This window comes from Hypanus sabinus, chromosome 11 (genome assembly GCF_030144855.1).
Source record: "Hypanus sabinus isolate sHypSab1 chromosome 11, sHypSab1.hap1, whole genome shotgun sequence".
Lineage (NCBI taxonomy): Eukaryota > Metazoa > Chordata > Chondrichthyes > Myliobatiformes > Dasyatidae > Hypanus > Hypanus sabinus.
The window spans coordinates 34,582,261-34,726,439 of NC_082716.1; the positions used below are offsets into that span (position 1 = coordinate 34,582,261).

General features: G+C 40.9%; 1 protein-coding gene and 1 long non-coding RNA gene across 4 annotated transcripts; one reads left to right on the forward strand and one right to left on the reverse strand.

The window, feature by feature from the left end:
* The first annotated feature begins 4,538 nt into the window (after positions 1-4,538).
* Positions 4,539-118,515, forward strand: ptch2 (patched 2). Of its 3 annotated transcripts, none has more exons than XM_059984104.1 (24): positions 4,539-6,707; positions 8,479-8,671; positions 50,425-50,614; positions 51,436-51,505; positions 54,421-54,512; positions 60,635-60,833; positions 61,681-61,802; positions 66,638-66,785; positions 72,017-72,148; positions 72,310-72,465; positions 72,652-72,750; positions 73,364-73,489; positions 77,086-77,204; positions 78,636-79,041; positions 79,553-79,865; positions 90,790-90,932; positions 91,584-91,764; positions 93,156-93,436; positions 98,228-98,365; positions 99,242-99,384; positions 106,726-106,825; positions 109,646-109,921; positions 110,713-111,267; positions 112,926-118,515. In XM_059984104.1, exons 1-23 carry the CDS (start codon positions 6,567-6,569, stop codon positions 111,265-111,267), a joined length of 4,323 nt encoding a protein of 1,440 aa, XP_059840087.1. In that variant the 5' UTR covers positions 4,539-6,566; the 3' UTR covers positions 112,926-118,515. The 3 variants fall into 3 exon arrangements, with proteins under 3 accessions (XP_059840087.1, XP_059840088.1, XP_059840089.1); XM_059984105.1 differs by having other exon boundaries at positions 60,638-60,833; XM_059984106.1 differs by lacking the exon at positions 4,539-6,707 and adding an exon at positions 6,884-7,395.
* LOC132401840 (uncharacterized) lies at positions 63,598-82,486 on the reverse strand. Its single transcript, XR_009514723.1, has 3 exons — positions 82,464-82,486; positions 81,828-81,974; positions 63,598-63,859 (listed from the first exon to the last, which is right to left on the reverse strand). It is a non-coding gene; the product is annotated as an uncharacterized LOC132401840 (long non-coding RNA).
* Positions 118,516-144,179: the final 25,664 nt, after the last annotated feature.

Consider the following 144,179-nt stretch of genomic DNA (forward strand, 5'->3'; position numbering starts at 1 on the left):
CCGCCACTGTCTGTACAGAGTTTGTACGTTCTCCCCATGACAACATGGGTTTCCCCTGGTATTCCTCTTTCCTCCCACATCCCAAAGAAGTATGGATTAGTAGGTTAATTAGTCACATGGGTGTAGATGGGTGGCACAGGGTCATTGGGCTGGAAGTGCCTGTTACCATGCTGAAACTCTAAATTGAGAAAAGGGAAAATAAAACCTCACTGAATACACTAATTGAACCACTCTATCATAATAATATTCTATCACAATCCTTCTCACATAAGATTTATATTCATAAGGTCATAGAGCATATAGCATGGATACAGGCCTTTTGGTCCAGTGAGTCCATACCGAACATGCAGCTAGAATCGACTTTCTGCATTTAGCCCATACCCCCCAAGCTCCAGCTTCATGTACTAGCCAAGTGCTTCTAAAATTATACCACTGTACTTAACTCAGCACGTTCCTGTAGCAGCTCATTCCATAGCCTCACCACCCTCTGCATGCAAAATTTGCCATTCAAGTCCACTTTAAATATTTCCCCTCTCACCTTAATCCTTTGTGCCCTAGTTTTGGAATCCCATCCTGGAGAGAAGACTGCTACCATCCGCCTTACCGATGCCTCTCATAATCTTAAACGTTTCTGTACAGTCACCACTCATTCCCCAAGGAACAAAGACCTGGCCTGGCCAGCCTCTTCATGTCAGGCTCGCTAGTCCTGGCACACATTCTCATCAAGCTTTTTGGCACTTTTTTTCCAGTGTAATCACATCTTTCCTATAATAGGGTGACCAGAACAGTCCCACATCCAGAAGCAGCCTTGGAAACAACTTATACAACTGCAACTTAATGTCCCATCACCAACACTCATTGCTCTGACTGATAAAGGCCAGCATACTACACACTATTTTCACCTCTCTGTCTAGCTGTGATGCCACTTTCAACAAATTGTGCATCTGTATTGCTGAGTTCCTCTGTTTCTTTAAACCCTCTAGTACTCTACCACTCCTAAGCTCCTTTGACTTTCCAATATGCATCACCTCACACTTATACACAATCTATATTGAAATCCATTTGCCAATCCTCGTCCCACTTCCCTAACTATTCAAGATCCCATTGTAATCTACAATAATCTTCTTCACTATCATTAATTTTATGTAATCGACACACTTACTGATCAAGTCTTGTGCATTTGCATCCACCTTATTTATATAAATAGCGAATAACAGGAGTTCCAACATTGACCCCTGGAGTGCACCACTCGTCACTGGCCATTCCAAGAAACAAGCCTCCACAACCATTCTCTGCTTCCTTCCTCCAAGCCAATTTTGAATCCACCAAACTATCTCCCCATGCAGTCCATGGGATGTAACTTGCAAGCTAGCCTGTCATGCAAGAACTTGTTGAAGGCTTTGTTGAAGTCCAAATAGACAATATCCACTGCCCTCCCTCCATCTACATTTTAGATTATTTCCAAAAACTCTGAAAGGTTTGTCAAGCACCACTTCCCATGCACAAAGCCATGGTGACTCTTTCTAATTAGACTGTCTATCCAAACTCTCTCCAGTAACCTCCCCACCACTAATACAGACTGACCAGGTTGTAGTTCCCTGGTTTGTCCTGCTACCCTTAAAAACAAAACAACATTAGCCACCTCCCAGTCTTTAGGAATTCCTCCAGTGGCTAACGACGGTGCAAATATGTCTTGAACAATCATGATGTTCTACTCAATAAACACCAAAGAGAAATTTCATCAAAAATCCCAGCTGTCTCCTCTGGTTCAAGATATAGGCAGTCCTGCTGCTCTCTAAGGAACTTACTCTCTTCCTAGCCACCCTTTTACTCCTAATATGGCTCCAGAACCTCTTAGGATTTTCCTTAACCTTACCTGCCAGATCTATCTCATACCTTCTCTTTGCCCATCAAGGGATTCACTTGATCCTATCTCTTAAACCCAATGTATGCTTTATTTTTCTTGACTACAGCCTTGATATTGCCAAGGTTCACTAAACTTGCCAGGTTTGCCCTTCACCCTAACAGGAACAGGCTGCCCCTGAACACTTGATATCACACTCTTAAAAGTCTCGCACTTGCTTTCTTTTTGAAGAGGTTCACCCAATAGACCTCTGCTAGTTCCTGTCAAATTTCACTAAACTTAGTCCTGATCCAGTTTAGGACCCTAACCAGTGGACCTGTCCTATCCTCTTCCTTCACTATCTTAAAACTAATAGGATTATGGTTTCTAAGGCCAGAATGCTCCCTGACTGCACCTTCTGTAAATTTCCCTGCCTGGTTTTCCAAAGGGAGGTCTAGTACTGAATCTCCCTCAGTCTGACCCTCTATATATTGACCCAGGAAACATTTCACAAATTCCACCCCACTCAAGCCCTTAACACTCTGGATGGTCCAGTCAATACCAAGGAAATTAAAATCTCCCATTAATACAGTGAATGGCCGAGCCCTTGGAACGTTTTGGAACAAAGAAACCTAGAAGAGCAAGTACATAGTTCACCTGAAGCAACATCCCAAATGGGCAGTGAGGTGAAGGAGGCTTTGGGCATATTGGCCTTTGTGAATTTGAGCACTGAGATGTGACATTACATTAACGTTGTACGGACACTTGGTGTACTGTGTACAGTTTTAAAAGACAATCTTACACTGGAAAGAGTCCAGAGAAGTTTCACAAGAATTCTGCCAGGACTTGAATGCCTAAATTATAGAGATAACTCGGACAGGCTATGACTTTATTTCTATGACTTCTGCAGCTTAATGTGAAAAAGACTAAGGAGCTGGTGGTGGACCTGAGGAGGGCTAAGGCACCGGTGATCCCTGTTTCCATCCAAGGGGTCAGTGTGGACATGGTGGAGGATTACAAGTACCTGGAGATACGAATGGACAATAAACTGGACTGCTCAAAGAACACTGAGGCTGTCTACAAGAAGGGTCAGAGCCGTCTCTATTTCCTTAGAAGACAGAGGTCTTTTAACATCTGTCGGACGGTGCTGAGGATGTTCTACGAGTCTGTGATGGCCAGTGCTATCATGTTTGCTGTTGTGTGCTGGGGCAGCAGGCTGAGGGTAGCAGACACCAACAGAATCAACAAACTCATTCGTAAGGCCAGTGATGTTGTGGGGGTGGAACTGGACTCTCTGACAGTGGAGGATGAAAAGAGGATGCTGTCCAAGTTGCATGCCATCTTGGACAACGACTCCCATCCACTCCATAATGTACTGGTTAGGCACAGGAGTACAGAGACTCATTCCACCAAGATGTAACACTGAGCGTCACAGGAAGTCATTCCTACCTGTGGCCATCAAACTTTACAACTCCTCCCTCAGAGTGTCAGACACCCTGAGCCAATAGGCTGGTCCTGGACTTATTTTTCCACTTGGCATGATTAACATTATTATTTAATTATTTATGGTTTTATATTGCTATATTTCTTCACTACTCTTGGTTGGTGCGGCTGTAACGAAACCCCATTTCCCTCGGGATCAATAAAGTATGTCTGTCTGTCTGTATTCTGCAGAATGTAAGAAATTGATGGGTGACATTATAATGGTGAACAAAATCATGCAAGTCATAGGTCATGTAATCATGCATGGTCTTTGTTCCCACGGAAGGGGAACTAAAAATTGAATATTTAAGGTGAGGGGGGTGAAAGACTTAGAAGGACCCTGAGAGATACATTTTTAATGTAGAGTGTAGTGTGTGTATGGAACAAGCTGCCAGAGAAAGTGGTTGAGGCAGGTACAATAACAGCATTACATGGATAGGAGAAGTTTAGACTAGGATATGGGCCAAACGACGGCAAACTGAATTAGCTAGGTAGGCATCATAGTCAGCATAGACGAGTGGGGCTGAAGAACCTGTTTCCATGGCAACATACACAACAGGCTGGAGGATCTCAGCAAGTCAGGCAGCACCTATGGAGTGGAATAAACAGCCAACGTTTCAGACCAAAACCCTTCATCAGGCCTGTATTACTCTGTGACTTATATTCGACTTCCCTTTAGTACTTGGCTAACTTTCTCGAATATTTGCCCCAGTAAGTTCCAGCGTTCGTACCAAACGCCACTTCGCACCAGCCTCGATCTCCTCTTGCAAGGCTTCCGCCAAATAACCTCATAACCTAATTTCACTCCACGCCAATTCAATCTGCTATTCCACCAGCAATTTAAAGTCTGCAAATTACTATGTAACATCTGGAGTTTCGGGAATTCCTAGCTGCCCCTGACCCGTTGGGACCATCCCTGGGCCGTGGATACGTTGTCTCAGACAATGCCCCGCAGAGGGCGCCGTATAGCCGACACAGGGCCCCTCAGCCACACAAACGGGCGACTGTGCGGTTGAACTCAGTCTGGGTCTCACATTTATTATAAAGGTTAATTGGACACCATTCGGAGCGGGGCAACGCGTGTAGTTTATATGTCTCTGTTAAAACTGTAGCTGCCTACAGCTTTCTTTAATATAACGTAGCTTGTGATCTAAAAGAAAAATATGGCAAAAAAGGAAACCGTTTGCTGTGTTTCAGGTTTTATTGGAACGATAGAAGCAGCTCGGGATTATACACTGTTTAAAAGGGCGCTTTTCTAGAAGGCTGCAAACATTAAGGGTGAAGAGTCGTGAAATATCTAGGAATATTGAAAAGATTGTTACACGTATCTCGCATTGTAAAATATTTCGCTGACTGGTTACACAGGTTGGGGGTGGGAAATGGATACCATTTAACAGGGTGTGTGAAACCGACCCACGGAGGACAAGATTTTACAATACTGCTCCTTCTGCAGCTACATTTTAACACGGTTGTGGATTGTGCTGAATGAAGCAAGTTAGGAGTAAACCCACGTCCGGCCGAAGCTCCGTCAAGCCTCCAATAGAGACAAAGGCGGGATTGGAATAACCACCTGCTATCTGCAATCCTACAATGCATCCTTAAAAGACAAACAAAAGACGTTAAAAATCTTAAAGAAGACTATTCATTAGATCGACAAAGGGGAAAAGAAATAAATTATCATAATTAATCCTATCAGTGCTGGTGGGTGGCACGCTGTGTGTCCTTTAAGGTAATGTTGGACACTAGTAATGTTAACATATACACATGCTTTTGTCGAAGGAGGCAGTCAGGGTTTCCACAGGATTTTAGCCGCTTGGTAAACAACCTTCAGGGAAGGAAAAACATGCTGCAGCTGCTGGCTGTAACGAAAACAACATTTTCTGAAGTCACAACGCACACATTTATGTAAAACTATATTAGCGCACACTCGTGTACGCCTAATTATAAAGCCGCAAGTCAAAAATGCCAACTGATTTAGGAATCTTTAACGCCTTTTTAATTTGCACTCCCTATGCAAGCTTTATTTGCGCAATCTGATAGCCGGGTTGGATAATGCTATGGGGGGCTGATATTTATGAATTGTAATCGCGTCTCAAAAGAAAGCGACCTATATTTGCATATGTTGTTTACTTGTTTTAATTGCATTGCAGAAAAATGATTAAGATCACTTGTTTTTTTCCCTCTACATTATCATCTTCTTATTCCCCACGTTATAAAATATTTAGCTCCCCAGCCTTGTAAATGTTTGAATGCAGTTTCACCACACGTTTACCTCATTCATTTTCACTCCACTTTATTACCAGCATTTGCAATGCCAGATTTCTGCGGAACATTTATTCAGATCTAGTTGCCCTTGGTTTATTTATGCAGTCTCCAGAATTCATCTGGGACCTCCCCTGCGTTTGTTGGGCTAAAGGGGCCCGGGTACCTCACGAGGCAATTCACGACGTTTTATATACATGCATACATACCTAATATAAATACACATACACAGACCTATGTGTGGCTCTGTGTGTGCGTGTGCGTGTGAGAGAGAGCGAGAACTGCCGTTCCCACTACTTTCAATTTTAAAGTTTTGAAAAAAACTATTTAGCAAACTTTATTTGCCAGGACAAAAACCATTATGTATACATATATCTAAACTATATATGGTCCTATTTAGCTGTCAACTTCATGTATCAGTTGGGAAACTTGTTTTTTTTTACAAAAAATATTCAAGGGTTTGGAAAGATCCGCAGAGATCTTGTAGGCAGTTTTGCTACCTCCCATTGATGCTTCTGCAGTCTGGGTGGTCCGTCCACTTTGGTGAGCTGTTGCTTAGCAGCTAATAATAGTAGATGTTTGCTAAGTAATTTGCTTCTTCCTTAGCCAATGGGAATCCGGTCGAGAGGACTTTCCATCAACTCTTTTTGATGGGCTGGAGGCGGGTTTTTCTCTCCAAATGTTGGATGCCTGAGATCGGGGACAGAAGTAAAGATTGAGCTGAAAGAGTTTTTTTTATTCCATGGTGTTAGAAGGACGAGTAAAAGGAGCGAGCGAGCGAGCGAGAGGGAGAAGACTACACGTGGATGTAGAGTCAAGATCCTTGAGGATTTCTGCGCGAAATGTTGGGATGGAAATATCAGGCTTTCGCTCAGGAAGAGACTAGGGACTCTCCAGCTGTTATTCTTGTCACTTTTGGGGAATTATTACTATTGTTGTTGTTGTTGAACCAAACGATCCGCGACTGGTTTCCAGCGACATGGCTTCGGGTTCTAACCTTGCCCGGGACGGTGGAGCACTGCCCCCGAGGTACAGTCACCGAGCCCCGGCCGCTTGCTCGGATCTGCTGCGGAGACCCAGTTACTGCCACGCTGCTTTCGCATTGAAACAGATCTCTAAGGTGCAAAAAGAGAAAAAAAGAATATTGTGCTTGTTAACTCTCTCCTCCCGTGATAACACCAGGAAGTCGGCAGGACTCCTGGAAGTTGTTTTTGAAATTGCTGTATTAATAAGAGCTGGGGGTGTTTCTGAGCCGGACGTTTGTTTAATGCTAGATTGTTGTCTTTAATTTAGAAACTGCACGTCTCCCAGCCAAAAGAATTGTGCCCCGATGCTTTAAAAATAACAGTAGTTGTCAATATTTTCAAAAACTCTCTTCATAGAACATTGATAAAGCATGTCTCCGGTCCATACAGATGTTGGTGAATACCCCGCCTGGGGTTTATGAGACGGGGGTATGTTTAGTGTGTTTGTGCCTACCTCTGTGGAATGTGCGGACACGGTGTTCGGGTGAGAAAGTGTACACAGGTGTCAGCACGCCGTTATCCCTGTGTGTGCAGCTGACCCGGGACGCTGGGATGTTGCGGGTCCAGGGAGCTTTTTAACTACAAATCTGGCACCGTGATCGCTGATCGCTGAACCAGGGAAGGGTGTCAGGTTTTCCTTTAACTGAACTACATGGAGATTACTCGTCGCAGAATATGTGACGGAGTGTGTGTCGGGGAAGGTGGGAGAGGCGAATGAGAGGGAAGTTTGCAGAGACGGAGCAGATGTCAAGAGGAGCCTGACGGTTTTAGAGAGCCGCCAATGTACGTTTGGCCAGAGTTGACGGGAAGGAAAGATGACCAACAAAAAAAAATGATGAAGGGTGATAAAAATGCTCGAAAGCAAATGGACAGAATACGCAGTGAGAATGGCAGGGCTGACGGAGAGATGTGGGTGACGAAGGGGGCGAGCAGAAGGCGATGGTAAAGGATGCAGGAAAGGATCAACACGGAACAATGAACACCTGACTAAAACTGCTGAGTATGACATTAACAAAATGAGGAAAGCGAGGGGCAAAGAGGGAGTGAAACGATATGATAGATCGAGAAGAAATAGCAGATCGGAAAGGATGCAGGAACATTCATGGTGTGGTGAAAGGTGCTGAAGGAGGAAATCTGAAAATGAATCAAGAGAAAGGAAAGCAAAATGGGATTGTGATGAGAGGAACTAAAAAGGGGGTGATGAAGATGGCATCAAGAGAAATTGAACTTTGTTAGGTTTTCTAAGCATCTATTTTGAAGTACCAGCAATATTTTTTAGCTTTTCCTAAATTACATCTCTTCATTAATAGTAACCATTTCATTCTGCATTTGCTTTTCTCTTGTTGCCACAGCAAATAAGTTTCCTCTCTGAACTTAACTTTCCTTGCTGTTTGCCAGTTCTGGTGTAACATGTTCTCCCCTTTATCCATTCACTGTCTTTATCCATTCATTGTCTTTAGCTTCCTTTTTCTGTACCTCTCCTCCGGTTCACCACTATTTTTGCTTTCTATGCTTTTTGCTTTTTATCTATAAAATTGTGCACACATCCCTTTTTGTTTTTATTTCCATTCTCTTGGTAGATTTGTTCTCATTTTCCCATTGATTCTCCTTCACTTGCTTCCCTCTCTTCCATTTCTGCATATGCAAAATTTGCCATCCCATTCTCTCCCCCACCTTGATATAAGTTCCCGTTCTCCTTTACCCTGTTCTCATGATTTCTCTCTTGTCATCCTTCCCTTGCTTCTGTCATTCCTTTCATCTCATTGCCTACCGTTTCCTGTCCATTGCCATCCTCTCACTTCTTCCTTGTTTAGCTTTCCTCTTCCAGTTGCAGCTGGGTCTAATGCTCTTGTCTTTTTGCCTTAGGGTAGGGCAGAGGGGCGCTGGGCTCCACTGTGGCTGCGAGCCCATTTCCAGGCCCTGCTCTTCAGGCTGGGCTGCAGAATCCAACGGCATTGTGGCAAGATCCTCTTCATTGGTCTATTGGTCTTTGGAGCTTTTGCTGTTGGCCTCAGAGTTGCAAGCATTGAGACTGACATCGAGCAGCTTTGGGTGGAAGGTAAGAAGAAATGAGAACACACAAAGGAAAAAAAACATAAAGGGTCATAGAGTTGGGTTTACTACAATCCAGCTATTGATGATGAAACTCTTGCCTCTACTCAAACCTTGTTTTCAAAGTGACCTTTGTTGTCTAATTTTATCATTGAGTGCCATTTCTATCTTAGATCCAAACACTTGCTGCAATTCTTTGAAGTGTGTAGTGTGTCTTTAATGACAAATTCCCCTAATGATGAATCTCTTTATTGCAGATGCTAAAAAACTATATACAACGTGCATCTTCTGTTAACTTGTCAAAAAATACATTGATAACTTATTCCAAAGCATATCAATACTCCATTAGCAATACCAAACTAAGGTTCCTTCCATCCTCTCAGGTGTTTATGAAAGATCCTTCATCATTGTCCCAAGAACATACAGGGAAGTTGCTCTTTGTGTCCGGGTCTACATCTAGCCCACAAAAACCACCAGAACAACAGATTACAAACCAGAGGAAATCTGCAGATGCTGGAAATCCGAACAACACATACAAAATGCTGGGAGAGCTAAGCAGGCCAGGCAGCATCTATGGAAAAAAAGTACATTCGATATTTTGGGTTGAAACCCTTTGTCCTGAAACGTCAACTGTACTTTTTTCCCATAGATGCTGCCTGGCCTGCTGAGTTCATACAGTACTTTGTGTCTGTTTGCAGAACAACACATTATCTGTTTTTCTGGGACCTTGTCACGCACAAGTTTTTGGTCATATTCTCTCAATGAAGTTAGAACCACATTGGCTGTAAAACATTTTAGACGAACCTAATTATGCAAAAAGTTCTAAATTCCTGGAAATGTTTTTTTTCCACTCTCCATAACCTCATTTATTCCAGTCTTATTCTCAGTTTAACACACACACAAAATACTGGAGGATCACTGCAGCAGTACACATTCTGAATGCTTTTCCATTGCATTGCCAATATTACCTTGGAAGTCAGCAAAATTTTTTATATACAGATATATTTTCCTGGTTATTTATCAGAGAACAGAACATGTTAATGTTTTTGCATTACGCTTGCTGAATTAATACAAGGCTTTGTGTACCTTATTTTGGTTTGAAATAGATATTAGTTATGGAGTAATATTTCCTCAAATTTATATTTGTGGGTCAACTGATTATAGTACTTTAGACATGGGAACAGAAAATCATTGTGAAATAAATGTGTTCTGTGGTGAATTGATACTCTACTGGTTCCATTTACTCCTTGCATTTGCACGGCATTGTTTAAACTTTATGAGTTGCACAGTTGTCCAAGAGTAGTTCCCTAACTCTATGTACATAAAGGAGAGAGGGAAGAAATTATAGGTTATCCAAAAATCTGAAGATGTAAATGTTCAAGCCCCATTAAAACCCTTTAACTGGTTTCCTAGCAAAGAGCCCATTTGTTGTAATTCCCGTCGTTACTCCAGGTTGTGGGTGTACTCCAGATGGTGTCCACACCGCAACTGCGAATGCAGGGAGCAACAAGGGGTATTAGAACAGCAGGACACGATAAGAAAAGTCATTGAATAGTTAGAGCACAGAGGAGGCCTTTCAGTCCCTCAAGAACATACTAGCTCTATATGAGAGGAATCTAGTTATTCCCACTCATTCATCTTCTGCCTGTAGCATTCTTTTAGATAAATATCCAGCTCCCATTTGAGTTGCACAGTTGAAACTTTCTCAGTCAACATCCCTGGCAATATACCATCAATCCTGCCCATTGAGTATAAAGAAAGTCAGATAATTTCTATGTCCTTTGGTCTCTGACTGGTGCAATAATAGGAGTAGCTTCTTCCTGTTAATTCTGTCTGTTACCTTAATGATTTTAAATATCTCCATGTGATCTTCTCACAACCTCTCTGTTACAAGGAGAAAATTCCCATCTTCTGTACTCTATGCACGTAATAACGTCCTTTACTTTTGGGGATCTGGGCACTGCCGGCAAGGTCAGCATTTTTTGTCCAGCCCTAATTGTGGATGAGAAGTATTAGTGAACAGACTTCATGAATCAATGAAGCCCTTCTGGAGATGGTACTTCCACAGTCCTGTTGGATTCACTTTTCCAGCATTTAGAAATGTGACAGGATACCAACGTATTTCCAAGTCAGGATGGCATGTGGCTTGGAGGGGAATTTGCACTTGGTGGGGTTCTCATGTGCCTGTGGCCCTTATCCTTCTTGATGGTAGAATTGTGGATTTGGGAAGTCCTATCTCCTCCAATCAGCAAGTGTTTTATTCATACTGCTAGGGCCTTCCTTTCCTACTGGAGTTACTTTACTTGAGTAAATCTTTTTTGGACTCTCTCCGAAGCCATCATATCTTTTCCAAAGTGTGCCACTTTACTCCATTTTGGGGGGTTTAATTAATCTTTAATAAATATCATGAATTTTTACCTAACTCCTGTACCCTGACTTGACTTAAAATCCCAGATCCTATTTTTTACTACTCTCTCAATCTGTCCTGCAACTTTTAATGAAATGTACACATATATTTCCATAACTGTCAGCTCCCACACCCCTCCAATTTATATTACCACTAACAAAATGTATCTCAGTTTAACATTTCATTTGCCACCTATCCACACATTCCAACAGACCTATCTTTACTTTCCTGAAGTTGATTGCGATCCTCCTCAAAGTTCACTATACTTCCAAATGTTGCATCACTGGAAACTTGGAAATTATGCCCTGTATACTCAAGTCTAAATGATTAACGTATATCAAGAAAAGCAGATGGACTCCTCTGTACACTTCTATCCAGTCCAAAAAAAATCTCACAATTGCTGTTTCTTGTTATTTGGGCAGTTTTCTACCAATACTGCAGTAGTCAACACATTCCATGGCTAATTTAGATAAACTTCTTATGTATCACATTATCAGTTGTCTTTTGAAAGTCTATGTATACCACATCAACCTCATTTCCTTCATCGATCCTCTCTGTTACTCGATTTAAAAGCTAAACCTCTTTAGTTAGTCATGACTTATCTTTAACAAACCTATGCTGACTTTTGGCAGTCAATCTACATTTGTCTAAGTGACTGCTAATTCTGTTCCTGGTTATCATTTCTAGGCAATCTCCACGAGTGATGTTAAACCCAATGGTCTGCAGAAACTGAGTTTTTCCTTGCCCCCACACAGTTCTAATGATCCAGGTTTAATCCTGATCTCCACTGCTATCTATGTAGAGTCTGTACTATTTCTCTGTGACCAAGTGGGGTTTCCTGTGTGTTCCAGTTTCTTAATGAATTCCAAAAATATTCTATTTACTCAGTGGGTCAAAGGGCCTGTTTCTGAGCGTTATCTCTCAAAAATTCAATTTTTTAATTCTAATTCAAGCACCAGCCTGAATCAATGGATATATAATTACAAATATCAATGTTATTATTGGTGTTAAGCTTTTAATTAATATTTTATCTCTTATCTCATACATTGGATGGCCTGGTTGTTGATAAGGTGGCAAAATAACCATGCACAATCCCATGGATAATGCATTGTGATATCAATTTAGCATAAGGAATTTTATTTTTAAAGAAGTTAATGGCTCTTTTTAATTTTGAAACAATTTTATCTCAGTTCTCCAGATGCTTAGCTTTTAGCTTGGAAGAAATAATTAAAGAGTTAATGTAATTTTTATGGCATGCTGGTGCAATAGTTATTAGAGCTGCTCCAAGATGGATCCTGACTCTGAGTGCAGCCTGTGTGGAGTTTCCACGTTCTCCCTGTGACTGCAGGTGCTCCAGTTTCTTCCCACCTCCCAAATACATGCCTGCTGGTAGGTTAATTAGTTAATGTAAATTACCCCTGCCTTTGGTGGTCAGGGAATTGAGGGGTATTTGAGAGAGTATAGTTGCAGAAAGATCAGTGGGAGAAAAAGTTGCTGAGGTTGCTCTAAGAAATCAAAACTGAATTGAAGGATGTGTAACGGTAAACTGCAGCTCTATGAGGAACTAGGAGGGGAAATGGGACTCATAGGGTCTTTAGCTGACAGCCAGAATGGACTCAATCAGCTGATTGGCCTCCTCCTGCCTTGTAATAAGTAAAATTCCTCTAGTGCAACCTAGAAGACAGCTCATGTTTCTGAAATTATCAAATATTTGATAATAAATTAAGTTCCTAAGATAAAAAAGAAAATACAACTTTCAATGTTGGAAGAAAATGGCATTTGGATACAGACATTCAGTTGTTGACTTTGAAGGGTTAAGTCAGCCTTGAAGCAGCCATGTTCAGCAGCTTATGTTTCCAAATGCAATTTACAATAACATAGTCATCTACTGGTAGAAATGTGGCATAGCTTCAGAGTGTAGTAGTGAGTGGTTTATCGCAGACTTTGATTTCAGCCGTTTCAAGCTGCTATTTATTACACGACTAATTTGTCTACTTTAACTGTGAACACACTTATGTGCCCTTTTTCTATCTCCTAACCGAGCTTCTCCTTTCTTATTTTTCCAGTCTCCCCCCACATTGCTGTTTTTATTTTAACAGTTGTATGGTAATTGCTACCTTTGGGTTTTTTTTGTCTCTCTCCATGACTCTCTTCCTTCTCCTGTGAGCCGTGCTTTCTCTGACTCTCCCATCTCCCTCTAATTCAGGCAGTTAAAGGCCATGTGTTCAATTTAGTTTTCACACTCCAAACCTTTATAAACCTGCTCTTGACTCCCCACCATTCCCCCGAAAAGTTTCTGCAGTCTTGCTCCTGGGAGCAGATGTAGTGTGTGAAATTTACGCCATTTTGAGCTATTGACCCAGCATGGAGTTATGTATGTGTATGTATGTGTGTGTGTGTGTGTGTGTGGTCCTAGACTATTCCTGGACTCCATTCAACAATAAAGGGAACCTCTCTTATGAAACCTGAATGCCATTAAAGTTTACCCACCTGTTTGCACACAAGATTTCCACAGCAGTTGGAAAAAGAATAAAGAAGAGTCTGATACCTCTCCTAATTCTTTCATCTTGCTTTTTTCAAAAAAAAAGTTTTTTTTTTCCTCTCTAGAAACAACACCATGGGGAAGAGCAGCTGTTCTTACTTTTATGTTCTAAAGCACTGCATCTTTTTGTTTAATAAGCTGCACTTGCAAGACTGCACAACTTATGTTAACCCTTTAAGGAACACTGAGAGTTTTTCAAAAATAACTTTGTGGTTTGCAGATACTTTAAAAATGCCCTGTAAGAGCTTGATTACCTCATTTTTTAAAATCTGTTTTCCTTGCTGCTTAACAAGGTTGGGCATATAAGATTTCATTAGACAACTTGCTTATGAGCTACCAGTAACAAATTAGCAGTTTGCTTTTATTTCCTTTGCTCTACTGCATCGGAATTTTAAAAGTACCAGGCTGCTCCTGAACTATTCTTCAGGCAGTTTGATAAAGTTTTCATGGTGATTCCTCTTATAAATGAAATTTATGAGTTTACTGCTGGAACAGGTCCTTCAATTCTCCAGCAACTCACCTACTTGCAGTTTCTCCTTTGCTCAGAACAAACTGTTCATGTCCTTCACCGTCAGTGTCTCCTCATATGTGTAGCTGACACAAGGAAACTCTCTGGAGGAACCACATTCCACCATTCTTGGTCAGACCTGGAAAAGTGTTTAACTTTTGTACTGTCGTATAAGAAAGGTTGATTGATGATAGCTTATTCATTTTATACTTTCTGTAATTGTTTAATTTTCTTGAATCTCTCTAGAAATGTAACAGCATTAAGGTGCTGCATACTTGTTGCTGAGTTACAGTGGATGTGCATTAAGTGGAAAAATATGTTGGGAAGACCAGTACTGTATCATGGGATAATATCATCTTGAAATTAGTAAATAAGTTATAAAGGAACGTTAAAGGGTTAATGATGTGTATTGGACAACAGGAATTATGAGTACAGTATCATAGAGATGAGATTAATTTCTTTAGTCAGAGGTGGTGAATCTGTGGAATTCAGTGCCACAGACAGTTGTGGAGGCCAAGTCATTGGATATATTGAAGGCAGAGATTGATAGGTTTTGATTAGTAAAGTTATTAAAGGTTCTGGGGAAAAAGGTAGGAGAATGGGGTTGATATGGATAATAGAAACATAGAAAACCTACAGCACAATACAGGCCCTTCAGCCCACAAAGTTGTGCTAAACATGTCCCTACCTTAGAAATTACTAGACTTCCCCATAGCCCTCTATTTTTCTCAGCTCCATGTACCTATCCAAAAGTCTCTTAAAAGACCCTATCGTATCCGCCTCCACCACCGTTGCCGGCAGCACATTTCATGCACTCACTGCTCTCTGAGTAAAAAACTTAACCCTGACATCACCTCTGTACCTACTCCCCAGCACCTTAAACCTGTGTCCTCTTGTGGCAACCATTTCAGCATTGGGAAAAGCCTCTGACTATTCTCATGATCAGTGTCTCTCATCATCTTATATACCTCTAACAGGTCACCTCTCATCCTCCGTTGCTCCAAGGAGAAAAGGCTGAGTTCACTCAACCTGTTTTCATAAGACATGCTCCCCAATACAAGCAACAACATCCTTGTAAATCTCCTCTGCACCCTTTCTATGTCTTCCACATTCTTCCTATAGTGAGGCAACCAGAACTGAGTACAGCTCTGGATAATAAATCAACCATGATGGAATGGCAGTGCAGACCTTATGGGCTGAATGACCTAATTCGGCTCCTGTGTCTTATAATAATAATAATAATAATAATTTCTCAACAGTGTAACTTAATTCCTTGCCCATGCTATTGATGAAAAAGAATAAATAGGTTAATTACATAATGCAACATTATTGGGGTTTATCAGTTTTTAGTTAATTTGCTTTATATTTGAATAGCTACTTGTCTCATTTCTGCTTTTGTTCTTATTTTGGATCTTGTCACAGTTTCTGATTACCTTTGCATGTGTCTCACTAGATGGTCTGTTATGTGGAAAGTGGAGGATGACTCCAGTTTGTGGGTCAAATACACTTGGAAACACTAACAGGCAATGACAAGGAGTGAAATAATTTGGAACTTCTACATTTCAGTAATCAAGTCTTTTTTTTTCCCTGAACCTCCATGTAAATATTTGAAATTCAGCTTCTGAGTACAAACTATATGAAAGAGTTGACACTTTGCATTTTAAAAGAACTGGAGGGTTGAGCTGGTTGTGTTAGAGCTCCAACAATCCCCCATGGCTTGTTCAAAAGTTCCTATCTGAATCATGTTTAAGTGGTTCACCAGCCAGTTTCTCACAAATACTGCACTTTTCTGTTAAGCAGTGTTGAAAGGACCCTGGGCAAATCTTTGAGTTGATTACAATCTGTCTGGAAAGTAACCCGTAGTTTTTGTTGAATACGTGCCCAGGAGACCTCAGTGTATTGTGTATTCTCTTGCAGCATTCACACTGCTGCACAATGTAAGATTTTTTTGAGGGCAAACATATTAAGAGAATGTTAAGGAAATCTCCTGTCACCTTGGATTCTATGGATTTTAGTTTTCAAGTTTGTTAAATATTTTCAAAGTATATGTGGCAACAGGTTTTAGAAGGACTAAATCCCATTTAAATTTTACTTTAGCATGCCTATTTGATACTCTATTGAATCATCCATGAGCACTATGTGGGATAGAGGACAAAACATTGAGATAAAACATAAGGCAATGATTTCAGTGTAGATAGGTCAAACATTCATCATATAAAATGACGTATGACTTATAAATTAACATTAATTGCAGAAATAATTGCAAATAGAGGTTTATGTTACCTGAGCAATGGATTGTTTGACTTTATTTTGATGCACAGTGTAATTCTTTGCATTTGAACTATGCAGTTTGGAAAGGAATTATCGTTCCATGTTTGGATCTTCTTGTTTGCTGCAGCCTTTGTCAAGTCCAAGTTTATTGTCGTTTGACAGTACGTACTGTATTTACAACTTAATGAAATGTTCTAGACCACAGTACATCCACACAACATGTATCACACACAGCACATAAACGAAAAATATTATATTATAAATAAGTTAATAAAATATAATTCAAAATGCATGTAGGAAAGCGCACCACAGGTACGAAGTAAAGAGTACAGTAAACAGCTCGCTGTCCTAGTGACGAGACCTCAGAGTGTACATTAGTCTCACAGCCTCAGGGAAGAAGCTGTTACAGAGACTGGCAGCCCTAATCCTGATGCTTCTGTACCTTCTACCTGATGGCAGTAGGTCAAAGGGATCGTGGGAGGGGTGGTAGGGATTCTCAGCAATGCTCTGGGCCCTTCGTCTGCAACACGCCTGGTAAATAGCACAAATAGAAGAGAGAGAAATCCCAGTGATTCTCTGTAGGGGGTCTTGTGGTCTGATGCCATGATGGGCAGTGCATATCACTTTGATTTGAATGTGCGTGCTGTTTCAGAACATGATTTGTGTCACACCAATTTTGGATTATTGTACCAAACCAAAATAGTAAAATCAAAGCAGCATAAATCAAAGAGAAAATAATGGGTTATCATTGTGGAAATATATTCTTCTTCACTGTGTTTGATAAATTATCCATAATCAAATAGTGCTTCCTCTTTTCTTTCAGACTTGTCCATTTTATATTATCCCTTTTACAATTTTGTAAAATAGATAAGCTATGTCGATAGCTTATAATTGGTGAAGGTCTTACCTATCTTGTGCACAAGAAATGAGGCTCCCCAACAGATCCAAGATGTGCTGCAAATTTGGATGAGTTACATGTCACAATTCAGCATCAACCCTAGAGACATTCCTAATGCCTTTTGACAGGTTCTTCCTAATTGGATTCAACTAAAAGTTCACACACAAGCACATGAGACTTTGTGAAAGGAAAGCTCAACAGTTCAGACTCTTAATTGGTCAACTAACCCTTTGGTTCGTCTCCTTGGTTCTAGAATAGCCACGTTTCATTGTTATTTTAATTTAATAAAATATTTTCTAAGTATTCAGGTGCCCAACGTGTTCTATATTTTTTCCAGTTAGCCAATGAACTGTAATTAAGTCCTGTTAATGTATGTACATTTATTTAATTTTATCTAAAGCTATTTCTATGAATGAGGAAAACAGCAATTAGTTCTCATATAGATACCCTTTCTTAGTAGAGTGAAATAAAACAATCGGCTTGATTGCAATTTGATTAAATTACTAATAATTTTACAGTCAATTTTGTGAACAAAGGCTTTCAGTTCATTTTAACTATTTCTAGGGGCTTTTTGGAGAGGTTTGCCTGATCTACTTTGGGAGGCAGAAAGGAATTTTTGACAAAGTTTCCTGAACTGCGTTACGTATGGTATAGCGGAGGGGAGAATGAAAGGACATGCCCATTTTGAAGAGAATTTGGAAATTTTTGGCCTAATAAGTTTTTGTTGTTGAGAGTATATAATAAAAATATTTGGTGCAATAAATATTTATTAATTTGTGTGGTGTATTGGCATCAAACTTCCTGGCAGTCCATATAATTATCCATAATGTTTCTGTATTAGAGGCCTTATTCCTGAAAGTTGGAGGGCCATCCACATCATAAAGAATCACCCATAGCTCATTGTCATGCAGGAAGTCAAACTGGAGAGTGTAGGAAACAAAAAATGCAGTTCTCTCCTGTCAGGGCTTTGCAGATTCTGTGTTGAGTACTTCGTGTACATGGTTTGGCTATGCATGTGGTTGAAAAGGGAAAGGGTCATAGAGCTCAGCCCTCCCCATCCATGCCAACCGTCAACACTCACTTCCTGGCTCTTGGTCTCTAGTCTTTTACACCTAAAGCATTAAAAAAAATCAGTGTTCCACTTGTCAAAATGGATACCACTCCAACAGGTCTGAGAACTTCTTAACAGAGTGTCTTGTGATTAGAAACTACATCATTAAAAAAATCTATACTAAACTTGCATTTCTTCTGGTACATGTGTACCTGTAGTTAAGTTAGCATAAAACAAATAATACAGCCGGTGTACACATGCCACACGCCACCTGTCACTCCCTTTTAATCTGACATACTTCTGAATTACAGCTTCAAAATGACAACCACCTGCCAAGCTTCAAAATTCCTTAACCAAACAATTATACGCTGAGTGACCTCAGCCCTTGTTAGTTTAAGAATTAGACTTTCTGGCCTTATGGAGACACTGTGCCACCTTAGCACAGTAATACTTTGTGCGTTTCATGGCATAACGCCTTTCCCTGTGAAAAACTTCATCATCCAAGCTGTTCTCTCCCAGCTTCAATCTGTTCACGCCTTCTTGCTCCTCTGTAATTTTATTTATTTTTCCTCAGGCTTTACCTTTCATTCTGAATATTTCTTTGGCCCATCTTTTGTTTTCTGCCTGGTAAGTGAAGAAAATACTAAGCGAAGAAGGACAAGTTAAATTACTTTCTGTTTCTTCCCCCTCTCATTCACTGTTTTCTCTTTTCATTGACTGGAAGAGGAGAACCCAGGACTCAGACTTTGAAGATGCTGCAAAGCCAAGAAGCTTTAAGTAGGTTTTGGGGGTAGCAGCCTGATTGACGAGAGGTTCTAACACAGTATTGAGCTACCTTAACCCTCATCAATGATGAAATTCCTTCAAATAAATGAGACATTACGAAATTAAGTTCGTAATATTGTGACTACCAACTAAAAGTGCCAGAAGCTGTTATTAGAAGAGATGACATTCTAGGTTATAAAATCAAATTTTGAGGTAAGCTCTCTGGACAAGTTAAGAGTTAAAGATACAGTAAATGCTGGGTGTTTTCAGCAGGTCAGGTGGTGTCTGTGGAAGGAAAAACAAAGTCATTGCTACAGATCAGTGATTTTTCACTAGAAGAAAAGGCCACCAACATCAAACATTAACGGTTTCTCTCATTACAGGTTCCACCTGACCTGTTGAGTATTTCCAGAATGTTCTGCTTTGATTTCAAATTTCAAGCTTCATCCGTATTTTAGTTCTGTATTTCTGACAAAGATCAAAGAGGCTCATCTTCTAACCAGTTGATGAAAGTTCTGAGTATTTGAATATTGATTGCGCAGTTGATATTGGGAGGTGCATTAGATTAAATGCAGAATAGTGGTAATTGGCGCAATAACCTTACCCCCCACCCCCAACCTTAGAAGAGACTCTGATTGGCAGTGTTTTTCTCACACTGGCCATCCATGTGACCTTTGTTAGTGATATCTAGCGCTGATTACGGCTGAATTTGGCCAAAATCCACATTCCCGTCATGCACATTGTTATGGAGTGAAACAACGTTACACAATGCACGGACTAATTCAGCAATGGTGGTCTTGTATTACTATAGCTTCCCTCAGTTTTTCAGACAGATAGGCCCAAACGGCAAATTTGTGAAGCACGAGAAACAGAAAACCGCAAATCTGGAAAATTTTCAACATTCCACCATCCTTTGCTTTTCATTTTAGATTCTAATATTTAAATGACTTATTCACCCACTAATTTTAGGTAAACCTCTGTAAGCTGGTCCTATGCAAAGATCAGCAGTCTTTTGTTTGTTAACTGTGCTTGTCCTTATGAATTAGAATTTGTTGGGACTTCTCTGTTTTCTGGGAATTTGAAGGATGAAACGAGGTGTAATCAATGTAAATGGATTATAGGAATAATCGTTCAGAATTATGTTTACAGATGTTTTCACTTAATTATTGTCTTTGTTGCATTGCTCTACGGAAAATTCTATTTGCAATTAACCAGGTAAGTAGTTGGAGGCATATTGCTTCTCACTGAAGCCTCTTAACTAGGATGGGAAGCCTCTTAACTTGACCATTTCTGCCAATATGTTTACTGTCCTTTTCAGAATCAGACCTGGTTTATCATCATTGTCTTGAATGGCATGAAACACATTGTGTCCTGGCAGCATACGGTGCAAAGTCATAAAATTCCTATACATTAAAAACAGTGCAAATGGAAGAAAAATTTAGATAGTGTGCATGGACTGTTCAGAAATTTGATGGCAGAGGGGATGAAGCTGTTCCTGAATCGTTGAATGTTGGTCTTCAGACTCATTTCCCTCCTCCCTAACAGAAGTAACGAAAGGTGTTTTCAGCGATCAGCTTACTGATGTGTTGTCAAGCAGTTCTGCCCTTGGAGGGATCTAGCTCATCCCTTCTGTGTCTTCCATGCCCATTATTGGTATTCCTGCAGAATTCCCTATTTAGGAATGGGAAGTCTACAACTTAATTTCTGTCACTCTATTTTAGCCATAATTTTAGAATAAGAAACAGAGTAGATTCCGTTTAATTGGGCCTTTGGTTAGTTGGGGCAGCTGCTTATTTGGAACAACTCTTATTTAAGACCAAAAACTAATTAGCTGAGATTCCCTTTGTTTATCTGGGACATTATTTTGCTTAATTACAGCAGGGGACCGTTGCAAGCGGTTTCTAATTAGCATCAGTTGCATGCGTTTGCGTGGCCTTAGACTGGCCAGTATAAATAGTGCCGTTTGTGTGCGTTTGTGTTCAAAAAGCAATGATTTTTCATACTGGTTGTTAGTGAGAAATAAGCAGGAAGACAATTTAGAACTGTTTCGGTCACTGCAGTTTCAAGAATTGAGGTCTAGAGATGCCAGAAACGGCCCGGTGTGAAAATGAAATGATTTCATAACTTCAACAACTAGGAACTAGGAAGAATTTGAAGGTATTGAAAGTGACCTTCAATACTTCAGTGAAAATGAAGACAAGGAGGATGTAATCATCAAAATCATTGTGAGAAGGTAGTCCACTAACTGCATTAGGTGTCTGCACTGATTTTGTTCATTTATAGTCAATCAAAAGAACACAGCATAAATTCCTCTGATAGCTATTAGGAACTACCACAGTTTTATAGTACGGTAGTAGTATTGGTAACATCCTAATTTGTTTGGTATTTTATCTAAGCACACAATCTGTTACTCATTTAAAATGGAAGTTTTGCTTTTTTTAACTATTTCCACGAAATTTTGGCTAACAGGTGCAGCGGCTTAATTGAGCCAAAATGTACTGGTCCTGATGCGTCCCAATTAACCAGAATCCACTGTTAGTTGTAACTAAAGCAGAAAACAGAAGACAAATTAACTTACAAAATAATTTTAAGAGGCATTGTCAGGTCAGGATTGGGAATTTTAGCAGATGAGGAATGCATGGTTACAGCAAGCAACTAAACCTTCCTCACATTGTCCAAGCAGTGTTAAGTGGGTGATTTGGAGGAAAAATCACTTTGCATTTTCTGATCTGCAGGGAGGGAATCAGGAATCCAGTGCTCAGAAGATCTGTTTTTTACTTATTGAGAATACCAATATGAATATCCTTGAAGCAATAATGATGTCACTTCTCAGTATCCCATCTGCGTACCTGACACTTTCTCACCAGATATATTGCTGTAGTCTTTTGAGGTGATTTCATTACACTTTAGGTCAAGTCTTGTTTCAGTTGCAACTACTGTATTAGTGTTGTCAGGTACTCTGCTTTATTCTATTTGAGTTCATGTAAAAACACACATGGATCAGTAATTATGCATTCGCCTTCTCTTCAGGGCAATTTAACAAACAACATTGAGACTTTGAATAATAATAATTGCATGTATACGAAATAAAGATTCTGATGCAGGTGGTAAAGTATTGACAGCATTTGTTTCAGTAAGGATTTAGGAAAGGCAGAGGGAAAACAAACTTTAGTTTCAATATGTGGCTTTTTGGCAAAAAAAGGGAATATGTAAATAGCTTATTGGAAAAAGCATTGACTGGGAAAAAATTTCTGGCCATCTGAGCTGAAGCATTGAAAGGTTTGGATGGAGGAAATAATAGAGCCAAGGGACCATTGTTAGGGAGAAGAAAAGAGAAGGCTGGATGAGGAGCTAACTGCACTGAAGCCCAGTTCGAAGGGTGACTTGTTTCGTATTAGATTTGCAAATTAAAGAAGTTTAAAATAAAGTAGGAGTTTTTTGATTGACAAAAAGGCTGATGCAAGCCCAAAGAATTATCTATTCATTTGAGAAATGTTATATCAAAAATATTCTGTGCTCTGTGTAGGAGAGGTGGGTGGGGGAGGGGGGGGTGAGGATGAAATAAACTTCTCATTTTAGGTAACTGTACTAGCTCCCTCAAAGTACTTAATTATGTTGTCTCTTTAGATTGTAACAAACAAATGAGGAAAATATAATATTGAATTTCTGTTCATATCAGCATCAATATAAACAATTTTATGACAACTAATTGAATGAAGTAACTCCCTGACAACTTTTCTGAAGAAAACATTGATGCTATACTGTCTAAGTTATTCAACCATATTAAAAACTTTCAAAGTAGTAAAATTGCTTGACTTGAAATGATTTAAAATTATAATAATGAGCAAATTATTAATATAAATCTCAAATCTACATGATGCATTTATGTAAAAAATATTAGTTTACAATTCTTTTTGAAAAGTAATCAAAATAGATGTTATCCCAATGATGTTCCATTCCTTAAACTGTTGCAGTGGATATTATTAAAAATTAAATTGTTCATGGAAAGATTGTGACTTAGCTGAAGGTAGTGAAATCAGGAAATAGTATATACATCGTTCATGAGATGTTACACTAAAGATTGCAACAAATCACAAGCTATAAATATACCTACTGGATAATTGCCTACTAATAAAATGCTACGTTAGCTTACAAATGCCTTAAAATAAGTATCAACTAGGAATGATTTACAATTGATAACTTGAAGGTTCTGTGTGTCTGCATTTTATAATATAAAGAGACAACAGGTTGGAGAACAAATAAGGACCTAACATGTTGATTGAGTAATACTATACCAACACACACAAAATGCTAGAGGAACTCAGCAGGTCAGGCAGCATCCATGGAAATGAATAAACAATTGACATTTCGGGCTGAGACCCTTCTTCAGAAAGGGGGAAGATGCCAGAATAAAAAGATGTGGTGAGGGGAACGAGGCAAGCTGGATTGCGATGGGTTAGGCCCGGCAAGTAGGAAAGGTCAAGGGCTGGAGAATAAAGAATCTGATAGGAGAGGAGAGTGGACCATGGGAGAAAGGGAAGGGGGAGGGGACCCAGGGGAAGTAATAGGGAGGTGAGAAGAAGTAGAGTGGGGAATAGAGGAAGGGGGGAAGGGAGTAATACTGTATGTGTTTGGCATTAAGTGAATGCAAATCGGTTTTACTCACAGTGAAGCCCAAATAATAAACATTTTCAGATCATTTTGATTTAGGCCAGGCCAGTCTGACTTGTTACCCTCTTTAGTGATTCACTTCAACTTGTGCACCTGATGGAATCCTTAGTTTAACTGGTTGTGGGAGTGTGTACTGTCATTGGCTACTCCTGGTTCAACTGGAATTAATAACCCAATGCTGAGTTGTAACACTCGTCAGGTAATTCTCGCACACATGCTTCACAGTTCTCTTCTTCTTACCCCTGACTGTCCCCACCCCCACCCTGCTATCCCCTCCCCCAAACACTGATGGACCAGAACATTACCTTCCTTTTGCCTCATTCACTACTTACCACACCAGACCCTTAATGTTAATTTTTGCCCGTCTGGCACTCACGATTTCCTTGTCTTCCCCACACCCATTTATTTGTTCCACCAATTCTTACCTCTATGTCCCCCCCCAAAAAAGTCCCTCACACTACTTTAAGTTCCCCTCTGTCTGTCAGACAATTTTAATGTAGGACTCTTTTACCGCCTCTGTTATGGTAGTTCACTCGCTATGTGCTGTGCCATATAACGTGGGCAATCATGGTCTTTGTGATTGTTCCTGGCAAATTTCTCTACAGAAGTGATTTGTCGTTGCCTCCTTTTGGGCAGTGTCTTTACAAGATGGGTGACCCCAACCATTATCAATATGCTTGAGAGATATCAGTGGCCACATAAGCAGGACTTGTGATATGCACCAGCTGCTCAAATGACCATCCACCAACTGCTCCTATAGCTTCTTGTAACCCTGATTGGGAGGGAGGGGGTGGGGGAGCTAATCAGGGGCTACACCTTGCCTAAGGGTGAACTGCAGGCTAACGGAGGGGTGGAGCACCTTGCACCTCCTTTGGTGGAGATGTATCTCCATCCTGCCATCCATTCTTGCAAATCCAGCTCCAGAGCCTGATTCCCTCTCCACTGCTTTACCAAGACCCGATATGGAGCTTGCTTGAAACAGAAATTTGTAGTATTGCAGCCTCAATTAAACTGTAGTTGGCAGCAGATTTAAGCCCTAGAAATAGGCGGCGCTGCAGTAGTACAGGATAGAAATTTGGCTGAGTGACAGGAAACAGAGTTAGTAGTTTTTTAGACTAGAGGGAAGTATGCAGTGATATTCCCAAGAGTCGGTGCTTTTCTTAATATAGATTAATGTCTTAGACTTGAGTGTACAGGGCAGAATGATCAAATCTGCAAATGCCGCAAGCCATGGAAGTATGGTGATTTGCAAGAATGGATACGTAATGCACTTCATGAGAAAGACAATCTGGTAGAATGGTCAGTCACTGGCTGAGAGACAATGAGGTGTTAGGAAGAATGAGGAGAGCCAAACTAAGACTGTGATTCTAACAGAGAGGTGTTGGGATAAATATTGCTTAAACTGTTGAAAATGGCAAGCTAGGTTGAGAAAGCAATTAAAATACCTGTGGGATTCTGGACATAAGTAAAAACAGAGATTGTAAAAACAAGGAATTTGTGATGAAGCTTCTTAAAACATTGTTTGTCACACCTGGAATACCATGTCCTGTTCTCGACACCATGCTTATGGGAATACATGAAAGAGTGTAATGGACGTTCACTGAAATGATTCCTAAGATTAAGGTCTTAATTGCATGCATAGATAGGGGAAGTAGGGATTGCTCTTCTTGGGATCAAGAAAGCAGAGGCAGAGGCAGAGGTATTTCAAATCATTAAAGGTCTAGACAGATGAGGTGATGAGAAGCTATTCACAATGGCTGAATGGTCAAGAGCCAGAGGACATTGAATGAAGATAGTTTGAAAAAGAAGCAAAATTCACTTGAGGATAAACTTCCAATAAAACTTAGTTGTTAGGATTTGGAATTCACTGCCAGTGGTTGTGATTGTCTGATAAAGACCAGTTTCAATTGTAGTATTTAGAAATGAACTGGAAAAGCACATGAAGGGACGGACAGACAGACAGACAGACATACTGTATTGATCCTGAGGGAAATTGGGTTTCATTACAGTCACACCAACCAAGAATAGTGTAGAAATATAGCAATATAAAACCATAAATAATTAAATAATAATAAGTAAATTATGCCAAGTGGAAATAAGTCTAGGACCAGCCTATTGGCTCAGGGTGTCTGACGTTCCGAGGGAGGAGTTGTAAAGTTTGATGGTCACAGGTAGGAAGGACTTCCTGTGACGCTCAGTGTTATATCTCGGTGGAATGAGTTTCTGGCTGAATGTACTCCTGTGCCTAACCAGTACATTATGGAGTGGATGGGAGTCGTTGTTCAAGATGGCATGCAACTTGGACAGCATCCTCTTTTCAGACACCACCGTCAGAGAGAAAGAAATAGCTGGGAAATGGGAATGGTCAGTGACACGGAGAAAATTAAAACTGGATCGGTCTTACATTAAATCTGAATGGACCAACCAGGTGTAACCTTTCTGTTAATCTGCTCTGCTCTATCTCATCTGTACGCTTGGTGAACTGGAATTTCTGGACCTGAGACTTATTTTTCTTAATTACCCTTGAAGTGGATGATTAATATTGTTACGTCATGCTTAGTAACCATTAAGAAAATAGTTTGTGTATGTGCGTATATGTATATATATAGAGTGAGTAGGTTGTATTTCCTTAATTATAGAAGATCAAGAGGTGATCTGCTTAAGGAGTTTAACATTTTACAGTATTTGACTATAAGACTTGCTTTTTCACAGTTCTGGGACATCCCTAAGTGTTCTAAGTAAATGCTTTCAGTGTTTAGTCACAGTTGAAATATAAGAAATAGAGCAGCTATTCCAGGAAAATTCTGCAGATAGAATTGTAAAAAGTGACTGTTTTTAGATGTTGTTTGATAAATATTGGTCAGGATACTGAAGTCACAATAGAGCCATTAGATCTCTTTTGTGGAGTCGAGAAAACAGATGGGGCTTAAGTTGAACACCTCACCTGAAAGATTATGTTTCCAATCACTACACTCTCTCAGTAACTATTTCTAGAAAATATTTAAATTTAAAACTATAGCTGTAAGATGCAGAAGCAACATAGGGAGCACTTTTCCATAAAAAGCTGCAAATTGCAGTTCTCTGCCAAAAATCTGCTATATGGCATTTTTCCCTAAGTCTGAGTTCAATAGGTCTGTCTATGTTGGGTAAATATTTGGTAGCTACAAGGCTGAATTTCACTTTCCCGCTCTTATAATAGTTTTCCCTGAATATCAAACCATAAATAATGTTTCAGAAAGATTAGGTGACTTTGAGTGTTTTTTTTAAACAGTGTAGCAACCTTATTGCAAGATGCAGAATGTTTGTATTCTAACAGTGGTAAAAATACAGGAAATAGCTCTTTAGGTAGAATACAACCAGATTCAAATCACAGCTTAAAAAAAGACTAAGCAGTAACGGAATTTAAATTTGTACCCAATAAGCACATTAGCAATGGCCACAAATCACATGATATATTGCAGGTGACGGGAACACATTCTATTTATTCTTGTGCCCCGCTCTATTTAAAGGTCATTCTCAAGTGTGAAAGGGAAGTAGCAGTGGCAGTAGATTTTATTTACTACTGCTCCACAGATCAGGAACACAACAGAGAACTGGGTACATCCCCATGTGCTCTTAGCAAAAAATCACCCTCTCTCAGTAGTGCCTAGCAGCAGCCCTGGGGTGTACTTTGTTTCTGAAATTGTGTTCCGTTGACTCCAGTGTAACTAAGTTTTGGAAGCAAAGTACAAGGCACAGATCTTGTCCACACCACTCTCGCTATCTCTCTCTCTTGGCTACTTCTCTCTACATTTTGACCACCCGACATTTCAGAAGACTTGTTCTGCCCTCTGGTTTTAGATGATGACTCAAGGGTGGCGAAACCAGGGGCTGAGGTACAGAGCTAGGCCAGGAGGGAAGTACCCGTCTTACCTCCACTCTCCATCAGGAGGTAACCAAGCAATTCACATGAACTGTAACCAGTTACTATTAGGTAATTCTGACAGCTAATCTAATTGTAGCATTATCCCACAAAAAATAGCAAGGGAATAGCTGGTTAATATGCGATGGTTGAGGACAAGGCCATCTCCCTGGTCGAGTCTTTTAATCTGCACGGTAACACAGAGACTCTCTGAGACTTAGCATATTATTCAAAAGGCTGAATCTTGGAATGAGACCATATTTCCTTAGCACATCATTAAATTATGAGCCTAGGTTATGCACTTGGGTTGGATTTAACCCTAAAACTCTACTTTCAATGGATGGGGGCTGACATAAGGCAGTTGACAGATTCTTGATTGGTCAGGGAAGAAGGCTGGAGACTGGAGCCGAGAGGAAAATTAGATCAACCATGATGAAATGGCAGAGCAGATTCAATGGGCCAAATGGCCCAGTTCTGCTCCTTTATCTTATGGCCTTATGATGTATGACAGCAGCATACTCAAAGTCCCTGTTTCGTCTCTGTACATTATGAGGCCCTTCATAGGTGGCAGGCTCAGAGTTACAGATTTTTACCCTACCTCTCCAGGCCAATGTCTCTAAAATTCCATGAGTTCCCCAGCATTGACCACCATTGGGATCTCCAAGATTAATGAGGGAGTGCCTCATGTGGATGGAACGGAAGGCGGAGGGAAATGAAGTGGCCCACTCAGGTGCTTTTTTTGGTTCCCATCCACTTGTTTCTTTCAGCCCTGCAAGTTGGAAATCAACAAATAGTTTATTTGTCCAGATATTTGCAGTTATACCACACTGCACCTCTCAAACAACTACACCCTCCTTCCAGTTATAACATTACCCATAATGATCTTCAATAAGAGGGCCAGTCAGGGAATCCTGATCAATCATTTTTGCATAGGAATTTTAACGATGCCCATCAAATCTGAGGATCATGTCTGATGGACCTCCATGTATTCTTGGTAAAGTTGTGCCATTTTTATCGAGAGCTCATTGTTGTACCTAGTTCTGAGTCCTGAACTAGGCTGTGAACTCAGGGCTTTTGGAGTGGTGGGTGCTGGTCCCTGTGCCTGTCTCAATCCCTGTCTCTCGCTGACCTCATCTCAGCTTTTCTCATGGTGTGAGAGTTACAGGGGTTCAGTCTCTTGCAAAGCAGCCCGAAATCTCATGATGGGATGATATCGCTGGTTCTCTTTCATTTCCATTGGTGGCTTGCTAGCTGACTCCCCAAGTTGGGTGTGAGGGACAGCGGAGTGTGTTGTGGGCTGATCCTTTGTGGAACACCTCAGACAAAGTGAGTCTGCTTCGTACCACCATAGTAGAATTTATTCTAATTTTCATTTGAGGTAAAGACACGGGTCCCTCTAACAACTCAACCAGGAAGTATAATTCATGCTGGTATTATTAACACAGGCTGCAGCCATGGCCCATGAACTGCGGGGGCACCAGCTACACAAATAAACTGTTGCTGCAGAACTGCATACCTTAGTAGCAGTAAGTATAAACAAAAGAAGCAACAGCCTTGAGGCTCCTGATAGAGGTGCAGTGAGGGGTTTCAAGGGAGTGATTCCTTTGTGTGTTCTGAAAGTGATTGGTGCCAGTGGTGATAGGGGTCATTTCTGCTTAGAAGAGAGCACCTAGAAAATCTGGTTGGAAGGCAATAAAGTAAAAGTATACTACTAATTGCTGTTTTCTCTAAACTTAGACCATAACGTTATCTGAGTAATAACAGGTATAAATTTGACCATCAAGTTGAACAATTAAAATTAAAACATTTTGTACCATATGATATTTATTACTGTTGTGATGTACTTTTTTTCATTCTTAAAAGCATTCCATTAATAATTGGTTGTGGCTTATTAAACTGGATTAAAGATATATTTTAGATTTTGTTGCCAGTTGAATTGCATTCGTTGGTGGAGAGTTCCACTTCTTTAGTGAGTAAGGGATATTGTCTAATTTACGATCTACTGCATGTAGTTTTCTCTGTGGCACAGCTAATTGAACTGTTACTTCACAGCTCCAGGGACACAGCTTCAGTCCTGACATCTGGTGCTGTCTGTGCGGAGTTTGTAGGTTCTCCCTGTGACATCGTTTGTTCTTCCCAGCTGCTTTGATTTTCTCTGACACACCCCAAAGGCGTGCAGGTTGGCAAGTGTAACCTGTCTCCAATGTCCAGGGGTTGCCAGAACCTTGGGGAGCCGATGCAAAGGTTTGGTTTTGATTTATACAAAGATTTGCTTTATTTCTCACACGCACGGTGAAACGCATTGTTTAACATTGATCAGAAGTGCAGCCTGCGAGTTATGCAGAGGCAGCTCACAGGTGTCACCAAGTTTCTGGTGCCAACGCTACATGCCCAAAACACTCCAGCCCTACCTGTACGTCTTTGGAATGTGGGAGGAAGCTGGAGCACCTGGAGGAAACTGACGTAGTCAAGGGGAGAACGTAGAAACTCCTCGGAGGCAGCGGCGAGAATCAAACCCCACTCCACGGTCACTGAGGCTGTAAAGTGGTTGTTCTAAGCACTATGTTAGCTGGAAAAATTAGTGGGGAATGGGAATGCCTCTGGGACTTGGAGGGCTGAATGGCCTCTTTCTGTGTGTAAGAAAATATGATATAAGGACTTCCTTGCATTGGGGCTACTCATTTGGAGTATTCTCAGCAATTATTGCCGGCTTTCTGCTGTCACCTAAAGCATAAATAAGGAAAGAACACCTGAGTATAACTCTCAGCTTTGGGATCTCACACCGGAATCGGGTTCCCAACCCTTTACCATGACCGAGGGGTCTGTGGAACCCCTGCGCTAGATCATAAAGACCATTAGCTTATCAGTCTTTGTGGCAACATGTGTAAAGCTGGTAACATCAGCTGGTGCAACAAAGACCTTCCTGAACTAGATTATCTGCTGGAAGATATGATTGGATGTGTGAGATGAACAGGAGTCCATGGGTGAAATAATTTCGAGATGGAGGGGCAGAATATTCTGAAGCTATTGGGTCACCAGGAACCACTGCAAGAGATGGTGTCAGTATTTGTGTCTGTTTGCACGTATAGGAGGAGTCCTGTTCACTAATGAAATCCGGACAGCATCCGGGAGATGCTGCATGCTGGTCTGCCTGACTGAGACCGTTGTCTGCCTGTATGTGTGTGTGGGTGGGACGACAACTCTGTTATTGCTTGGATTGTTTGACGTATCCTTCTCTTCACACCCCCTGCCTCCCATTCTTAGCTGCATCAGCCCTGTCCACCCAGAAGCAGGAAGATTGCTTCCCACATCTGTCCTGAATTTTTCAGTGAGGCTTGCCAGCCGCTGACTGATACCTGTTGTAGCTGTCGAATTGTCCCGAAGGCCATTTATTTTTGATGGAAGTTTTCATTTTAAGATGTGTGCCTTCTCAAAGAATTCCTCACTCCCTGTAATGATTTTTTTATTCTGAATCTTGACCATTTTCACCCCATGGGGGAGGGTTTAGAAAGGAGGACACACTTCCAGCAAGGCCTGGCCTACTTCTAGGAGTGTGTGAGTTGACTTGAGGCAGAGGTGGGTGAGCTGGTGGTGTGTGCCGTGAGGTGATAAGGTGGAATGGGTGTAGGGATAGAGCAAAGCAGTGGTGTTTTCCTTCCTAGTACATAGCCCTGGCTATTTGAAGATCTATAAGAGTGCCTGGCATAAAGCAATTATTTTAAGGCATATTTCCTCAGTTATTGGAGCAGCTCGTTAAAAAAGAAAGATAATGGGAAAGAAAAATCAACAGTAACATTTTATTTTAGGCAACATTTCACTTGCCTGGGTATGGAGGACTTAACTGAGTTCAACAAATTCATTTTTTTCCATGAATGAAGTCAGCAATGTGGAAAAATTTTGCCTTTCAGAGTCGGATGAATGTATATCTCAGCCACACATTAAGCCGCATTAACAGGCAGTGGAGTGCTTAATGTGGCCATTTTTCACAGGAGCCAACAGAGGAGATGATTAGCATAATTAGTACAGGCAAGCCTATACATATGGAAATGCCAACTGCGTAAATGCCAGCACCAGTGGAAATTTATGTCAAGGCTGACAGGAATCTCAGGGCTCAATAGTTCCCAGCTGTACCACTGTCCCCAACCCAGCTAGGGTCTAAGTGTGAGTTGGCTAAAGCCAGATCATTTTGAGTGCTCGGTTTTGTGAAACGGACTGGACGGCAGCACTTTCCTGTACCCTTAATCACGCAATGCCTTCCTTTCCTTCTCTTCCTAATCTTATAAGGATCTTAATCATTTTCAATATGATCAATACGTCCTCCCCTCCCCCGCCTTCCCCAGACCCGACCTTCTCTTCTCCACCCACTTTCCTTGGTCTATTTTTTTTATGTGGGGGCTTTGGTCTCCAGCTTTTGTTGTGGAGAATTCTCTTTCTCCCCCTGTTTGTTACAGAACATCTCTGATGGACATTCATAGTGGTGACAAAGCCTCGCATTCATTCAGGGGAGGCTTGATGAGCCCAGCCTATTGGGCCTGGGGTGGAGCACACATCTGCTACTCGATTCAGGCAATGGAAAGATTTATTTTCAACAAAGCTTCTCCTGCAGGCCTCTCTCTCTCTCTCTCTCTCACTCTCTCTCTCTCTCTCTCTCTCTCTCTCTCTCTCTCTCACACACACACACACATACACATGCACACACAAATACACGTGCGTGTACACACTCTCTCACGCTCTCTCTCTCTCTCTCTCTCTCTGTCTCTCACTCACACACACACACACTCCCACTCCCTCTTCTAACCCCCCCCCCCCACCCACCTTCTGCATCCCCACTCCCATCATCCACAATATTAGGACCCACTAAAGCATGCAGAAGGTGGTTCTGGGAAAGGTCCTGACTGAACAATGATGTAAAACAAAGAAAACATTCTGACCAATACATGTTGTGACAGCACTTGGCTGGAGAGCACTTAGGAGCCTTTGGGGCTTGCGTCTCCCTCTCCCCTCCCCCTTTCCTCTTATAATAGAAGGCAGGAGTAGCTTGGACAGGTATAAAAAAAAGTCTCTTTCAACTACTCCAAAGTGAGACTTCCTCCAAAGCAGCATGGGTCTTTTCAGTGGAGCCCTAATCCATCTAATCCTACCCACAACACTTTGAAGGTGGCCTTCGCCATGTACGCGGTATGATTGGAAGAAAAGCCCGAGTGCGGGGCATGTCATTTTTTCTCTCTCTCTCTTTCAGGATGCGGCTGTATTACGTAGGGACATGCTTGTTTTTAAATCACCAATTAAAATATGTGCAGAACTTTCAAATGAATTGACATTGCCTGAGCATTGTGATGCTAGGGTCACTTCAGCAACAAATTTTCTGTCCCCCTGTATGAGAGAAGTGCGTAAATGTACTCGGAAAGTTGTAACTCCAGGAGGGGAGACTGGTGATTGAATCCAGTGTAATGTAGTGAATGGGCCTGATTCCCCTCCAATAACTTGAATGGTAATTAACTCCAGATTATCCCTCCACAAACTTTCACTGTTTATGATAATTAATCCTTCAGGAAAGGTCATTGGTCTGAATGTTCCTTGGGGAATCTGTTCGCTTTTGGGCTATCCATGTTAGTTAAGCAGAAAGAGAAAATGCTGTGGAGATTCCTACTGCTGACACCCCGTTGCAAAAAAAGAGCTTCAGTAGCTTTCCTCTCATTACCCCAGTTCCCTCCTTTTATACTGCCAATTAAGCCCAGCCCCTAGCCTAATACTTAAGGTGGTAGTTTTTTGAACTGCGTCCCCTTTAAGGCCGAACTGCAGATAATGAATGGAGCCACAAGAGGCGGCAGATGCCGGAAGCTGGAACAACACACATTCAGTTGGAGGAGCTCAGCAGGTCAAGAAGCATCAGTGGCAGGAACGAAACTGTCGCCGTTTTGGGTTGAAATCTTGCGTCGGGGAATGGAGGTGGCAGTGCTGAGAATAAAGCTGAGGTTTAACGTGTGCCTTTTGGCACAATGAGCGGCTGCTTCTCGTGACACTCCAGCCCTTTGTGGAATATTTGCTGCACTTTGCCTGTACAAATCTCTGTTTGCACTTCAGCTGAGCTTGTGAGCTCACTAGATTTTGATAGCTGTCTATTTCCACAGAACGGTCAGCTTAGAAATAGGCCATATTGGCCCTCCCTAACTCTGCTTTTAATTATGTTCTGTGTCCAAGCCACCTCTCACCTTATTTCATCAACTTCTGTCAGATTTCATCACTGTCCGGACAAAATGCCAAGTTATTAAAAATTGACAATGAATATGAATTGTGGAATAATGAACGGATTCTGGAAAGAAATTCCCTGAAGTTTTTTTAACTGCCTTATGATTTCTCTTAGCAAACGATTATTATTTATAGCCTGCTACATCGCTGGTGTTTAGTGCAGCAGTGAAGGTCCTCCATCTCTTGTGATGTTCAAGGCTTCCTTCATCACGTCAGTAGCTTCCTCTTAGTTTTCACTACTGACAGTCAGGCAAGTCCTGGGTGGAATACCATCGCACTCAGATGTAGAGGGATTCTTCTTTGCTGTTTCCATAACAATTTAGTTATACCAGTCAGGATTGTTAGCCCTGAACCTGGAGGGCTGGTGGATCACTCTTAATCTGTCCTCTACCCTTTGACCAGTTTGGCATGGAGAATCCTACCAAGAGCCAAAGCATAAAGCCCTGATGCCAGCCAATGTCGCTCTCCAGGTCACTGAGGCACGCAAGGTTCCAAATCACGACAAGGTTCCTCTTGAAGGAACTGATTATTACATTTGGGAAGTGCTCACAAGGAGTGGAAGTGAATATGTTGCTAAAACCCCAGGCATCGGAAAAAGAGGGAGAGAAGGAGGGGATTTCGGACCAAGAGTGGAACAATGAAACACTGGCCTCACTTGGAACGTTCGTGTCAGGTGGGCACTGTTAAAATGAGCACAGTGGACAGAGACCGTAGGGTGTAGACAGGCACAGGGGAAATGAAATGAAGGTGCTTGCAAAAGAAAAAGAGTCATATGCAGTTAGGGTCTGGAATACACGGGGTAAGAGTAGAAACTTGTACGATTGTGTTCAACAGGGAAATGGATAACTATCTAAAATAATGTGCAGGAGTCTGAGGAAAGGACACGAATGTGAATGAGCCAGAATACTCTTACACAGAGCTGGTACAGTCTCGATGGTCATACTGGATTCAATCTCTGATAACACAGTGATGGCCAATTTACCAGGGACTCATTTATGGCAATACGTCTATTTCACACTTTATGATACATCAGAGCTATTTGTTGATTTTTCTTTGGTAATTCCTCTCATTTGTCATTCTAATCTAAGGAATCACAGTCAGTAATGGTGCTATCACTGAGTGCAAAAGGCCTTGTGCTTTGATATTCCAGGAGTAACTTTGACTCTAGTCGATTGTGTAAAATGGCTGATATGTCATAGTTAGCCCCATTTGCCCGCACTTTCTCCCTGACCCTGCACTCCCTCTCCCTGACCCTGCACTCCCTCTCCCTGACCCTGCACTCCCTCTCCCTGACCCTACGCTCCCTCTCCCTGACCCTGCACTCCCTTTCCCTGACCCTATGCTCCCTCTCCCTGACCCTGTGCTCCCTCTCCCTGACCCTGCACTCCCTCTCCCTGACCCTGCGCTCCCTCTCCCTGACCCTGCACTCCCTCTCCCTGACCCTGCGCTCCCTCTCCCTGACCCAGCGCTCCCTCTCCCTGACCCTGCACTCCCTCTCCCTGACCCTGCGCTCCCTCTCCCTGACACTGTGCTCCCTGTCCCTGACCCTGCACTCCCTCTCCCTGACCCTGCACTCCCTCTCCCTGACCCTGCACTCCCTCTCCCTGAACCTGCGCTCCCTCTCCCTGACCCTGCACTCCCTCTCCCTGACCCTGCACTCCCTCTCCCTGACCCTGCACTCCCTCTCCGACCCTATGCTCCCTCTCCCTGACCCTGCACTCCCTCTCCCTGACCCTGCACTCCCTCTCCCTGACCCTATGCTCCATCTCCCTGACCCTGCACTCCCTCTCCCTGACCCTGCACTCCCTCTCCCTGACCCTGTGCTCCCTCTCCCTGACCGTGCACTCCCTCTCCCTGACCCTGCGCTCCCTCTCCCTGACCCAGCACTCCCTCTCCCTGACCCTGCACTCCCTCTCCCTGACCCAGCGCTCCCTCTCCCTGACCCTGCACTCCCACTCCCTGACCCTGCGCTCCCTCTCCCTGACCCTGCACTCCCTCTCCCTGACCCTGCACTCCCTCTCCCTGACCCTGCGCTCCCTCTCCCTGACCCTGCACTCCCTCTCCCTGACCCTATGCTCCATCTCCCTGACCCTGCACTCCCTCTCCCTGACCCTGCACTCCCTCTCCCTGACCCTGTGCTCCCTCTCCCTGACCGTGCACTCCCTCTCCCTGACCCTGCGCTCCCTCTCCCTGACCCAGCACTCCCTCTCCCTGACCCTGCACTCCCTCTCCCTGACCCAGCGCTCCCTCTCCCTGACCCTGCACTCCCACTCCCTGACCCTGCGCTCCCTCTCCGTGACCCTGCACTCCCTCTCCCTGACCCTGCACTCCCTCTCCCTGACCCTATGCTCCATCTCCCTGACCCTGCACTCCCTCTCCCTGACCCTGCACTCCCTCTCCCTGACCCTGTGCTCCCTCTCCCTGACCGTGCACTCCCTCTCCCTGACCCTGCGCTCCCTCTCCCTGACCCAGCACTCCCTCTCCCTGACCCTGCACTCCCTCTCCCTGACCCAGCGCTCCCTCTCCCTGACCCTGCACTCCCACTCCCTGACCCTGCGCTCCCTCTCCCTGACCCTGCACTCCCTCTCCCTGACCCTGCACTCCCTCTCCCTGACCCTGCGCTCCCTCTCCCTGACCCTGCACTCCCTCTCCCTGACCCTATGCTCCATCTCCCTGACCCTGCACTCCCTCTCCCTGACCCTGCACTCCCTCTCCCTGACCCTGTGCTCCCTCTCCCTGACCGTGCACTCCCTCTCCCTGACCCTGCGCTCCCTCTCCCTGACCCAGCACTCCCTCTCCCTGACCCTGCACTCCCTCTCCCTGACCCAGCGCTCCCTCTCCCTGACCCTGCACTCCCACTCCCTGACCCTGCGCTCCCTCTCCGTGACCCTGCACTCCCTCTCCCTGACCCTGCACTCCCTCTCCCTGACCCTGCGCTCCCTCTCCCTGACCCTGCGCTCCCACTCCCTGACCCTGCACTCCCTCTCCCTGACCCTACGCTCCCTCTCCCTGACCCTGCGCTCCCTCTCCCTGACCCTGCGCTCCCTCTCCCTGACCCTGCGCTCCCTCTCCATGACCGTGCACTCCCTCTCCCTGACCCTGCACTCCCTCTCTCTGACCCTGCGCTTCCTCTCCCTGACCCTGCACTCCCTCTTCCTGACCCTGCACTCCCTCTCCCTGACCCTGCGCTCCCTCTCCCTGACCCTGCACTCCCTCTCCCTGACCCTGCGCTCCCTCTCCCTGACCCTGCACTCCCTCTCCCTGACCCTGCGCTCCCTCTACCTGACCCTGCACTCCCTCTCCCTGACCCTGCACTCCCTCTCTCTGACCCTGCGCTTCCTCTCCCTGACCCTGCACTCCCTCTTCCTGACCCTGCGCTCCCTCTCCCTGACTGTGCACTCCCTCTCCCTGACCCTGCACTCCCTCTCCCTGACCATGTGCTCCCTCTCTCTGACCCTGCGCTTCCTCTCCCTGACCCTGCGCTCCCTGTCCCTGACCCTGCGCTCCCTCTCCCTGACCCTGCACTCCCTCTCCCTGACCCTGTGCTCCCTCTCCCTGACCGTGCACTCCCTCTCCCTGACCCTGCGCTCCCTCTCCCTGACCCAGCACTCCCTCTTCCTGACCCTGCACTCCCTCTCCCTGACCCAGCGCTCCCTCTCCCTGACCCTGCACTCCCTCTCCCTGACCCTGCACTCCCTCTCCCTGACCCTGCGCTCCCTCTCCCTGACCCTGCGCTCCCACTCCCTGACCCTGCACTCCCTCTCCCTGACCCTACGCTCCCTCTCCCTGACCCTGTGCTCCCTCTCCCTGACCCTGCACTCCCTCTCCCTGACCCTGCGCTCCCTCTCCATGACCGTGCACTCCCTCTCCCTGACCCTGCACTCCCTCTCTCTGACCCTGCGCTCCCTCTCCCTGACCGTGCACTCCCTCTCCCTGGCCCTGCACTCCCTCTCCCTGACCCTGCACTCCCTCTCCCTGACCCTGCGCTCTCCTTCCCTTCTATAATCAGCTCTCTTTGGAACAGTACATTTGAATTTGTTTTCACTTGTACTGCTGTAATGAATCAGGAATGTGATAAAATAGCTTGAAATTAATACAGTTTAATATCAAAAATCTTCAGCGTTTGGAAGCCAAAAGCAATTATGAAATTGCTGTTGTGGAAATGATACTGTACCAGTGTGATGGTGGTTAGCTGGAATAGTACTAAAGAAAGACACAAGTAATTGTAATATAGTTTACGGTGTACTGGAACTTGTACTGATTCTTCTCTTTGGGGTGGAATTTGATAACCAAAGTTGAATTCCAGCAGTTTATAGTATGCAGTTATGGTTGGATTAGGATAGGTCAATTGGGTTTGGTCTAAATATGGTAGCAGTGTCACTTCTTGTGAACAGTAATGTTTTCCCTCAGATCATTTAGTTGAAAATTCAAGTTGACAAGTCCACCCATACACAAATTCCTGATGTACGAGAATGGAATATCATAAGGATGTACGAGAGAAAAGAGGGAAAGCAGATACGTCCCCGTAGAAAAGTTACCCTTCTCTCTTCAAGCCTTGCCACATAGTTCAGCATTGAAAAACCCCTGGAAGCAAGCTGTGCTCTGCATTTTGTATGTAAGGAATCATGCATGGTTACTTGTAGGGAGGAGTTGAAGACCACAATGAAGAGAACTTTTGCTTGCATTTGATCTTCATATTTATATTAAGGTTCTGTTTTCTGTTCTTTTACACAGCCCTTTTTAAATATCACAGACGTGTGGTAATGTGCTTAAACTGTTATAAGATTTTTCTTGTTCCTCATTCTGTTACACTGGTAGGTTTAAGCTGTAATAAAGTTATTGTCAAGCCTAGTTTAAGAAATTAGCATTGCAAGGAATGGAATATATTTTGGGTAACCATTGGCATTTCTATTAACTGTACAAAAAGGCTGAATCTTCATTATTGATGCTTTGATTTCAATATTGTTCACTTGATTTTATTATATTTTCACTTTATAGAGGGATTTGCAGGCATATTTCCCTTGGGATATTTGGTTTGATGAGTGAAAGAACCCCCTAAGGTTCAAGATACCTGGCCCTGCATCTTAAGTTCTGAAGACAAGATCAGATTGTCATAGTACTGCAGAAATTCAAGTACAGGTTTTGGAATCTCAAAATGCCAGCTACTTCCTCCTGTGACAAGTGCAGAATTAACAGCTTCTACAGAAAACAAAATCATGATACAAATCACTAAAATAGCAACTATCGGCACCATCTGCAGTTTCTCCACATTGGGACTTCATCACAACATATTAGAAGTCTAATCAGTGTTGTATAAAGTAACACTTTTGTTAAATGTTTTCTGTTGCTTTTATTTAAATTGAATTGCTGAATGAAAGCTTCAGCTGAGCTGAGATACAAAGATCTGCCAGTTGGCTATTTTAACCTAACGTTTATAGAATTCCTGACTCAACCACAAAATTTCTCAGCAACATGAACATTAGGATTCAGCAGGTGTAGTTTATTTTCCCTGTTCAATGTGAAGAGAAGGTGAAGAAAAAACTGAGTTAGGCTCTTAAACAAAAAAAAATTCTCAGCTACCAGTGTCACCACTACAGACTGATCAGTTTCAGTGATGAACTTTAGGTTGCTTATCGGAGAGAGTGAATTATCAGTTGATGCACGATTTCATTTGTTACGCATGTTTTGGGTGTTAGAATGTTTAAACACCCAACAGCTACATACAGACAGCTGGTGATTATTGAGGTTTTACGTGACCATTTTGGGTAAGTATTTGAGAAGAAGTTGTTGTTTTAGGGGGTTCTTCAAGGAGACCTAATTTGTAATGCACGCAAAATGCTGGAGGAATTTAGCAGGGCATGTATTGAAAGGATAAAGGAGTTGATGTTTCGGGCTGAGACCCTTCATCAGGACTGGAAAGAGAACGGAAAGAAACCAGACACCTGGTTTGTAAAGTAACTCTCTGAAAACTATTACAGTCCAACATCACACTCTTAATCAAATGAAAAACTTACGATACTTTCAGTTTCCTTAATAATGTTTTAAGATTACTGCCAATTCTTTAAATTAATTTCTGGCAGTACACCAGGGATTCATTGTCTGGTGTGTACTAATGCAAACATTAAGGAACACTTAAACATCCCTTGCTGTTTACATTGGAGCAGAGGAAATTACACATAGCTAGAGGTGTTTAACATTGTGAAAGAATAGAGCAGTATTAATAAAAACAGACAATGGAAGAAATTTGACCTTGATTACTAGGACACTATAATGATCGATAGCTGCATGTTATATACTCCTTCAGAAGCAGAGTCCACTCAGAACATAAGAACATAAGAAATAGGAACAGGAGTAGGCCATCCGGCCCGTGAGCCTGTTCTGTCATTCAATAGGATCATGGCTGATCAGACCATGGACTCATCCCCACCTACCTGTCTTTTCCCCATAACCCCTAATTCCCCATCAATGCAAAAATCTACCCAACTTTGTCTTACATGTATTTACTGTGGTAGCCTCCACTGCTTCATTGGGCAGAGAATTCCACAAATTTACTATATTGTGTAACTGGTGCTACTGGCCAAGGTGAATTTCTAGGAACTCGCCTCCACTTTACCCTGAAAGGAACATCAATGTGAGATTAAGTGCAAGAGATTGAGAACAAGCAGTTGGACAGACCTTTTTAGATAGAGGACCAGAGCTCACAATTGACTAGGCTCTAAACATCTCAGAAAAATTAGATAAATATGGTAGGAAAGCAGCAAAAGGGCATACAATAACCAGAATAGGTTGATGAAATTAAGACTACTGCTCAAGTGAACCCAATCAAACTGCCAGTGTATGTGTCATCATTTCATCTTCAAATGTATAATAAGATTCAGCTGTTTCTTTTCTTGTATAACCCTTTTAAATATAACAGATTTATGGCAAAGTGTTTCAATTATTATAAGCTTTTACTTGATCAATCAAATTTCTGTGCCTTTCAAAAGACTTCGGCTGTAATTGTAGTTCATTGATATTGGCTTACTTGGTCGTTGCATGGCTCTACAATGACCACTCAGATCATAGGGCTGGATTTCAGAAACACTTTTACATCAGTTGAGTTAGGTAGGGGGTGAGATAAATTGGAAACCTGTTTGGGATGTGGTTCGTGATTTGGACTGGAGTTGGTTGGGGCCAGATGTAGAATAATTCAGGTAGCAGATAAACATCGGGGCATATACCAATGTAGGGGATGGTTTGGTGTTGTTAGTGCAGATGTAGAACTTAGGGTATCAGGCTATCAGTGTACCCGTGCTTTGGGAGGCAAGATCAGTACAGTTGGTAGGATCCTAAGGGACAGATGACAATTATGGGATTTATCTCAGTTAATACCTAGTCCTGCCTGTTATGCATTTCTGGAGTGACACAAGGTGACCAGGAACTTACTTGATTGCATTTGACTCCATGAATTTCCAACTGTACAGCACTGAAGTAAAGAGCATTACATGATGCTACTGCTAAACCTGGATCAGTGCAGAAAGGAAGAATACGAAGTGGACTCTTGATGGCAACTATATTGTGAAAGTCAGTAGCAGTCTGGCTGTAAGGAACTGTAAAGTTCCGTTTATTATGAGAGAATGTATACAGTATAGAATCAGAATAACTTGTCTTCGCAGACATCCATGAAAAACAGAAGAACCCCAAAAGAATGAATGCCAGAAAAACGTTAGAACCTAAAGCCCTCTCTCCACCCTGACCCCCCACGCAGGCAGCAGGAATCTTGTTGAAAGTAAGATAATTGCATAAAATAAAACAGAGATCAGTTTAACTATAAACTACTTCTGGCTTTGCTGACGAATTAGGACGTTGGAAGTTGCAGAATCCACCTACCTTAAATGTAGCTTCATCTCCTCCACGTATCTGTAAAAGGAACAGGATTGTCCTGCACAACCACTGGAGAGGCAAGAAGAGATTTACTTTATTTGTTTATTGAGATACAGCAAGGAATAGGCTCTTCCAGCCCTTCAAGCAGTACCGCCCAGTAATCCCTGGATTTAATCCCAGCCTGATCATGGGGCAACTTAGAATGACCGATAAACCCTCCAACTGGTATGTCTTTGGACTGTGGGTGTAAACCAGAGCACCTGGAGGAAACTGACGCGGTCACGGGGGGAACGTACAAGCTCCTTACAGGCAGCGGAAGTAATATAACCCGGGTCACCTGTACTGCTGACCACTATGCTGTTGGGCTGCCCTTCATGAGCTCCAAGAAATCTTTCTGAAGAAACTAAAATCTCAACGACATGAGATCCATCTACAAATGTAACTAACTTAGGACGGGGGACTATTGAGGACAATAATCCCAGGAATCAACAGGCTAGGTCTTACATATATTATGTATTTATTATATGTGAAAATACTTGCATATTTTCAGACCATGAGGGTTTTGAAAAAAAATCTACCTTGATAAAGGAACATTGAATCAGGTCAGTGCTGATCTCTAGGGAAATGTTGTTACTATCTACTTTCCTCTCACTGTTTGTACAAAGTGCTTATTGACTTGATAGTTTGGGTCCAACCAGTTTTAATCCTGTGCTTTTGTTTGTCTGGAAATGAACTGGTTTACATCTCATTGTATGGCTCCAATGTAAAACAAACCACCTACAAATCCATAGAATTGAGGCAGGCGAGAAAAATTACAGGTTTGCTGCACTGCTGTCCTGTGTAGGGACTGATAGGGTGCCAGGTAACCTCTGTTAATCTTCTGTACAGGGAAGGTGCAGAGCAGAGGCTAAGAGCTTACTCACTGGGAGGAATGGAACTATTGGCAGAACCAACCTCCCAGGTCTTCTGTTGTGTAATAACGACAGCTGTTCTGTGAACTGGAATGGTAATGAAGCTTACCCATTAAATCAATGTTTGTATATTCAGTGGAAAATGAAAAGAAAGGTCGGTGAAGAAACAATTAAAACTGAGGTTTAAAATTTTTTTTAAATTATCAGTTATAAAGAATGGGTGTGGGGGTGGATCAGAATTTCAACCCAAAGAAATCGATTTTAGAACTGAATTCAGATTCAGCATCAATCAGCTGAATGAAAAAAAATAATAATTCAGTTTGATTTTTCCCAGTGCAACTCATTTGTCTACAGATAAAGTAAAGATGCTACCTTGTGTATTTATCTTGGCTTAGTGCCACCGAGGCTTGAGCACAGCTGTGGTTAGAGTGTCAACTTCACTAAATCCCAAAGAAATCACTAGATGAAGACTTTTTGGTATTCCTTTCTAACATTGATACCATTGACTTAGCAAACTGTGTGAATCAGAAATGGCAAGTCAAATCTGCTTCAAGTGCCTGACTGGAATGTGTTGAAAGGGCAAAGAGGGAAAAGAGCTGTTTGCAGCCCATGTATCAAGGAGGAGAGTAAAAATGGCTGGCAGAAAGATACAAGGTAATTATTGCTATCAAGGGCTTTGCTGACATCAAAACATTGCTGTTGTAACACAGTTGGCAGTGCTGTTAATTACCCTCAAAAAGCGAGTTGAAGCATATTTCACCTTAGAAAAACACCCAAAATTGTAGCTTTTTAAAACAATAGCCGAACTCTTATGAATTGAAAAATAGATTGCATCTTCACAAGCCAATTTCTTTCCTTTCTGATTGCATACCAGGTGGAAGTAATGTTTGTATTGAAGCCTGTTTGCTTGGCTAACAGCAGTTTGTTCAGCTGCTGTTTGTTTTACAGTTTTGGAGATTTTCATGGTGATACCGAAGATTATCGGGTGCTAGTACCCAAGTCGTGGTATTTAGCCTTGCTGTGCCTTTACCTGTTTTATCCAGTGGTTACCAATATGAGTATAAGGTATAAATTGTGATATCTTCCAGTGAGGAGGATTGAGGTGAGATTATGGAAGGAAGATGGAAATTACAGGACATGTACATAGTGGCAGTCTCTGAAAATTGGTGACGTGATGGGGACGTTTGGAAGGAGTCTACGATGAGAAGTCTCCTCTCCTCACAACTGAAAATGTAATGTGTAGAAGTTGAGAATGTGAAATAAATTAAGAGAATAAAAACTCTTCAGATCCCCCAGGTAAGAGCAAAATTCACAGAAGTAAGGGTGAGTTTGTATCCAAGTGTTGAAGATGTCAGGCGAATTCGAGACAGTACTGGATCACAGAAGAGTTTATCTAAAACCTTTATTCAGTTGGATATAAAATATTTGAGTAAGCAAAAGAACAGAAGAAACCTATTAAAGATACAGTAATTCTTCAAAGGAAATGAATTGGAAGTATGAGTCAGATGTATATAGCGTGGATTACACATTTGAGATTGTCGTTCAGTGCAGCTTCTTTGCCCAGGCTATGTATTTTGAGAATCAGTATGAATACAAAAAATCTACTCTGAATGGAAACCACCCACATGTATCACCCCAATTTACTTCAGAACTTTCTTCTTTGGGCTTCAACCTCTCAATTACACTACTGCTTTGAAACATCCTCAGGTAACCATTACTTTGTGCACATTCCATTTCATTTCCTTAACTAGATCAGAGCATTATAATCATTCCAAAATAACCATTTTTCTTGGAATCATCTAGAAGTACTTGTTATTCCTTACATAATTTATAATTACAAACACTAAACGGCAAACTATTTCTCTTTTGCCTATCCTTCCTGTTACTTGATGTAAGTTTCTTCCGGATGCTCATTTCTCTCCAACTCTGGCTCTCATGCCATAACTGAATTCATCCACTAGAATACAGTATATTGAAAGTTAAAGAATATGCCTGCATTTTATTGCTGAATATAGATTTTCTGTTTCCTTATATTTTTTGTGCAGGGAGAACATCTTCATATTCATGTAAGTTTTCTCTGGTTTTGATGCTTGCCTTTATTTTCAATGGTCTTCAGATAAAGTTCAGAGCTGGAGGGTACATACTGTCAGGGTTAGCGGGCATTTATCAAATTAAGACAGAGGTCTAGAATAGTGGTTAGATTCTTCAAAGCCAAGGAGTTAATATTATTATAGTTACGGATTTAAAGAGATGAAGGAAATTTGTTCTTCAAGGATATTATGGTGTTATAACATGCTGGAACTGGCCACTTGTTCTCTAGGCAAAGATTTGCGTCTCTTTCAGTTAAAGCATATGTGTCACAGTAATAATACCCTTTAGCAGGAGATCCCAATCATTTTCTTATGTCATGGACCAAAACCATTAAGCAAGGGGCCTATGAACCCCAGGTTGGTACCCCCTGCAAGGGAATGATGTTCTCCTATGAGATTATATTTGGAAAGGCACAACATTGAGAAGCAAGTGTGTTAATTTATTCCTTGAGAGCTTGCTTGGCTGGGCAGGCTTCTGTTTTGTTATGTAATGATGCCTGTTAGACAAAGAGGAGGAACTGGACTTGTCTTAATGGCATCATAAACTAAGCATTGGGAAAATAGCATGTAGTTGCAGGAACGAAGCTAGTATAATAAAGAAGCAGATTTCCATCCCTCTGTTGGTTTTTAAATTGGATATTGCCAAGGCATTTGGGTATGACAAGATGCGGTGTCAGCCAAATTTTATGTTTGGATATGCTGGGTGGTCCAGCTGGAAGAACAGGAGATAACAAATAACTGTCATTTAGTTCGCCAATCCTATAATTATAGGGACAGTCCACATTTTGTTTGTTTGTAGTTTTCAAAGCTACTAAAAGGACAGAATTTGAAAAGGTTTTTCTGGCCAGTGGGTCATTTCAATCATGGTTTAAGTTCACAGTTTAAACCCATCCTTTCCGCGAACTTAAACAAAAATAGTGGAATTAAAGACAAACTTTAATTTTATCCAACTTTGGCAAAGACATATGTAATTTCTTTTAAGTATAGAGTTCTAAGAAACGGCGCGAGTGCGATGTGTGTGGTTGCCATTGATCTCCAAGTGTAACTTCCCAGTCTTGGCCACAGAAATTTTGAGTGTGGGGGGTTATCTGTGGTGGTGGGATTTGAGATGTTAGCAGATGGAGGTCACGTAGCAGTTGGCAACCTACCCAAATACTGATAGTGGCCATTGTTCCAGTTTAAATAGAGATATTGATAATGAAATTCCTTTTGTACAATGCAAACTTAAAGCAGGCCTGTGCTTTATTAATGCAGTATACTTTGAACCATGGGGAGAGGGGGTTTCAGGGTGGTTGTAGGTCACGTGATTATACCAATTCCATGAGAATTGCTCAGACTACTGTAGACCATGCGCGAGCATTTTAAACTGATAAATTGAACTATATGTCATCTCTATATGTCACCATTTTAAATAACAACATGTTACACTTCACAATTGAATTGCAGTGCTGAACATTACATCAAGTACGAAATCTTCAAAGAGGATGTTGAACGTGGAACACAGAAGAGTACAGCAGAGGAACAGGCCATTCAGCCCACAATGTTGTGCCAAACCAACTAAAAAGCAAATCAAAAACATGCAAACGCTAATCCCTCCTGCTTACACCGTTTCCATATCCAACCATCCTCCTTATATCCACGTACCTATCCAAATGTCTCTTAAAAGCCTCTGATTTATTTGCCCTGACCATCATACCTGCCGCGCATTCCAGGCATCCACAGTTCTTTTGAGTAAAAACCTTACCACTCATATCGCTCTTGAACCTCACCTTCAATGCATGTCCTCTGGTATTAGATATTTTAACAGATACCCTCTGTCCACTCTATCTCTGTCTCTCTACGTTGCTGCTAATTGGCCTATAACTGCACAGTGTTCATGTAAAAATGTAAATAAATGAAAAAATCTTTACATAGTTGTTTTGCATAATGCTTGAAATAAACTTCACTATTTTAGTTTATTTTCATAATAACAAATTTTGCTAATTGTGTGAGAATTTTGGTACATTAATAGTGGAGAGTCTACGGTAGTGCCAACTTTCATTTCTAAATGACCTATATTGCTGAACAATGTATCTATAGTGGGAGATCTTCGCTGTTCTGATAAAAGTGTGAAAATAGCAGGCAGGTTAGGAAAACAGTAGTTCCTATCCAAACTCCATTTTAACACTCTCATCTGCCTATGTTTCCCCCTCCCAGACAGGCAGGTTAGTAATCAGAGCTTTCATCTTTGATAGGTTCCTTGATGAAGAGGTCTTAAATGGGTGAGAGTGTCACAATCACTCTTCAAATGTGCAATAGACAGTTAATGCCTGTGTTAACTGGGAAATGACTCCATACAAACTTCGTGCCTTGGCCATGTTAAAGAAGGATCAAAAGTTTGTAATCATCACAGGGCCTCATCAAACGACACTGTCTCCTTTAATGTGTGGCTTTTCAGAAAGTTATTTTTCTTGCTTTGTTGTGTTTGGCCTGGTGGATTACATTCTGGAATTTGAGGACACTCTTAAAGGCTATGGACTTTAAATCACATCAATGATTTGGAACTGGAAACGATTTTACTCTGTTTCTGTTTCTAGTTGGTTACTGTTTTTGATCAGAAATGCAACACGGGTGCATCCATTAGTTCCAGCACTTCCAATAAAATTAAAATGGGCTTTATGCAGACCATTTTAAACATTACACTGAAGGCTTCAGTAAAATCGTTTGTATTTCATTGGGCTTGATATGGCTCATACTCATTTCTGTTTCAACTAAAAGTTGGAAGTTAATTTCAACAAACATTTCTTCAAATTTATTTGATACAGCTTTTCATTTCCTTCAGTGCCATATAGGCTCCCCAAAAGAAGGGGTGAACCAGACCTGCTCTAGATTAGAGTTAGTGCCTAACTATCTGCTAAAGCTTGCACAACCATTGCCTTTCAGATTGCCTCTCCATCCAACTCTACACTCCACTCTCCCCCCCGCCCCCACACCCCAATGATTCTTCATTGGAGAGAAGTCAGTGGCTGAAGGCAAATGGCTCCCCTGTGAGGAAATTGCAAAGCAATATTTGAACACTTGCCACTGGTTCAGAAGCAAGCTGGCCTTTTGAAAAGTGACATTACTTGTCCAAGTTTAAAGCCTTTTTTCCCCTGTCTTTAATACAGTGACAGAGTACTGAATTTATGAGCATTTGATTTGCTTTGACAGACAATGCAGAGCATAGCAAAATCCTAGCATTAGCAAATATGCAAAGATATTAGTGTAGAAAACCACCAATTCATTGTGTTAATATACTCTTGCTGCGAGGCATTGGACAAAATGTAATAGCATTTTGGTTTTAGGCCTTAAAGGTGAAACTTATGATGACTTTAAAGTTTTATTCTCCTCTGTGTAACATCACAAACTGCAAAAGTGAGCTGAACTATCAACTCCTGCTAATTGTGTGAGAATTTTGATACATTAATAGTGGAGAGTCTACTGTAGCAATTGAATTGCAATTTGATGTCTCTGCAAGTTTGTTCTTTATGGGGGAAAATATACATAGAAGTATAAATCTGCTAATGCTGCAATTTGTGCAGGAAGACCTACTCAGAAGGGAGGAGGCAGGAGAGATAAGGCTGCATTAACTCTCTGACCTATTCTTCCTTCAAGTACAACACACTACGGGGTGAACTGGATTGATGAGCTCTTGTTAGAAATGTCCCTCCAATTACACCTTCAAAAATCTGCTTCAAAAAAAAAGTAAAGTGACTTTTTTTCTCTCTAGAATAACTGAATGCTGCTTTATAAATGGAAGGTTTTGTTTAGGCTTTGACATAGATGTTCTTTGAGTAGGCCTTGCCACCCCCTAGTAGTACAAGTATTAAACTGCCAATCAAAAGAACCAAGCAGACAGAGGTGTTTGACTACCCACAGCAAGGGGAGGGAACTCAGCATCTGTCAGGATATTAAAAATAATGCTTTATAATGCTCCCTGTTTGTGGTCTTGCTGTATGATGCTGGTTTACCTCACATTGGACGTCTGCCAGCCTTTCAATTTGGAACGTGTTGTCGACTGAAGCATGTAGGAAATGGAGCCGTACTGTGGGGAAGTGGGAACTGGGTTAGTTATCAGGGAATGAAAGTGAGAGGCATACGCCATACAAGCCAGGAAGTGTATTATGTACTCCAGGCCAAGAGAGGCTGCACTGTCTCAGTGAAAATTTTTATGAGTGAAATGACAGCCCATTAATGTAATCAAGGCTGGGACTGTTCTTTTTTTAAAGGCACATTGTGCTTTATTTTTGATCATCCATTTAATATCTTGGGTTTGAAGACCTGGTACACAGAACAGTTAAGGGCATCACCTCATGTCTGGCAAAGATCATGCACTGTGGGAGGTTACTGGTCCAGGTCTACCAATCTAGGACAAGACAAATACTTCTTTCCTTCTTGTGGAATTTGGATTTGAATATTCTAAACACAGGAGTTACTGCAGATGCTGGAAATCCAGAATAATACATACAAAATTTTGGACGAACTCAGCAGGCCAGGTAGCATCTATGGAAATGAATAAAGAATCGATGTTTCTGGTCAAAACCCTTTGTCTATCTTTTTTTTTCTATCTTTCTTTTTCCATCTGATTTGACTTTCTCTGATCGATCCAGAGGAAAGGGAGAACCAGCTGAGCTGGAAGTGCACTATAGTGTAAATAACTATGATAGTTATTAATACTGTAGGTGTTGATCATTATTATTTTGCATATTTTAAGAGTGTCTGAAGGGAAGAAGTACAGTACTTTAAAATATTCGAACTTTGTGTTCAACCTAAGATGGCAAATGAAATATTTTATTTTCTGAGGGTAAATTAAATGAAAGGGAAGTATAACGAAATGCTTTTTGTGAATGATTTGAATAATGAACCGCTCGGACGTAAGGGATTTAACTCCTTCACCCCGAGTCAGCTGGAGATGTTCAGAGGTCATTCAGAATGGAAATCTGCAGGTGCTGCTGCTAGCTGTGGGCCAGGCTACAAGCTTGTGGGCACAAGCACCCTTTCTGTAAAATCAGCTTGTTGAGACTTTAAATGGCACTGGTATCATTTACAGCTTGCATGATTTAAAGAAGAGGGATTTTAGACTCAAAAAGACAAAAATAATTAACGTTATTGTGTGGATTTTTTCTTTCTTTGAGCGTCTGAATTTCACTTATCAACTCTTGAGATAAATACAGGATAAAATTCTTCAAGCAGCTTTCCACAAAATGTGCCTTAATTCCAAATTGAGTAGTAGTTTTCAAGTTGTGCAGTATTCCATTTCCCATTGGCATGACCTCTGTGAGGGATTGTCCCTTTAGTAACAATTTAGTCCGTTGAATCTTGCCCATTGGGAATAAATTCAAGATCGCCTTATCATTCAAATCATTTGGCTTAAGATTCTTACAGAGGAGATTTCCATTAGCTCAAACTGAATTAAATCATAGTTCCAAAAGCACAGAGTACTTTTTAATAATGAGTACACCATACTGATCGTAGCAAATATCACAAACTGTCAATGAACTGATTGATCAGACCTCTTGTTGAACAAGTTTCCAAGGTGTATTGTCACAGTAATTACATATTAGATGTCCTGTTTAACAATGCATTTTAAATGTTCTTTCCATGTTTCTCTGCAGTGGGAAGCCGAGTGAGTCGAGAGTTAACGTACACACGGGAGAAGCTGGGCGAGGAGACGATCTTCACCACACAGATGCTGATTCAAACCTCGAAGAATGAAGCGGAAAATATCCTTACTCAGGAGGCATTGCTCCAACACCTGGAAGCTGCCCTGGCAGCCAGCAAAGTACAAGTCTCACTATATGGAAAGTAAGAACTCTATTACTGTCACTTATTGACCTAAGGATTGAGTTTCAGACAATCAGAGGAAGTGGTCTCTCAGCTGGCCTGGTTTAACTGCTGTAGCTCATTTTAAAGTATTGCCAAAGATCTCATCTTCCTATCTGGATAGTACATGTATCCAGATCAGCACCTGGAGATCCCATTGTGCCTGAGGCTTTTGAGTATGTGGTCATACGCTTTGGGACCCTTCCTGCTGCAACAATATCAAGGTACCATCATCCTTTCTGTAAGCTTCATCGAGCTGAAATAGACCCTGTCTGAATCCACCTTGTCTGCTATTAAAGCCAGCAGTGTTAATCTTGTAAACAAAGCTCCCCCATCCACTCTAGCCCTTCTAGGCTTAAGCTTCTCCCACCCTCCCTCTCAAATCTGTCATTTATAGGGACAATCAAACTTACATCGCCCATTAACTGCTACCGTTGATGATGAAGGTGGCATGTAATAATTTTGAGATCCACAGATAGGAACTGGCCTGGCCCGAGTCTTTATTGCTTCATCTGACTGATTCATAGCAAGAAGTGGTATTCCTCCCTCTCAGTCTCCCTGTTTTGCTTCAGATCATTATCTAATAACAAATGACAGCTTGTATAGCTTCCTAGATTTTTTTGGAGGGGAGCTGTGGAGGCTAGTGGGCAAATATTATCTACAAAACATTTAATTGAAGTTCTTCATGATCAGGCATGCAGAGTGGTAAATAAATGTGTATGTGTATGCACTTGGTAATTAGCATTGCTGCCTCTGTCAGTGTACGATTTAACCAGGTCATCGGCCTTTACCCTTTCTTTCAGGTCCTGGGATTTAAACAAAATCTGTTACAAATCTGGAGTGCCTATTATTGAGAATGGAATGATCGAGCGAGTGAGTACAGCAAAAGTTATATTTTGCTATCTTGGGAGTGATTCTTTACTCTCTGAAACTTTCTGTTTTTAATTTGTCTGGTCATCGTTGAAATGGCATCACATCCAGCGAACCAATGAATTTCAGCTTCATGGCTTTCTCAGCTCCAGTTCAAAAATGTGCTCAATCCTTTTGTTGTGTGCTAGATCTCTGAATGGATTAAAGCTGAGGTAAAAAATCCTTTCACCCTGATTGAGTTCATCAGTGTTATTTTAAAGTGATGAAGAAACAATGCGGTGTTAGCCCAAGTAAAAAGAAGCATCCCAGCATCCAAACTACTACAGCAATATTTACATAGTGATTAAAGTAGAATTATCAATGTGAGCCAACGGTAAAAGATTTACCAACCAGTCCCCTGGATTTATTATCTAAACACTGGTTAGTAACTTACCTTTCATACATTCTCACTAATTCTTCCCCTTCTCGTCTGTAATGTTGTGTCTCTTTGCTGAGTACATTATCCAAAACACCAGGATTCATAAATCAACTTTGACATTATTAAAAGAGGGCATCACCACAGGGGGAATTACTGAGGAATTCAATTTTTCCATCTTCTAGATCTCCTCACATACATCTGCTTCCAGTTGAGGTCGCCAGGAAATACAGTGGGTCAGGACTGAAAGCTATGGGTTCACAGTCACTATTCTAAATCAAGGGTGCTGAGGTCAATATAGTAATCATCCAAACATGCTGATGAAGCAATTTAGGCAAGATCAGGACCTCCCTTAGTTCAGCTGCTCACTAGACCTGTTCTCCGAAACATTCGCAAAGACATTAACAATATTAGCAATGTAAGTAAATCTCTAAATTTAACCTAAGCACCTTGTTAACAGGCCTGTTCTTCATGTTCCCACCTTAGGCCAGTAATCTCCTGAAGGGCTAAAGAGTTAATTTAATCTGATGATAGGAGCAATGCACACTTTAAAAAAATATATAATGCTCCCATGTGGAGATCCTGTCATGATATGACACTATGGTATTGTGTACAATGGAACTTGCATGTTGCTGTCAGGATTTCAAAGCCAGCCAGTATGATCAAGATGCAGAGGCAGAAGGCTGATGACAGGCTGTCCTGATTTATGGCTAGCTAATGGTTTTGGAGTTCAGTGTGGTTTCTGCCAACCTAACCTCTGTAAGCTCTGGTTGGAAGAAGATGTTTGGCACACACCTTCATTACTTATTTCCTCAGCTTTCTGTTCTCCCTCCTGACTAATACCCCCTCCCCCCAATCAGACACACAAGAGCAAGTTATAAATCAATGTAGCCCGGACTGTGACGGTAAATGCAAAACATTATAAGTTAAATGATTAATTAAGAAGCAAAATTTATTGTGGCCTGCTACATTTAGATTTGACGCTCAGCCATAGAGTTTCTACTAAACTCAAAACTCACTGTCAAATAGAGATGGCTCATTTCTGGCATTATTTACCTCCTTCCTGTTTGTTTTACTTCTCTGATTTGTAGTTTATTTATTTGTAGAGGGTGAAATTCAGCATGCATAAAAATCAAATGCTTAATGGAAGATGAAACCATTTGTTTTTGCCTCTTGGATCTTGTTATTCTAGGGAATGCCCCCGATTTAAGAGTAACATATAGACCAGGAATTGACTAGTTAAGGGAATAAATTTTCCATCGATGATTTTACCTCTAAGCAGTTGTACTTTTTATCTGCCAGTTCTCTTGTTGTGATGCAAGGGAATGTAATGGCCTTATTTATATTTTTCTGGTTAACTGCCTGAGATCCACACCATCGTGAGAGCCATCTGTCTGGCTGCCAATGTGGGTGGACTCGGACAAGTTATGAGTGGGGGCTTGCAGACTTGAGTGGAAACCAGGGTGTGGGGAGGTCGAGGTGAGCAGAGGCTGCAAGGGATCTTTGGTACCTGCTCCATTCCAGCCTGACAGAGAAAGGTGGAAAACTTAATTATTAACTCTTTTGCTTCTCTGATTATAAATAATTCTGCCAACAAAAACAAACTCCCCTGATATGTAAGTACACTGCTGAGTGCATTATCAAGCCTCTGTAATCAAGAAGGTCACTAAATGTGTCTCTGGCTGGTTTGGATTGAGCTGGTGTTAGAGTGGTGGTGATGAAGCTTCAATTCACTTTAACATGCCTGGGCTAAGATGTGGAATACCAGCCTGAAGTGCTCTTGATGCTCCCTTACTGATTGTCACGTTCTTATTAATATCAGTAAGGACACAATCAGATTCTGCTTTGAAGGACCTTATGACAGAATTGCCCGTTGATGGGACTGCACGTGAACGATGCTGATTTGGGACGAGGGATGGAAAGATTATCATAAACAGAAGAGGTTTAGCAGATGTTGGAAATCCAGAGTAACTAACACACACACACACACACACACACACACAGAAACTCAGCAGGTCAGGCAGCATCAATAAACAGTCAATGTTGTGGGCCGAGGCCCTTCTTTCATGGAAAGATTATCATTGTCCTAGCAATGTAGACCTTCAGACGAGTCACTCTGTTCTAAGTTGGGCCTGTCAGGGCAGCCTTCAGCCTTCAGTGAGCCCTTAGTGAGCCTTCAGCCTCACTATTCATCTGCATTGGTACCCTGGTGCTTTTTCAGCTGTAACATTGCAACTTATTGAGAAATTTGATGGTCAATGAGGTGATAATGCCACAAAAAGCCTGGGTAACAGCGCATACGTACATGCACTGGCATAAAGGACTTGGTCATTTGCACCCACATTCCCTTCACCAAAAATATCCAACTCAGTAGTAGATTCCAGTTAATGAAAATCAGCAGAAAATAAAATTAGTGTATCATTTGTTTCCAATTTTCTTCTTTAGCCTTGTTTAGGATAAAATGTAACCACATTTATTCCCTTGCTTTGCCTCCACCATCTAGATGATTGAGAAGCTATTTCCCTGTGTTATTCTAACTCCCCTAGACTGCTTCTGGGATGGTGCCAAGCTTCAAGGAGGTTCTGCCTATCTACCGTAAGTACGGCTGTGTTAATTATTATGTTTCTGGGGTTTTAGGGATCTGTCCTCTAAAAATGACACACTGGACATTTCTCCCAAGTTTTTGGTCTGAATTAAAGTGGTGAGGATCCGAACAATAGCTTGCATTCTTCCCCTGCGAAGTGGTTACTTGTCAGGCAGAGCTGAGAGACCCTTGGGAATTCTTTGTCAACAGACGGTAACTGAAGTTATTCTCATGCTAATCTGAACCTTATTGCTGCAAGTTGCCCAACAAATAAAATGTACACATTATTCATTCTATTTAAAAATGCCCGAGAAGAAAAAAACCCTCTTTCGATTAAAATCAGCTCACTTGACAGCATTCCGCCCTTGAAAGATTTTCCACAGCTTTTTTTTTGTGTTTACTCTGTCAGTGCTAAACTGACACTGACTCTTGTTCTGTCTAATTTTTAAAAATTTAAATAACCAGGTACGTGTGACGTTTTCAGTGTTTAGTGTCTTTTTAAGCTGGTTCTCTCGCTCACTCCGATCCACAGAACTTTGCCAATTTCGTCTCTTCCAACAACCTCACCCCACCCCCTTTCCAGCCTTCAGTGCCGAGTAAACCCTGTTTGTGCTGTCAGCTTCCAGTTCAGTTCAGTCAGTTTGAAAAATGTGAGTGAGAGAGAGAGAGAGAGAGAGAGAGAGAGAGAGAGAGAGAGAGAGAGAGAGAGAGAGAGAGAGGGAGAGAGAGGAGTAGGAGAGTGGGGGAGAGAGAGAGAGAGAGAGAGAAGGAAAACAAAGGCTTGCAATCTATTCTCAAACATACAAAAACAAAAGGGCTTGAGCAGGCTCAGTCAAGCAAAAAATAGGAGATAAAGGAGCCTCTCTTTGGTTGCAGTAGAAGGGGTTGCTGGTATGTGGGAATCAGAAAGAGCCTGCTTCATGCGATGCCTTGCTCATGAATTATTGGAGTGTCATTCTGACAGAATTGGACTTTTTCTCCTCGTCTTCTATTCGAGATGTTCCGTGCACTCGCATTTCAACTGGAAGAGTTGGGGGAGGTCGGGGTTGTGAGAGTCAAAATCATTGGTAGGCTTTGTTTATGATAAATCTATTGAAGGAGACTTAAAAAGAAACTGAACAAAATAAGGCAGTGCCAATAATTAAAGAACATTTCAATTGTTACTTTGCATGGAACTCGGCTTTCAGTTTAGCTAGTACTTTTAAACTCGAGACATCATTAAATGACAGCTGAGTCTTTTTATTAACAAGCATCTAATAAAACACTTTATTAGAACTTTTCTTATGGCTGGCACTGATAAGTTGGATTATTAATGACCAATAGCATATTACTGCCATGTGTTATGGATTCTTTGCAGTTTTGCACAACTTGGGGAAAAAAAGACCTTAAGTTCAGTCTCCTGTGTCCCTGTAGCCTCACAGAATCACAGACTTACCCTGTTGTCCTACTTTGTCCCTGATCTTTAAACCTGTGCTGGTGCTGCCACTCTTGTGCAGACGTCATCGCACATTAAGGAGCCGAAATCTGCCACCAGTCTGCATCTGTTGACAGCCACTTGCAGCCACAATAAAACACTGCTTTCAAGTGTGTAGCTTACTATATACTATTAAATGAAAACAGATGATTAAAAACATTTTCAAGATTGTTCCCTGACTTCAATTACTTGACGATAGTTTGAAAGCTTTTCAGCATTTATGTATTTAATGCTTAAGATACCATGTCATAGTCACTTCATGGAGTCCATTATTTGATAATATATCAAAGTAACATTTCTACAGTACTGTGCAAAGACTTAGCGCACATATATAGCTAGGGTGCCTAAGTCTTTTGCACAGTATTGTATTTGTCAAGGTGGAGCAGGGAGCGAGTTTGTAAATCTGGTGGGAGCACAGGATGTTGGGAGTGGAGTGCGGCGGGAGGGGTGTGAGACAGGTGGCAGAGAAGGAGTGCCAGGGATGTGTGGTGCAGACGCACCCAGCCCTGAGACACCAGGCAAGGTCATTTGATTCCAAACAATTGGTTTATTAATTATTACAGAATGTCTCTCTGGTACTTCCCACTCCCCTCTCCTTTACCCTTATCCTGACCATGATTCCCCTCACCCTGCCCCCTTCCCACTCTCAGTCCACAATAGAGACCCATATCAGAATCAAGTTTATCATCACTCACGTCATGAAATTTTGATTTTTTTGTAGCAGCAGTACAGTGCAATACATAAAATTACTACGGTACTATGCAAATGTCTTAGGCATCCTACCTATACTTTTACACAGTACTGTCTTAACTTCTTGAGTCACTTGCGCAGGAAGTTAGAAGTTATAAAGATAATAAAGACATTTTCATTCCTCTTCCCCTCCCAACTTTCCTATACCCTGTTGCCCACATCTAGTACAGAAGCTGAAAGAGACCTGACAGTTCAGAAGGACTTTATTAGGTCTTGTCAAGGCGGTAAGAGGCAGGCTAGGGAGGAGGGAGTCGCGTCTATGTCGGAACCTCTTCCATCCTGCTTCTCGAGTCCAGTTTTCTGCTCGGCTCCCAAATCGTGATGAGCTGGCAACAACGGGTATTGAAATGCACTGAAATGAGAAGAAAAGGGAGAGGAAAAAAAGACACTCTTTGTGGTGACGGGAGAAAACCATACAAAAGGATATTTTACAGATGAAGAGATTAATGATTTAATGTGGCTGAGAAGAGAGCTGTTACACGGAGAGTGGGAGGTGGAATGAGCACAATGGGGGAGGGGGAGAGACACAATCTAGAGCGGCAGCCAGTGTTGGAGACCGCAGGGCTCTGTTTGTGAGGCGTAATCTGATTATTTAGAGGAAAGACCTTTAATGAAAAATTAATTTGATCGGGCCTGACACATAGCCTGGATAAGTGCAGGTGGAGAGTGCTTGCTGAAGAAAATGGGTTTATTAAAACATCACCTAATTGCAGCAGAGTTTGAGGTCTTAAACTGAAGGACACTAATCCCATCTTTAAAGAAACACTAAAGTGGGAACACAATTCTATTAGTTTGCTACATCAGGTATCAAAATCCTTTGTACAATAATTTATTTCTCAGCAAATTGTTATGCCTCTCTTCTGCTGCTTGATTCTGTGTAGTGTGAAATATTGATACACACAAATACAATTACTTCATCAGCTCCTGAAACAAGCACTAGACAAGTTAATTGGTGCATTGATATTTCTGGTGTATAATTTTTAATAGTGATTTATGGCTCCATTAATTTGTGATTGTGATTCGTTTTCCGTTTTGCTGTGCATCTCTTCAGTTTTTGATTAGTTTATCTTGTCATAATATTCCAGATATTCTTTAGCTTTATTTGCTCTAAAATAAAATTCGCTGGTAGAGAAAAAATTTAGTTAGGGCTCCTTCTTAAAGCATCGTGAAACGGTCTGCTTCTCTCCTTTGTAGATGGCTTTGTATTACAATTCACAGTTTACCTCGATGACAATCCCAGCAATGTCAACAGATATGGAGCGGGTCTATTCCTTGCCTTCATTACAGGAGTTCAAAATGGCCCAGAACAGGCCCAAAGACCAGTAATATCAAGACATTTTAGAGTTCCCCAGTAATTGTCATGTCTCACTGCACAAAGTTAAGAAATGTGAGTGGGCACCGCGGCCTGATCAGGCTTTCCCTCACTTTGTTCCTGCATAATGGGATAATACATGGTCTTTTACTCTGCATCTGGCAATGATATAAGCTTAAAGGAGAAGGTACCTCCATGGATAAATGTAGTCAATTGGAAGTTCTTGCTGGCAGACTGCCCCATTCTGTTTTGTAATTTTTTTTGGAAACAGAGGACATACTGACATTGAGGAAACACTGTTTTTTAAAGAATATCCATATTCATGGCCTCCTCCATTTTTATTGGCCATTTCACATTTAGCTTTGGAGGAATTGTGTGAAACATTGGACTGTTTCAATGACTTGTGATTAGAATCTTTAGAATGTGACTGGAGGCTGTTTCCTTTCAGGGTAAACAGTTTCCTTTGACAGAAGTTACCTGCAGACTTACTTTCTCCCCTAAGAACATCACTAGAAGCGTTTTGCAATGGAAGCACACGGTGATCAGAAGAATTTGGTGACATGGGGAAGAAAAGACTTCTGTTTATCATTTGTAGCCAAGTTATACATGCATTCTTCATACATGTGTTTTTGATTTCACTACAAGTAGTGGACAGAGGAAGTCATGCACAGTAACTTAAATAGATATTATCACTTTTATAAAGAGGGAGTCTTGTCATCAGTAGCCCCACTGCAATGTGAACAGTTACAAAGATTTATGATTGTCAATAGTATTTCTTTCTGCAATGTCTATTTTTGTTGGGGATTTTTTTTTGGGCAGTAGTATTTTTTTAATTGAAACTGTAACTGGAATATCGTTTTTCTTCTAAATTTGACAGTAGGTTTGTTATGAATTAACACCCACAGTTGAAATGACAACAGATAAAACAAAATACAGAGGTTCACCGGGTTAATGATAATTCCTTTGTCATACATCATCTTGCTTTGCGACTCCTCCAACATACTCAGCACTCACTGATATACATTACATATAAAGCAATACATTAAATTAAAATACAGTACAGCATGTGAAGATATTTAAGAGGTTCTGACTGGGATGCATGTAACAAAGGTGCTTGATATTGAAACTCCTTCTGTAAATGGCATCTGCCTCATTATACTGAAAAAGTTTCAAAACCAACTTTAGTTGTTCAAAGAATCTTTGAAGAAACTTGGCAAAGTGCTTATAACACCTGGCAACATATTCTGAAACCAGCAATAAAGTTAGCATGAGAGTGGGATCCTCATTATAGAATATTTATGCCTTAGTTGAAAATAAATTTATAAAATGTATTTATATGCTACCTTTTATGTCCTTACAAGATATCCAAAAGCATTTAACAGCCAACAGAGTACTTTTGAAATGCACTGACTTTTATAATTATGGGACATTTCAGCAACCTTCTGTAATCAACAGTTCAAACATGTAAAAATGCAGTTTACTTGGGTCATTAAAGCTCTCTGTTCCATCACTCTCTCTTGCTAAGGTTGTTTGAAGAGCATCATGTTTATATTTGACAATTGGGTATAAATGACATTTTGGTTGTCTCCAGTACAAAGTTTGCCCTTGCCAACTCAAAGATTCAGCTCTTTTCTACTAGTCAAGTGGAGTGAGATGGGGTTAGAGAGGCGGGTTACAGGCAAGACATAAGTAAGATTGAAAGAATGCAGAGAAAGTTTACAAGGATGCTGCTGGGAGTTGAGGATCTGAGTTATAGAGAAAGGTTGGATGAGTTAGGACCTTATTCCCTAGACTGTAGAAGATTGATGGGAAATTTGATGGAAGTATACAGAATTATGAGGGGTATAGACAGGGTAAATGCAAGCAGGTTTTTCCACTGAGGTTTGGTGAGACTACAACTAGAGGTCATGGGTTAAGGGTGAATCCATGGGAGTGGAACTTCTTCACTCAGTGGGTGGTGAGAATTGTGTAACAAGTTGCCATTGAAAGTGGTGGATGAGGTTTGATTTCAACATTTACAAGATATTTAGATGGGTACATGAATGGGAGGGGTACGGAGGACTATGGTCCAGGTGCAGGTCAATGGGACGGGGCAGATTCATGGTTTTGCATGGACTAGATGAAACAAAGGGCCTGTTTTTATTCTAAGACTCTAGGTGGCCCTTAAAGAGAGTAGTTGTGTTTTTTTACCTGTGGAGAACCTAATTTTATAACAATGAATATTGCTAAACTTTTGCAGTACTAATAATGATGTATTTGCAATGAGTAATTCTTAACTATTACCTGTCCTTCAGTACAGTACTCCATCTACTGGTTTTGATAAGATCCATCGAAGTTGACTGTAAATGCCAGACCAGACTGGATTTTGAACTTACACCCTGTGGGCAGAGGATGCAACAACTTGCCCATGACCCACTCTCTCAAACTCCAGTGAAAAAGAGTTCAAGCCACATAATAGTACAGTTAATGCACAGCTCGTTCCGCTGGTTTACAGGCTACTGGTTACAGACAAACCGAGAACAGCATTTCATTGGTATCAGCTGGAGATATAAAAACAAAAATCTTGCCAGCAAAATATTAATATACATTTCCTTCAGCAGAGGAAAGCCGGATATTCAGTGGATGAACCTGGACCCAGTGCAGCTCCTGGATGAACTGGGGCAGTTTACATCTTTGGAAGGATTCAGGGAGATGCTCGACAAGGCACAAGTAGGACATGCCTACATGGACAGGCTATGCATACAACCAGATGACTCTGAGTGCCCCATGACTGCCCGAAACAAAAAATCACTAGAGGTATGCCCTTTTTCAATATGTTCCATTACTGCTGAAACACTCAGCTGGTTAGAACTCACCTGTAGAAAAAGAACCTGAGACAACATTTTAGCTGGAGGACTATTAATCGGGATTCTTTTTCTCTTTCCACAGATGTGGCTGACCTGAGTGTACCCATCATTTTAATTTCAGATTTGCACCACCTGCTATTTTATGCAACTTTTTTTTGAGTTCCCCATTGATTGGTAGTTTATTTCTGATATTTTAACCTTTCGGTGCATTTTGGCCCTCAGCAATTCCAGCACTTGAGTGATATGGGAATTTTCATGAGAGCCTCAACACACAATCTTTAAATGTAAAAGAGCTCTGTTTGCCCAGTTGTTTTCTGTCAACACAGCTGAGGTATATTTTCATTCTAGGGCATGCCAGTGTTCCATCAGACGATTTCCTTGTTTATTAGCGCAGCTATATTTTTGGACCAGATGAACTTTTACTCAAAAATTTCTTCTAGGTTATTGGTTTTGAATCTACACATGACTGAAATCAATCTTTTTCAATGATAAGCCTCATTTCTGCAGGGTATGGTTGCTGAAACAAACTACCCAAGTTTTAACAATTCTATGTAAAGTTGGTCCCTTCTGGCTGGTTCATCAAGTACATAAAGTGCTTTTTTGGACATACAGGCCCACTCGAACCTATACAAAATAACTAGTAAAGGTTCTAATGACTTGATCGTTATTTTTCCGAGAACCATTGACACTCCTTTTGTCAAGGAACTGCGTTGAAGTGTGGAACCTGCATTTGGGCAAATTTAAAGGTCACTGTGATGCTACTAAATAAAATAATTAAAGATTTTATATTGTTACAGGCTCCTAATATTTCTACTGAGTTAACTGGTGGTTGCCATGGATTCTCAAAGAGGTTTATGCATTGGCAAGAAGAGTTGATTTTGGGTGGTGTGAAGAAAAATTCCCAGAACATATTGCTGAGGTAAGAGAAGAAAAAGAACAGTTAAAGGTATGGTGGGGGGGGGGGGGGGTGGAGAGTATAAGTTATGCTTCCTGAAGTCTTGAACAAATTTGAATGCATTCCAATGTTTATATCAAAGTTTCTCGTTTTTTTTTTCTCTCTTAAGAGGCTAATGTAATGAGATGTAACTGAGCAATAAACAAAATTAGGTAAATGGAACTGGGAGGAAAAGGGGGAAGGATAGATACAGAGGTTGTTAGGTGATAGATGGAACGTGAAGGGATCATGGGTAGATGGAAACCAGGTTGGGGACGGTGATAAGACTAGGTATGAAAGTTGAGAGGAATGGAGACACTTAAATAAGGGAAAGAGACCTGAAGTGGGCTTCTGGGAATGAGAAAGATCACTGGAAGTGGGTTATCTGAAACCAGAAAATTCAGTGTTAATACCATTAAGTTGTTGGCTGCCCAAGTGGACTATGAGGTGCCATTTTTCTTGTATGTGTTTGACCTCACCATGGCTTTGGAGAAGGCCGAGGACAGGTCAGTGTAGGATTAGAAAGGTGAGAGGAAGTGAGGTGCTACTGGAAGCTCACAATGGCCATTGTGGACAGAGTGCAGATGCTTTGCAAAATTGCCGCATCATCTACATTTGGTTTCACCAGTGTAGAGGAGGCCACATTAAGAACACCAAATGCAATAGAGCAGGTTGGAGGAGGTGCATACGAATCTCAGCCTCACCTGAAAAGGAGTGTTTGAGTACCTGGATGGTCGTAAGGGTAGGAAAGGTGTTGGAACAAGCGTGGTATCCCCGAAGGTGACAAGGATTTCTGATCTGAAAGTCCAGGAACCTTCACACCACTACTGGGGGGTTCTTATGCAGAGAGCAGAAACCCTAAGATGGAGAGCTGTGTGAGTGAGTCATTTCAATGGTTGGGTCAGGACCCTGATACCGTTGTATCCACTCAAGTTTCTCTGAGATCTCCCAAGATTTCTGGGCTGAAGGAAAGGAGATTTTTATAAAAATACTATCAACTCCACTGGGAATTCTTCTCATTCTAGCATCTCCATTGCGAGCAAGAACATTTATTAATCTTTATTGGGATTAAGGAAGGTTATTTATTTTCTCTGTCATTGGCAGGTGTTATAAATACTGTGGTATTGAGAATGAGTGCTGATTTTTACCCTTTGCGATTAAGAATGTTTTTATCATCTCTGCCATTAATTTGGATGAACAATGGATCTCATAACTATATCCATATTAATTCAACTGATTCACATTTTAATATTTATGTAGCCTCCACTGAAATAATAATGCAAAATATTGCAGTATTGAATACAAAGTAATGAATATATTTAGCGGGTCAGGTAATATTTCTGAAGGTGCTTCAGGTCATTGACTTTATTTTTCTTCAGTTCATTATCTGGGTCCTGAAAATAGAAATAGAAAGTGCTGGAAATTTTCAGGCTGCATCTGTAGAGGGAGAGAGATGGCAACGTTTTGGGTTAGTGCACTGATGATTTTAAACCCAGTCACCTAAAAATGTTCCTGTACTTCATCAGAAAGGCTGCCTGCCTTGCCAAGTATTTGCAGTAAATTCCACTATTAGTTCACCTATGTGCTCAGCATTTTAACTTGTTCAGCTTCACACAAGAAATATTCCAGAAGGTAGCAAGGATGTTAATGTAATAGTTAAAAAAAAACACACTGCGGTTAAAGTAAAATATAGCAACAGTGATATTTTTAGTTTAAGTACTTCACCTTTAAGGTAACGCTTAATATCATCCATAATATTGCTTAGTTTCCATTATTGATTAAATGAAGCATCATGCTTTATTTAATAGAGAAGAGGGAAAGGAACAGGTGGCTTTGGTTGTGTGGTAACAGAGAATACATCAGTGGTGGTCATTTACTGGCTTGCAGCTGCTGTTACAATCATGAGGGTTTCCTCCTTTCCCGGACTAATTAAATCCTTTTCAGGGTTACTGCTTTGCACCTTCCTGTAAAGGCAGTGGGGAAAGCTGGCAGCTGATCTCCCTGTCTGTCTCCACGTCATTCCTGGGGAGCTGTGTGTGGCTCTGGGAAGACAGAAACCAAAAGAGAGGAGAAAATAACACAGATCACTTCAAATTATAAAAAAAGAAACAGTCTAGGTCATGTAAAAATGAATGGAATGTTACACAATCCCAGTATTTTTGTGATTTCTTTCTTTTTCTGTTTGAAATCAATGTAAAATGAACGGGATTACAACAGAGTTGGTGCTTTGCCCAGAATGTGACCTGGGAAATCTCCATGGATGTGGTGCAGTCCCTTTGAACAGACCTTGAAAGACTTGGAAACATTACTTTGTGATATGATTTATGATATCCTAGTTGCACTCTCTGAGCTTTGATTGTCAGGGTGCCAACCAGCAGGCTGCCCGGTAGCTGAAAACACAGATTTGAATTTGCACCTGTGACTAAACTTGTGTGAAATCTCCCTGATGAAGGGCCATAAAATTGTGGTATTGTTAAGGTGTTGGGAGGAGTTTTAACTGGTCAGATAAACCCTAGTGCTGAAGGCAATGATAGGTCACCTGACCCAGCTCTAAAGTTTCAGGCTGAGAACATGAGATTCTGACTGAATGACTTGTGGACCAGTGAAAACAGACACTAACAGAAAACTTCTCAGGAAGAAGAAATTATCGTGAGTCAGATCTTGGCCTGAAGAAAATATTATTTAGCTATTTCTAGAGCAAATAACACAAGCTACTCTGAATATTTTCTAATCCTGTACAGATCGGCGTTGATACAAGTCTCATAGAACATATCACAGGGAAAAGCCCTTCAGCTCACAGTGTCCGTACTGAACACAATGCCACATTAAACTAAATCTCGTCTGCCCACATGTAAATTTTGTAAAAGGAGTTTAGTATTACCTGTATTTGAGGTGCAGTGAAAACTTTGTTTTGCATGCCATCTATAGAGATCACTTCTTCACATAAAGGTAGTACAAGGGAAAAGCAAAAAAACAGAATGCAGAATCGCATACCGTTACAGAGGAAGTGTTGTTCATGCAGATAAAAAATACAATGCGCCTTTTATCAGGTGGTCAATACTCTTCCAACCCTGCATATTCGTGTGTCTATCCAAAGGCCTCTTAAACACCATTACTGTATCTACTTCCACCCCTACCCTGGCAACCATTTCCAGGCTCCTGCCAAACTGTATGTTTAAAAAACAGCAAGAAGAAAATCTTGCCCTACACATCTCCTTTAATCTTTCCCCCTCTCACCTTTAGTGTATGTCCTGTGGTATTCACCGTGTCTGCCCTGTGAAAAGGGATCTGACAGCTTACCCTTTATCTGCCTCCCTTCTGAACCGTTCCCGAAGCTTCCACAATTTTCCTGGAATGGAATGGCCAGAACTGCACACACTACTCAAGTGCAGCCTAACCAAAGTTTTGTACGGTGACACCATACCTAGCTGATACTCATTGCCCCCAGCAATAAAGATAAGCAAGTCATATGGCTTCATTAGTCTTTTCTCTTTCATTGTTTTCCTTGTTAATTTTTCATACGCACCTATGTCCTCTGTACTGGAGCAAGACTTGGGGCCCTTCATTAGCTCCTCCCAGTGGCCATTATTCACATGTTAGCTCTGGAATTAAACATAACCAGTCACCTATACAACTACAGAGCTAATGTAACGGGAACTGGCAGTGTTTATTCTCCCAACAGTGTCCATCTTCCTCATCATATCATCAATGAGGACCTACACCATCCAGGGTAAAGTTAGAGAAATGGTTATTGATTATATCAAGCCTCTGGGCCTTTTGCAGTGTTTTGAGTGCATCTTTCACAAACACCATTTATTTTCAGATTAATTGAAAATTTCCTATCTCATGTTCATTGACTTTGATGTAATTTCTTGCAAACAATCCTCCAAAGCACAGGCACGAAGGGCTGAATGTTTTCTGTCACAGTCATAGGTTCTTGACAGTCGATGATCAGAGAAGCAACAAATTTTATACTACTACTACCCAATGACTTGTTCAACTGTGAAAGGCATTGGCGCTTAGCCCGATTTTTTAAAAAGAAAATGCCAGAGTCGCTCATATTGACAAATCTTCAATTTAATTTGTGTGTTTCTGGAGAATTCCTCCTTCTTTTCTGGTCCAGAAGAAGGGTCTCTGCCTGAAACATCGACTATTTATTCATTTCCATTGATGCTGCCTGACCTGCTGAGTTCTGAGTTCCTCCAGCATTTTGAGTGTGTTGCTCTGGAATTCCAGCATCTGCAGAATCTCTTGTGTTTAATATGTTGAATCTGTTTTTGTTTTGTATGGGTGCTGCTTGGTCTGGACTCTGAAATGAGTTTATTTCAGGGCTCCAGCATGATTTTGTTTACAGCTGAACCTGACATTCCCCTCATCTGATAGCCACACTTGAAAAGTTCCCACATGAGGCAGCACGAGCAACACTGGCTGATTTCTCCCCTTTCTCCAAGAGCATGGCGGCCAGCTCTGGATACCAAAGTTCAATAACGGGCATGTTGGGGCTCCACTGAACAGTGCCATCATGTCATTGATGTGTTCTTGCCAAATGCAACGCAGCCCTTTGATTTTTGAACATATTCTGGGTTTAAAATAGAAAGAATTTCATTAATAATGACACAATACACACTTACTGAACTGATAAAATCTTGATTTTAAACATCCTATGATATTTGGACACCTTCCCTCATTAAAATCCAAAACAGCCCTGCAGAAATACTCAACTGGCAGGAAAAGATTTTTGCAGCCTGTATGAAAGGGAACTATAAAAATTCAAGTGCTTCTTTTATAAATCAGTTGTATATGTTTTCTTCTCACTCAAGTGCTGAAGCTTTACAGACCATGTATCTGCTGATGAGCCCTAAGCAACTTTATGAGCATTATAAGGATGATTATGAAATCCACGATATCAACTGGAACTTGGAGAAGGCAACAGCCATTTTGGAAAACTGGCAACGAAAGTTTGTTGAGGTATTGACAATTGCTATCTTTTCTGTTACTTTTCTTTTGCGTGAAATGGAATTTAATGTGAGGAATGAAAAATTAATTAATTCTGCAAGTAAGGAACTTACCTGCATGGGCAGAAGAGGTGAAAGGGCTCAACAGATGAGCTCTTTGTCAGTGATAATGCATGAACTGTATGTAATGAAAGGGCTTGCTTTACAGTTGGCTCAGTGTAACATTTATCTGCACCGCCCACCACCTGAATGGGTAATTATAGTAGCACTGAACTAGCTACTGCTCTTCGCTGGCTTTAAGTTGTTAACAGCAAACGATGTTAAAGATTAACTCTTTGAACATTATTTACCAGCAGCATGAAAACCTGTTGCCCTTAGAATGTCAGTTTTATGTCCAACAATGAAAGGGACACAAATAAAGCCAGTAATTTAAGTTTTTGAATAGCAAATACTGAACCTATCATTAGTGGAGTTTCTGACCTGTTATTTGATAAGCTTTTTAAACTGCCAGTGATGATGAAGCAGTGTAAAGCACACGATAGATCACAGATTGATAGTATATCATGGCGACCGCTGTTTTGATGTGTTGCTCTATCAGTCATATAGATATCTTAGATGCTGGCCAAACCAGTTAATATAATAAGGAACCAAAGATTATTGTTAATTCTATAGACTAATCTTATGTTTTATATGATACCTATTAAATATTCAATCTTTTTTTTGTGGATTTGGGTTTGCTGGACTAGATAAATTTCTTTTACCATCAGTCCATTGCTTTGTATGTAATTGACTCAGAATGGTTGAGTAGATACCAAATATATTTCAAATATATCAATGAGTTTGCAAAGAAGTCAGGGTAATTTGTAAATAATAAAGTGAAATTATTGATGTATTAAGAAGCTGTCTATTGAGGTGAAGAGTTGATAGAGTTACAGGGAATGCAGTGGAATGGAGCAGGGTGGCAAGAGCATGCTGTAGATTAGTGTGCTGGAGGTGATGCTGTTTCCTAAGCTGGAAAGACTTTTGTTTTCCAGTAAAATAAATTGTTTTCACAGTGAAGAAAGACTAAGGAATCTTATTGAAGACTTGGCAAACAATAAGGACATGTGAGGACAAAAAGAGAAAGGTATGAGGTATGAGGCAGAGAAGTATGAGGTGGTTCATTTTGGGAAAGGACAGTGAGCTGAAATTCATTTTATATATTAAAATTCTTGGCAAGTTGAATGGAGAGAGAATTTAAGAGTGTTCTGTTAAATGGCAGAGATCCACAGTGAAACTAAATTGGGTTCATGGTGAGAGGGACAAAATTTTTCCTCAGTTCTGCTGAGTAGATTTAGGGCCTTGAGTCAATGCTGGTTCTCAGAAAAATTCCATCAATCACATTCCCATCCTTAATTCCGTGTACCTATTATCTCTCATATGCCCAGTAATACTGATTCTCCTACCCACCTTTGACACTAGACACAGTTTATTGTAACCTATTTGATTACTATCGAGCATGTTTCTGTGAACAACACTCACAAAATTCTGGAGGAACTCAGCAGGTCAGGAAGCATCTATGCAAATGAATAAACAGACAATGTTTCGAGCCGAGACCCTCTGTCCTGATGAAGGGACTCAGCCCAAAATGTCGACTATTTATTCATTTCCATAGATGCTGAGTTCCTCCAACATTTTGTGTGTGTTGCTGTGGATTTCCAACATCTGCAGAATCTCCAGTGTTTGTGTATCTGTGATGTGGGTGGGAATACTCCACACAGACAGTACCATAGGACAGAATTGAACTCAAAATGGAGTTGTGAGACTGCATTGCATCCGTGCCATCCATGGCAAAAATTTGAGAACCATTAGAAGTTCTGTGATTCAGCGTCCATGGCTTCTTCATTTTTAGTAGAGCCAAAGAGATAGTTGTAAATAATGATTGGTCCCTCTCCAATATCACCAAATGGATTCTTCATTATCAATATTGGGGGTATTCTGTCACATTGGAAAACCTGAGTTGAGAAGCTATGGTCCAAAGCTTATGGCTGGACATGACTTAAGCTGAAAATGTAAATTCTCCACACAAGTTTAATTGGCTAGGTGTGGTGTGTGTCTGAAATTTTACAAGCAGGACGGTTTGAGTTTTAATGCCCACACTTTGCTGGTTAGAACCACCTTACAACAAAAATATACATTTATTTGCACCAATTAATATTGTAAGGTAATTTACAAGGAGATTTGAACAGTGACTCAAAAGAGGTTAGAGGTAGTGACCAAAAGCATGGTTTTAAAAAAAAAGAGTAAGAATGGTTTTGAAGTTTGAGAGGCATGTCAAAGTGTAGAAATAAGCCATGATTTTACAGTCCTGATTCTTATCCAATAATCTTTACAGAAAAAATGTACAAATGGTGAAGACAGGTGAAGGTGGAATCATGGAACATATATATGCTGATGTGCATTCGTATTCAGACACACATGTTCATAAACACACATGATCATACACCATGCATGAACGAACACACACACAGACACACACACACACACACACACACACACACACACACACACCCCTCCCAAATCTCGGTAATGTATTACATGGCCGCTAGATTCACGTTCAGTTACAAGTCCATGCATTTAAGTGGAAGTTCTCCCAAAAATGAGGAAAGAAAAGAAATTGTAAGTGGTAGTTGGGTGAATGCCAGACTGAGGTTTAAACTACATCGAAGAAACAGGTCTTGAGCAAAATATGGATTTTTTTTGAGGTTATACTTAATGCCTGGGCTTTTATCAATGTAAAATGAGGTATTTTACAAGTCATGTCCATTTTTATCAGAGATACATCAGACTACTAGGGGTTGGCCTTAATCATTAGTTGCACTGTGCTCAGCACACTTAGGAAAATTAATGTTCCTACTGAGTGTACAATATTTGGCAAGCAGTTTGGTTCAGTCTTTAAATGCCTCCTAGTGAATTTCAGGGTTTTATTTTGTGGGAAAAACCAAGGATTTTTAAAATATACTGTATGAAGAAAACAAACACACTTTTCTCTTTATTTTCAATTGGATTCATTCCAATGTGTGAGGGAGAATTGTTCTTGTAAATGCTGAAATTACTCATCAGGCTGATTTTCATCAGTCTGCAGCTGTAGTGTACAAGGAGACAGATCCTGGGCTTCTGACAGATGGAGAGTTATGGGAACAAGCTGTTTGGTGATAACTGACACCCAGATGCTGATTACAAGAAGACCTGAGGCCAATGTGAAGCTTGCCTGGAAAGGCAATTGGGTTGTGTTGGGTTGAATAGCAAATGTGGAAGATGTTTCACTGATTCCCAAGGTTGCAGTCCCTTTGGCTGTGGCAACTTAGGTGGTGAATGACGGGACCTTTGCTGCGCACCAGAGGCCATGTGATCTCACCTGACCTTTGACCATAGTGATCTTTGGCATCTGCAGCCATTATTCTAAGCTGTCAAGGATCAAAAAATAATGTATTTTGTACATGTTTAAAATGTATGAAAAAAATCACCACGAGTTTGCATTTGAATAAGCCCAATCAGAAAAATTGGATAACTTCAAGATATACCTCAAATTTATTCAACTCTTTTGACAAGACAGATCTCTTGGGAATGTAGAATATGCTGATGTTTTTATTTAACTATTCTGGATTTATATTCAAATTGCCTTAAATTGTTGAGGAGTTACTTTTTCCACATTGTTTTACAATTAATTAGCAGTCTGAACTTTATTCAATTGTTCCACATATTGTTTTCCTTTAAATCTGCTACAAATGTGTGTATCTATTTTAGTGAAGAATTCAACCCCCTGGGTGCATTATCCTCTTCCCTACCACACCCCCCACACTCCCGCATGGTTTGCCTATATTATTAGTCTCCTCAGGATCTTACAACAGGCCAATGAAAGTGAGTCATGCAGACTGGCCTCTGAAGGCCTCTTCTGTCAAGCTTTGACCACCTTTTACCCGGGAGATAAGCAAATACCCCACTGCACTAGTCTAATGTCATGAGTCAGCATGCCTGACTTAACTAGGGCTATTTAAATGATGGACATGAATATTTCTCCTCAAGATTACCTTGTATCAGGTTCTATTTTTTAAACATTACACAAATAAAATGTAGGAATACACTTATCTGTTGTTAAGTAGCAAATGCTTCAGTAGCGTGATTTCAAGCTCATATTTGTGACCAAGTAGGTCAACAACATTAACTCTTTAAAATAATTGTTGTTTGGGCATGTTTTAAAGTCTGCCTCTTTTCACAGTTTATTCATTTTAACCTAGGAGTTATCATTTGTATCCAATAAGAAAGGTTTCCTGTTACATTCTGCTGGTGAATTTAATGCCCAGTGGGTTATTGGGTCATTTAGGATAGTGTGATTCATGGTTTGTTTAAGCCGTCAAGACAATTAGTAAGAATGCCACGAATGGGCTTTGGGTCCTCAGAACCCAAGTGAAAAAATATTGGCAGTTCCTCCTTTCGGGAAAACAGTGTTAGCTTTGTCCTCAATTATTCTCCACATAGTGACACCTTTCAGCCTGAACTCATAATGATTTATTTTTGTTGTCCCTATTTCAAACTGAGATTGTTCAAATCAATCACAAACAAGTGAAAGTCTGCAGATGCTGGAAATCTAAGCAACACACACAAAATGTTTGAAGAACTCAGCAGGACTGACAGCATCTATGGAAAAAAGTACAGTCGACGTTTCAGGCCTCAGGGTCTCGGCCCAAAATGTCAACTGTACTTATTTCCATAGATGCTGCCTGGCCCGCTGAGCTCCTCAAGCACTTTGTGTGTGTCCTTTGAAATCAATTGCAAAGTATCAACTATTTTCTTAGTTTAGGTCAACCAATTCACCACAGGGTAGAAACCAAATCTAACACTGTATGCTTCATCAGATCAGTTGCATATTTTTACTAGCGAATCCTAGACTGAGCCTAAAGAGGCACACTCAATCTTTTTAGGAACAGCTTTTTCAGCTTTGTCATCGGATTTCTGAATGGTCCCCACCATTCCTAGTCTGGACTGTTTGTTTATTTATTCATTGTAACTCAGGAACTGTTATGTCTTCCCGCTGTAGTTTTGCCACAAAACTACAAATTTCTCAACATATGTCATTGATAATATACCTGAATCTTATTCTGATTCTGAAGACCTTAAAATATAGGTGTCATACTTTTGAATGTACATTTCCAATGAGCCAGTAATGCTGATGTTTACTTAAAATGATCTTTCTTCGTGTTGTAGGTGGCTCACCAGGCCCTGCCTCAGAACTCCACACAAAATATCCATGCCTTTTCCACCACCACCCTCAATGACATCATGAGATCTTTTTCTGATGTCAGTGCCCTCCGTGTTGCTGGAGGGTACTTGCTAATGGTGAGTTTGTTTTTACCTTCAATATTTCTGTTTCAAGTTAACACCATTTTCGGTTGCCTCTCAATGCAAATTCTTAACAAAAGAAACAGACATTTTCTGTTTCTATTTCTACTGTATGGATACATAGTGATAAATATTTTGTTTTCTTTAATTCCCATTAGTTGGCATATGCTTGTGTGACCATGCTGAGGTGGGACTGCTCCAAATCCCAAGGTGCTGTGGGTCTAGCTGGAGTGCTGTTGGTGGCATTGTCAGTAGCTTCAGGACTGGGGCTGTGCTCCCTTCTGGGCATTTCGTTCAATGCTGCAACGACTCAGGTACTTAACTCCGATCTCACAAGTCTACTGCTTCCCCGCAATTGAATATCTCTCAATGGAATATCCTGGAATTGAGGCAGTGGAGAAAAATCAATGGTTTTTGCCTATGAACTTGGTGTGGTATAGGCTCTTACTGTAATAGCTAATTTCAAATATTAATAATTTCTTTATATCTCCTGAAACCAGGTACTACCATTTCTGGCCCTGGGTATTGGCGTTGATGACATGTTTCTCTTGGCTCATGCATTCACTGAGACAGGTCAAAATAAGAACATTCCTTTCAAGGTAAAGACTAATTTCTACATAGAACTGGAATCCAATGGCTATTTCTTTCTCACTACTACACTGAAATAATCAGGGGAAGACTACAAAAGAAACTGCCACCAACCTGATAGAGCGTGCTTCTTTGTCAATAATTTTGGTAACTCCGAGTACATCACAAATAGTAAAGAGCTCCTTTTAAGCTACTTTTGGCAAAATGTCAGCACCATCAATTTTTGATGCATGCCTTTCCAGGCGATCTTAACATAAATGTGCTGAGTACACAAAATGTGTGTTCCCACCAACAGTTTAATCATGGAGAAATAAGGTAGCTCACACAGGGATTGGTAGTGGATTCCACAGCCAACAGAAACTTTCTTCTGAAACGTAAAATCCATAGTATAAATTAGAAGTGGGGGCTGAGGAGGTCTCAAAGGTAGAGAGAGAGTTATCAATTCAGGTGGATAAGCTTCTATCATTAATGATGATTTGGTTAAGTTTGAGCCCAATTAAAATAAAAGTCATGATTGAGTTGGTATGCAATGATACCTTTGTTTGCCTTGCTCAGTTATACCACAATTGACTTCAATGCAAATTATTTCCACAGCTATTTACTATGCTTTGTTTTGTGCTAAAGGACAGAACAGGTGAATGTCTGAGAAGGACTGGAACCAGTGTTGCTCTCACATCCATCAATAACATGATTGCTTTCTCGATGGCTGCTCTGATTCCCATCCCTGCACTTCGTGCATTTTCCTTACAGGTAGGTGAATCATATAAAGTGGCTCAAGAATGCATCGCTTAATACCTCGGCTGAACATTCTCAAAGAAGTCTGCAAAATGTTTAAGTTGGAAAGTGGCAGAGGGGCATGGGAGGGGTCCGGGCAGACTGGATGAGGGTGGATTAAGGGCTGTAAATTCCTTTGCTCCAGGTGTTGCATGCTTCTTTGAATTTACCTGCACCTTCTCTCCTGCTACCTGCAGATGTCAGCCACAGAGGGGCTTAGCGGTCTGCTAAACAACAATGTAGCTCTTCTTTAGGAGTGTGGCAGAGTGGAGTTTGGCTTCTGAAGTGTGATGAACTGATGAGAACATTTTGCAATAAAATAAAAAATGGAATTTTGTAAGGATGGGATCAGGACCACTATGACTGCACGTTTCCCTTGACGTAGGATGTCATCGACATTGAATTTTTTATACACTTGAAAGGCAATCATGGAAACCAGATTTTGCATGCAGCTTTTCCCCTTTTAACTTGTAGCCCCTTATAAAACATACGATTTGACTCCTGAGAATGTTAATTACTTGCTATCCAGTAGACACCTTTCTAATACTGCCAGTAAGTTTCAACCTGCACTGGTGGTCTCAAAAGTAGAAAATCGTAGAAGTGCTTTTTTTTACTGTAACTTTATACAAACATGAAACGTACGAGCAGATTTAGGCTACTCAGCCCATCAAGTCTGCTCCACCATTCTATCATGCTGATTTGTTATCCCTCTCAACTGCATTTTCCCGTCTTCTCCCTTAACCTTTAACACCTTACTAATCAAGAACCTTTCAACCTCCACTTTAAATATGCTTAATAACTTGGCCTCCAAGCTATCTGTAGCAATGAGTTCCACAGATTCACCACCCTCTGGCTAAAGAAATTCCTTCTTAAGTCCTCCTCTCTTTATGCCTGAAAGAGATACCATTTTCTATTTTGGGAATTGTTGACTATGATGACAATTGGCTCTAAACAACAGTCAAGTTGGAGACCAATTAATGATACTTAATTTAAAAAGACATAATTACAGACAATTTAAATGAGTACTTAGAAACAAAAGTAGACTGCTGTGGATATTGGAAATCTGAAATCAGAAGAGATAATGTTGGCCTAGCAATGTGAATACAGAGAGAAGCAAGTGATTTTTTTATCTGCAATCCTTCGTTGGAGCTAGAAGAATTTGAAAAGAAAGGAACAGACAGTTATCATAGAACCGCTGTTGGCACCTGAAATCCAAGAAAACAGAGCACTGGTTATGCTCTAGTGATATCAGTATTGAAGACAGACATGTAGGTAGGCCTCTGTTAGTCTTGATAGACCATGGATTTGCACCTTGGAAGGTTTCCAGGGCACAAGCCTGGGCAAGATTTTTTTTATGGAAGACCAGCAGTTGCCAAGCTGCAAGTTTCCACTCTCCATGCCACCAATGTTGTCCAAGGGAAGGGCATTGGGACCCATACAGCTTGGCACCGGTGTCGTCGCAGAGCAACGTGTGGTTAAGTGCCTTGCTCAAGGTCACACACGCAGCCTCAGCCAAGGCTTGAACTAGCGACCTTCAGATAATTGGACGAACACCTTAACCACTTGGCCATGTGCCAACACAAGCCAGACATGTATGGAATATCAAAAGAGAAGATGGGATGATTGTAGTGGTAAACCTCTCCACCAAATCCTGAAACGTGGCCTTGAGCTCTCCAGTACTTACACTTTAATTCTCCCCTCCCATTTAGGACTCAGACATCTTTCCAGTTAATCTCAACAAAACTTGTCATCCACAGTTGATGCGACAGTGATAATCATGTCGTAATGTCTCAGGCAGTAAGCACAGAGGAAGAAACTGTTACCATTTAGAAAAACTTGAGCTATATTTGAAGCAGGGGGACGGGTTCAGATGTGAGAGAGATGCAAAATGTTTCTAATTTGCATTTTAAATCTGGATGCAGATGCAATTTTAGAGAGATGTCAAGTCATACTTCCTCCTGTCTTACATGCTTTGAATAAATTGTTCCATACCCAAACACATCCTTTTTAGAGTTGTTACTGCAATTGATTGGTCTAATTTATTTTTCTGTTTAAGAGCAGGGGTACACTGGGAGTAGGATTACAGTCATTAGATAGGAGGGATCAGTAAATGGACAACCCAGTCCATTTATAGAATGGTTATTTTTAGTGGGGAGTAAGAGCTAAAGAAAATAACATGACAAAAACATTTAATTTCCACCGATCAGTGATTGTTTTCCTCTCCTTTGCCCTCCTGTAAACATTGTTCGTATTTACATGTTGAATATAGGTGGCAGGGTGGAGATACGTCTCTACCAAAGGTGGTGTAGGGGGCTCCTTCCCTCCATTAGCCTGCAGGTCACCCTTGGGCAAGGTGTAGCACTTGCTTAGCCTCCCCTATCAATCAGGGTCATGTAAAGCCATGGGAGCAGTTGGTGGATGGTCATTTGAGCAGCTGGTGCATATCACGTCCTGGTTATGTGACGACTGAAGCCAGGCAGACAATCTCTGAAGAGTATTGGTATTGGCTGGGGTTACCCGTTTTGTAAAGACACTGCCCGGAAGAAAGCAATGGCAAACCACTAATGTAGAAAACTTTGCCAAGATCAAGCATGGTCATAGAAAGACAGTGATTGACCACATCATACGAGATGGCACAGAACGAGCAAATGAACTTGCTGAATGAAAAGAGTCCCATTGGCCTACTGTACTTGGCAAAGCCTGGAGATGCTGATTGAAAGCAATACAAAGAGCATTAAGCATCCAGAACCTAACAGTGAAGAACACTGGGCTGGCTTGCAAGCAGGCCTTCAATTTGCACAGCCAAGGTGGTTGACAATAAATGATGGGCTATATCAGCTACATGTCAGCTCCAGCAGTGTGATCTTCTTGGGCTCACTGGGTGGTCTGGGAGATAATAATACATTATAATGGCTGCCTTAGGCAACTTCACCCCTCCTTATTCTCTTACATCAGACGACTGTGACTTTAGGAGTCTTTCACTTTAATGTTAATATAGAGGAAAGGAGTCAGAGGGGGCATATTTAAGGGAGAAGGGGTTTCTTGCATCAAGTCCTAAAGTGATTTAATATTTTCCTTGGCTAAATATAGGGCTTTGGTGAGGTCTGGAATTAAGGTTGTAGTACAGCTCACTTAAAGCTGGAAATATCTTGGTTAGAAATCAGAAACTGCTGTTCTTTGCCTGAGGCCTGGGGCCTACAGTGAAGCTATAGATTTTCAGCTGTGTTTCTTTCAGATCTTAAAGGGGCATGCTAAACTGTAGGCAGTCTGACAAGACAATGCTGGAGTTCATTAACATAAGAAGAAAGCAAACAGTAACAAATGCATTTGATGATGTAGCATCATATTTCAGAAGTTAAAATTCTAGAAAGAATGACATATTATGCAGAAGTACCTCTCCTCCAAGTACTACAGCAGAACAATAAGTACTCATGGTGGGCTGTTGACTTTATCATTAGTAAAAACCACTTCCCTCATCCCGCTGTGGCTTTTTCAAAGTACTAATTCTGCAGATTTCCAAATCTGGGTAATGAAACAATGATATTAACTTCTCTATTCTTTGCCCCTTACAGGCTGCAATAGTTGTGGTTTTTAACTTTGCTATGGTGCTCCTCATTTTTCCTGCCATCTTAAGCTTGGATCTTCATCGACGGGAAGACAAAAGGCTGGATATTTTCTGCTGTTTTTCCAGGTGAGATTTGCTCTTCTAATAGAGTCTCTGGATTTGATCACAAAGATAAGGACAAAGTCAGAATTTATGCCATTATTTGTCAGGACTAAGCGGAGGTGTAACCACTCAAAGGTCATCATCAAAAGTGAGTCAATTGATTTTTTTTCTTCCATTTCAGAATCCCTTTTCCCGTGACCCAACTGGTACAATATATAATCTGCTGGCAATTCACTTGCCACTGTTCCCTGAAACAGAGTTTCACCAGATTCACCTCTGAGTAAGACCCTAACAACTTCTGGTTTAAGATAGCAAAACCTAGACGTGTGTCCTGCTGGTGCTCTGCAAAATTGACACACTTGGAGTTGGAGCTGTGCTGGATGGAGTGAACGATTTGGAGGGGAGAAGCTTCCAATGCCCATCCAACTTTCCTGGGAGGGAGGGTTGATCGCTCTAAGTGCCGAGTCGATTTGGAGAGGTTGAAAACAGCTTCTCTGGCAGTGAAATTTAGGCCGGGGACCAATTTGGGGCCCGGGACCTCGTGCAAGGTTCGGATGGTTTAAGTGCTGGCCCGAATAGTCTGGGGATTCCTCTCTCCAGGACCCTAAGACTGTGAGACTGTACTTGGCTGCTGTGCTTCGTGTCTGTGAACTATGCAGTGACTTGTCCTGCCAATATGATATACTGAATACCAAGGCTTTCGGCCTACTCTGAGCTGCTCTGGGAATTTAGTTTGGTTCAGAGTGTTGTTTGTTTCTATTGTTTGCATGATTTGTTTTTTTCTCTTTCTCTGTCGACACTGGGGGTTGGTCTTTAACTGGGTTCTTTCAGGTTCCTTCCTTTGCGACTGCCTATTAAGCAACCAAATCTCAGGTTTGTATAATTTATACATTTGTTGATAACAAATGCACTTTGAATCTTTGAACACTGAAAAAACTATCGGAGAAGGAAAGACCATTCAAAGTGGGAAGTTCTCATAACACCTGATTGGTAAATAACTTGAGATACATTGTACATCTGAGTTTTAAAACAGGAGATGGTGTGTAGCTGAATAATCCCATGGTCTGGACACCACCATGAATCAACCCACATGAAATGTTTCAGACACTGGCATCCACCATAACATCTGTTACTTTCCCAAGAAGGGTTTAACATGGAACAAAGCTGCTTTCAGCCATGAAAGGGATATGTGGGAGTGATTTCAAGGCCATAATTTGACTTCAGGAATTAATTCAGTAGATAGTAACAATTAGCGATTACTAGTTATGTTTTTTGATGATTGATGAAAACTTTTCATAAAATTACTATAGTTAATTTTATTAACTCTAATAAAAGTTGACCATAATAATAGTTAATTTTGCTATATTAACTATTACTATTCAGCATTGTAATGCATATAACAATATATAATGCTATCAATGTAGAATGGAATACACTATATATTTTGTTTTTCAGCCTCTGCTCAACGAGAGTAATACGGGTCCAACCACAAGAGTTTGCAGATGTGAACGATATCCATAACTTTCACCCTTCTCTGAATGGAGGGCCAACATATACCCACAGCACCCAGATCACCACCACGGTTCAGGCATTTACCCAGTGCGATCCTACTGGCCAACACATTGTCACCATCATTTCTCCAACATCTCAGATCTCTTCAACTCCTTCAGTCATCGTGCCTCCAGCCGAGCACATTGGCTCCCAGGGAATGGACCCCACTAGCTCAACGCGGGACCTACTGGCCCAGGTGGACGAGGCAAAGGTCTGCAGGAACTGTGTTCAGATACCCTTCGTCAAATGGAATTTGACTGATTTTGCACGGGACAAGTACGCTCCACTTCTTCTGAGGACTGAATCTAAAGTAAATAATTTTCAACTATTTTGTTCTTTAAAGGTTATGGCCAAGAAATTTAAGCTCTGATCACTTGAACCCAGATTGAGTAACTGTTTATAACTTTCTTCTGGTTGTTAGAAAATTAACAGAACCCTTCCCCAGTATGAGTCACACTTCCTTGACTGACACTGATGTCATACCCTGTGCTGAGAAAATTAGTCCTCCTCTAGGACAACCATGGGGGCACAGGAGTGCAGATGGTGGAAACTGGAGGAGAATATAATCTACTGGGGGGGGGGGGTGGTCTCAGCAGTTTGACCAGCATTGTGGGTGAGGGTGGGGGAGAAGGAGTTGTCAACTCTATCTAGTCTTTTCAATAAGGTCCCCTGCTGAAATTCTGTTGGAGCAATGTGAGAATATATAACTTTATCCCCCAAAAACCACTAAAGCTTTATTGCTCTGGATAAATGCCATGTATTGTATTCTGATCTGAAGTGCGACAGACTTGTTCATTTATGAATTTACTTTTACAACCTAGATTGTCGTGTTAATCCTCTTCATGGCCTTGCTTGGGATGAGCCTTTATGGAACTACCATGGTTCATGATGGGCTGTACCTTACAGACATTGTGCCTCGTGAAACCAAGGAGTACAATTTTATTGAAGTCCAGTTCAAGTATTTCTCCTTCTACAACATGTACATCGTCTCCATGGGAGGGTTTGATTATGCTGCATCCCAGAAGTTGCTTTATGATCTGCACAGGAGTTTCGATAGCATCAAATACATTGTTCGTGAAGAGAATAAAGAGTTGCCAAAAATGTGGTTGCATTATATTCAGGACTGGCTAAGAGGTAAGATTACAAAACCTCCCTTTCATACTTTTGTTTACTATTTAATAGAGAGCCATTAAGTGTGTATAAGTTTGCATGCATAATGACATCTCGAGACAAAATACCAGTTAGCTTGGGGATCTGAGGCTGAAATGCACAAACTTAAAACAGGTCCCCATTAGTGGTTTAGGGTTAAGAAACCGCACCACTATATAATAATCTGATCCTTGTTCGTATATCCTCTGCCATAATGTTTTGTAATGACATTAGCTTTTGAATTCAGCATCTGTTAATTTCAACATTGCTTGGGGTACTTGAAATGGGGTCTGGGGTTCTGAAGAATAGCACAGGAATGTAAATTTTGGGGCCTTATATATAGAAAGTGACTGTCACTGTACTTCAAAGTAATTCATAGCATCTAAAGTATACTGAGATGTTTCTGAGAGACATGGAAATGTGAGTCTTTTTCTTGTGTCAGACCACAGCTATAGGGTATGTATTATACTGGACTAATAGAACCCTGTGAAGTTTTAAAGCAAACAAGCTAGAGACTATATGAATTGTTTGATGCCTTGTCGTTTCTCATGTGGCTGACACAGAGGCAGAACAGAAATCAGAAATTGACATGTAGGTGGTTGTTGTGGAAGGAATGCCAGAATATATTGCAGTACTTCATGAAGGCAGCTCCCCACCACCACCTTAGGGGTGACAAGGAATGGTCAATTAAAAGCTGGCTCAGCCAGCGAAGCCCTCATGTCTTGAATGAGTATTGGAGAAATATTACTGCAAGGGTTTGTGATGCTATTTTAGTGATGCAAGGAATCTGGAAGTAACTTGCCAATCAGGATGTTAATTATTTTCATGATTTCAGTTAGCTATATTGCATACTCAGAACCACACATTTAATTACATTTTAGGTCATTTTTCATGTCAAAAAATGTTGCTGTGGTTTCAGTCATACATCCCTACGTTGTTGGTGAACTGATAAAATAACAGCGGCTTTCCTGCTTGTGACAGAGGGCTTTTTTGACATTACCGTGTTGAAAGATCACATATTTTCCTGAAAGTCAAAGGAGATGATCATCAGTGATCCTAGTGTAGTTAGTTGACCCAAACTTGCCATTTCTCATTGCAGTTAGAGACACGTGCACACTCAGCTTCTGATTCATGTTGAGCAGAAGATGTCAGCATTCCTGCTACAGATTAACTTGCAATAGAAAGGTTAATCACCACCTAACTTTCCTACTGAAACCAATGACACATGCAATTTTCAGAATGAGCAGAAGGATCGGTCCCAAAACGCTTCTATCCCTCATCAGGAAACCTTAAGCTCTCTGATTCTTTTGCAATGAAAGAACTAATCAGTTCCCCTCCACCGTCATCCTCCTCCGTCTGGCAGAACTGGTTCCCACCCCCAACAATTATACCTTCAGCTACTCCCACTTTCTCCAGACTCGACAGCTAGCCATGGGCCCCAGCTATGCCTACCTTAAAACAGTCCATGTTCCAACCAGCCCCATTAACGCTCCCCGACTCTTCCTCTGTCTGCTACATTGGTGCTGCTTCATGCACTCATTCCGAGCTCGTCAATTACATCAACTTTGCCTCCAACTTCCACCCTGCCCTTAACTTCACTTGGTTCATTTCTGACACCTTCTCGCATTCCTCTACCTCTGTCTCCATCTCTGGATACTAACTATCGACCATCTTTTATAAACCTACCTATTCCCACGGCTATCTTGATTATACCTCTTCCCAACCTGTTGTCTGTACTCAGTTCCTTCATCTCCACCACATCAGAATGAAGCTACACTTCCCAGATATTAGAGGTGTCCTCCTTGCTCAAAGAATGGGGTTTGCGCTCACCCCATTTTCCAGCCACCTTAACAGTGATACATTTCTTCTTATCCTTACCTACCAACCCATCAGCCTCCACAACTTCCACCATCTCCGAAGGGATCATATCACCAAACACTTTTTTACCTCTCTCCGCCTCTCCACATTCCGCACGAATCGCTCCCTCCCTGAAGATGGATCTCAGCCCGAAACACCAACTGTCCATTTTCGTGGATTCAGTCTGACCTGCTGAGTTCCTCCAGCCTTTTGAAGATGTCCTCAGTGCTGGGGAGGCTAGTGTCCATAATAGAGCTGGTTAAGTTTGTAAATTTCAGCAGCTTTTTCTAATACTCTGCAATGGTTTCCCCCTGCCCCATATTAATACTCATTATTGTCTCTCAACCTGTTAGATCCCAGTTAAGTCGTACTGCATGGATTAGCTAAAGCTGTAGGGACAATTACACATCGCCTTTAAAATCTAACCAATATTGCTAATTCTCCAAAGTTATTGCATTTGTTAGCTGATTGAACACTTATACTTTAAACAGCTTATAAGAAAAATGCCAGAAAACAATCTTGCAAAATGCTACCTTGTCCTTCAATTAGTTCTGCAATACTTTTGTTCCATTTCAGACCTTTTCTGCCCCCCCCCCCCCAAGTTCTCCTGCTAGCAGTTTAAAAATAATATCAACTCTCCTCAATCATTTCTATTTCTCCACCTTGCCCCTTCGAGCATCTGGAATGTTTTCTATCTGAATGCATATTGTTTGTTCTGAGGCTTACACTTGATCTGCTGTGTCTCAAGCTTTGGAAATGTACATTTTCCATGTAATGTGTGTTGTTTTAAAAAGATTGAGGCAGGCACAAATGACAAGGGAATTACATCATGATTCCACAAAGAACGCTTCAGTTATGGTAATAATTAGCAAGACTCATTTGTGTGCATAACTTGAAGAGTTTCAGTGCTACTAAGCTGCTATTTCTAGATTTTTCTGACTCCAATAATATTTTTCATTGCATTAGGAATCTGAATGTTAGATAATGAAAAGGAAAAGGCCTTTATTTTGACATTTGTTTAATTATGAAAAATCTAGAACGATTAAATAGTACTGCAGTAGCATTGAGTGCTTAAGTTAGCAATGCTGTTGAAACAATGATTGAGTAACTGAACACACAGCTGTGTGGGTGGTCTGACAAACTCAGACTGCTGGATCATTTTTGATGAATAAATGTGAAAAAGGGATGAATATGGTGGAAAAACCAAGTTATAAAACTGAATCCATTTCTTTGTCTCTTGGATATATTGCCTAACTTACCTTTACAGGCAGCAACAGAGGCTTACACTTTCATGGTCCTTGTGAAATGAAAGGACTTATTTACCTGCTACGATCTCCTGCAGTGTTAGAGAGCGTGTAGCTTGTTAGAGACATAAAAAGGCCTTCTCTTCTCGGGTCAGTAAGCTTAATGTCAAAGCACCTAATATAGATGAGGTAAACTTACAGCATACTAAGCGAGAAACAGGATTTGGGATGAAAGGTGCACAAACGTTGAATGAAAGCAGGACTGAAAGGTCTTTCCATGACGAACCCCCATTCCAGTGGCATTGTGATAGGGTAATGACATCGCATTTACTGCTTCCCAAAGTTTTCTGTTTATCACAGAACAGCAGCAAGAGCTTGTAATTTTCATCATAGTAAAATGTACCAAGGTGATTCACTGGAGGAAACTTTTGCAATGTTATGCTCAGACAAAGAAGATCATATAAGAAAAGCCTGGGTAAAACAAGCTAGTGGTAATAGGTTTCTTAAAGTGTTGGGTGGGGAGGAGGGAGAGAGACATTTATGGAGGGAATTATCAAATTTGGAGGCCACTGGTGGGCAGGAGGAAGTGTGGAACACACCAGAAGTTGGAATTGGGGAAACACAGTTATAAAAGGGTTGGTGCTGGACTAGGTTGCAAGGAAGGACTCAGGAATATACTTTACAAGGAAAAAATATTTGGGCACACCTATCTAAAGAGAATAAACCTAGAGAAAAGAGCATCCCAGCATCAGAGAACTTCCAATTAGCACAATTCCACCTTTCCCCCAAACAGAAAGTGGTGTTTTCTATATGTGTTTCATTTCAGTTTTAGTTGTAAAGATAAACAGCCGTAACTCACTACCTAAGCAAATTGGTGGCTGGCATATGTTATTGAGTAATGACATCATGAAGGTGAAGGAACACATACAAAATGCTGGTGGAATGCAGCAGGCCAGGCAGCATCTACAGGAAGAAGCACTGTCAACGTTTCGGGCCAAGACCCTTTATCAGGACTATGAAGGGTCTCGGCCCAAAACATCGACTGTACTTCTTCCTATAGAAGCTGCCTGGCCTGCTGCGTTCCACCAGCATTTTGTGTGTGTTGCTTGAATTTCCAGCATCTGCAGATCCCCTTGTGTTTGTGTTACGAAGATGAAGGAGCCCAATTTCTGTAGAGTAGGTCAGATGCACTGTGTAAAATTGCACTGGATTCCTTAAGCTTCTGGATCACCAAATGCGAAGGCTTAAATCCAAACTTTCAGAGGTACTTAAAAGATTTGAAATCGACGCAGCATCCAAAATACACTTCAAGTTTTGAGTGCACAACCACTTTCAAGGAATCATTGAGTATTTATATCATAGAAAATTTATTTTAATGTTAAAATTTCATTTAAACAAATTATCATTTCTATTATAAGTACCATGCTCCAATATTGTCTATAAATCTATGATTTGGGTATTCATTTGATTTAGTGATACCTTTTTAAAAAGTCTTACGAAGTTTAATCTCTGAATCTTGGCTTTATCATTTTCAACGCACTTTCAGTTGGTCCACATCCTCCCCTGAAAAAAAGCGCAGAGAGAGCACGCTTACTGACAGTTGCTTGATGAAATCCTGGATCTGGCGGAGGACCCTTACTAATACTTTCTTTCGATATCCTATACGAAAACATTTTAGTTTTTGTATCTCTTTCTTCCTGTGTGGAAGGGGAATTGACGTCTTTCTTTCAACTACTTATATGCTCTTCTGTATCGCATGGCTAGCTGGAGAAGACAAATTTCATCGCTGTATTCTGCATACGTACTTCAATAATAAAATGAGCTTTTGAATCTTTGACTTCAACATTCATAGTCAATTTTAGAGTGGCAGAGTGGCTCATTCAAAGGGCAGGGTAAGACACAGTGCCACAGCCAGCAGAGCAGCTGATTCCGGAAACCTGAATTCAGTTCTGGCCAAAGCTGTCTGTGCAGAGTTTGCCTGTTCTCTGGCTGTAAATGCACAGGTTTCTTCTGGATGTGCAGGTAGGTGGTTTAATTGGACATTGTAAAGTGACTAAGTATGAAGGTAATTAACAGAATCTGGATGCTGTTAATGTGATAGTGAACAGAGTGAAATGAGACTGGTGTAGGCTTTGTGTATTGGAAACTTGATGGCTGGCACAGTCTCAGTGGGGTGAGGAACTCATTTCCGTTCTTCTGGACTCTGTGAAAGTACCGTACGGATACTAACTTTACTGAGGAAGGGAACGAACATTTTTTAACCTATTGTTGACCACCCTTGTGCTGCAAAGGAAAATAACAACGTGTGTCTCCACAGAAACGGTTCTGATATTTTTCAAATCCAAAGGCATTTTGCCTTTTGGAGCAAATTCTTGGCTTCTATCGAGAAGCACTCAGTAGCGATAGGTACAGATGCTGTACTTTTAAATGCAAGCATCACAGAGATATTGGAGCAACTGAACAGTCTGCTGGAGGAACTCAGGAATTGTTCACAACTCCGGTTGTAAGCCCTGCTCTCGATCCTGGTGCAGGGGTTTGATCTGAAACATCGGCAATTCATTTTCTTCCTCAGACCCACTGAGTTCCTCCAACAGATTTTTGCTCCTTGTTCCAGCATGTTCAGTCTCTTGTGCCATCATAGAAAGTGCAGCATTAAAAAAAATGTTCTCTTGTGTTGATCGGAAATACCTGTGGATGTGAACGTAAAATCCTGCATCTCAGTTTGAAGGCTGCTGCAACTGAGAATGAACAAATCCCTTGCAAACGACAATGCTGTAATATGCTTGCTGATAACTGTTGATAAATCTAAGCGCTACATATCTAGTGCAGCCCTTCCCTTTCCTCTTTAATGTCTTTTTGATGTGCTCTTAATATTTTTCCATGTGACCTACTGCTAAAAATGAGTCAGCTCCTGCTTTGTCCTAAAACTTTCCCTGTGTGGACTTGGTGGTGCCCTCTGTTACTGAGACATTCATCGGTGAATACACAGCTGCCTCCCAGCTCTCCTGAACATAGAGTACAAAAATGTTTTCTGAAGACTTAAATTCCCTTCAGGGTTGAATTGAAGGGGTGTGGGTGGGGGGTGGGAAGGGAAGGGGAAGGCAAAGCAGGAAATACAACAACGCTTTTTTCTTTCCCGAGTAAATCGACTCGTATTACATCCTCATGCCTTGAGGGTTTGGGTTGATTGCATTTGTGAGATTGAATGACAAGGTGTGTTTACATTTCAGCAGAATTTCTCTGCCAAACAGCCAACACTCTACCGAGACCATGCATGAGGTCAGATCATTACCCTACCTTAGCCCTGTAACTGAAGACGCTCATTGGCGTCTCTTTACAAGGCTGAAGATTAGGATTCTTCTATAATAACTTTTTTCAAAACTTCCTTAATGTGAATTGGTGTTGTTTTCCAAGTGGCACTGTACAACAACCCTGATTTTATTTATCTCTTTCTCTCTCCCTCTTCTTTCTCTCTCTCCTCTCTCGCTCTCTGCAACTCATATGCATGTTCCCCTCACAAGGTACTTTTCTACATTAAACCTGCCTACAGACTTTAGGTCTGAACATGAGAAGGTCTGCAGATGCTGGAAATCTGAAGCAACAAACACAAAATTCTGGAGTAGCTCGGCAGGTCAGGTAGCATCTATGGAAATGAATAAACAGTCAATGTTTCGTGCTGAGACTCTTCATCAGGACTGAGAAGGAAGAGTGAAGAGTGGACATGGAGGGCATGTTTCCTATGATGGGAGAATCTAAGACCAGAGGACACAGCTTCAGAATAGAGGGGCGTCCTTTTAGATTGGAAATGAGGAGGAATTTCATTAGCCAGAGAGCAGTGAATCTGGAATTCTTTGCCATAGGCAGCTGTGAAGACCAAATCTTTATGTATAATAGATTCTTGATTGGTCAGGGCATGAAGGGACATGGGGAGAAGGCGGGAGATTGGTGTGGAGAGGAAAATTGGATTCATCGTGATGAAATGGTGGAGAAGACACGATGGGCCAAATGGCCTAATTCTGCTCCTATATCTTATGGTCTAAGATGCTAGAATAAAAAGGTGAGGGAGGGGAAGGAGGTTAGCCAGAAGGCAATGAGTGAGTCCAGGTGGGTGGGATGAAGTAAGAAGCTGGGAGGTGATAGGTGGAAAAGGCAAAGGGCTGAAGAAGTAGGAATCTGATAGGAGAGGAAAGTGGGCCATGAGAGAAAGGGAAAGAGGAGGGGCATGAGGGGGTGATGATAGGTAGGTGAGGAGAAGAGATAAGAGGGTAGCGTGGGAAATAGAAGAATAGGGAAAGGGGGAGAGAAAAAATTAGTGGAAGAAGATATTGATGTTCATGCCATCAGTTTGGTGGCTTCCTAAATGGAATATAGAGTGTTGCTCCTCCCCACCAGAATGGCCTCATTGTGGCAATAGAGAAGGCCGTGGACTGACATGTCAGAGTGGGAATGAGGATAGTAATTAAAATGGTTTGCCACCGGGAAATTCCACTTTTTCCATTTTGCAGAAAGATATGCTCATTCTGTACAGCTTCTGTCAACTCAGATAGTCACCGAGTGTACTTAGTATTTGAAGTTTCTGGCAGCTAGAAATCCTCAGTCCTCGAAACCCTTGACCCAAAGCTCCCAAGGGTCTCACCAACAATGTTTTTCGAACCTATGTCGTTGACAGACAGCGGACAATGTTTCCGAAGTGAATCAGTGCAGCTCTGCATCAAAAGAAATGGCAAATCTTCGGGGGTCTCTAGAATCATCCCATCCCCATTCTCAGTTCTTCCAAGTAATCCTCGCTGGGGTCTCCTTGAATGTTCTTGCGGTATGTTAGTATGATGCTGTTACAGTGCCAGCAGTTGGGTTTCATTCCCTGCTGCTGTCCATAAGGAGTTTGTATATTCTGCCCATGACCACATGGACTTCCTCCGGGTGTTCCAATCTCCATCCATATTCCAAAGATGTATAGAATAGTAGGTCAATTGGCACACGGGTGTAATTGGGCAGTGTGGGCTTGTTGGGTGGCAGGGCCCGTAACCCTGCTATATCTCCAAATTAAATAAAAATATATCATTTAAGTTCAACGTCTATTTATGATCAAAGTGTGTATACATTATACATCCTATTATTTAACCATAATAGGTAAATGTATTTGGTTGAAAAACCACCTTTGTAATATAACATCCATCTCTGTTCATTTTTCATGCAGCGATCAGTCTTTTTTTGTTTAAGTATACCTCTTGCTTCACAGCCAGCGGCACGATTGCCACATCTCTGGAGATTTACCTGTAGGATAAGCTCTTGACGACAGATTTGATATTTCATTTTTTTTTTAACACAGCTTGAACACCCTACTCTTTCTGTGCTAGTAATTGTCTCACTCATATGTAGCATGATTATTCCACAATGCTGTTAGCAGCAAAATGTGCGGAGCCTCTAATGGTGCAGTTTATTTCTACCGTTTTGGTGAAACAATTCACCTTGACTCAGCAAGCTCTTAAGTCAGTGAGTGTAAAGATTTTATCACTCAAGGAGCCTTAGAGACACAGATCAATAAAACTAATACGAGAAAACAAACGCCCAGATGCAAAATAAAAATGAAATAAAGATACTGAAATGTTCAAAGGCTTTGCCAGATGGAGTTAACTGGTTTTAAAAAATGCCTCTGTCACAGCCATAACAGATTGAACAGACTGATGCTGTTTGAAAAACCGTATATCCTTTTCTGTTAGACCACACAGGATATCATTGAACATTCTAAAACTTTTTTTAAAATCTTGCAAACTGTGCCCTTTAATACACTCCATGCATTCCCGGATCTTAATTGTGGTTTATTCTCAGTGATGTAAATTAATGCTTTGAAATGGATTTCTTTCTAAATTGAATTGTTCAGAGAAGTTTTCCTTGAGCCATTCTTTTGAAATATAGGGCAAGCCTTGATGCTTGTCAGAGTGAAGGATGGCAGAGGAGATACAAGAGACTGCAGATGGTGTAAACTGAAGCAAAAAAAGGCCAGGAGGAACTCAGCAAGTCGTGCAGCATCTACGGAGGCAGACGGATGGGTGGTCTGAACATTTAACCTCTCTCTGATCCTCCTTCCTCCACAGATGCTGCCTGACCTACTCAGTTCTTCCAGCAGCGTGATTTTTGCTGAAGGATGTCGAGGACTGGGAGAGCATGACTTTCCCATTTCAGTAGCGAGCATAACTATCAGTAAGGGCTGGTGAGGTGGTGGAGGGGGGGGGGGGAGTAGGAAGACTGAAGCATCAGATTTGCATGAAATAAATTTCTTCTTTAATTGCCCCAGTAGTATAATCAGTGTATTACGGATGAGTAGGCATTATAAGTCTGTTCTTGCATGAGCCACAGTAACTAAGTTTGATACTTCCTTTCAAATTTGACCCATTAGTGTTGTTGGGGTAGCATTGCGGTTAGTGCATCACATTATAGTGGCAGTACTGACCGATTACGGTTCAATTCCCCTGCTGTCTGTAAGGAGCTTGTGCATTCTCCCCATAACTGTGCTCATTTCCTCCAGGTGCTCTGGTTTCCTCCCACGTTCCAAAGCTGTATGGTTTGGGTTCGTGAGCTGTGGGCATGCCATGTTGACTTTGGACAAGTTGCCTATACTGTGGGCTGCCCCAATTAGAATCCTCGCTGATTTTGATTTGATACAAATGATGCAGTTCACTGTACGTTTTGTTATTTCGACGTACGTGCCACAAATAAAAATAATCTTCTAAATCTTCATTCTAGCACTCGTACCAGAAAGTCACATGGATCATATTAAGCAATGCCTTGGAAGATTTCTCAATGAAAGCTAATGCTTGTAGTTACTTCCATTAAAGTTAGTGTAGGACAGGAAGACAAATCAAGGGTGCAGATGAACTGAAAGTGAAAGTTATAGATAGACTTTTGCCTTTAGGGCCATAATCCAGTCGTGTGGACCACATCTCCCTTTACAGAATTTGACTAGCTTTTGCTTGCCTGAAATTGTGATATGACAATTAAGCCTATTATATAATTGATTGTTTAGGCCAGGTCACTGTACAACTGGTGACAAGGAATCATTGGAAGCTACCCTGCAATAATTTATTGCTGCTGTCTGATGTATTGGTAGCAATGTGAGGAAAATCTCCTGTATCTACACTTGCCCTGTTGGCAATTGCATTTCAAAAGCCTCATTATAGTTAGAAGGTTTTATCGGTATTGTTTTAACAATAATAAGGTGAAGCATGCTCATCTAGTGTCAGAAACACACTGAGTCTCAGCAATTTGCAGAACGGTAAACTTTATTTTTCGAGTCTGCAGAGTCGGACCCAACCAGCTCCTGCTAGATTGAGTGCCGAATTACACTTTGCACAGTTTTTTTATACCCTACTTGTTTACGACTTTGTGAGTTGCACCCATGTGAGGTGCAGACATTCTTCCTTAATCTCATTACAAAATTACAAATGTGATTACCCTTTGGCCCACTTATCAGCCTCAGCGCATTAACACCGTTATTGTTCAACCGTTAAGCATGTCTTCCCGTTACCCGTATCGCTTCTTTAATCAGCAAGCTATTGTTTCATCCTGATTTTGCAAATTGGTTTATACGTTGCCCTGCAAGTTGCTTTGCACGTTCTTTCTGTGTCAGCACATTCTAAATGGACTCCTTAAGAACCGTTTTTAATTTAATCATTTCTCTCATCTAGGGATGTTTGATTGACCATCTTAATCTCGTACAATGTTCGGTTCTTCAAAAGATTAAGAGATTTCCAAGAAGTTGTAGAACTGTATAGTGGACCCTTCTCATAGCAAATGTCTTGTTCACTCAGGGCTACAGGCTGCATTTGATGAAGACTGGCGGACAGGGAAAATCACGAGGGAGAGTTACCGTAATGGTTCAGAAGATGGTATCCTTGCCTATAAATTACTCATTCAGACAGGAAACAAGAAGGAGCCCTTCAACTATAACCAGGTTTGTTTTTGGTCTGTCCGTATGAGCTGAACTTAAATGGCAGAAGTATTACTTTCTCCAGAAGTTTGTCACCAGGTCACCCAGTTAGATTACAGGGATACCTGAAGTAGGAAATGGCACAGATGGGATTGAAGTTACTAAGGGAATACACCCAGAACTAAGTAGAGGGTGGAATATTCCGGATACCTGAAGTAACAAAAATATTGGCTCACGGTAAGCTCCCAGAACTTGCTGGAAAGACTCTTGGAAGTTGGAGAGATTTCTTTTCAGATTTTCATCTCGCAGATCCTCTTTGTTTTGTTTGTCAGTCTCAGTCCTATCTGAGGAGATTATGTGTAGCTCGTGTTAGGGCTCATGATGTTGTGTTGTCATGGCTGATGAGGTCTTTTCTGCCCATCATTCTCTGCTCCTCTTATCTCCCCAAGTCCGATTCTACCACAGCACAAGATAAAAATTACTGCTGCTCCACTTTAGTGTTTAGACAGAAGTGAAATAAGAAGAGATATCAAATTGTGCAGGAGATGAAGACCAATATTTTCATGCTCAATCATTTCATAAATTCTTAGATTGATTAGTGCTCATTTGTGCTGATACAGTAATTTGTCATGTCCCATGCAAGGTGCAATGACAGTGTCCTCATTTTTATTATAGCTATCGTCAAGGCGATTGGTGGATGAGGATGGGATCATAAATCCTGATATCTTCTACATCTATCTCACGGTGTGGGTTAGCAATGACCCTTTGGGCTATGCTGCGTCTCAGGCTAACTTCAACCCTCACCCCCCTGAGTGGATTCACGACAGATATGACACAACTGGAGAGAATTTGAGAAGTAAGTGCTGAGAAGGGCATCAGAATGTGTGTGTAAGTGAATAAAGAAATTTGCTTCAAAAGTTTAGAATTTAACTCTGAGATACATTGATAAACTTCTCCCAACATGAATATGAAAAAAAAACAATTCATCAATAGAGTTGAAAGCAAACTCAGTTTGGTGTCTATTCCTATTTGTAATTCCAGTTTCCGTAGTTGCAGTGGCTAGTTTTGATAAAAGTTAGTCTTTGGTTCATTGAACAATGACAGCCTTTGCACGTGCACATGGTACCATCACCTTTCTTGCTAAGCATGTTGGAATTCATTTTAAAGTAAGTCTGACATTGTGTATAATATCACCATGGAAGGTAGAGGCTCCATATGCCTCAACACGGACGCAGGGGGTCATTGCTTTGAAGTCAAACCACTAGAGAAGTGGCAGCAATACGTTGGTGTAGTGTTGTCCTGATGCGATAAGGAACATGCATTTTGTTGTACTTAGAGTCATTGAGTACTACACTACAGAAACAGGTCCTTTAGTCCATGCTTACCTGGTCTTCAGCCTGGTCCCAGCTACCTGCACCTGGAGAACCACCCTCCAAACCTCGCTCATCCATGCAACTATTCAAGCTTCTCTTAAATGTTACAATTGAACCTGCATTTACCACTTCTGCTGGTAGCGAGTTCCACGCTTTCACCATCCTGTCAATAAAGCAGTTCCTCCTCAGATACCCCTTAAATATTTTACCAGTCACCCTAAACCCGTGATCTCTAGTCCTAATCTAGTTCTACTCCCTCAGATTGTTCTTGTGTCCCAAGTTTAAAGCTGAAGCTGACTTCATCAGACAATGAAGCAGGGTGGCCCAAAGAGGCCGAAGGGATCCTGAGCACAGCTAGAGCCTAGCAGTTTCATCAGGGCTCTGTTGACTGTTTCAGTACACATTCTGTCACCTCAGTTTCCCCCTCTGGCCAGACGTCTCCGTCACTGCAGTACTACAAAACATGTTTAACTAATTAGCATCCAGCACCTGTTGTAACCAGTCACATCCTCTGACCCATTGTGGAGGTCACCTGGGCATCCGGTGACCATACCAAGTGGTCGTGTCTTGTCCACAGTGCTCAGTTGTTTCCATGTGACTGAGATGCCACGTCTAAGCTTTAACAGCAAATCTATTTTACAGCACTCTCACTCCACCTGTTCCAGTTAGTGCAGGTTCATCACTTTTCTGTGACTCTATGAAAAGGAGCTGTGTGGAATCCTGGAGATGTTGTTACCACCTTTAAAGCAATAAAATAATAATAGGTTATACAAGTAATCTATAATAAAGAGGGGGAAATCCTCCACATTACAGAGTTCTGCCTACATCAGTTTTCCTGCCGCTTAACAGTTTCTCTCCTCGCCTTTTTACCCAGTTCCCGCTGCTGAGATGATCGAGTTTGCCCAGTTTCCTTTCTACCTGACTGGCCTGAAGCAGACCTCGGATTTCATCGAAGCTATCGAGAGCACCAGAGCAATCTGTGAGGAATTCTCCAAGAAGGGGGTGCTCAGCTATCCCAATGGCTACCCTTTCCTGTTCTGGGAACAGTACATTGGCCTGCGACACTGGTTACTGCTCACCATCAGCATCGTGTTGGCCTGCACATTCCTGGTCTGTGCTCTTCTGCTGCTCAATCCCTGGACTGCTGGCATTATTGTAAGTGCCTCTCATAAGTAACAAATCTGATGGATACAAGGGCTGCAAATCCCTAAAAAAGAATTTTTCAAGCTCGCTCTTAAATTCAAATTTCTAACATTCTCAAGCACCTGCAAAAATGAAAATGCAACGGTTTGTTGTGGCCAAGGACTTGCATTTTCTTTCTCTTGTCTACTTGTTATTTTTTTCGTTCTCTTCCCCAGAAGGGAGATTGCACAAGCAACTGCTTCCTACTACTCACTATTATCTTCCACTGGGATTGCTTGTTTACTTCTGCCTTGAAATGTCCAAGTTAATTTAAAAAACCTGAAAGGGAAGCAATGTAAAATTACAAGGGACAAAATAGTGAGCAAAACAAACTGCTTTCAATATAGAATAAAACTGGTTCCATTCCTTTGGTACCACATAACTTAAAAGTGGAAGTAGCATGACTGAGTTATGGTCTGTGGGAGACTCTGTATGAAACTCACCACATCCAATCTTGGTGAATTACACAGTGGGGAATCCTTGAGTTTAAAGCTAAAACCAAGACATGGAACTCTAAACAGAATTTAAAATGTTGAGTGCTATTTCACAAATATTTTACTTTAAAAATACTGTATTTGCAATATCGATCCGCTGGTTTGTAAATTATTCATTTAGAACTTGTATCCTCCCTCCAACACATTTAAGTAATGATTTCAGATTACTAATTGTCTTTCTAAAGAAAAGTTCAATTGGCTTCAACACACACACTATGCCCAAGTACATACATCTCCATCCCCCCCCCCCCCCCCGTCTCTCTCTGTCTTTCTCTCTCTATCTCCCCCTCTGTCTCTGTCTGTCACATAGAAAATAAAAAGAAATGGCTCAGCACTTTATCTACACATGCACACGCACATACACAAAATAATCACAATGATTCGACATTTTATCTACCCAACAGCTAATATTTGAATATTTCAAGCTGCCAGACAAAAAGTTACGTAATATATATTGTGTACCGTATCTTGTTTTTCCGCATTATTCAAAAAAATCAACTGATGCTCTAAAAAGGAATAGAAGTAGAGAACATGAATTCTAAAGAAATACTGCATGATACTTCAATTTTCATAACCTTTCTAGTCTCCAAAGAATCGCTGACAGTTGCCAATAAATTAAATTGTAGGGGATATTGTTTGAGGCTTATAGAGTACAGTGGGAAGTAATTTTTTAAGAAAACAGTGATAAAATAGTTAGTGCTCAGGGGACTTTCACATCCCTTTCTGTTGAATTCAGGGGAAAAAGCAGTCCTGGGCTTGACCTTCATGTGATAAATCAATCCATCAACAGCTGACAGACTATGGCAGCAGAGGTGGGAGGCCTTTTGGCTGGGAGGGGGTCACCACATGGCTTTATTCCAAGGCCCAGTCAGTAATGCCATGAAAAGTAAGCCGAGCTTTAGGAGGGAATTGCCAAAAAAAAGATTCACTTGGAAAAGGAAGCGACAGGCATAGTTTACTCTAAGAAATGTAGAACGCATAACACTTTGCAAAGCCAAATGTGTCAATTGTGTGGTAGCATTGAATCAGAAGGAAGCTGAAGTGCCCTGCCAGAGACCTGAGCTCAAAATCTAGCCTCCTTCAATGCAGGACTGAGGACGAGACTTTAATTGATGCCCCATCTGGACCCTTGAGTGGAAATTTCATAAAGGAAAATGGATTTTTTAACCATTTCCCGATCTAAATATTAATCTTTTAAAAAGTCTTTAAAGGCAACAGATAATCTGGCTGGTGAAGTTTGTGGGACAATGTTCCAAACTGACAGATACAGGCCCACTTTATTAACGGTACCGTGCTTAAGGTGTTTCATAAGTTCCCTGAGGTTGTGAAAGGTACTATATAAATTAATTTCTTTCCTTAATAAGTAACATTGACTATCCTTGTAGCACATAATCTATGCAAAAGAAAAAATACACGAAAGGTATTTCTCAAGTGTAATCAAGCACAGTCAAGAGATTTACTTGATCTTGAGTTAAGTATAGTGCCATTAAAAAGTAATCACTATTTCTATCCAAAATCCTTTGGTTATCCAGTTGGTTCCTTTGTAACTCTGGTCTACAATATCAAAATGTTATGAAACAGAGACTCACAAAGAATTAGAAAGGGCATTAGAAGATCTAGGAAGAGGAAACAGCTGTGAAATTAAATAGCCTTGTCCTGTTTTGATACATTGGCTTCATCTATCCACCCTCTCACCATGTTTGTAAATTCTCTACTCACCAAAATGTATTTGCTTTTACTTTTTTATTTGAAGTGCTTTGGCCTTCTGTAATGGCATTCCACAAATCCTTAATATTACTGCACATTGGCTCACCTTTGAAATTACTTTGGGAATATAAACAGTCGAGTAAATGAACACATGGTGCATTGCAGTTCCCAAGTCACATCAGTCAACCTCTTCTTGTTCTGTATACACACTAAAACAAAGTATAGTACCTGCCACATATTTTCCAGAATATCTAAATCTTTACCACCAATGAAACAAATTATATGCAGTTCTTGTTGTAAAATAACAAATACAAAAATAGATAGAGACATTGCAACAGAAACTATTATTGAAAGTTCCCATGGTTATTGCTGTATTCAGTAAATGGATGAGAATAAGTAGCTGGAGTTGACTCGCAAGAAATGTTACCGAACTGAGGGATTTTGAATGTTCATAAAATGTTTGTTTTGTTGTATTAACCTGTGATTAATTTGCCATTTCAGCACCCCAGCCCTCCATTTCAGTCCTAGCAATAGTGGCCAACACCCAGGGGTCAGCAGCCTCCTCTCCCCCACCCCCCCCCCCCCGACTTCTTCAACTTCGTGTGCTGATAGGCTTCAACATATGTGGAATTCTAAAGCTTCTATTTGTTCAGTTGGTCACTGGCAGTCAGCGTGTTCTAGCGTCAGGGCTGAAGGATGTGCTGCCCTTCACTCTTCATCCTTCCCTCGAGGAGCAGAGAACAGCCTATAATTTGCCACAGCTGAAGTTGATATATACCTTTGGGAAAGAGAGACCTGTATATCTTGCTGGTGATTCTTTCCCTCCTATCTTCTGACAGTACATTTTGCACCAGCTGACTATAGTAATACGTACCTTCAAAAATATGTTAAATAACCCATTAATTTTGAGTTTCTACAGTGGCAATATGCTTTATAACAGTAACATGCTGAAAACTCATCCCTGGATAACAATCCTATTCAGTTCGGAAGGAATTTAGAGTTATCAGTGATTCCTTCTGCCCGAGTCAGACAACAGGGTATGCGTGACAGAACCTGCCTCATGCTGACATCAAAGCAAGAATCTTATCATTCCCTAGGCACAGCAAAGCCAAGAAAGGAGAGTACCAGTTATCTTGCAGGCACACAGGACTGTTCACTGAAGTTCGGGCAGCCAAATGTGTAATGCTGCAACTAACTGAGCAAAGAGTTAGGAGAACTGTTTCTGTAGGGGGGGGGGGGGGAAGGGAATGAAAGGCTTCATTTGTCCTTGGTTTAAAGATGGTAGACTTTCCTTGTAAACACTGAGTCACAGGAGGCCCCTGTAACCCGATGCCTAACAGATGATGGTGGCAGCGAGGTTCGGAGTGAATACTTGTTTGCTGCTATCCTCATCTTCTCCAGGTCTGGGCTGGAGGGGCTGCAGGAATTTACATTTAAATAGCTCACAGCAGAAGATAAAAGCGCAGACTATAAACAAAACCCTTGCTCCAGCATCTTCTTTCCAAAGTACAACACCTTCCCCCTCCCACTTTTTGAAGTTAACCTTTAAAGTAATCCTTAAGTTTACAAGAAACATTTCCGATCTTGCCAACAAGTGGGTCTGTTCGTTGTTTCAAACATTCAAAGAGTCTTTATGTACTTTAGATGTTAATACCATAATTATTTTTTCTATCCCTCCCACCTACCTAGCCACCTTTCTCTGTCATCTGTTCTACTGGGTGATGCTATCGGTTGAAAAGGTAATACGGGGAAGCTGCTACCATCCACCTGTGACATCATCTGTGCACCAGCCAATTGAAAAGCATAGGGAGCAATGAGCTTCCATCAATTTATTCCGTTGCACACATAATTATGTAGAAAGTACAAACAATTAAACTATTGTCATAAAAGCCTATCTTTTTCAATAGCCATCCTACCCGATCTGGCCTCTAGCCATGTAACTACTACCTCAATACAAGAACAATTAAAGTTGGGAGTGGATTCTGACTCTGTTACTGCTTGTGTTACAGCTCACTTTGGGGAAATGCCACACTTGTGGCTTCTTTTTGCAGTCAATTTTCTTTATGGCTTCAAAGGATAGCATTGTAATAGCAATGGTCAGGCAGGGGTTATCAACGTTGCAAACTCCAAACTTTAGCAGATTGAATACCTGCTGGCCAAGGACGAGATATTTTCCTGCTCTGAGATGACACTTTTTTTGAACAGCCAGACTTTCAATACTGTTGCCTCCAGATTCAATATTGCGGTACAATTTGTATTTTATAACTTTTGTTCTACTGATTTGTTCCCCAGCTAACCAAGTTGTGAATTTGTTTTCTTGTACCTGTGCTAGTACAACCTGTTAGTATTTCTTCCCATTTATAATTGTACTTTGAACATTTTTATTTTGTGGAAGTTATGATTAAATGTATTGACTCCTCAATAAATCACTCATCAACCCTTTCTGTAGGTGGTAAATAGCTAATAAGGTACTTTGGCCTGATGATTAAACTAATGCAAAGGCATTTCTAGTGAGGTAAGCCCATTCAAGTCTGACACCTTCACTTCTCTTATTTATCTGTAGGTGTTTATTTTGGCTATGATGACAGTGGAGCTGTTTGGAATCATGGGACTAATGGGAATCAAACTGAGTGCAATCCCTGTAGTGATCCTGATTGCTTCCGTTGGAATTGGAGTGGAATTCACTGTTCATGTAGCTCTGGTAAGTCAATCACTGCAGTACTGTGCTTGTCTGCCAACAGAACATCTGCAGCCAGTCCTCGTAGAAAATTATTTTTAAAAAAAAGCAATACCAAAGGAACCATTCAGCCCATTGTATTTGTTCTATTAGAAAAAGAGCTCCCAATCTTTAACCCTAGGTTTCTGTTCTTCAGTGGAACATCTGGGGCACTCGATGATGTTTCTGCTTCAATATTCTTTCAGGTAGTGGATCAGATCCTATCGCCATTCAGTTGAAAGACATTATTCTCCACTCTGCTTTGATTCTTCTACCAACTATTTCATATCAATGCTAGACTCAGGACTTTATCTACAGTCAGATTTGGAGAGGAATTCAAGTCTCTCTCTTCCTTTCTACCCAAGCTTATCATTGACAGCCTGAGCTTCTCCTGCCAGCTCTCTAGATCATAGTCCACTCCCTAAGCTGCTTTGCCTTTTTAAAAAAATATCCTTCTCCTCGTTGGGGCTATGCTTCAAACCAATATCATTGACCGAACTTCAAATCGTGTCTTTTGATAAATTTGTCCTTGGTTCAGAGTTGATTTTAAATTACTTTTATTGAAAATGGTTCTCTGAAGGATCTAGCGACGTTTCTTTCCAAATCGATGTGAACTGGTTTTGGCTGTGCTAAACGTGCATATTTAAAATTGAATACTTTAGCCCTGACTGAAACCAAATATTGATGGCCATTGGAAATAAAATGAGTGAAAATAAGTGACTTCTTTTTAAGAGACAACATAACATTTTGATAGTAAATCCTGTTAATTGTTCAATTATATTAATGGTGAGTTTAAGTTGATATTTAATACCTTTACATTTTGGGCAGTGATATTAAATATGCAACATTTATACCCATCAGGGTTTCCTGACTGCCATTGGGAACAAGAATATGCGCTCTGCTGCAGCTCTAGAACATATGTTTGCACCAGTGATTGATGGAGCAATCTCTACACTACTTGGGGTCCTGATGTTGGCTGGTTCTGAATTTGACTTCATCATTAGGTAGGTTTTGGTGACAAACCTTTCTGCAAGAATTTGCTTTGTAATTATTCAGCATGAAAAATTAATTATTTTTCAGTCTTTCCAAGCTGTTGTTCCTTGCACCTTATGTTGTTAGCTGCAATGCCCCAAACAAAAGAGTGAGATACGGGAATCAATAGCAGTCTAACCTAGACGATTCTATATACCCTTCCTTACACATAAAATTCTGCTGCTTATACTGTTACTCCTAATGTACATTGATATTGCCAGCATTTTCTCTGAGACCAAGAATGTTTCCTCAGTGGCAATTTTCAGGAGGTTAAATAATGACTCTTATGATGGGGGAAGAAAGAAAAACATTTTATATACATTCAATTTCTCTTGCCTCATCTAAAACAAAAAGCCTTCATCAGTCATATCAAACAAAAAGCCTTCATCAGTCATATCCTTTGTCCCCTGTAATGGTATTGCTGAAAATGGAGGCTCCTGATGGATTTATGGCTTAATTCTGTTTAGGACAAATGACCTAATTCTACTCCTAACTCTTATCAGGGAATGGGGTTGAGGAGGGGATAAAAGGATCTGCCATGATTGAATGGTGGAGCAGACTCGATGGGTCAACTGGCCTGCTTCTGCTCCTGTGTCTTATGGTCTTGATCTGGGAGTTTAGTAAATTAATCAGCAGAAGATAAAAATCTAATATTAATATCAATGATCGTCCTTTATTTTTCTCTCCCAATTTCCCCAACAGCATTCCAAACTTCATATCATGTCTTCTAATAAATTTATAAAGGGAGAAATGAGAATCATTTCCCACAGTGAAGTAAGGTGACCAAAATTGGAAAGGATTGGAAGGAGCCTGTCATGTCTTGTCTTCCACCCCTGTGCTTGACAATGGTTTCACCCAGTTATGCTATCTAAACCAATCATATTTTAGTATGCCTGTACTAAATATTGCCCCATCATAATTTCAGGTCTTCAAGATAATCATTAAATTATGATACTCTATCAGTTTGAGGTGCTTTAACAATTTAAGGACAAATTTTCAGAGATTGTGTCATTCCTTTAAGTAAACAGTTGTCTCCTCTTCTTTGTTTAGCTCCCATCATCAACGCCACAAGTATTTTCCAGTTGAGATTGGTTCTCAGTAATTTACTACCAAATCTACACAGTCATTGCTTTTCTCCTTTGGAAGGTGAAGTAGGTCACCTGGAGGCCAATCTAATCTGGAGGAGATTTGTGCCTTTGGAGACAGTTGCCGAACAAAGAAGGAAGTGCTCTGTAATTTAAAGGAATCTATTCACTGAACTAACCTTTATCCTTAGGCTGTTACAACCTAATACTACGGGTAATAATACAACTTTTCAATTGGTTAAACATTTAGATACAGCAGTTCAATAAATATTTGAAAGTAAACAATTCTGAAGAACTATTGGAAGAACTAAAGGCTTGGGACTAAGTGGATTGCTATACAAACATTAACTCGATGGACTGAATGGCCTCCCTGTGTGTGAAACTGATTCTGCATTTGCCACAAATTAAACTAATGTTAGAATTTCAAACTACTACAGCACTTCACTTAAAGTTTCAAGATTAAATATTCTTTGAATGTCAACTTTAATAAACTGCATTACTTTAATAATGCAAAAGATTGAACAGAAGACTTGCTGAGGTTCAGTGTCTGTTGCAGATTGTATGTCCATATGTGATAGAGATTTAAGTGCCTTTCAATGCTCTCTGCTAGGGTGATACTCAGCTGTCAATCCCACTTCTTTGATGTAGCCTATGACACTGAGTAGATATCCAGTCAAAAAGTGTTCCCAGGCAAATGTTAGACTCGAATACATTGCCTTCTGGAATGGGTTTTGACAAGTGTTTGGAATCTCAAGCTATTGCTCTGAGTGGAGATTAAAACATACTGTAACATTAAAAGTATAATTGTGAATGGTAAGCTATTTTTTTGTTTTATTTCTGCACGTGTTTCCATTCTTCCTTGAACGATATACCAGCTAAAAAGGAAGGAAAAGTTGGCAACCTAAGAATGCTGCTTTGTAGATATTTGCTTGATGGATTTCCAGACCACCCAGTGGCTTGACTCACAGGAGTCAAAATTCCTTGAGGCATTCCTGGAACTCTGGCAGAACCCACTGGAAATGATGGGCACCCAGAGTTTCTGATATGCAATTCGTACCATCTACTATTCACTACCAGGACTATGTTTTCTTAAGCCATGTCATTCAGACAGAATCCAGCTACCTTTTTGAAGCAGTTCACAGAGAAGGCAGAGATCTGAATGCAGCTAAAAATTTTTGCACCTTAAAGCCAAGTCCAAACTGGAAACTGTCACAGATATCCACTTCAGTGGTTGAAACTATTCCAGATGCCTTGCCAAATAGAGATGCCAATTAAGATTTTAAGATATAAAGCAATACCAATGCCAAATAAAAAGAAAATGTATTTGTCATCTTCTCCATCCATTTTAAGCTGCCTTTTCTATGATTCACAGCACATGTAGCAAAATATTTTTTCCCTTTATGCATAGCTTTCATAATGTCATCCATTGCAGGCTGTGATTTTCAATTGTTCTGTACACAGCGGTTGCGCCTGAAACATTTCAGCTTAATTTGTGCATAGCAAGCCACTACACACAGGAAAGATATAATCTGTTTTATTGTTCTGATGGAGAATCTCAGACATGAAATGCTGACTGTTTCTCTGTTCCTGGATGCTGTCTAGCTGCTGAGTGTTTCCAGCACTTTCTGTTTCTTTGTTTCAGATTGGCAGCATCTGCAGGTTCTTATTTGATGGGGTGTTGTTTGAGGCCAGGAAAACAGCAAGAACAACCTCTTCCCCCACCACCACCACTGCAGCAGTTCTTTTTCAAAGCATGACCTCGAGCTTCTTTTTTCTCTCTGGTCATTTAAGAAAAAAAGCACTGCCTCCTCTGAACACTACCACCTTCAGCGGCTCAGCACTTTCTCAGTACAGTCCCATAGTGCGGGCACGCGTCTACAACCTTCTGGCTTACGTATAAATAAGAACATACTACCACCGGCACATGGCCACCACTGCAGGGATCCATATGTCCTGAAAGAAGGGACATCCCAAAATGTTCCACAGACAATGGAGTACTTCTGAATTGTGGTTACTATTGTACTTTTAGAATCAGCAAAACATTCACTAACACATCAGTTATCATTTATGTAGGCCCTGTGTTCTGCAAATTCAAATTGGTTCCATTCAGGTAAAATAGCTGGTCAGTTATGTAATACATACTAATAACCAATTAAAATCCTCGGGCTCTGTTGGCTGTGTATGAGGAAAGGAGAAGAAGTTTGAAGCTGAGGTGTTTAATACTCCTACAATATGATTTCTAAATTGCATGATGTTGGGCAAAGGTTGATAACACATCACATAGAGGAGTAAGTACAGTACGCCCATTCAGCCTACGATGTCGTGCTGACCTATCTCACCCTACACAGTTAATCTAACCCTTTCCTCCTACACAACCCATAACCCTCCATGTTTCCCACATTCACATGACTACAAGTCCCTCGACTGTCACTTTGTACCGACCATCATCCCGACAGTGCATACCAGGCACCCACCACCCTCCGTGTATAAAACATCCCTACCTGTGACTTCTCCCACTTACCTTGCAAAGATGGCATCCGGTATTGACGTTGTCTCCCTGGGGAAAAGGGCAATAGCTGCCCACTCCATCTGTGCCTCTCGTAAAACTTATATACCTCTTATCAAGTTGTCTCATATTCCTTCGCTCAAAAGAGAAAAACCCTAGCTCATGCAACTATTCCTCATAAGGCATGCTCGCTAATCCAGGTAGCATCCTGGTAAACCTCCTGTGCACCTTGCAGCTCCTGAAGTCAATCCCTTGACTAATAATGGCCAACACACCATAGGCCTTCTTAACTACCCTATCAACTTGTGAGGCTGGGTGTGATCCCAGTCTAGAGCAGGCACAGAGGATAAGGGGTAGACTTTCTATCCATTTAGGTGATCAGAACAGACCCTTTAAGATGGCTATGATTTTGGTCTACAGGGGAGTCCAGTGTTTTAGGAATCAAGCAGAAAGGTGGAGCCTATTGTCAGATCTTCTATAACCTTATTGAATGGTGAAGCAGACTTGAAATGGGCTCCTGCTTCTGTGTTTGTACCCTTGTATAAAGGAAAAGAATTGAAAAAAACGGAGAACTGGTAGAAGGGTGGGTGCACGGGAGGAATTTCTACTCTGCATCATTTAAGACTGATGGGAAACAGAGATACTATTTTGAAAGCCCCAGCTGACTTTTTATTTTAAACATTGAGCTAAATGAACCACAAGGTGGACTTTCAGGCAGGGAGGTCTTATTTAGAGAGCCAGTCAGATAGCGTGGGTTAGTGTAAGGAAATTGTTGTAAATATTTCTCCTTTGCTGTATGCATCATAAACAGCTGAACAAACTCTGCATTTTACAACAAGCTTTCGCCAGAATGGAAAAGATTACACAAGGCATAAACAACGGGGTTCTGACATGCTACCTACCTGGAAGTCCCGCAAAAACATGCCAACCAATTGACTTTCAGTAAAATAAATAGAAAATGCTTGCTCGTCTGATTGTCGTACCAGGAGGACATGGGGTGGGGGGGGGGAGAGCAATTAAGATTTTTTGTGGGGCAGATTAACCAACATGTTAATTCGTCACTGTAAAATGCCAAGTTGAATTTTGGTAATTTCAGTCACCAGGAAGCAGAAGCATATTTGACTGATGGTTTGCAGCAAAAGGCAGCCTTGGTGTTGGGGCTAATTTGGCAGACTGAACCTCAGTATCATAAATGCATAGCCTGCACCCCCCACCTCGATCCTCGCACAGTGAGATTGGCTAATTGTGGAAGGGTCAGTCTGGCCAGGGCAAGGCATTTTCCTCTGTCTGTTTAGAGAGTGTTATTAGAAAGTCAATGATAAAGAAACAAGACAGTAATCCAGAATATTCAGCCCAGTGAATTTTCTGGCAGCAATGGAGCAGCAAATTGAGAGTTAGTTATGTTTGGATCAAAAAAAGCGTGGCTGAAGTTTTGACTTTTCAGCAATATCATTGCAAGAATCCCTTGCTACATGATTCATCAGCAGTTTTACAAGCCAGGACCACAACTATTTTTTAACAGGGTAAGAAGAAGATTGGCACAAAGAATGGGCTGTGGATTGGGTTCAGAGGACTGTAACAAAATGTTACTCGTGAAATTAATTTGACAAACTTGTCAAAACCCCATCAGCATATTTCCTTCCAAATTGCTTCAAAGTGCGGTTACAACTGGACTCTTCCCCACAAACTAGATGCCATGGCCCCTTTAACATAGAAACCAACCCCCACCTTCCTCTCCAGAACATACGTAGACATAACCAAGCCACAGTGGAAACTCGTAAGCCAAAAAAAAAATTGTTTTCAGTGAGGCGGGGAGACAGATCCTGGGCCTTCATCGGAGTTGCGTGCCTTTCCTGTGAATTCCAAGTAATGTATATTGTTGCTTATCTTACTATGTTGTTAAGTAAACACTTGGCCTTCCTCGGCACACATGGGGCTCAAAGGCTTTAAAGCTGGAAAGTCAGTAAGGACTAGCAGAAAGGTTACTGCTGTTCCACAGCTGTGCCCGAGTTCTCTTGTTTCTGCAGCAGTCCCTGTGTTTTAAAGGAAAAAGCTATTGCTGCACAGTTTAAATGATTGCCAAGACACTAGATATATTAAACCAACAACAAAAGGGAAATAAAGTTCCACCAGACGGTATCCATTGGTCTCATCTATCAGATGAAATTTGAACCATGGCCCTGGCCTGCCTCACAGGTGGATATTTCTGAAGAAAAGCAGAGGCTGTCCAGTATCCTGGCCAATGTTTATTCTTCAACCTCTTTGCTAAAAAGCAGATTATTTTGGATATTATTGCTGCTTGAAAGGAAGAAGAAATTGAATGATTTACTTTCCTTTTTACTGCAGTACTTTGGAAATAAAGGATGTTTTTAATCTTGCTGTATTAAGGCGTGGTTTAAATAGACAATTTGCCATTGATTGCTTCAAAGTTTGCTCCAAGTTTTTTCGTGTGGCTTCTGAATACATATTTAGCTGTGCTATGTTGAACACAGAACGCTTCCCACTGCATTTACAGAGGATTTATCTGAATTCGCAGAGCAAAGTTCTAGTTCCTTCCTGCATTGTTTACAGTGGTTTTAATTGAGCATCACTGGGAAGGAGTAATCGAGACAACTGGATTCCCTTTTCTAGGATATTAGTAAAAGGAAGAGGCTGGAATTTTCTGAAGCGTAGAACTGAGTCTTCCTCCCTCCTGCTTTCTCACACACATGCATGTACTCACAGTGCAGGAAGTACCACAACTGTAGTGATAGATGAGCCTGCCATTGGGAATAGGACTAAGCCTCCTGCTCAGGAATTTCACTTGAAATTGAGCCAAATGTCTTAATCCTTCTAAGTACAGTGAGGAGTTTTTGTGGAGGCCCTTTGCTCTGTAATTAATGCCTCCAGACCAGCAGGCCTGAAACGGGAAATTGGCCATAATTATTCACAACCTTTCCCAATTTACTTCCAGTGCAGGAGATGTAGCTTGCTGCTGATCTTGGGATATGCCATCTCATTGCACAATGTGGAAATGTGGGCTTGGAGTATGATCAAGGGAGGTGTTAGCAGTTACAACAGGCTCCTGGAGAAACATTTGTATTTTAACTAGCCATCAGGTTAATCGCAGTAGACACAGAACAGCTGCTTTGCTCCTCTCCCCATGTCACTGCTACCACCCACACTACGGTCAGCAAGTGGATTCACACCAAGCGTTCCTGTCCTGTAAGCTCCACCAACCCGGAAATACCCCCAGCACCTCCACTTCCCTTACCTTGAAATTCCGTCTCTTTAATTCCTGTCAAATCCTCCCTCATCTCATTATGCAACCAGCACCTAGCGTGTTTAACCCCACTTTGTAACATCCCTTGTAATTTCCCCTGCTGCTTCTGAATGGTTTGATGTCCTCTGATTTACTGCCTTCTCAAAACTATTATATGATCTTGGTCAAACGACCATTACACTCTCTGAAGTTTCCCACCTACATCCTTCCCATTCTTGACCTTGCTGTTTGATATACAGTACTTGCTGCTATGAATGATTAATCGACTGGTTTTGATTTGATGGCATAGAACATAGTATTCCACAGTGATCCTGAGATCAATCCAACCCTTCCCTCCCACATGGCCCTTCATTTTTATTCATCCATGGTTTGCTTGTCTTTGGAGAACAATGGAACTACAATAATATAATGAAACCACAAGGATGAGCTTCTCACAATATGGATCTTTCTTTGTTTGCAGGTATTTTTTTGCTGTTTTGACCATTCTAACAATATTGGGTATCCTTAATGGTCTGGTTCTCCTTCCTGTTTTGCTGTCAGTTATTGGACCCCCAGCGGAGGTAAGCTCAGTTGCCGTGAGTAATTGATTCTACTCTGATCTAGGAATAGAACGAATCATTCTCCATGTAAATGCATACATTAAGTTCCGTATTCCAAGGAGGACGTCATAGATTTGGTTTTGATTGCAGTGGTTAGAATCAATCAGACTAAATTGAAGATACAGTGGGATTGTGCTTAAGGTGCTAGAACAAAATTCAAAGGGCCTGATTGTTGATAAGGGGACATGAGTTTCAAAGTCTGGAATAAAAAACGATGGGACCAGACATCATGATAAAACTACCAGAAGATTATGAAAGCCATCTTATTCACTTAATTCTGTCAGTGAAGAAAATCTGCTGCCCCTTCCCAGTCTGACCTATATCAGACTCTAGATCCATTCAACATGGTTATTTAACTAGCAACAAGTACAGAGCAAAAGTTGCTGGACTAGCCTCCAGCAACAACATCTGTTGGACAGATTAAGAAAAACTTACCACTGCTATCTTGTGTAGATTCCCTCATTTGAAATTTTTTTTTAAACCAGCATATCTGGTAAGCTTTCTCAGGTAAACATCAGGTGCTTCCAGGTTGATGATAACATTGGGTTTCAACTGCAGGCCTAACTTGAGCTTGATGGGTATGTTGGCGTTTGTTTGTGAAGAGAAACCCCAGCAGAACGGAGAAGGCAATTTAGTTGAGTCTCACACACTGTGGTGGAGAGAGGTCGTCAAACTATCTCACTTCAGGATTCAGAAGGTACAAGCCTCTCAGGGCCCATATGTATTTACCCATCCTTCCTTTCTGTAAGGTGTAGCCCATCCTCCAGTGGGTGAGGTCAGGCGATCTGAATTCCACAGCAGTGTCCATATTCAGACTTCTGTTCCAACTGCAGTATTGGTACAAAGTAGCTTTTAGTGTCAGTATTTAACTTTACTTATAGTCCATGCCCCCATTTAGTTTGTTCTTTTGCCCATTTCCATTCCACATTTGTAGAACGGAGCAAATGTGGAAGATTGGTGACTGGACCTGACCAATGCTACAAATTAAACATACAAGGCTCATTTTCCTTAGGGGCCTGGATGTCTCCATCTGCTCTGCATCAGCTCAAGCTTTATCCTAATCAGTAATAGCAGGTTTCATTTGGCTGGGTGCATGGAGAGTTAAATGCAGGAAGCTTGACTTCCTAATGATTGAGGCACACACTCCCAGAATTAGTTTGTGCCTGAAAAGCTATCTCTCAATTAGAGAATGCATGTCTCCCTCACAATGACACCACCTTATATACACAGGTTTTGATGTAGTGCACAGGTCCTAAACTGCTTTCTGACACACAGCACCCTCTGATGACATACCCCTTCTCTAACAGAGAACTCATATACAAAATGAGCTACTTTGATGCAAACTCACTTTTACTGTGACCCACGTCTCCCTTTAGAGCAGTTACCAGGTTTACATCAGACGGAATGGTTTATGTTGTTTCACTTATATCCAGTCACTCTTCCTCTGTATTGCACCTGATGCAAACATCTGGTATGTTATACCATCTGGAATAAGATTAGTCTCTATCACCATATTCATACTTACAGTGATACTCTAATATATAAAATACCTTGTCCTAGTTTATGTCGTTGCTTCAAAAATTGAGAAACCACAGAAATATTTCAATTCCTCATTTACTGTAACGAACTTGATTTACCTCATTCCCTCACCAAACCTTTTTCTCAAATACACGAAGCCTCTTTGCAGCAGCTTCTGCAGTCTGATAAACCTGCTACTGGCCACAGTGTAACATGAAGCAGAGATGAAGTAGACTTTCTGCAACACAATGTTCCTGACTAGCTCCTGAATGCCACCTTTAATTCCAGGTTACTTCCTTTCAAAGTGTAAGTTCTATTCAGAATTCATCTGAGAATTTCCCAGGTAACAAACTCAAACTAATTTTAGAAGCATGTTTATGTTTGATTAACAAGATTTGGATTCTTTGGATTGAAAACTGAATTTCATGTAACAAGGGCTTCAACCAGAAAAGCTAATTAATATAATTGGAAGCAGACTATTTTTATGAGTTACAAATCCATGTTTGTTGTGAGTCTGCAGAACGAGCAGAGCAGCTGAGTAACTAGACTGAAATCATGTCTTGGGGTTCTGCAAACCTTCCGACATTTGTGACCTTATCTAAACCACCAACAATTAAGTTAGTTATTCCTAGTTAGCCATTGCTTTGTATGCAAGCCACATGAAGCCGATGGTGCAGTTACTGCTCTAATCATTTCAGAATACAGTTTGTTCTGACTGTAACATAATGCCTCAGAAATTGTTATGAATGTATCATGTCAGGTTGACTGGGTAGTGGCCTGGCCGGTATGAGCAGGGAGACTACAACAAGACCAATATCCCATGAGAGACTGAATACTCTTGATTTTGATGGACTGCTAGGATAAGGTTGCAAATCTCAATACTGCTTTTTTCTAAATCCAGTCATTAGGTAACATAGTACCTGGAGAATTTCCACATACCCACAGTGGACACTTGGAAGTTAGGCTGCCTACTGGATCTTTTCACTGCAATTGGGGTGCAGCCATGTATTAGAAATTCTCAGGGCATTTTTTTTTATTACAAGGATGAGCAGAGACTTTGCCCAGAATCTGAAGAAGACTATAACAGAGAGAAAAAAATAGCAAAAATGTATCTGGGAAAAGTACTGAAGGAATAGATGTGGGTATAGCCAGGCCTTGGCGATGCCCATACCATGAAGCTGCCTTAAGGCTGATAAGAATGCCTAATTTATGAGGTTAACTCACTTTTATTCAATGAGTGTTTGATTTTGTTTTCACCTTTAGGTCACTCCGGCAGACAGAGGCAGTCAATTGCCAACCCCTTCCCCTGAGCCTATTCCACCGCCCATGAACCATCATGGCTTCTATGTTCATTCATTTCCATGGCAGCAGAGCACGTATCCTGAGTCTTCTGACTCCGAATATTACTCAGAAACCACGGTGTCTGGGATCAGTGAGGAGGACCTGCCGCACTTTGACCAGAGTGCATACATCATCCCACCAACTCGCTCACAGATACTGGTGGAGTCTGGAAATAACCCTAACTTCCCACGGGTTACAGTAAGTAATTTCTCTGTGATTCAAATAACCTTCTGTTTTCCCCAGCTTTTTGGTAGGGGTTAAAAGTGGGCTATAAAAGTGGACTGGGCTTTATAACGAGCTAATCACATACATTATTACAAGTCCATTTCAACATTTTCCCCCAGGGGATGAAAGAAACTGAAACATTGCCAATATGAACACTGTACGCTTCAATCGCATTCATATATGTACTGTGTTTATTAATTACTCCATTCTGTCAAAAGACTCTACTCCACCAAATTGCTCATGGAAAATCAGACACACCTGTCTTATGGGAGGGAAGTGAGAGCAGAGAAGGAATATTTGCCTTCCAGAGAAACAAGCAGGTCAAGGCATTGTTGGTGTCCACAGAGAATTTCCCCCAGCTGGCCATCATCTTCCATTGCTAAATGAGTGAATGGCAAGTTACATTTTAACTTGCATTGTTTTTTCTGAAGGCTGAGAAAAGATAGAGAGACTTTGGTTAGAATCTCCTCATTGGTAATTTACAGAAAAAAATTCCATTGAACTAATAATTATGTTTCTTTAACCTTCATATTATTAGAAAATGATCATTCAGCCTATAGAAAATGCGCTGAAAGGCTGCTTTGGGAATTAGTTTCCTTCCCTACAACTGTTGACTAAACTTAAGCAAACACAAATTTCTTAAAGACTGATGAACCTTTTATATAATTTTTAGTTCACAAATCTGTCTAATAAACATAATTTTAAAAAAAGTTTGTTTAGAAAAAAATATTTGTGGGTAATGCTTTTAAAATGTTCTTCGACAGGTTGTGAAGCCATACAAAGATGTTAAGGATTCGACATACAAGAAGAATAATTTAAACTCAAAAGTACCACATCGATCTACTGTTGGTTCTGTTAGTTCTCAACTAGCCTGGCAAGAACCTCAAGACTTAAATCAAATCGCAGGAGAAGGGAGGCAACATTTCTCCAACAATGGACTGCACTGCAGAAGTGATGCTCCACCTATTCAACCTGCCATTTCTTGTAGGAGTCAATATAGATCTCGCAACAATAGGACTCACCACCCAAGGACTACACTCCCAGCGTACTCCACTGGTATGCCTGGATCCAATAACCCTTTCACTACAGTGACTGCCACAGCATCAGTGACACTCTCTGTGCACCCGGGTGTATCACAGACATTTAAAGGATACACACATGAAGGGTTTGAGGACAGCAAGCCAGACTGTTTAGAGGAATTGCACATACCTTCCTCGTATGTGAATCATGAGGAAGCAATAGACTCCAAACAGGAAATTTTTGAACGTCAGGATGCTGAATGTGAAGTGAAGAGCATGCAAGCCCCAAGAAGGCATTAGGTAATTAAATTTTTTTTTACTTAAAGGTAAGCAAAGTGAACTGAAAATTTCCTACTTTGAAACAGAATTGATCAATTATCAATTATGACTAAAAGATAAATAGGTTTTGGTGTCCCAGGTTCAAAGCTACAATGTCAGTTTACTTTTGAAATTCTGTGCCAACATTGATTTAAATTCCCAGGCTTCCCAACCACTCATTTTTTGTTCCATCTTCATGTACTTAAACATTACATTTCCATTGGCCTCAGAGACAGGAACTAGAGTCATCCCATGTAAAACGATATATGACCACATTTCTTAGCATTGGGGATGCCATCCATAGAACACTACAGCACAGTACAAGCCCTTCAGCCCTCCATGTTGTGCCGACCCATATAATCCTTAAAAAAAACTACTAAACCCACACTACCCCATAGCCTTCCATTTTTCTTTCATCCTTGTGCCTGTCCAAGAGGCTCTTAAATACCCCTAATGTTTTAGCCTCCACCACCATCCCTGGCAAGTCATTCCAGGTACTCATAACCCTCTGTGTAAAAAAACTTACCCCTGATGTCTCCCCTAAACTTTAATTTTGTACATATGCCCTCTGGTGTTTGCTATTGGTGCCCTGGGAAACAGGTACTGACTATCCACCCTATCTATGCCTCTCATAATCTTGTAGACCTCTATCAAGTCCCAGTTCTGCTAACCTTGCTTCATATGACTTGTTCTCCAATCCAGGCAACATCCCGGTAAATCTCCTCTGCACCCTCTCCATAGCTTCTACATCCTTCCTATAATGAGGTGACTAGAATTGAACACAATACTCTAAGTGCAGTGTCACCAGAGATATGTAGAGTTGCAACATAACCTCTCTATTCTTGAACTCAATCCCCCTGTTAATGAAGCCTAGCATCCCATAGGCCTTCTTAACTACCCTATCAACCTGTGCAGCGACTTGAGGGATGTATGGATTTGAACCCCAACGTCCCTTTGTTCATCCACACTCTTAAATGTACTCAGTCTTCTGGTTTGTCCTTCCAAAATACACCTCACACTTGTCCGGATTGAATTCCATCTGCCATTTTTCTGCCCAACTCTGCAGCCTGTCTATATCCTCTTGTAACCTTAGACCACCTACAGCTCCATGCACAACTCCTCCAATCTTCGTGTCATCCACAAACTTACTCACCCATCCTTCCGCCTTTACATCCAGGTCATTTATAAAAATCACAAATAGCAGAGGTCCCAGGACAGATCCCTGCGGCACTCCACTAGTTACCAACCTCCGGGCAGAATACTTTCCTTCCACAACTACCCTCTGCTTTCTTCCTTTAAGCCAATTTTTTTATCCAAACATCCAAGGTTCCACTTATCCCATGCCTCATGAATTAGAACTTTTTCCATGGTGGCACAGAAGTCTTCAGTTATTTAAAACAATTATGCATCAATCTCAACAGTACAAAATAACCACAATAGAATTCTGCCCAAATTCAAGAGAAACAAGAGCAAAAATTTTGAATTTTGTTTTTAATGGCATTCTGAGTTCACCGGTATTTGTTATTTTTACTATAATAGAGACACAACTTAAATAGAATGAGGACTGTATTAACAATGGTATCCAATATAACTTTGTATCACTGATATACTTAGCATTCAATTTATTTTTTTCTCTGCAGGTCGCCTCAAATGAATGTGGCAACCAAAGAATGCTTGTGTTCCCCATCATCATCCCATCCCATCCCATCCCATATCCCAAAATCCTCTGGGCTCAAGAAATGTGTAAAACTGCCTATGTACATAAACCTCATGATGGAGACAGGAAGATTTATATTAAAATATTAAGTTGGTGTTTAAATATATTTTAATACTAAAAAAATCAAAATGAAACAAACCTATTTAATGATGTACTGTATACTTCTGTATTATATACTGTGTAAAGCACCAGAAAATTCAGAGTCAGAGTTCTAATGAATGGTAAGATGTGTAGACTGTGTACAATGAAGAGAATTTTTGTAACTTTGGGTACAGATAAATGATAATTGCTTGATTATTTTGCTGCTATGCTTTTTAAAACTTAAAAGTTTATATAGATTAGAATCCCTATTCTTTCAGGATTTTCTTTCTATGCAAGTACCTAGTCACTATGAAAGACATTTTGTTTTCAGTTCAGGCAGATTGTGGTGTTTACAGAAGTGACTTGTCTTTCTCACAGGCCTGTGTGTGCGGATGCTTGGGATCGACTATAATTTCATGTAAAATAATTAAACAATAACCACATTTACAGGCAGCCTTTCTGCCGTAATGCAGAATGCTTGTTTACCCTTCTTCCATTGCATTAGTTTCTCCAGCGGATGGTGTCACAGGCATTTGAGCAAAATCATGATCTAGGAACTAGACCGTTGGCAGCAGGAATGGCAATGTGATGCTGAAGGCAGCCACTATTTTGCATTACAAAATGGCTCCTACTAATTGTTGGCTCTTTTGGTTGCTCACTAAGGCTGATCCTGCTGAAATTTGAATCTGGGCTTCCTTGGAGGGCTTAGTGACCGTCCTACTACAGTTCAGAACAATCTCAAACCCAACCCTGGCATTTGCTAAGTTAGTTGATGTAAACAAAGGCTGGTGATAGTATGACAGAAATGGTATATAAGCTCTCTGAGCACTTGGTGTCCTGTGTACTCATTGTTATCTGGAGATCCTAGCAGGAGAAGATAGGATTCAGCTCAGTAATGATGCACAATGTGGCAAACAACTTGTCCAAGCCCAATGCTAAACCCTTAAATGAACAAGTTGGTAAAGGGTAGTTGACTTGCATGGAAAAAGAGCACAGCAGGCAAAACTTCAGGAAGGAAAGAAAGACAAAGAAACTGACATTGCTTTTTAACGGTGTGAGAAACTATGTGTAAGCTACTCAGAGGAAGTCATGGTGAGCTGTTGTACCTAAAGCAAATTCATGGGCATTTCATTCAATGCAATTCAATGCATCAAAGTTCATACCTGACAAAATGATTAATACAAAAAAATTGTACAAGGGCACAAGCAGGGAAAAGTACAAGGATCGACAGGGCAGGAAATCAATAAAATACCTCATCTGAAAATTGATTTTTTTCCCTATATATTTAAAATGTTCTCAGCTCCAGGTCAGAATGGGTGCACTCAATACCCAAAAGTACATGTCAACTAAAATTCAAAATGAGCACCCTGCTTAATTTTTTTAAAAGTAAAGTTTTTAGAGGTTAACTATTAAATCTCCATATATCATTAGATTCTTTCTATAGTCATCAATTCTACATAAAATAATTAAGTTACCTTTGTCCTTTTGTTCGCTGAGCTAGAGTTCCACGAGTCCCCTTCAACATGGCATTCTTCCATGTATGACTGGTGACGGAAGAGTGTCAGTAAGCTATTAGATGTGGAGCTCCCAGTTAAACTTAAGTCTTTCCTCATCTGACAGACACACATACAGAAATTGCTGAAAAATGATCTGATGAAGAAGCCCTTGAGAATTTTTGCACTGAACCGGCTTCTCCCTGGAAAAGGGAAGACTGAGTGATGGAGTTCTATAAAATGACAGCAAGAGTTTATCTGGGTAGGCACACCAATATTACCAATTCTGACAGGGTCAAAGATGAGAGACCACGAAGACAAGAGAGTCACTAATAAATTCAGTATTAGAGTTTGATTATTTTAACCCAGAGAAGGGTACAAATATGGAACGTGATCATGTTGGATAAATAAAGGGAAACAATATACTGTATGTCTAACAGAATCAGATTTATTATCACTGATTTATATGACATGAAATTTGTTTTGTGGCAGCAGTAGAGTGCAAGATATAAAATTATTATAAATTACCAAAGTAAATAAAGACTAAAAAAAAGAGGAATAACAAGGTTAAAGGGACATCATGATTGGCCTTTGAGAGAAAGGGGAAAAAATATATATTTTGATAGGTGAGATAAAACGCTGTGGAGAGTCACTACTGGCAAAAACACATTCATCCACGTGACCTGTTCCTGTGTAGTGAATTCCACGTAATTCCCTCAGCTAGCCGAGGGGAGCCGTGTTACATTTTAACAGTCTCAGCATGGTCTCAGCTAATTTAGCATGGTTAGCGATCAACTCATGATCTAAAGAGCTCAGCAGGTTAGTGCCTTAATTACCTGAGCAATTAGGACAACTTCAACCTTCTTTTTCCCCAAATGCTTTAAATGCCACGCACCATCCCGTTTCCTCTTGCTCCGGATCAGGAGCACGGGCTGTTCTGTCAGCATTATTCAGTGGAATGTGAGTGATTTCAGGATATTTAACATTGCTTTTCCCACTACTAGAAGTGCTATAATGCTTATGACCAGTAAGCCATGCATGATGGTAACTGTGATTAATCACAACGAATTTGAGATTTTGTTGCATTGTGCACTTCGTTCTGTGTAACTGGACTATCTGTAAGCATTTCAACCCCTTTCTGAGAAAGGGAGGACACTTATTTCCACTCTGTTGACACTGGGTTGCCCAATAACATCTTCTCTTTCCCCTTATACTGTGAGAAACTGCATACTTACTCCCTTATAAGTAGATATTTGAGTATTTGTAATCTAAAGTTTCTCTGTTTCTGCAACATCAGTGTGAGATGTTTGCAATATAGCACACTTAAAGGGGCTAATTTTCCACCTACACTCCATTTCCATTCTGTTACTTTTCACTTTTGGCTTAACATTTTCTCAAAGAACTTAGCAGTCACAGGTCGATGCAAATAATTATGCTCCTAGTTTGCAGCCCTTCTCCTAGGCAACTCTTGATGCTGCAATGAGGCCCGTTACTAAGATGTGCACAATTGTCTCCTCTCCCAGATCAGACTTAACCTGTTCTGAATTTCCTCTCCTGTTCAAAAAAAAGGTTCAAAATGCAAGCTTCCAAACTAGTAATCGATTATTCCAACAGTTTGAATGATATTGCTCCCACCTAAGGAGTGATATATTCGAATAATGTGTGCAGAGGATTGAGTAATGCAGAGGGAGCCCATTTTTGTCTTTCAACAGAATGAGATGCTAAATGTTCGTATTATTTTCATTTGTCATTTTTGCCCCAGTGTGTATGTTCACAGAACATGCAGCCATTATTTTCATTGCAAACATTTTAAGTGCCAAGTGTTCCTTTCCCTAACCAGACTGAAGAGAGTGGATATTCATTGCCAGTAAAACGAATGAATGGAAGTGTTTTAAATGAATAGTGTTGATTGTTGTTATTGGTGGTGTTATATTTATATTTTTGTACAATATGGAAAAGAAAACAGTGTTTGTCACGGAGGTATTTAACCATATCGCTCTGGATCGTGCATTGACTCACATGATTTGAAATCTGTAGGATGTCACAGTATATTGATTTTGCAATTTGTGCCATAACTCCAAGTACAGATCACTTGTGCTGACTGGTCTCAGTTCTGTTGAAATAAATGATGGGCTTACAGATGGCTGTCTAATCATCTCCATTCAAGAGATCCAAGCAATTTCACACTTTTTTTTAAAAACTGCAGACTATTAATAGATTAAATGAAATTGAGTGCTTCCATTTTCAACATTTTTTTCCACGACCAGTTCTGTTAATTTTGCTAAATTGTTCTTTTTTGTATCTTATTTCACGCCTTCATAATTTTCCTCAGGTTGGGTAACTTGGACCTATTAACTACCGATTTGTCAACAGCCCTATCACTTGGATGAACTCTTTAAATTAAAACCCCTTATAGACTTGATCCATCAGGTGGCTACTTCTCCTTTGGTTTGCCATCTGAAATTATCCATTTAAATGCATCCTGGTTTTCAATTTACTAAAAAACATTGGTGGAATTTACAAAACAATAATTTATTGTCTTTCATTTGGTTTTTAATATTTCTTGCAATAAGACGCAAGAACTAATTATGGTAGCACTCTAGAATAGTAAATATTTTTACAATGTCCTTAATTAATTAATATTAAATCTGCTTCTTTGCTGTTCCTCCAGTCGTCTGGTTTTAAAATGTTCCTTCATGTAAGATCCCCTGAAAATATAAAATCTTCCATCCCTCTTCTGAAAGACAATTTCAACATGAATGGAACAGAAGATACATTTTGTATGCAGGAGTAGAAATGGCAAATTCGTGAGTCCTGTGATCTTACAGCCCCTAAAATTCTCCCAAATCCCATTTTAAGAAACTTATGTTCTAGCTCTGGTATCTGGCTAATCATGTGGAGGGCCACCAGGACCACTGGAAAGGGGCTGCAAGTACAATTTCAATCATCAGTTACAGTAATGATGTAAGAAAACATTCCAAACTCTCTTCTCCCAAGTGGATGGAGAGCAACAGTTTGTGTTCTATTTAAGTATAGGAGTGAGGGAGCACTGAGAAGTCTTGTTAACTGTAATATTTCATCCTGCCAATTACTAAAGGAACTGCAGCACAGAAATACGCATCTGTGCCTGCTGGTGCTAGCTCTGTGTTTACATCCTTTGTCCAATTGTGAGCATGGTTGCCGATCCAGAGTTTTAAGGATTGAGCACTGTGATTGGTCTAATCACTGCCATTCCAACAAATGCAGGGAATTTTGCTTTTGTTTTCTCTCTTGAATTTTTTTTTACAAATGTGTTGAAGCAAAAGGGGCTGCTTCAAATTGGGGGAAGAATTGTCAGTGGATAAATGCTGTATCTGTCTAAAGTGTGAGGGGGTGGCTGAAGGAAAAAACTTTTAATTGTAGGATCCAGTAGAATAAAAGTGTCTTGTTTCTTTCTGTGAAATAAAATCTTGTAAATGGTAGTTACTGTAGTAGAAAAGAAAAAATATACCCACCACATGAAAAAAATCTAATCTGTTCATGGGGGCTTTTTTTGGTTGTTGGGTATATGTAATCAGTTAAACTATTGTATGCCATATAAGTTATTTATATAAATTTTTATTTTTGTAGTTGTACAGAAGTAGCCATCTGACTGAAGTATATTTTTAAAGAGTAAATATATATTATTATATTATATATTGTTAATTGGGTTCATTACTAAGGTCTGGTGGCACGCCTCTTGTATACATCTGCAGAGTGAAGGATGTGTACTAAACTGTTACTGTCTGTGTTGTCATCTTGTTACTGCTCCTCACACCCTTCCCATTCCTGTTCAATGAGGTGATGAATTGGAAATCTGGACACTGTGACCAATAAGCCTGCTCCTTGTGACTGTAATACTGCCATGTTTAGTCTCCAGCACAATAGGAGATTAACTAACAAAATAAAAATAAACATGAACCATTTAATCGAACGGTTGTCCTTTGTGCTTTATTACACTGTTTGGGGAATCATCAGAACAACTCATTCAGCATTATTCTAAACATCATGTGGCACTTTCTAATTACTGAATGTTCTATAACAAATCAGAGTGAGAAAATTCTGTTACTTTTCTCAGGTACAGCCACTAAGCAAGGAAAACTGTTCATGATTGTTTAATTCTCTGAACACTTGAAGATTTATTTTCAGAGATTTATTTGGAGATACTGCACCAAACAAGCACAGCAACCCACTATTTAGCACCAACCTAATCACAGGACAATTTACAATCATCAATTAACCAGTACATCTTTGAACTGTGGAAGAAAACCCTTGCAATTCGTGGGGAGAACGTACAAACTTATTACAGACAATGCCAGAATTGAAATCTGAACCCTGACCTCCTGACCCATAATAGTGTCATGCTAACCATTATACTATCATGGTGCTCTTCTTCACCCATATTAAGCCTATACAAGCCCTGTGGAGAAATCTCCAAATTCACATGCTGATTGTAACCTTTCAAGTCATAAGCTATCATTCACACTAGTTCAAAGATATAAATTACTGTATGTAGAATCATAGATTATTACTGCACAGAAACAAGCCATTCAATCCTTCCAGTCTATGCTGAGCTATGATTAGGCTGAGTACCACTGATCTGCACCCGACCCATAGCCCTCCATACCCCTCCCATTCATGTACCTATCCAAATACTGTATGTTTTAAATGTTGAATTGAACCCGCATCAACCACTCCCACCGGCAGTTCGTTACACACTCTCACCACCCTCTGAGCAAAGAAGTTTCCCTTAAACACTTTTCACCCTTAACCCATGATCTCCAGCTCTCGTCTCGGTTTCACTTGTACTTCACTTTAAATTGATCTGTACTGTGCAATCTTATCGACAACCTTTGTTGGCTATGGGTGAAGGCAAAGTGAAACTCGGGATCAGAATCCAGAATGGAAATGCAACACCTGGGAGTGAAATGTAGACAATCTCTATCAGCGCTAACTTTTCAAAGTCAGTGATTTCTTCCATATTCCATTTGTGAGATTGGATGAAATGTTGGGAGAACATATGGAACATCTGGTTTTCAAATCTCACCAGAAGCTGATTGATCAGTGAGTTCCTTCATGAGTGATGCTTTCTTTGATGGATTGTTGCCCAGAGCCCAGGAACAAATAGCTTATACTTGATGAGCTGCCTGGCAGAAGTGATATCATCTCTCCAGTTCACAATATGTTCTGGAGGAACAGGTGAAATTGTTTGTTTGGAAGTCATCCATCTGCCATGTACAATAAAATAATAATAATTTACCTCAGATCTAACGTCCTCAGATCATCCCAAATCAACACGCTACCCTCAAAATACTTTTTGAATTAGGTGACTGTTGTAATTTTAGGAAATCCAAAAATCAATCAGATCGTAAAAAGCTATGAAATGTTTGAATTTGTGATGTTGTTTGAAGATTAAGTGAGGAACAGAGCACTGTTTCTTTAAGCACTATTCTTGGATCCTCTGTGACCAATGTGAGAGGCAGATGAAGCTGCCCCAGTTTAAGGCCTCAGCTGAAAGACAGCACCTCCGACATCACCGCAGTTCATCACCTACTGTTTTTTAGGTGCACCTGCACTAGTCTGATGGATCTACTGCCAGAAACAGTACACCTGGAGCTGCCTACACTTGAATTTTCAGATATCCTGCTAAAGGACTCATTCAGAAAGCCAAAGACATTTTTAAAAAATAATTCTTATGGATAACTGTACATAGTTGGCCATCAAGGTTCTGAGGTAGTTTTGTTTCCTCTGATGCATATATGGCCTAATGAAAGGCACAATGAACAGTATTTAATAATAGTATTCACTAAGTTCAACAATACAGTGTAGGATACTGTGACCCAGCTGACATTCCAAAGCTGCTTAAGCTTCAATATAATGGTTTATAGCATTGCAGGCTGATTGGATTTTTGGCTTGTAGCACTCTGCCGGGCATTTTGTTATCACATCTGGTATCCTGTGACCTTTTCAACACATACCCTCTACATGCCATCCAGTTGTCCAGAACTGCTCCACAGCTGCAGCGGATAATTACTGGGAAGCATTCTATTAGTTGTCGAGAGTGTACTGCAGGATTAGCTGTCATTCCTGGCATTCCCACCACAGCTGACGTGCAGCCTACAAACACACCACCCTTAGAACATCAATGATAATTCAGTGTAGAGGAAAAATATACTGAAAGCAAATCGACATGATTATTCAGTTAGTCACACTTGTGCATAGCTCTTAGTGACCTTTAGAGAGAGAGAGAGAGAGTGTGTGTGTAATTGTGTGAGCACATGTGCATGCATGCACCTGCAACAGTTGAAGTTCTTAAGCAGCAGTACGAGGTATTACTACTAATCATCCATCGTGGCTCAAGAACCATCAGGCTCCTGAACCAGCATGGATAACTTCACTCAGCTCAATGCTGAACTGATTCCACAAACTATCGACTCATTTTCAGGGACTCTACAGTTTGGGTTCTCAGTAGTATGTATCTATGTATGTATTTATGTTTTTGTGTATTTGCACAGTTTGTTTTCTTTGACACTTTGGTCATTTGACAATTTTTGTGTTTCTTTGTTCTACTGTGAATACCTGGAAGAAAATGAATCTCAGGGTAGTACATGGTGACATTTACAAACTTTGATACTTGGTTTAATAATGACTTTGAAATTGGTTGCAAGACTGCAGATGCCGAAAATTTGAAAGTAAAATAAATTTTCAAAGTACTCTAAAGGTCACTCTGCAGGATAATAACCCTTCCTTAGAACTGGGAGGCACAAGTATCTCATATTGTAAGGTCTAGGGAAACTGGGAAGGGAAAGGAAGGACAGAGGTTATTATTAGGGTGGTTGCACTTCTCCTCAACCCCACTGAAGAGTCCTGGAGCTGAAATATTTCCAGAAGCTGATGGGATTGTCCCTGAAGTTTCTGTTTTAATTCCATCTCTCCTCTGTTCTCAGTTGTGTACTGGCCATGGCATTCAGATAGTTGAAGGTTCAAGTTTCAAGCTAGGAAACTGAACACTATACTGTGCAGCAAAGGGGGGGTTGGTGTACACAGATAGCAATACTGTCCTTCCAAGGAGTCTTGGAAGGCTCAGGAGAGATACAATGGCAACTGTTTCAATATGCAGGGGAGCTATTGGCCGATGTTTAACATTTAGTGAAGGTCACCAGAAATAGATCATCTGATCATTATTACCACATAGCTATTTGCTATCAACAATTTGGCAATTGGATGCTTCCGTCCCAACTTTCAACACAAGCTTGGTGGCAAATAGGTTGGTGGTTTTTATGCATATACAGTAAGTGCATCTTTGGCTGGTAAAGTGATTTGGGCCTTTCAAAGCACGTCTTCCCATCACACCCAACAATATGCATGTATTACCATAGCATTAGAGAGGGATAGGAACAAATAAGTTAGGGTAACATTTAATTGGAGTAAGGGGAAATATGAGGCTACCAGGCAGGAACTTGGAATCATATACTGGAAATAAATGTTCTCAGGGAAATGTACGGAAGAAATGTGGTAAATGTTCAGGGGATATTTGCGTGGGGTTCCGAGTAGGTACCCCACACAATGAGATGTGGAAAGGATAGTAGGGTACAAGATCCATGGTGTACAAAGGCTGTTGTAAAGAAGAAAAGAAGAGTTTACAAAAGGTTCAAAAACAGGTAATGATAGGAATCTAGAAGATTATAAGGCTAGCAGGAAGGAGCTTAGAATGAAATTAGGAGAGCCAGAAGGGGCCATGAGAAGCCCTTGGCGGACAGGATTAAGGAAAACCCCAAGGCATTCAACAAGTATGTCAAGAGTAAGAGGATAAGATGTGAGAGAATAGGACCAATCTAGTGTGACAGTGGAAAAGTGTGTATGGAACCGGAGGAGATAGCGGAAGTAGTTAATGAATACTTTGCTTCAGTATTTAACTATGAAAAAGGATCTTGGCAATTGTAGGATGACTTGCAGTTGACTGAAAAGCTTCAGCATGTAGATATTAAGAAAGAGGATGTGCTGGAGCTTTTGGAAAACATCAAGTTGGTTAAGTCACTGGGACCAGATAGGATGTACCCCAGGCAAGTGGGAGGCAAGTGAGGAGGTTGCTGAGCCTCTGGCAATGATCATTGCATCATCAATGAGGATGGGAGAGGTTCCGGAGGATTGGAGGGTTGCAGATGTTGTTCCATTATTCAAGAAAGGGAGAAGGGATAGCCCAGGAAATTATAGACCAGTGAGTCTTACTTCAGTGGTTGGTAAGTTGATGGAGAAAATCCTGAGAGGCAGGATTTATGAACATTTGGAGAGGCATAATATGATTAGGAATAGTCAACATGGCTTTGTCAAGGGCAAAGTGCCTTAGGAGCCTGATTGAATTTTTTTGAGGATGTGACTGATGAAGGTAGAGCCGTAGATGTAGTGTATATGGATTTAAGCAAGGCATTTGATAAGGTACCCCATGCACAGTTTGAGAAATTAAGGAAGCATGGGATCCAAGGGGACATTGCTTTGTGGATCCAGAACTGGCTTGCCCACAGAAGGCAAAGAGTGGTTGTAGATGGGTCATATTCTGCATGGAGGTCGGTCACCAGTGGAGTGCCTCAGGGATCTATTCTGGGACCCTTACTCTTCATGATTTTTATAAATGACCCGGATGAGGAAGTGGAGGGATGGGTTAGTAAATTTGCTGATGATACAAAGTTTGGAGGTGTTGTGGATAGTGTGGAAAACTGTCAGAGGTTACAGCGGGACATTGATAGGATGCAAAATTGTGCTGAGAAGTGGCAGGTGGAGTTCAACCCAGTTAAGTGTGAGGTGATTCATTTTGGTAGGTCAAATATGATGGCAGAATATAGCATTAATGGTAAGACTCTTGGCAGTGTGGAGGATCAGAGGGATCTTGGGGCCCAAGTCCATAGGACACTCAAAGCTGCTACACAGGTTGACTCGGTTATTTAGAAGGCATACAGTGTATTGGCCTTCATCAATCGTGGGATTGAGTTTAAGAGCTGAGAGGTAATGTTACAGCTATATAGGACCCTGGTCAGACTCCACTTGGAGTGCTGTGCTCAGTTCTGGTCACCTCAGTACAGGAAGGATGTGGAAAACATAGAAAGAGTGCAGAGGAGATTACAAGGATGTTGCCTGGATTGGGGAGTGTGCCTAATGAGAAAAGGTTGAGTGAACTCAGCTTATTCTCCTTGGAGCAACGGAGGATGAGAGGTGACCTGATGGAGGCTGAATTGGCTAGCACGAGAGGGCATAGTTTTAATGAGCTTGGAAGTAGGTACAGGGGAGATGTCAGGGGTAATTTTTTTTTATGCAGAGAGTGGTGAGTGTGTGGAATGGGCTGCCGGCGACAGTGGTGGAGGTGGAAACGATGTCTTTTAAGAGTCTCCTGGATGGCTACATGGAGCTTAGAAAAATAGAGGGCTATGGGTAAGCCTAGGTAGTTCTAAGGTAAGGATATGTTTGGCACAGCTTTGTGGGCTGAAGGGCCTGTATTGTGCTGTAGGTTTTCTATGTTTCTATGTATTCAATGTGAATGCTTACTTTTCAGAACGTGCTCCTGGCCTGAAGGTCAATTGAAATGCCTGGCCTGGTTGGCTGATAACCGAACAAGAGCAAAGACAGGATCTCAGTGTTCCTGAGCTTCCACGTGAACTTTTACACCACAGCCTGCTGGTAAACAACTTTTGTCAATGCTGTCAATCTTCTGCCTAGGAAATACAGGATGTCTGCTCAAAAGCATACTCTCACAGCATGTCGTGTTTTTATGTTGGTACCAGATGAAAGGAGACATCCCTGAGTAATCAGCAACTGGTGCAGCTCAATAGGCCACACCTGCCATTAACTGTATTTGTGGGCACTGTCACAGCTGTCCGGAGAAGAGTTGTCAGAGGACCCAGGTCAGTGGAAGGCCAGATGCACACGCACAGATGAAGCATTCTCCATGAGGACACGTGCATGACTATGACACCTATCCCTAGGCATGCTACATCATTCATGGCATGACCTTTCAGAACTGTTGCATATAACTTGGCCCACCCTGCAACATTCAGCAAACAGGAATTCATCTGTTTAGCTCCTCCATTAGTTACTGATGATGTATGCCCACTCAAGGAACTTCCTTTCCCTTCATGCTCGTCTCTCATTCTTTTTAATCTCTCAACCATTCAGTGTTTTTAGATGCCTGTCTCTGTTCCATCTTAAGAAATTTCAGATTTAAGAAGTACTTAAGTTCTGTAGAACAAGAATTATGTACAAAGCACAGCCATAGAACCTTGGGATCATTCTAGGTTGAGCTCTGTGACAAGTGGGAAAAATGCAAAGAAGTTCTTTGGACACATTAAGGGAACAATTTTCTTCTTCCCTGTAGACCAATCCCAGCTCTGGTACCTTTTCCATTTGACCATTGGCCACCTTGACGTAAATGCCCATGCATTAAACACTAATTAGTAGGTGAACATGTTCTATTAAGTAATGCAGATTATCAGTTAGAACATAGAAATCTACAACACATTACAGGCCCTTCAGCCCACAATGTTGTGCCGACCATGAAACCTACTCTAGAAACTGCCTAGAATTACCCGACCACATGCCCCCCCCCCGTTTTTCTAAGCTCCATGTACCTATTTAAGAGTCTCTTAAAAAGACCCTATTGTATCTGACTCCACCATCATCACTGGCAGTGTATTCCATGCACTTGCCACTCTGTGTGAAAGACTTACCCTGACATCATTTCAGCACTGAGAAAAAGCCTCTGACAATCCACAGGATCAATGCCTCTCATCACCTTTACCAGGTCACAGCTCATCCTCTGTCACTCCAAGGAGGAAAGGTCAAGTTCACTCAACCTATACTCATAAGGCATACTCTTCCTACAGTATCCACATCCTCCCTGTAGTGAGGTGACCAGAACTGAACACAGTACTCCAAGTGGCATCTGACTAAGGTCTTATATGACTGTAACATTACCTCATGGTTCTTGAACTCAATCCCACAGTTGATGAAGGCCAACATATCATGCGCCTTCTTAACAACACTGTCAACCTGCACAGCAGCTTTGACTCGGACCCCAAGATCTCTCTGATGCTCCACACTGGCAAGAGTCTTACCATTAATACTATATTCTGTCTTCATGAGGATCTTTGTTGAAACTTGCCTGAAACTTTAGGAATAACTGTCCTGATGAAGAGGCTCCGCCCAAAACATCAACTTTTTGTTCCACTCCATAGATGCTACTTGACCTGCTAAGTTTCTCCAGCATTTTACTGGAGGAACCCTGAATTTCCAGCATTTACAGAATCTCTTGTATTTAGGAATATCTGTCACCTGTATTGGAACACTTCCCTGTTAACGGTATCTTCCCTATGAATTTTACTCTGAATTTTCTGATCAAATACAAAGTGTACTTAGCTAAATCTGCTTTTGAATCTGTGAATAATGATACAAAAGTGTGACCCAGGAAATTGAGTGCTGTTTGCAACGTATCTTCACTATTAGAACTGACTTTCAAAGGTAGATATAAGTTCCTTGGCCCAGAGTGGATATTCTCCAAGCCCCTCCATAGTGCAATAATTCATACCATGAGCATGAGATGATGGTCAGGAGACATTGAGGAATCTATGGGAAAGCTCTTTGCTTTAAAGAATGACCAGAAAGTTTGAAAAGTAAGTATGGCGTGAACAGGACTGACATTTTCTACAGCATCAGTTTCCCTTGCCCAAGCACGCCGCAGAATCTGGTGAAGTGCTTAGAATGTCCGCTCTAGGAATCAAGCTTCACCGATTACAGTGAAAACATCACTCTGAACACTCATTCTGCACAGCAGAACACGTTTCCTCGTGCCCGCAATGGCAATGACATCCACCTTTTTAAAATGGATACTTTGTCCGCCTTCCCACACACATCCAGACACAGTGAAGTGACTCTCTAACTTCCAAGGCAAGCAAATGCAGTTTGCCACATAATTTAACCCAACAAACAGATCTGTGAGTGACATGCTTTGACATTCTTTCAAAGCAGATGGTTTAATCTAGGTGCTGCAATCTTTTTTAAGGAGCCAGCTTGCAGTCTCAAACATTTGCTTCCAAACAAAAGTAGGGGAGAGACGACAAAAGGACTGACACTTGATCCCCAATCATTACTACTTGGGTGGCCGGGCTGAGTGACTATTATTATGTTGTGAAGAATGGCGCCTGATTTCAGACAACTAGCTGATTTTCCCTCTGGGTAATTATTTTTTTCACTCTTTCATTTTGCTCCTCATTTCCTTCCAGCTTTGTTTCTGCTCTTATTGTGATACGTGACAAAGGGAGGGTTTGACACACTTGCTCACCCTGCCATCCAGGGTGGATTTTGGTAAATAATGATTAACATTTATGCACGGCAATAGAACAGCCAGAGGCCCACATGGTCGAACAGAGACTAGAACGCGTCACCTGGCCAACCTGTCACCAGCTGACAGGTTCTCTTTGTGAACTTACGTGACTTACAAATCACTGCTTTATCGGACAAAGCAATATTAACTTTTACTCTGTAGGAATTGTCACAAATAACACTTGTTTTAAAAAGAACTTCAAAACAAGAGGAAGATCTCTCCCAATGACTGACTGTTTCACACTTAAAAGTATTGAGCTTCCTTAGGCTTCAGGTGCTCTTGGAAATATCCTTTCTGCTTAAGGCTCCTTCCTATTTTGCTGCTTGTGTGTGCCTGGTGAAATGGGGAAATTGAAATCATCCAAAATGAACGCTTGGCTTGTAGAATATGATCATAAGACATAGGAGCAGAATGAGGCCACTCAGCCCATCGTTTTCCCTGCCATTCCATCATCCCTCTCAATGCCATTCTCCTGCCTTTTCTCCTTTTTGATTAACCAAAAACAGCCTCTGTGTTAATTATATTCAATGACTTGTCATCCACTGCCATCCGTGGCAATGAATTCTACAGTTTCGCTACCGTCTGGCTAAAGAAATTACTTCTCATCTTTGTTTGAAATACACATTCCTCTATTCTGAGGCGGTGCCCTCTAGACCTAGACTCACACCCACCATAGGAAACATCTTTTCCACATTCACTCTATCTAGACTTTCAATATTCAATAGGTTTCAATGAGATCTCCGCTTCATTCTTCTAAACTCCAGCAAGTATAGGCTGAGGGCCGTCAAACACACCCCATAAGTTAACCCTTTCACTCCTGGAATCATTCTCCTGAACAACTTCTAGACCCTCTCCAATGCCAAAAGATCTTTTCTTAAATTAGGGGTCCAAAACTGCTTAATAGTGCACAAAGTGTAGTCTGACCAATGCCTTATAAAACATCAACATCACATCCTTGCATTTATATTCTAGTCCTCTCAAAATAAATGCTAATGTTACATTTGCCTTCCTCACCACCGACTCAACCAGCAAATTAATCATTAGGGACTTCTGCACAAGAACTCCCAAGTCCCTTTGCACCTCTGATTTTTGAATTTTCTCCCCATTTAGAAAAGAGTCTATGATTTTATTCCTTTGACCAAAGTGCATGACCATGCAATTCCCTACACTATATTCTATCGGCCACTTCTTTGCCCTTTTTCCCTATCTGTCCAAGTACTTCTGCAGACTTCCTGCTTCCTCAACACTACAGCCCCTCCACCTAACTTTGTATCATCTGCAGAATTGGCCACAAAGCCATCAATTCCGTCATCCAAATCATTGACATATAATATAAAAGGAGCAGGATCATACATCAGGATGCTCTTTAGCTCTACATCTCGGCATTTAATACCATCATCCCCTCAAAACTAATCAATAAGCTTTAATACCTAGGTCTCAATACTTCCCTGTGCAACTGAAACCTCAATTTCCTACTTGCACACACCAGTCATTTTGGAATATCATCTGGGACAAGGCACCGAAGCATTCAGGCTCTCACGACCAGACTATGTAACAGTTTCTTCCCCCAAGCCATTAGACTCCTCAATACCCAGAGCCTGGACTGACACCAACTTACTGTCCTCTACTGTGCCTATTGTCTTGTTTATTATTTATTGTAATGCCTGCACTGTTTTGTGCAGTTTATGCAGTCCGGGGTAGGTCTGTAGTCTAGTGTAGTTTTCTCTGTGTTGTTTTTACATAGTTCAGTGTAGTTTTTGTATTGTTTTATGTAGCACTATGTTCCTGAAAAACATTGTCTCATTTTTACTGTGTACTGTATCAGCAGTTATGGTCGGAGTGACAATAAAAAGTGACTTGACTTCGAACATCTCCACATTCTCCATCAGCACAGGTACACCGCAAGGCTGTGTGCTCAAACCCCTGCTCTACTCCCTTTACATTTATGACGATGTGGCTAAGCGCAGCTCCTATGTTATATTCAAGTTTGCTATCGTAGGCTGAATTAAAGGTGGTGATGAATCACCATATAGGAGTAAGATTGAAAATCTAGCTGAGCAGTGCCACAACCTTTTACTCAATGTCAGCCAGACCAAGGAGCTCATTATTGACCTCAGGAGGAGAAAACCAGAGGTCCATGAACCCATTGTCATTCCAAGATCAGAGGTGGAGAGGGTCAGCAATGTTAAATTACTCAGTGTCATACAGGAGAAAATCTTCAGATGCTGGAAATCAAGGTAACATGCACAAAATGCCGGAGGAACTCAGCAGGCCAGGCAGCATCTGTGGAAAAGAGTAAACAGTTGACGTTTCGGGCCAAGACCTTTCACCAGGACTGGAAAAAGGGGATGAAAAGTGGGAGTAGGGGAGGAAGTAGTAAGAACGTGGGAGGAGGGGAGTTAAAAATGCAGAGCAGTAGGTAATAGGAGAAGCCGGGCGAGGGGAAGGGGTGAGGTAAAGAGCTGGGAAGTTGATTGGAGAAAGAAATAAAGGACTGGACAAGGGGGAATCCGATAGGAGAGGACAGAAGGACATGGGGGAAAGGGAACAGGGAGGAATACCAAAGGGAGGTGATGGGCAGGTAAGCAGATAGAGTGAGAGAAGGAAATGGGAATGTGGAATGGTGAAGGGGGGGGGCAATTAATGGAAGTTTGAGAAATCAATGTTCATGCCATCAATTTGGAAGCTACCCAGACGGAATATAAGGTGCAAACATGAGGAAATTTGCAGATGCTGGAAATTCAAACACGTACACAAAATGCTGGTGGAACACAGCAGGCCAGGCAGCATCTATAGAAGAAGAAGCACTGTCGATGTTTCGGGCCGAGACCCTTCGTCAGGACTAACTGAAACTGAAATATAAGGTGTTTGTCTTCCAACCTGAGTGTGGCCTTATTGTAGCTGTAGAGGACTGACACGTTGGAATGGGAGTTGGAAGTAGAAATGAAGTGGGTGACCCTGCTTTTTCTGACAGACAGAGAATAGGTGCTTGGCAAAGCTGTCTCCCAATCTACGTCAGGTCTCACCGATATACAGGAGGCCACATCAGGAGCACTAGGTACAGTAGATGACCCCAACAGACTCACAGGTGAAGGTGCTGCTTCACCTGGAAGGACTGTTTGGGGCCCTCAGTGGCAGTGAGGGAGAAAGTGTTGGGGAAGCTGTGACATTTGTTCCAATTGCAAGGAGGGAGGTGAGTGGGGAGGGAAGAATGTACAAGGGTGTCATGTAGGGAGCAGCAGAAAGTGGGGGGATAGGGAAAGATGTGCTTGTTGGTGGGGATGGTCACGCGGCAGGAAAAGCAGTCAATTGAATGCGATTACCTGGGTTCCTTAGAGGGTCTGAATCGAGAAGCTTGAATACTGATCTGGATCTCACCACCAATCACATCTTTCCCTCCTTACGCAACTCGCTAGCCCATTCGTCCCTCCTCACTGATCTGCCTCCTGGTACTTAACCTCGCAAGTAGAACAGGTGCCACACCTGCCCCTACACCTCCCTCAACACTCCCATTCAGTACGTTGATAATAAATTTACTTGCAACTTTGAACATTTAAGTTAAGAAAATAATTATTTGAGCTGCTGACACACCAAGCAATTGGTAATTTGGTCTCTACAGCAACTAAGGAATAAGAAGCCTGCTTGCAATTATGCATAGCTTTGGTAACTGCACACACAGAATATTGTGGACTGTTCTGGTGCCATGATGAAGGAAGGATATGCTTACTTTAAAAAGGGATCAATGAGAATTCTCTAGGTTCAATCCTGGGATTATCACTTGAGGAGAGATTGAGAAGCAAGGGCCTATGTTATCTGAAACAGGATCAGGGTCTTAGAGAAACATTTAAAATTTTTAGCCTCCGGTTGTTAAATGTTTGTTTCTTTGATTAATTATATAGTCTTTCTACCGAGAGCCTAATGGCTGTTCACTGTACCCCTCACCTAAGACACTGGGAATGCTCAGAAGGTCAACAGTCTCAAAAAAAAATACACACAATGTTCTTAAAAATTGAAGTACATGAACAGATGAACGTAGTGTAAGAACACCATATCCCTCACCATGTTAATCAAAAGTAGTATTATTACTTTCATAGCTCTTTCATCACTTCATCACAGTGTTTTAGATAAGAAGAAGATCTCCATTTACGTAATGGATAGCACTTAAATTCCAAATGAAAGTGGGATTGCTCAGGTCTTCCTGAAATTTTTAGGGCATCCATTTTGGAGTTACTAAGGGATGGGGTTTTGACCATTTTGAAGGCTTTCATTGGACACTATGCTCATGCTCAGCTTGTGTCTGTATAAAACTGAGCCACGTAGAGGTTGTAACTGAGAAATGTAAAAGTCATATTTCACACAGCGCATTTCCAGTAGAGAGAGAGTCCCGAAGGATCCAAGGGGATTTCGCTCTCCTGACACAACGATTTTTACTTCTTCAACACAAAGATGACAATGAACAATAAACTACAGTTTTAATTATTACAATCACCTAATTAACTTTAACATTTAGAATATAGTAAGTAAATTCACAGAATTCCATATTTACAATTTGCTGACCGGTGGTGTAGTGGCATCAGCGCTGGACTTCGGATCAAGAAGTCCCGAATTCGAATCCGGCTGACTCCCTTGCACAGACCGGCTTTGTCAACGAACGACACAGCATTAAGTTGAACTAAACTGAACAACACTGAATGTTCCTAGATTACTTCAAAGTCTCTGTGGTTTGATGTTTAATATTCTGTGTGTTACTTACTAGTTTTTTGCCGTTTGCATAATTTGTTCTTCCTTTCTTGCACATTGCATGTTTAATGCTTTCTCTGAAAGGGTTCCATGGTGTTTCGTTGTTTCATGACTGCCTGTGATAAGATGAATCTCAGGGTTGTATGCAGACTTTGATAATGAATGTAATTTGAATCTTGGAATAAGGCTCCAATATAAAAGATTGGTGCAGAAAATTAAAATTCATGGTATATGAGGAAACACTTTAGACTACCTGACCAACAGAAGGTTGCCACAAGAATTTGTACTGTGACTCAATACTTTATGATTTATATAAATTATTTGGACAACAAACGCAGAAGGAATGGTTGCTAAATTTATTGTTGACATGAAGTTAAGAAAGCAGGCCGTGCAGAAAAAATAGGAATCCTACAAAGGGCTATGGATAGGTTTAGAGAATGGACAAAGGCATGGCAAAAGGAGTATAATATTGGACAATGTCATGTTGACCACTTTAGCAAGAAAAATTAAAGGACCATTTTATCTAAACTGTGAGAGATTCCAAAACCTCATGAACCAAGGATCTGGATGTTCTGATGCACGACCCACAAAGACTAGTATGTAGGTACTGCGAATAATTAGGATAACTGATAGACAATGTCATTGATCGCTATGGAAATTAGGTATAAAGGTATGGAGGTTATGCTTTAGATTATACAACACTGGTGAGACCACATCTGGAGCACTGTATGCAGTATCATTCTCCTTATTTATATTAATGGACAGGAAGCAATTCAGAGTTTTATGAGATCAATATCATAATTTAGGAAATTATGGAAGAGGTGATAGTGTTGTTTTGAGGTAGGCTTGGACTGACTAGACTGCAGAAAAATAATAAACTTTCCCTCCACAGATGCCACTTATCCGCTGAGTTCCTTCAGCAGTTTATTTTTTTGCTGCAAACTCTTGCATCAACATTCTCATGTGTCGCCATTCTTGTATCTGAAGCTGTTTGGAAGAACAGAAGGAGACAGTTGAATCAAATGAGGCTTTTGTAAAGGTGGAGGTGAGAAGTGTATTTCCGATTGTGGGAGAACTAGATGGTCACAGTGTGAAAATGCCAGCCATTTAAGAGAGAGATAAAGTGACTTTTTTTCCCGACCCACATAAGAACTTAAAAACATAAGAACTAGGAGCAGGAGCAGGTCATCTGGCCCATCAAACTTGATCCACCATTCAATAAGATCATGGCTGACTTGCCATGGACTCAGTTCAACCTACCTGCTTTTTCCCTGTTACCCTTAATGGTCCTGCTATGCAATAATTTATATAACTGCATCTTAAATATATTTAATGAAACAGCCTCTATTTCCATGGGCAGAGAATGCCACAGATTCACTACTCTCTATGAAAAATAGTTTCACCTCAATCTTTAAATCTAAGTCTTTATCCCTGAGTCTATGTCTTTTAGTTCTAGTCTCAAATATCAGTGGAAACAACTCTCCTGCCTCTATCTTATCCATCTCATTGATAATTATATATATTTCGATAAGATCCCCTCTGACTCTTCTGAAATCCAGCAAGAATAGTCACAAGCAACTCAATCTCTCCTCATAGGCTAACTCCCTCAATTCTGGAATCATCTTAGAGAACTTCCTCTGCACTGCCTCCAAAACTAGTCTATTGTTACTCAGGTAAGGAGACTAGAATTACACACAGTACTCCAGGTGTGGCCTCACTATCCCCTGTACGGTTGCAGCACAACCTCCCTGCTCTTAAATTCAATCCCTCCAGCAACAAAGGACTTGATAACCTATTGAACCTGCAAACTAACCTTTTCAGATTCATGCACAAGCATGCCCAAGTCCTTCTGTGCAACTGAGGTCTTTCACTGTTTAAATAATAATCTGTTCTTCTATTTTCCCTTCCAAAGTGGATGACCTCACATTTACCAGCATTGTACATCATTTTCCAGACCCCATTCACTTATCTATAGCTCTCTGCATCCTCTGCACAATTTGCTTTTCCACTCAATCTAATATCATCTGCAAACATGCTACACTTGTTATCCTCTTCCAAATTATTAATGCATATCATAAACAGTGGCAGGCCCAGCACCAACCCCACTGACAGCCAACCAGAGAAACACCTAATTATCCCAAGTATCTGCCTTTTATTAGTTAATCAATCCCATATCTATGTTAATAGATTAATTCCCAATTCCATGCATTGCTATCTTATGGATAAGTCTTTATGCTACATTTTATGGAATGCTTTCTGGAAATGGACATGAATCTTTGGAAGTTTCTTCCTTAGAGTGTAGAAACAGAGCCATTGATATTTTGAAGGCAGAAGTAAATAGTTGATAAACTGTCAGCTGAAATGTTAGTGTGGGTGGATGGGAATGCAGATTTGAGATTATGATCGAATCAACCACATACTCATTAAAAAATGCACTGAGCTTGAAAGGATGTGTGGTCCACAGTTCTGCTAATTTATATGTTTGTATTAAACATTTCAAAAAGATTTGAAGAATTAGGAATGCAAAACAAGGGAATATTGTTACTTCTAGGTAGCTCAAATATGGCACATTCTCTCAATTTCTTTCTATGATAGAAACTTGCTTGGACGTTGCTTTGAGAATAAGCATTTTAAGGGCATGTCTACAGTGAGCGCTGATGAACTGACAAATGACAAGAAGTTTATCAAAACCCCATACAAGACTCTTAAGATAAATTGAATGTACAGGCAACTGAGAAATTGCCCCATTTGGATAAACATTGTAATTACTTTGTTGAGAGATTTTTTTTTCACTCGAGCTATGTCTAGCGATTACTATATAAAAGCTAGAAAGTCTTTTGCTCATAGATCACACAGGAGCTGGGTGGAGAAAAAGTACAATTCAAGTGGAGATATCTACTATTGATAATCATCTGAGATTCCAGGCAAAAGAATATCAATGCCTCCATCACCATAAAAGCTTGCCTGCTCTCAGACACTGACCTTTCTGCTGCATTAGGCATAAAACACACTCAGTTTACAGAACACATGCACAACAGCTGACGCTGAGACATACACAAGCTGTACATAGCCAGACATGACTGAGTAGTCCCACTCTACTCAATGTGTGCTATAACCCTTTAGAGAAATGGATTGGGCTAATGGAGCATTTTAACAAACAAGAAAGATTTGAATACAAGTTTCCAATCTAACATTTGAAAAATTGCATCAGAACAAAAGTACAAAAGGGTTGATGATCACCACTTTCTTTATACACATGTTTGCCTGTTGAAGTAGTAAAACTAATTCCCAATTACCCACAATTAAAGACATTAGTATCAATAAACTAAATTTTCCTCGTTTTCTTAGTTTTACTGGGGGGGGGGGAGCAAGAGCTAAGCTCTCAGTTGTTTTAAAGACAGACTGCGCTAATGCAATATGTGTTTAAAGCCTTTCCTGTTTATTTTAACTGTATGCACTTTTCTGTCTTCCAGTCTAAACTGCACATCTGTAAAAGACATAAATATTCTGCTAAAATCAGACTTAATTCAGTCTGAAGTGAATTCGTACTATAAACAAAATTAGGTGTTAAAGAAAACTTTAAAAACAAGCAACTCAAGGTTTACTCCTGATACAGATATAGTGCACAAAGAAATTTGGTATTTGGTACAATGACGGGTAGTATTGTAAGATGAATTTCTACCTGGCTGCAAATGACATGATCTGATGGGGTGGACCTTTCGGGTGGCACAATAGCAAAGAGATCAGGATAACACTTTACAGTGCCAGAGATTGGGTTCAATTTCTGCCGCTGTCTATAAAGAACATGTTTGTTCTCCCTGTTATTGAGTGGGTTTCCTCACGCATTCCAAAGAAATGCGAGTTAGGTTTAGGGAGTTGTGGGCATGCCTGAAGCATGGCGACATTTGCAGGCAGCGCTCAGCTCAACGTCAGACTATGTTAGTCATTGATGCCAATGACACATTTCACTGTACATTTCAACGTTTACACGAGACCATAAGGTATAGGAACAGAATTAGGCCATTTGGCCCATTGAGTTGGCTCCACCATTTTATCATGGCTGACCTATTTCCCTCTCAGCCCCAATTTCCCGCCTTCTCCCTGTAACCCTTCATGCCCTGACTAATCAAGAATCAATCAACACCTGGCTTAAATATACCCAATGCCTTGGTCTCCACAGCTGCCTGTGAAAATGAATTTAACAAATTCACCACTCTCTAACTAAAGAAATTCCTCTTCATCTCTATTCTAAATGGACATTCCTCCATTTTGAGGCTATGCCCTTTGGCCCTAGACTCCCCCAACATAGGAAACTCTTCTCCATATCCACTCCATCGAGGCCTTTCAACATATGATAGATTTCAATGAGATCCCCCCCCCATTCATCTGAATTCCAGTAAGTACAGACCCAGAGCCATCCGATACTCCTCATATGACATACATGTGCCACATAAAGCTAATCTTTCCTATGTTTCCTTTTCTTTTCTGTCCTTAAATCCCTCACAACAATGAATTCCCAATCTCAGCCACCAAGCAGATAAGCGATCCCTGAATGGAGCACTGGTATTTTTTTTACATTGGACTGAGAACAGGCAGGTTCTCCACTTTAGTGACAGAAGATGGTTGGAAGATCATTTCTTCATCTTGCATTACAAATGTTTAACAGATACAGAAGGAAAACTATGCCTCATGCAACCCCTGACAACAATGTTCACATGAGAGAACACTGAGAATAACTCTATGAAATCCATTTATTGACTATTTAAATGCTGATATCAGCTTATTTAAATATTTTATCCACTAATTTCATTAATAGCATTTTCAAGATACATGCCTCTTTAAGGAATACAATGCATTTCACTAAGCAGATTACAATTAGACAGCTAATTCAGGTGTACAAAGAGTAAACTTCAAACAAAGCAATGGAAGCAAAATGGCTAAAACCACAGATTCACCTTTCAAGGAATCATAGTTTCACTGAAATCCACTCTATAATTTGTGCTAGCTCAAGACTCTTGTTATTAATAATTTGTCATATCAGACTATAATATTAACATAACTGAACACCAAAGAAAGGTCTAATTGTTGCATCATTGTGTTGTTACAGCACAGCTCTCTGCTGCTGCCTGAGCAGGACTACTGACCACTGAACGACTTCGATATTCTGGCCTGCCTGGGCTTTTCATGATGCTGGATTGACACATTTTTGCAAACTATTGGCTGTAACTCTTATTGGTATTATTTTAGTTTAATGTCCTTTTAACTTACCTTTTTGTTTAAGGTGTTACACAGTCATAAACAGGAAATATGCCTGAAATGGGTCCCCAGTGAATTGAAAAGCAATGTGGGAATGTATCCCTGATGAATTTAAAATCAGCATGGGAGTGAAGCCCTAATTCACTTAAGGAGAGTATGAGAAGGTGGCCCGAGCAAATTTAAAGGGAATGTGGAAGCGGGATACGGAACCATCCCAATTTCCGAACAATGGGAAAGCGGATTATTGGAGTTTTTCTGAAGTTTCACCTACTGGCCCATTTTCCAAAGACTTCTACATTTTGCTTCACCATTTATCCAATTAATTCTGGAAAGCCACCCATGCAGGCAGAACACTACAGATTCAAACCACATTCTAATAAAAAAGGCAATCTTAATTAACAATAATTCTTTTCCCCTTTGTTTTATGTTTGTGACATCAAATTCTCCACCAAAAGGAACGATATCCATGATCAATCTGTTTATCCTGTTAACATTTTCTGTACTTCTACCAAATCTACCCTCAACATTTCCTTCTCCAAAGTATTTCAATCTTCAATCTATTTTTGTAACTGTAATCCCTTAATGTGAGAATCATTTTTGTAAATCTACTCTCATTCCTCTCTAGTGATCCTTACCTTCACATCTGTCCTAATTTGACAACCAGAATTGAACACAATACTTCAATTAAGGACTAAAAAAAATTCTTCATAAAAGTTCAGCATTACTTAATTGCTTTTAAACTCTTTGCTTCTATAAGGCACCTATCAAAAGCCTTCAGGTAACCAATTACATCAAATACCTATATTACCTTTAATTAACTCTATCCAATTACCACTTGGGTAAGATATATTGTATGGAAACAAGGGTTTATTGCAGGATTGGTATAAATTCAGTATGGATTTGATGGGCTGAAGGGCCTGTTTTTGTGTTGTAAATCTCTGTGCATCTATGATCAAAACATTTTATCAGTTTTGTTAAACATGATTCACCCTCAGCAAGTCCATGCTGGATTGCATTAATGAATGCATTTTCCTCTATATGTCTATTAATATTGCCCTAAATAAATATTTGCAAATGTTGTGACACCAGTGGCATTAAACTTACTCATATTTGTTGCTGCATTTCCTTAGTCCCAGTCTTGAATTAAGGAGTAACATTTGCTAGTTTCCAATCCTCTAGAGCTATTTCCATACACAAAGTGCATTGAATGACTATGGCCAATGTTTCTGGGATCTGCTCCCATATTCCTCTAAAACTTCTAGCACAGTCAAAGCAGGAATATTACAGGTATGAAGCCACATTTGCATTTTACCAGGAACCAAGCTGCTCACCCAAGATAATCCCATCTGCCATCATTTGGCTGATACCTTTCTAATGCTTTCTTATTCATGAGTTTACAAATCTCTTTTAAAAGTTGTTATTGTACCTGCCTCAACCAATTCATCTAGCAGCTCATTCCACATCAATACAAATATCAAAGCATCATATCCATATCAAATTTGTGTAAAAAATGTTGACACTCAATTTCTATTAAATCTTTCTTCTCTCATCTTAAACCTATGCCCTCTAGCTCTGATCCCCCAAACCCTGGGAAAAAGGATTGAGTCTGTACCCCTCAGGATTTTATAAACTCATGTAAAGTTATGCTCAGCCTCTTATACTCCAAGGAGTAAAGTAGTCCAACCTCTCACAATAACTTATTACCTTAAGTCCTGGCAAAATCCTGTATTGTATATCTTTTTTGCACTCCTTCCAGTTTAATAACATATTTTCTAAACCAAGTGTAGCCTGACCAGTCTCCTGTATAACTTCACAATGACCTCCCAACATTTATACTCCATGTCCTGACTGATGAAGGCCAGAGTACCAAAACCCTTCTTCATCACCCTGTATTCCCATGACTTCACTCTCAGAGAACCATGTACTTAAACTCCAACGTTTACAACTCTCTCCGGGGCCCTGGCATTCGCTGTGAAAGTCTGACCATGATATGCCTTTCCAAATTGCAACACCTCCAAGTGAGGACAACATAAGAACACAAGAAATAAGTCTGCCCTTTGAACCATGCCCAATTCTTTAACATGGCTGATCTGCTCACAGCCTCTGCTCCATTTTGCTGCCAACTCCCTATTATCCCTGACCTTGCTTTCCACCAAAATGTTTCCTGTCTGAGTCTTAAACAGATTCAATGACTTAACCTCCACAACTCTCTGAGGTTGAAAATTATAAAGATTTTGACTCTTTGATAAAGAGATAGTTCTCTACCTCTAGCCTTCTGGGCAAACCAAGTCAAGTTAAGTCAAATCACTTCTTATTGTCATTTCGACCATAACTGCTGGTACAGTACAGAGTAAAAATGAGATGTTTTTCTGGATCATGGTGCTACATGAAACAATACAAAAACTACACTGAACTACGTAAAAACAACACAGAAAAAAACGACACTAGACTGCAGACCTACCCAGGACTGCATAAAGTGCACAAAACAGTGCAGGCATTACAATAAATAATAAACCAGACAACAGGCACAGTAGAGGGCAGTAAGTTGGTGTCAGTCCAGGCTCTGGGTATTGAGGAGTCTGATGGCTTAGCAGAAGAAACTGTTAAAAAGTCTGGTCGTAGTAGCCCGGATGCTTCGGTGCCTTTTCCCGGATGGCAGGAGGGAGAAGTTTATATGAGGGGTGCGTGGGGTCCTTTATAATGCTGTTTGCTTTGCGGATACAGCGTGTAATGTAAATGTCTGTGATGGTGGGAAGAGAGACCCTGATGATCTTCTCAGCTGACCTCACTATCTGCTGCAGGGTCTTGTGATCCGAGATGGTGCAATTTCTGAAATAGGCAGTGATGCAGCTGCTCAGGATGCTCTCAATACAACCCCTGTAGAATGTGATGAGGATGGGGGTGGGAGATGAACTTTCCTCAGCCTTTCGCAGAAAGTAGAGACACAGCTGGGCTTTCTTTGCTATGGAGCTGGTGTTGAGGGACCAGATGAGATTCTTTGCTAGGTGAACACCAAGAAATTTGGTGCTCTTAATGATTCCTACTGAGGAGACATTACTCTGAAACTAGGCCCTGAAATTCTATAATCACCAGCAGGGGAAAATATCATCAGGAGTTGAAATGAAGACCGTAAATTCCCTAAGTATGTGCTCATCTGACAAATCTAGAGAAATTCAGAACCACATAGGACAATAGATAATGTCCTTTCCCTATCTCAGACATTTACCCCTCTAAACCAAAAATGCACCATTGTGTAAAAGTTTACCATAGAAATTCAACGAAGTCTCTTTGTAAAATTTCCAAATCTTTAAAGTTCAAAGTATGTATATGTCACCAAATACTAGCCTGAGATTCATTTTCTTGCAGGCATTCACAGTAGAACAAAGAAATGCAATGCAATCAATGGAAACCTATACATAAAGGGTGACTCTAAAGTCAAAATCTTTGTCTCTGTCTTTTATCATTTATAGTATATTCAATGTATTGCACTGTATTGCTGCTGCAAAACAAATTTCATGACATATGACAGGCTAATAAACCTGATTCTGATAATGATAGAGACAATAAGCAGCTGGAAAAGTCTGAACTGCTCCTTCCAAGTCATGTCCTGGCACAACTTGAAAATACATTCTTTATCTAAGAAATATATCCATTTGTTCATTATTCCAAGTTCAAAATTCTGGGACTCCTTGCCTAGTAACTTTGAAGGGAGACACAAGGGACTGCAGATGCTGGAATTTGGAGAAACAAACAATTTGCTGGAGGAACTCAGCAGGTTGAACAGCATTTGTGGGAGGAAAGGGGTTGTCAATGTATTTTGGGTCAAAACTATGCAGCAGGACCAGAGTATGATAAATGGATATTTTTCCTCAAGAATTGTAATGATTCAAGTCAATGATCACCACCACTTTATCAAGGGGTATTTAGGAGCAGCTGATAAATGCCAGCTTTACCAATAACGTATACATCACTTGCATAAGTAATTTCTAAAAACACTTAAGTGTCAATCTAGACAAGTTGGGAATCCTTAGTTTTGGGAATCGTGCAGTAGGACTCCCAAGTCCCTTTGCACCTCGAATTTCTGAATTTGATCTCTGTTTAGATCAAATACACCTTCATTTCTTCTACCAGAATGCATGACCATACACTTCCTTACACTGTGAAATTTTTGTTATAAATAAGCTTTTTTAATCTTGGAGGTAAAATGCAGCTTTCACACTTTAAACTATTTGATGAATTTCTGTAACTACAGCATCATTTTCTTTATCTCCCATGATTTCGTCGCACCAACCTGTAGGGCATTCATCGTTTAACTAAATCAGCATTGAAAATTCAACGTACAACTTTAAAACGTTCAGCACAGGAACAACAATGCACCAACCATGAAGCCAAATTAAAGTAATCCCATCTGCCAGTTCATGCTCCATATCCTTCTATTTTCTGCCTCATCTTGTGGTTGTCTTAAGCCCCTCAAATGGGTCTTCTTTCACCATCTCATTGGCAGTGTATTTCAGACACCTGCCATTTCCTGTGTAAAAAATTGTCTTGCAAATTTCCTTCTCTCACCTTAAACCTATGCTTCCCGGTATCTTTCATTTCCTGTCTAGTAAAATAAACTCTGTCTCCCCTCTCTATGTCTCTTATAAAATATACTTTTAACTGGTTGCCCCCTCAGCCTCTGGCGATGCAGGGAAATCAATCCAAGTTTTCCAATCTCCCTTGAAAGTTAACACAATTCCAGTTATGGATGCTATGCTTGTATTTAAAAGCTCAACTTGTGCCATGGCAAATGAATGGGACACATTTGGACCTTAATCTCTTATTGCAAGTTCCATATTTAGCCATCTTTTATGGAGTGCAATTGATAAGTGCAGTTTGGTGGAATGTGGGCCGGGGCTGGGAAATATTTCATTGAATCAAGATGCTCGGAAAGGGTCTCCCATAAAGATCCTGTTTCTAAACCAAAATTAAACTTAATGATTGTTTACATGAAGAGATGCTGAAAAAATGTAATTATTTTCTATTGCGTATTTTTTCTCATCCATCTGCATTGATTGATCATGGTATGTGGTGAAATAACTACTTCTGGGTGGCTATGTCAGTCTGACGAGTGACCACAATGTATCTATCAGCTAATACCCTGCCACAAAGACTGAGCTAATACCAGCTTCCAGCAGCTGTTTGTTTTAAGAAGCTTTGACAGCTTTGACTGTGTGAAAACAGTGAAATATTTCGGACAGACCAGAGCACTGCCAGGCTAATTTGAAACTCACATAATTTCTTTTTCCATCACAGCTTGATGCTGTTTAAATTTTTGACAATGAATGCCATCAAGGAGAGAAAAACACAAAATATACTTGGCCTTTCACCTCTTAGGCCTGATTGCAAATTAATTTTTAATTAGAGCATTTTAGTTGGTTCTAGGTTCTGAATTTGGACAGAATTCTCAGATTAGGCAAGTTTATTCCAAAACTAATGGAAGTCTGGCTTGCACTGGCTTGGGCACACTGCTTTCATTGCCTTCATACTTATAAAGTGAGGATCAAATTCTAAAATGACACTGGCTGACACAGTTGTTATCCTATCGTCCTTTTCATCAGTGGGATCTAGACTGAAATTCAATCCAGCCAGTTGGAGTGAAGGTTTACTCTATGACATCAATTACCAGTCACAAATTAAGTGATTTCAGATAGTCATCAATTCAAAGCAGTAGCATTAAGAAATTTCAAAATGTGTTGACTAATTTGTACCAATTTGACAGTTCCACTCACATGGCATATGTATTGAAGTGAATGAAACAAAAAATTGCTAAGGCTGTAATATATGACATACAAATGTAATTCACAATCAGAAGTAGGTTTTTGTCAAGGACACAAGTCACGAAATTCATTGCAGTACTGTGCAGCAGAACTAATTACTTTATGCTACAGTTAAAAAAATGAGTAATTCAAAAGCTCCTCTCCTGGGCCAATGTCCCTAGTGTCGGGGCTCTGTCCACATGGTTTGAGTGATGCCAGGCAGATCATTGTTCAGGGACTCCTGAATCAAGCACTGTGCTCAAAGCTTCGTCATGGCAAGAGATTTCCAAGAGTGAAAACTTTGCAACGATATTTTCAAAGTTTCCTTGGAAGATATAACCTTGCGGGCATCTGGACTCTGGCATGTGATTGCTCTAGTTGGAAAAGGATTAATGCCTTCAGATTTGTCCACAAGGAAAAATTAGCCAGGGCATCAAAGGGTATGGGGTGAAGGCAGGGGAGTGGGGTTAACTGGAAGAATTGGATCCCATGATTGAATGGCAGAGCAGACACGATGGGCTGAATTGCCTATTTGTGCTCCTATATCTCATGGTCTTAAGGTGGAAACGAATTATTTTTTCTTTACCTATTTTCAGCATTCCTTGAATGATTCTGGAATATCCCAGCTGCTGTTAGGAGGACAGTATACAATTGCCACTAGGGTCTTTTTATCCTGGCCATTTCTTAACTCAACTCATTGAGACTCTATGTCATCCCTTTCTAATGATTTAATATTATTTCTTATACACAGGGCTACACCACCCCATCTGCTTACTAACCTATCTTTCCAATACACGTATATCATTGGATATTCAGCTCCCAATGGCAGCCATCCTTTAGCCAAGTTTCAGAGATGGCCACAATGTCATACTTGCCAATCTGTAGCTGAATTTCAAGATCGTCCATTTTATTTCTTATGCTGCATGCATTCAAATACAACACTTTCAGTCCAGTATTTGGTGCTTTCTGTTTTAACTGCACCATGCCTCTATTGCCCTGTAATTCATCCCCCAGGCTGTGACAATGCCTCATCTCCTGCCTGTCCTTTCTATCATCGCTGTTGCATGCTATCTTTGATTTATTTCTGTTTTCCCCTTTCTCAGCCCTATCACTCCAGCTCCCATCCCCCTGCCAAATTAGCTTAAACCCTCCCCAACAGCTCTATTCAACCTGCCTCCTAGGATAAGATCCCTTTGGGCTCAGGTGTAATCGGTCCATCCTGTACAGGTTGTGCCTCTCCCAGAAGATCCCTCAATGATCCAGGAACCCAAAACCCTGACCAGTTTCTCAGCCACGCATTAATATGCCTGATCGTGCTATTCTTGCGCTCGTTAGCACCTGGCACAGGCAGTAATCCCGATATTACTACCCTGGAAGTCCTGACTTCCAGCTTCCTACCTAACTCCCTGAATTCTCTCTTCAGG

Coding starts and splice junctions, on each gene's coding strand:
- ptch2 (XM_059984104.1), top strand. CDS start 6,567: ATGGCTTCGGGTTCTAACCTTGCCCGGGACGGTGGAGCACTGCCCCCG. Junction 66,786..72,016: donor GGCAACGAAAGTTTGTTGAG/GTATTGACAATT, acceptor TTCGTGTTGTAG/GTGGCTCACCAGGCCCTGCC. Junction 79,042..79,552: donor TTCTGAGGACTGAATCTAAA/GTAAATAATTTT, acceptor TTTACAACCTAG/ATTGTCGTGTTAATCCTCTT.